General features: G+C 40.8%; 1 protein-coding gene and 1 non-coding gene across 2 annotated transcripts; one reads left to right on the top strand and one right to left on the bottom strand.

Moving 5' to 3' along the window:
- Window positions 1-3,296: 3,296 nt before the first annotated feature.
- On the top strand, window positions 3,297-3,368 carry TRNAA-CGC (transfer RNA alanine (anticodon CGC)). The gene has a single exon. It is a non-coding gene; the product is annotated as a tRNA-Ala (tRNA).
- A 32,049-nt stretch (window positions 3,369-35,417) lies between these two features.
- On the bottom strand, window positions 35,418-123,409 carry LOC149063781 (uncharacterized). The gene is made up of 2 exons (XM_089255649.1): window positions 123,037-123,409; window positions 35,418-39,009 (listed from the first exon to the last, which is right to left on the bottom strand). Exons 1-2 carry the CDS (start codon window positions 123,062-123,064, stop codon window positions 37,295-37,297), a joined length of 1,743 nt encoding a protein of 580 aa, XP_089111775.1. The 5' UTR covers window positions 123,065-123,409; the 3' UTR covers window positions 35,418-37,294.
- Window positions 123,410-144,179: the final 20,770 nt, after the last annotated feature.

Below are 144,179 nucleotides of genomic sequence, written 5' to 3'. Positions count from 1 at the left end.
CTTCGATATCTCTCTGAGATGGGAAGCGCGGTGTGTCCGGTCCTTCAATGTTCAATGATCATACGGAAGTTTCAACAGCTGGCTGATGCGAAGATGATTAGTTAAGATAAGTTCAGGAAAGAGAACTCAACTGTCTCTGCGGGGAATCGAACCCACATTCTCCCACGTGCCGAGTAAGCGCGCTAGACCAATACGGTTAAATGAATTTTCTTTCCTGAATCAATCTTCACATATCAGCCAGTTGATGAAATTGCCTCCCTTTCACCAATATCCTATTAACAGACATGGGTAAACCCTTTGGATTTTTGTGAAGGAGACGGGATACATCTAAAAAATTTGCATTAAGGATGAAGACGTGATACATTCTTTGGATCCCCATTAAAGAAGAGGAGGTGGTGCACCCACCCTTTGGCAATTTTGTTAAAGATAAGGACATGCTAGATCATTTGTATTTCCATTAAAGACGAGGTGTGATATATCTTTCCGATTTTTGTCCAAGAGGATTAGCTGGTACACCTAGGGATCTCATTAAGTACGGGGAAGTGATATGCAATCTGGATTCTCATCAACGACGACAAAGCGATGCCCACTTGAAGGATGAGAAAATGGTAACCCTCGATTGCCAAATCGCAAAGAGTGAAAATCTCAAAACAAAAAAAAAGATAATGATTGAAATTTCTCGGAGATGATTCTGGTTTCTTGAATCGCTGAGATGTTACAGAGACAGATGCACCTGCGTCATCTGTCTGTGGTGGGTGTCTACACAATACTTAATGTGTATAGACACCTAATGCCCGAAGAATAATTGGCGTCAAAAAGCCTTATATAAGCTCAGATCTTCAGTTTTTGAAACGTTCCTCAAAGTTTGCTTGGTTCACAATGGAAATTGAAAACTCGATAATATAAATGCATAATGAAATTAGCTTGAAACCAAAACAAATCGCCATCACTTCCGCTTCTTTCGTCGGATGTACGGAAGTTAGAGCTTCCGCATGTCGGCATCCGGTGATGACTAAAATAAGAGATAATGACATTACACTTCAGACATTATCCCGACCTCGCAGAAACTGTCCAATGCGTAAAAAAGCACGTGCAAAATACGGTCGCACCATCGAAAAATAACGCGCATCGCAATGATTAGCAACTTTCGATGTCGGTGATTACTAGGGCATGTGTCACAAGGTCTGTCAGAGGGTCCTTTGAAGCGCAGTGAAACTTTGATATAACGATACTCTGTGGACGAAGAAAAAAATATCGTTGTAGAGGGGTTTATATCGCTATATCGAGAGGTAGTATTATTATCAAGCGATGTCAAACTTATGCTGTTGTTGGCACCTCTTCTGAATTGGCTATCACCACAAAAACGCATTTATGAGTGTTTTCGCAGTGCAAAAAAATTGCAATTGATTAGGTGATGGACGAAATGCACTTGATTCCCTGTAAAGTAGTTTACTGGACAGTACTTTTATGTACTACACAGAAAGTAGCTTCATGGTAACTTTGTTAGGTGCGTTCAAGTATTACGTCAGCAATTTTTTAGTCATTTTTGATCCCCCCCCCACTTGTCAGCGAAATTTCGTCAGCACTGTCTCCTACCTCCTAACGCATATTGGTGGGATCAGAAGCGTACGCGGGCGGGGGGGGGCATAGGGGGCTCGTGCGCTTCCCCCGATGAAAAAAAAAATTTTTTAATGCAAAAAATATTTAAAAAAATTGAAATTTCGATAGAAAATACCTTTATATGTTATTATTATAAATTTCTGTTAATTTCAATGCTATTTGAAGGGTAAGAACTCAAAATTTTTCTCTTCAAGAAATTCATTCCGATCCACCGTTTAAGCCATATATGGTTAACTCTTGACCCGCGAAGCAAATGTGGCCCTGAAAATTATCTGATGTGGCTTACCCCCCACCCCCTAATTTTGTAAAAATGAACTAAACGGCACATTTACAAATCGCTTCAATGACCATTGCCAAATGCCAGAGAATTTAAATGGCCCATGGCACATTTTCAAATCACTGAAGTACGCCTCAATAATCACTTTTATATTTTAAGATCACCCAAGTAACTCGCGACACAGTTACAGAACACTTAAACGATCCGTGAACATTTAGAGATCCTTTGAGTGCACGTGGCACAGTTTTAGAGTGCACTTAAGCGGTCCCCAGTGCGGTTCTACATCACTCAAGTTACCCGCGGAACATTCCCAGATTACTTAAGTGATCCGTGGCATAATTACGGATCACTTGAGTGATGCGTGGCGCAGTTCCAGAGCACTTACGTGGCCCGAACACATTTCCAGAGCACTTAAGCGTCCCGGACACATTTCCTGAGCACTTGAAGGATTAGTGAGCATTTAGAAATTACTAAAGTGGCTTTGTAGGGGACTCTTATCAATAGGGGGAATGTTAGTTCAGGTGTCCAATAACAATCGAAAGTTTTTTTCCCGTTTTTGGCGCACCCGAATAAGATGTCATAGAGGACATTTAATATTTCGATAAAAGGTGGTTGATGACCTTAGCATCATCCAAATCCCCCAGCCCCCAGATTGCTGGCAATGTTTTACTCTTTCTCGACAGTGAATCTCAATGACATGAGTATTACGAATCGCGTTTGTTTTTCCCGTGGCTGGTGCTGCGGCAAAAATGCGGTTACACACGTAACTGCAAGTATTGCATGCGCAATCATTTTGTACAAGCGATGCCTGAGAGTTTGTATGAGAATTTTGCTTAAGAATTTAAAAAATAACCGAAATAAAACAATGAAATGAATTTTATTTATCTATATATCTATATCTATATATATATATATATATACACATCTCAACAAGCTGAGCCCAATTACAGAGATAGGGAAACACACTGACATAAGAATACGGAAAATGCAAGTAATGAAAATTAATAGAAAAGCAAATAATAATAATAATTCACGAATTTACACGTTAAAGAAAAAATCATCAACAATTGTATAATACAAAAATATATACGCGCAACGGAAACACACATTGAGAATTCAATATGAGGAAGACAAATGAGAAAACAAGAAAACATATACAAATTCATAAAACACCTTGTAGAACATGGAATCCTTGTGAAAAATACCTGAAAATTCACCCGTATTGCAATTTATGCATTCTCGCAAAATTGGTGAAGCATTTGAAATGTTCGTGCGTGCACGAGGTAAATAAAAAACATTTCGGGAACTATGGACACGACGCTCGCGAGATGGCACGGAGATATTATGCTTATCAGATAATAGTCATCCATTCTGCCGTAAAGAACATCTAAGAACTTGTGGGGGTGTAGCTCAGTGGTAGAGCGTTCGCTTCGCATGTGAAAGGCCCCGGGTTCGAACCCCGGCACCTCCATGTGGCGTATAATTTTTTTTTTCTCAGCCACCTCGTTGGGCATTTTGCCTGTTGTGGCGTTGTATTTGTATTTGTGAAGGAATGACAGATCTCGCTTTGTAAGTCTGCTATCGAGAGATGTCATCTTGAAAAAAGAGAGAAGATCCGAAGTAGGCGCATCTGGGACGTACACACCAAAAGTGTTCCGGAATAATGACCTCAAAAACTTTTTCTGTACACGTTCAATACGTACACTCATCACTGCAAGAATATGGCCCGAGTAATAATGTTTATACAGTGGAATCGAAAAGAAAAAAAAACAGGCCCCACCAATCTGACGTCGTGATATAGCGCACCGAACACAATTTTTTTCAATATTATGTAAAGGTTATACATGAACATGAGGGGTTCGTAGTGGGCCAATACCAAAATTTCGGGCTATCTCAAAAATATGTCATACAGCAATGTGATCCACGTGCGATTGATAAACTCAAGACTAACACTATTAACGCAATATCAGGCAGTAATTCTCACAGACTGTGTAGTCTCGAACAATCAGGTAAAAAAGATGCTCCTATATGTTTGTGAAAAAGGCCAATATTTTCAATGTATTCTGCTTCCTGTTTTGACAGTATAACTACAAATATATTCTCACAAGTTTTCCTATCAATATTCTTCAAATTTCGGCAACTCTAATTAATAATTGCATTGAAAAGAGGGAATTTCCTGAATCTCTAAAATCAGCAATAGTTTTTCCTGTTTACAAAAATGAAAATTCTAATGATTTGAACAACTACAATGGACCAATTTCTATTTTACCCTCCATCTCTAAAGTTTTTGAGATGATTCTCAAAACTAGGATTTACTCTTTCTTAAAACACAGTGAATTCTTTTCCTCCAATCAGAATGGATTTCTGCCAAGAAGAAACACTGGATCTGCACTTTTAAACTTTACTGAATATGTACAAAAATATTGATTTAAAAATTAAATCAATGTGGGAAATTTGTCTCCTTGGTTGCCAATAATATCATATAACATGTATTCCCACAAATTGTAAAATAAATTTGAAATTGAATTGAATCTCGAAAAATTATAGGCATTTTCTTAGATATTAGGAAAGCACAAGCATTTGATAGTATCGATCACAGAGTTCTGCTCTCTAAGTTGTATTCTTGTGGTATCAGAAGGCAACGGGTTTAACATTGTCCACTCATGTTTTACTAACAGAACTCAAAGAGTAAAATGTAATGCTCATTTCACTGATTTTATGAATATTATCAGCGGAGTCCCACAAGGATCTGTATTAGGTCCGTTATTATTCATTATATTTATTAATGACTTATGTAATCTTTAAATAAGTGGTAAAATCATTACAACTGCCGGTGACACTGTCATTCTCTGCTCTGGAACAGATTATCAACCACTTATCGCAATAGTTAATAGTGATCTAATTACATAACTGGATTCATAACTGGTTTATTAATAATAATCTCAAATTAAACATTTCTAAAAGTAAATTTATTAATTTTACGTAATATTCTACCTATTTAACACAACATGATACTCCATGAACCAAATTGTTTTAATTGTAATTCATGTAACTGTCAACGTCTTGAACAAACAACTACGGTAAAATACCTCGGGATTCACGACGACCAGAATTTAAAATGACCTTTTCATATTAACCATTTACAAGCTAAATTGCGTTTTATGTTATACAAGTCATCATCTCAAACCTATCGTGAGTAAAACGTTTCTACTAACCTACTACTACTCAATGTTCCATTCTCGTTTACTGTATGGTCTAGTCTGGGGAAGCTATTATGTATCTAATATTGCTCCTATTTTGTCTCTACACAAAAAAAACTATCAGGCTATTGACATCTGATTATAGCATTCCATCAAACGACCTCTTCCATCAACTCCAGATTCTACACCTCTACGTTATTTATATTTTTATGTACCGGTAATAATGAATTTTATAGACCAGTAAAAAGTGAATGTAATCAATTTACTTTACCCTCAGACTCATCCCGCACACATCCGCTCGCCTTAATTCCACTTACTGACTACCTTTAGTTCACAAAACTGTGCTCAAAAAAACATTTCAGTTTTCTCATTTCGAAATTTTATAATACCCTTCCCATTGAGATTAAAGAGAGGCAACTACATTCTCGAGTTTAAAAAGAAAATCGTAAGTTCCACCTTTTCCAAATTCCAGACATTGAGATCCACTTTTAATTTCATCCCCCAGACTTTTTCTCTTAAACATAACTTTCATTTTCCCCCCTCTGCTTTATCAATTCGATGTATGCATTAAAAAGGGAGGAAAAAAATGCTGTCAAATAACGTATCCAAAATGTTCAGAAACATTTAGACAATTGCAAATGCATTGCATTGGTATGGATGTACATACATTATTGTATTCTGCATTCTGCATTGATTCATGTTCTCATATCGCATAAGCGTCACAGCACCTTCAACCCCGTTACATGTATATTATTTTCACACCAATTGTATATATCTTGTCACCACCTAAATTGTTATACTAAATTCACAATTACATTTCTCTCTTTCCTTTCCCTTATTTTCTTTTGTTTTCTGTGTTATTTATTTTAAACTTATCTTTATAATACATATTTTTACTTTTGTTTCATTAATTATAATTTTTCTATCTATTTGTCAAGAATTCCAACTTATTGTAGTGATCTTAACATACACGAACATTTTGATTGTAACAACGAGTATGGGACTAATGTCTTTTTGCTTGATTTGTACTTGTATATGAATGATGATTTATTTTTCTTGTAATTATTTGAAATAAATTTGAAATGATTGTGAATTCTAGAAGTTTTCTTTCAACTTTTATTAAAGGTAATGATTCATTTCATAAGTTTAATCCATTATTTTCTGTGTTAAATAGTTCTTATTCATTAAAAAAGTAAATTAAAATAAAATAATAAACACTCAGACACTACGATGTGCGCGAATTTGGAAACAACCTGTAGCAGAGTTTGAGAATCTCTTCAATAAATATCAACATGGAGAGATTTTTCGTAGAAAAGGGATGGGGGTTTAGAAATTTCGCTTCCGACATTTCACCCCGATGTCATTTCGTCCCTGACATTGCGCCAGTCCTAACCGTATGGGTGACCGAGTGAGCGACCAAGTGAATGTCTGTGTGTGTGACCTGGTGATTGGGTGGGTGACCGTATGAGTGGCTATATAAGTAGGTGAGTGACCGTACGAGTGAGTGTGTGTGAGTGACCAAGTGATTGGGTAAATGAACATAGAAGTAGATGAGTGACCAAGTGATTGGGTAAGTGAACATAGAAGTAGATGAGTGACCAAGTGATTGGGTAAGTGAACATTAAAAGTGTAGATGAGTGACATTAAAAATGGGTGAGTGACTATATGAGTAAGAAAGTGAGTGTGCGATCAACTGTATGAGTGAATCACTATATGAATGATCATGTGAGTGAATCCCTATATGAATGATCATGTGAGTGAATCCCTATATGAATGATCATGTGAGTGAATCCCTATATGAATGATCATGTGAGTGAATCCCAATATGAATGATCATGTGAGTGAATGACAGCATGAGTGATAAAGTTAGTTACAGTATGGATGACCACAAGGGAGTGACCACATACACTTGACTCTCATACGGTCTCATACTGTCACTCACTACTACTACTACTACTAAACCATACATGCACCTCTTCCATATTCCTATGCGGAAATTCTAAAGAATTGGTGCATGTTGGAATGTGGGTGTGAAATATCCGTGTTGTGAACCTAATGTGAAGCTTGTTTCTGTGTAATGCGTGTTATAGTGTTGCCATCTGCCTCCTATTTTTCGAACTATGAGTGAAGTGTAATGATTGAAGATTTTATTGTTGTAGGCCTGTCGCCACAGATAGCAACGGGCTTACAACACTAAAAACTTCAATCATTACACTTCACTCATACACCACTGTTACTCACTCGTCATATGGCCATTTACCCTTTCATTGGTCACTCAGCCACTCACACGGTCAGGGCAGGCGAATTGTACCTGGGCCGAAGGTGTCGGGCAAAATGTCGTGGACGAAACGTGGGGAGGCGAAATTTCCGTAAACCGTAAAGGATACCGTTGTAACTGAGAGAAATTCAACATTAGACCATAGGCGATTCCAAAACAAAAATATATCGTTGACTCGAGTACCGTTGTAGCGAGGTTTTTCACTGCATTTCATACATTGAACCCTTGAATATATTTCATACATTAAACGTTTGAATATATTTCATACATTAAACGTTTGAATATATTTCATACATTAAACGTTTGAATATATTTCATACATTGTGGCTGTGCTTCCAAATCATTTTGATGGCGTTGTAAAGTGTTACCAAACTTCTTTGAAGTTTAGGTATAGCCAAATTGCGATCTCATTCCCAAGAGAGCCGTAGTTATCATTTTTGTCGTACCACGGTCATTTTCTGGACGTAAGGGGTATTTAAACCGGTTCCCACAATTTATTGCCGATTCCTCACGGCAGCGTTCGCATTTTATTTTTTTTTCACCCATTTTGTCGCCGGGAGGTTCGTGTGCTAACCTCTAGATCAGGCATCTTCAACCAGTTGCTCGCGAGCACCACGGTGCTCTCTGAAGCATCCAGAGTGCTCGCTGCTCATGCCTGATTTCTTGCCGATCAACTTTCCAACTAAATACCTTGTACAGATTGCATTCAAGGACTGAAATCACCCTGATTTCATGCATTCGTATGCCAAACTTGCTGTCAGGGTGCTCTTCTTTCGATGATGGGCGCAAGCAGTGCTCGCGAGCAGAAAAACGTTGAAGGCCTCGGCCCTAGATACCTGGGTCTTCCTGTGCTGGGTCACGCACGCCTGTGCCGGAACATTCCTAGGCATTGGCGCATACTTCAGTAACAATCTTCTTCTGTGGTCATGTTGCCGTTTATGTTGTGCCTCCTCCAGGTTAAGTTTCTGACGAGGACGAATCAGTTATCGAACGCGCGACACCCTCTAAAAATACTTTTGTCGATTATCTTATTTGCTGTAACTATCGCTGGGCACCCCCGAGAGTGCCGCAAATACAGTTTACATATACAGTACCGTGCAAGTCTTTTTCATTTTCACTTTGTTAAGAAATATACATTTAGTAGCTAATACACATAATTATCACAAAAATGAGAAACTTTGCCTGGTTTTAATTTATACAAAAATTGCCACGTTTTTAAGACAAATAAATTCAATTGGTCGAACGGTCGACGCGTTTCGGCTCTTCAATGGAGAGCCGTCATCAGGACCTCGTGGTCAGAATTCACACAAATGAGTCGTGGAGGGGTGATGCTTACGTCTGGTCGTCCAAAGAGTTCGCCTTTGTATTTGCTGCGTTCGAGTGGTCTTTGGATGCGAATTGGGGAGCCATCTGTTGCAAAGTATTGAAAATTTTGTCACGACTGAGGTTAATAAAGCCTGTCCAAGCTGACGAAATAGGTGGCGTGTTTCTTTCATCATTAACGAGGAAATTCTGGCATGTTCTGATGAAGGATCCCTCGAGAAAATTCAATTCAGAATTGTGTGTTGCTTTTTTAAAAACAAACGCTTTATCAAAATCAAAATAATGTGAACGTTGCCAACAGTGTTGAGCAATAGCCGAATTATCCGTCCGTCCCTTCTCAACATGCTTTCGGTGTTCGAGAACCCGAATATTTAGATTTCTCCTAGTTTGGCCAATATATCCATTTTCGCAATTCTTGCATGGGATGAAGTAGATACCAGATTCTTTGGAGGGTGAGATAGGATCTTTCACATGGGAAAGGATGGATTTTCCCACCGAAGTTGTGGGGGCGGCAGCGAAATAATGTTTGCCCCGGGCGGCTGAATCATGTTTGCCTCGCCCACTGTATTAACTTGAGGACAGCGAGGATTTGACTGTGTAATATTTTAGCCTCGGAGATATACACGTTTCATATTTTGTCATATATTTCCTTCTTTTTTGGAAATATATGACATCCATATTTGTTATGGGCATCTTTTTCTCAGACACCTCGTTGAGCATTTTGTCTGTTGTGGCGTCGTATTTGTATTTAGCGCGTGTAGATGAAAACCTTACTCAGAGATTGGCATCGAAATACTTCTTGAGAAGCCATTTCTGGTTTAGAAATGTAGGTGCGTATTTCATTACCTCGTGGGTACTTTTGTTTTTCCACCTTATATTATCGGCATCATATTGTCATTTTGATGCAAGTGATTCTTTGGTAATTGATTGTTTAGATTACAGGTTTAATGTGAATAACTAACACAATTCAATTTCGTTTCACTTCAACTTTTTTTGTCTCAAACACGTCGCCGTATTTTGCTGTCCTCAGCTGAGGACACTTGTCGTCCTGTATCATACTCCTTATTGATTACGGTACTTGAAAAATCTCTTGGAATATATTCCTAATTGGTACAAAATTTCAACAAAATATCCCAATATCAAAATGGAATTCAATGCTCATCAAGGTGCGGGCACAAACGCCTTAATGATGCTTACTGTGTGATTTATGAGATAGCGGCCTTTCAAGTATTACGTCAACAGTTTTTTGGATATTTTTGATTCCCCCCCCCCCCGTCAACAAAATTTCGTCAGCTCTGCCCCCTCTTCTAACGCATACTGAGATCAGAGACGTACGCGGCATTATCATTCAACCACTCCTCCCCACCCCCGCCATCAAAAATCAGCAAACCCGAACCCCCCCCCCCCCCTTCCAGATCACTTACGGCACACCATGGAATATTTACACATCACTCAAGTGACCTGCAACACAGTGCCAGAACACTTAAACGGTCCGTGGCACATTTAGAAATCCCTTAAGTGACATAGGGTGCAGTTTTATAGCATTTAAGTGGTCCGCAGTGCAGTTCTTCATCCCTCTAGTTACTTGTGGCACATTCCCGGATTACTAAACGATCACTTGAGTGACACGCACCATTTCAGAGCGCTTAAGTGGCCCGCAACACATTTCTAGATCATTTGAAGGTCCCGTGGAACATTTAGAGATCACTAAAGTGGCGTTATAGAGGATTTATCGGTTGTGGGGGACGGGGGGACGGGACGGGTACGTTAGTTCTCAGAGATGCCCACAAACTAGGAAAAAGTGTTTTTCGTTTTTGGCATACTCAGTGAAGATAACCTTAAGAATATTTCTTACTTTTATAAAGGGTGGTTGATGACGTAAGCATCATTAAACCCCCCCCCCCCCCCACCCGCCATCAAAAATCAGCAAACCCGAAACCCCTCCCCCCCATCGATGCCAACTTAATACTTGAATGGCCCAGAACCTTAAAAATGTCTTAAATGCCCCTCCCCCCCCCCCATACCCTAGAGATTCGCTTGACAACCACTTGCATGTATGGAAGGAATCTGTACATGTCGTGAACAATATTTTTCATCCCTTGAATATATTCCACACTAACCGCACTTGCTGCATTGTACCCATCTGAGATGTGAATCTCGAATTTCCGTCCGGACCTAACGGAAGCCAGCCTCAGCCGAGTGAAATAATTACTATTAAAACAGCGCGTGACGATCCGATCTAACCTTTTTTCTTTGCTTTGTCGACCCCATGTAGCGTAGTGGTAGTCATCCGGGTGTCACGAAAACTATTTCCGTTCGTTGCTTTCTCCGCGTGTATCCAGCGGTCCGGTGCGATTCTCCGGTGGATCCTAGGATGTCCGTCCATCCGCGCATCGCGTGCGGAATCCCTCGGTCATGCCTAGATTGGTACCGATCGGACGGCCTTGACTTCAACCTTTTTTCTGTTCAAGCAGCTGGGTCGGGAGGGGAATTGGAAAAAAAGAAAGTCACGGGTTCACAGGTTGTGGGACATGTAGAAGCAACCGTTATGCTTTATTAATTTCTCGCCCAGCCGTAAAGTTCGTTACAGTTGTTGTGGCAACGAGACGTCATGCTGTGACGTTACGGTGCGTTCGAGTTTCTTCTCCTTTGTCTTCTCGGATAGTTCTCCACGGCTCTCATTGTTTCCTTTCTGAATGAATACACAAAGGACCTTGATTAGCACAATTCAAGGTCACTGTGTTACTGTCTGTGGGGTGGATCGTTGCCAAGTTTTTCCAAAGATTCATACACTACGTTCTTTTTTCATTGTTAGTTCTGGCATCTTTGGTAACTTTGTCCCCCTGGGTTTCGAGGGATACAAAAGCATCTCTCTAAGAATGTCTCTTGAAATATGAAAGGCCCTAAAATGTCTTTAAAAATGTCTCTAGGTGTCTCTAGAGGTGTCTCTATTGTATGAAATACCCAGGAAATGTATCTAAAGATATCTCCAGTGGCATGAGAGACATCTTTAAGAGGAGGTCTTAAAGATGATTAAAAGGATGTCTTCTGGTGTAAGAAAGATATTTACAAATGTCTCAAAGGATGTCTCTTGGTGGTACGAAAGTTCCTAAATGTGAGTGTAAGGATGCTTCCAGGGGGGGATAAGAGATTCAAAAATGTCTCTAAGGAAATCTCTAGGGTATGAAAAACAACAAAATATATCAAAGGATGTTTCCTGATGCATGAAAGATGTAAAAATGACCCTAAGGATGTCTTCTGTGGCATGAGAGATCCTGAAAACATATCCTGCTGGAGTATGGGAGATTTTGAAATGTCTCTAAGGATGTCTCTTGGGGTATAAAAAAACCATGAAAATATCGCTGAGGATATGAAATACCCTAAATTGTCACTAAGGATGGCACATGGGGGATTCTAATAGCGTCTGCTGTGGTCAGAGCTGTCTTGAGAGCATCGTGCCCCCTCCATCGTCCTGCAGAAGGATTTTTTTTTGAGGCCCTGTACCTGGTTAAAAATGCCTACCTAAAAACTCACAACCTTACTCTCTAAAATATGAATGAAATCGAATTTTCATGAGGACCCCCTCTGCACTTGAGGCCTTCGACCTTGCCCGGGTGAGCCCATTCGTTAAGATAGCACTGTACGGGAGTCCCTGAAAGCGTCTCTGAGTGCGTTCCTGTATGTGTGAGAAGTCCTAAAGATATTTCAAAGGATGTCTTCTGGGGCTTCAAAAGTGTCTCCAAGTGTTTTGTTTGGAGCTGTGTGAGATATTCTAAATATATCTGTATGGATATCTGCTTAGGTACAAGATATCCTGCAGGATTTTGGTTTCTTTGTCTGTGGCAACGGGCTACTACTACTACTACTATTTAATCGTACATGCACCTCTCGTACACATTCCTCTACGGAATTTCTAACGAATCGGCGCATGCTGTAATGGGTGGAATGGGTGTTTAGAGCGTATGTGTGGCCCTAACGTATCTGTTGTCAAGTTACGCTTGTTTTGTGTTTGTGGCAACTGGTTACCGTACTTCATGGCAAAATCTGGAGTTTGTACGTATTGTGTGGATTTTCAACTTCGGAATGAGAATGTCCACAATCAAGAAGATCACGAGGAAAAGATCAAATACTGAAAAACTGCAAGTTAAAATAATGGTCGTGACAATTCCTTTGATTTAACCCTTTGCGATCGGCAAATTTCTCTGATGGGAGGACAAATTTTGGCCAATTTTTCCCACGAATATGGAAAATTTTCCACTGGTTACCATCACTGCTAGTCTCGCTCGCCGTGCCGCTCGCCAGGCGATCATGAATGACACACACTATGCCGCCAGTCTGGTGACACCGACTTCTAAGACGACTTGCGAATGCCGCCAATGAGGCGGCATCGACCGCAAAGGGTTAATATGTCTGGTTCCTCTATGAACTTGAAAACATTTTCCCAGTTCAACACTAGAATGAGTTGCTACTGAAGAGCGACAGAATTGATCGTCCATTAGTCTTATTCCGAATCGGAATAATTCGTACACAGTTACAATCGGTTATTCGTGGAACCTTCAATGTCGTTGCAGATTCCATGAAATTTTGTCGTTACAATCGAGCTTCACGCTCTCAAGACCTTTTTTTTGATCAAAAGTAGAATGAGATGCAATAAATGCTGTACATGAAGTTGTTATTTCGGTATGGTTATGGTGAGAATATTTTATCGGGGAAATTACCGAAAACAAGGATCATGGATGTGGGACACGTGCCTGATTTTCACCAAAAATTGTTACCAGTCATCGGCAAAATTGCCAGTCATCGTTTATAAGTAGGGCTGCGATTTTTATGACCTAAAAAATATAGAGATGACAGAATACAAAAATAATGACCTTATAATTTTCTCTGTTATTTTCTCTGTTCTTTCAACCATATTTTTATGGGCATCTTTTTATCAGCCACCTCGTTGGGCATTTTGCCTGTTGTGGCGTTGTATTTGTATTTGTATTTGTATTCATCTCTTTCTTTCAGTTATTATTTTTTATCTAATAAAATTGAAAAATAACTGACAAACGTATCGATTTACGTACTTAAAAAGTTTAAAATTATGTAATAGAACCATCTCATCAAGTTTAAACGGAAACTACGTATATGCCTTATTCACAATTACTATACTTCCAGTCAGTGCCGTAACTAACCATTCCAGTGCCCTGTGCAAGAATTTGCATTTAGGCCCTTCCTGGCCCGATCTTGGGCTCAGAATGGGCCTAAATGGACCATTCTGGGCTCCCCAAGTGGACCCTATGCGAGCGCACCTGTTGCTGCTGCCTAGTTACGGCACTGCTTCCAGTACGTTCTAGACATGCGCTGGCTTTTTGAGGTTTACTTTTTGAATGTTAAAGGAAAACTGCTATCATTTAGTTTCTTCTGAGAAATATTTGAACAAACCATTTTGCAGAGGTGTTTTGAAGGTTCGTAAAAATTACTAGAGAGAGAGAGAGAGAGAGAGAGAGAGGGAGCGATATTTGAAGAAGCTTTGTCATAACGTTGGTTTCATCTGTTTTCACAGTCTCGCTGATTCTATTTTCAGCTGAATAGAGCAATCTGTTGGTGTACATTAACTTGCTTTTTTTGCAAAAACTTCAACATATTTTACAAAATGAAATAATACCGCCGGTGCTGTGAAAATATTCTCACGCAATTCCTGGGAGAAAAATTCCTCGACTTTTTTACTCTGTTTTGTACACTTAAATTTCGGCAGAACCACATCCGGCAATACATTTAGGGAGAGACTAATTTAACAATTTGATCGGTTTTTAAAAATTTTCCTGATCCGCATTTTATAACTGCCACAGTAGAAATCACTAAACCTTCGAGAAATTGGTACCTATTTTGAGGCCGCCACGCATTTATGGTGGAAATATAGTAATTTCTTTCATAAAAACTCTGAATTTCAGAACTTTTTCAATTCCTTTGTTTATTCTAAGGTATTTTTTTATCAATTCTAGAATACTGAAACCGTCTAGAAATCGTCACCTATTTTCAAGAATAATATTTTTTTCCGATCTCATGCAGTGCAAAAACGCTTTCACGCCCTGAAAACGAAAATGATAATAACAAACAAAGAAGAGGAAAAAACTATAGATTTTTGTTGTTAATTATGCTGTACGACGCTTAATCAAACAACTACCTATAGGGAAAGGAAAAAAAATCGTCTCTGTTATCAAACTTTGAATAAAAGTTGACTCCGCCCACCGGTAGTTTCTTATGAGGACGGGGAGAGAGGAGGAAGGAAAACATGTTATGAAGAGAATAAAAATTACAACGGTTACAACTTGTCCTGCGTCATCTCATTCCACAGTTACTGTGTAAGAGTGCCTCTAGTTCAATCAAATTCCTAGGCTGTCCAACTTGCCGTCCCAAGTGATCCCAGTTATACTCGATTGGTGACGAATCTGGGAATCGGGCAGGCCAAGTAAGGGTGTTAATTTGGCGAGTCATTTTTGTGACATCCTTGCTGTGTGTGTGGTCGATCTTTGTCCTGTTGAGAAATACCTCCTGGGAGCCCTGCCATGAGTGGCAACACATGTGGCTGAATAATGTCGCGAACGTACCGCTGGGCTGTCTTGGTACCGTGGATGAATGTTAGAGGGTTATCGGGCGTCGTATGCGACGGCATCACATGCCATCACACCAACTGTGCGAGCGGTGTGCCGCTGTATAATGAAGGCAGGATTGAGGCGTTCGCCACGGAGCCTCTACACTCGTACACGCTTGTCATCACTTCCCAAATTGAATCTCGATTCGTTGCCGAAGACGACCTGGTTCCATTCGATTGCTGTCCAATCCCGTCGAGCTCGACACCGCTCCAGACGGAGGCGACGGTGAGTGAGTATCATTGGTAGCGCAGGTAATGGGCGCCGCGATACCTAATGTTCTTCAGCAAGGCACCTCGCGACGGTACGGACAGACACAGGGGCCTGTAGCAAAGCTGCTGTTTGTGTCCGAATAGCGCGGACAATGATGCAGTTGGCGCTGTACGTGCTTGTCGAGTGATGTAACGGTCTTCTCGAATATTGGTGTGTCGAGGGCGTCCTGAGCCTGCCCGCCGGGCTCGGGCATCTCTGTCATCCACTGATCACCTCCTCACAGTAAAGTCAGATCGGCCTAAGTGGTGGGCTACTCGCCGAGCTGACCATCTGGCTTCCACACATCATCCCAATGATTATTCCCCTCTCGAATCTGACAGATGATCATATTGTCTTCGATGGTGGCGTAATGACATTTTTAATGAAAAAGTATCCCTCTGCAACAGATTAAGTACAGGCAAAACTCCTCTACGTACCTTTTTTTATACGCCAAGGAGAGCGAAGTTTAACGTCCTCTGGTGGCATTACACATTGTGCAATCACGCTGTGCATCTAATCATTTACATATCTACTAGAAACGTATCTTCGTGTCAAGTTTCGTTACGATCCGACAATAACTTCTTAGTGCGCAAATTTTTATGCAGTGAGTGTATCTCTTGACGTATGATATATATATATATATATGGATGTCTTCCCTGAGGTATGAGAAAAGCAAAAGTATCTATAAGGATGTGTCTGTCTAGGATGTCTCCTGGGGATGAGACAACCAAAAATACTTCTAAGGATGTCTCTTGGGGTACGAATGGTCCTAAAATGTCTCCGGTGACGTGAGAGATCCTAAAAATGTCCCCTGGGGGGTATGAGAGATCCTGAAAGGCCTCTAAGCATCTCTTGGGGTTTGAAAGACCCTTAAGGAGTCGCTGACTGAGGGTGCCCATTATAATGTGAGGGGCCGTAAGGATGTTAGAAAGGATGTCTTCTGTGAGGGGTAAGATTGATCTTCATAAATGTCTCAAAGAATGTCTTTTGAGCTATGAGACATCATAAAAATATTTTTAAGGATGTCTGCTTGGGTACACGTGAGATATCCTTACGTGCTATAGCGTTCCGGGGCAGAATCTTGAGATTGCGTTGCCAACGTGTCGCTTCATCTAATCTCAGCCAAGTCATCGGGATCGCATTCGGTTAAGGCTTTAAAAGAATAATTAGATGTCATAGCAATTATCAATCACCATATGGACAAAACAGATGGCAGCAACGTTGAAAAAAAAAAGAAAGAAAACATTCATACAATAAGAAAAACGTTGTAATGTGTGTGGACTCTAAAAGACAAGGCGTGGCAAGAGAAACATGTCCGAGTATTATTTACCGCCTCCACCCTCTGATCGAGTTTTAAGAGAACAAACCAGTCCATGATTTATATTTCTCAGCGAATCTAGGTTATTATCTCGACATCGATTAACATGCATTACAACATGAACCTTCAAATATCCAGAAAACAAAACAAGGATTTGTGTATTATTTTACATGAGAATTCTTGACAAAGGCGTGGTTTTTTTTCACACAAACACACACACACACACACACACACAAAAACCATCAACCTGATTTTAGTACTTTTTCTGCGTCCAAAATCAGATTTTGAATCCAATGAAACCTTAATGCAGACAGGAAAATGACTAATACGCCTAGTGCCTTGATCTTTTACTGCGAGTAGTTAATCATGATTAATATTAACCCAAGCGATTTGGGGCTAGATTATTCAGTTGTAATCTTATTTTCAGTGGAGAACGTTGTGTCAGTTTCATTGTAAAAAAACGAACGCATTCAGCATTTTTAAATTGAAACTATACCTCTACGACGGACGTTCGATGAGATAAAAGCCGCATTAGCACTTACAGGACACCCTGTATATATATATATATGCGCAGTTGGTTCTATATTAATTGATATTCTAACAACATTGATTTTTCAGAAATAAAATGGCAGTGATTTTTATTCTGTGACGATGGGGGTCGGGTCGGGGTTTTGTACGGTTCGAAAGAAAGGCTAGTGGACGCAATATTTGGCTGAAATTTGATTCTCATAATGTTCGGCACTTCCTGAGGTCACGATTAGAGTTCGTTCAGTTATCAAAAGGTTCCCAACTTCGAGGTGCGAACGCCAGCCAATCTCCATTTTTAACGGGGAAAAAGTTCCGCCAAAGAGAGCAACAGGCCCCTGTACAATGAAATTATTCAGCCATTACACTTACTCAGAAAAATTGTAGGCAAATGGAAGCACTACATATAACAAGCATTAAACCGAAACAAAATTCACGGTAGGTTCACTACACATACAGTCGCCCCCCCCCTCCCGCCATATTCGCGGGGGTTACGTTCCGGGGGTGACGGCGAATACGGGAAATCTGCGAATAACCGAAACCATAGTTTTTTTTCTTGTATATCTCGTTTATTGAACACTAGCTATAATACCCGACAAACCAGTCACGGCCCAGACTCTGTCCCTCCAGGGATGTAAGCCATTTACCCTTGCGGGTAGCTATAATACCCGGCACTGCCCGGGTTTTCTTCAATGAGGCTTTTTTTGGATCACGTGATATCTCCCTCTCTTTTTCTTGAGGGACATACAAACCGTGTCCAAGTTAACCAATATGGCGACTTCCTGCGCGATTCATGAAATAAACAAATCTAGATTTACACAGAAACGTAGAAATGAATATTTTTTTTTTTTTTTAAGGGGAGCTAGGTATTTCGATCCTCCCCCCCCCCCCCTGAACTTGAAGTTATCCATCTGTCTGTTCCAGCTTCCAAAAATCCTTAGTTAAAGCTGTGGAATTTTTTCGATGCACTTTTCACGGGCTCATAACTAATTTTAAAATATCCTAACCCACATGAATTTATGCAAATAAATATCAAAAGAGAAAATATGGAGACATTAATTTTCATACTTGAGAAGATATAAATGAAATCAATGATATTGCTCGAATATCCAACTCAAAAGTATAGGTTTGGCTAATTACTTCATAATTATCCTTTAATCTCCTGGGCTTCGTATATATATCTCTAAGCGAACTGAATATTTCAACAATCGAGAATTCAATACAATTTTTAAAATTATTGATGGGGCGGAAAATCCCACTAATTTCCGCATTTCTACAGTAAAATCGACAATTTTAGCACTGATTTCTATGAGGATCACCCTTTTCCTGACTCTCAAAGCGATGCCGATGATGATTATGACGTCTATTCAAAAAGCCTCATTACTGAGAGTATATTGAAAATGTGGCAAACCATTATAAAGGCATAAACTATCATACATATACTAACAGGATTAAAGAAGTGACAAACCATTGTAAAGGCATATACACGTCTGAAACGCATTGCTAGGGAACCACGGTAACCAAAGTAAACGTTCGGAAAGTGATTGTTGAGGCCCAAAAACCATTGTTGCCGGACAGTTTTTTGCCCATTTGGGGCATTTGCCCTGGGCTGACGAAATTTTAAAGTAGCCTATCGTTCCAGTCGGGTCCCATTTGGTATATATGCGAAATTTGGCGACGATCGATCTAAAATTGTAGATTTGTATAGAGAACATACACACACACACAAACAGACACACACACAGAAAATCAATTTTATATATATAGATTATGAGAAGAGCAGGGTGACTCAGAGCGTAAAAGGGAATGCAAAAGAGGGTGCAGCGATTGTTGGCGATGTTTTCTGAAAGATCTTTGGATTTCTGTTTGCCGTTTCGTCATCATATCATCAAGTATGTTGGAATATGTGATGGCAAGGCTTCCTCTACCAATTTTTCTACATGTGGAGAGCGTATCATAGAAGGATGTACGTCATGAAAACCATCTATTGCTGATTTGAACGTGCGAAGCCCTTCCATGAACTTGTCTTCTTCATCTTTATCTTGATGATTTTCATTTGGTACCGCTCCAGGTTCAGGAACAGTCAGCTGCATTAATTCCTCCTCGGTCAATACCTCTAAACTGCTGGAGGGAGATCGGAGCCCCTTGTAATTGTACCCCCTTTGTAGGATACAATGTACATTTGTTAATCGTTATACATTGTATACTTCGTTGTACATATAATCGTTGTGACAATATACATTCATTCGAGATTCAAAAATTCAATTCACGATGTGTAAATGCAAAATTACACATTAAGGCCCCTTTACACGTACGCTTTTGCGCGCGCGATAGCTGTAAACAACTTCAGAACCGCCTTCAAGAGTGTGCGTGTAAAGGCGAAAAAAGTGTGCGGTCACTTCTCTCCGACCGTCCTGGGTATGGTAAAGGGCTTATATCCCTCAAGGGACAGAGTCCGGGTCTTGTCTGGTACATCGGTCATTCCAGCGTTCAATCGCGAACTCAAAATCGTACGTCTAAACGCAAACCCACCCTACAGGCAAAAACGGGGCGAATCCCTCGTCTCCTGCGTCGTCTTCCTTCATTATCCTTCTAAAAAAAGAGATGTATACAATGTAAATAATTTTTTTCAGCGATAATATTTATTGCAATTTTTTTTGTTTCAGAGTCTATTTGACCATTTTTTTTTTCCTTTTTCCAACGAATCGTCCTTTTAAAGAAATGATAAATTAGTTTCAAGTGCCGTAATTACATTTATTAGGTTATTGTAATAATTTTCGAACTTTGATTTGGTTCCTTTATCTACTAACATTATTATATCAGATTTATAGATATGTTAAATTACTATTATTATTTTGATAACTTCGCAAGCTTTCATTTATCCTCAGGGTGTGGGAAAAATTTAAAATTGTTTAACTAGGGGCTTTTAACCTATAAGTTCTTTTTCTCTTTTTAAAGAAAATAAGAAAATAATTGCTTTTTTTAATTGTTATTTTAAGAAAGATCAGTTTCGAAATTTGAAATTAACGGTAGAAGTATGTACGCATAATTAAAGCGAGAATTGATGAAAGAAATTACCGTATATACTCGTGTATAAGCCGAGTTTTTTTGTAGAAAAATTCGTTCCCCAAGTGGTGGGTCGGCTTATACTCGGGTCAGTTTTTGATGACAAAATATCGACCCCCCCCCCCCCCCGCAATCAGTAGTCATTTTTAGTAGTCAGATCGACAAACCGGCATTATTGGTATGGTATATGTTCAAACCCCCACAGAACCGATAATGTCAAAGCCGAGGCAAAGAAATCTAAAACATCATTGGCTTTGATACCATGTGGGCTAACGTCGATTGTACAGCATTAAGATGTGAGCATCAATAAGCCTCTCAAAGACTATTTGAGGGATTTGTGGATCGAATGGATGAGTTCCGATGATAAAGTGGTGCCTTGAAGAAAACTGACATTGGCCTGATGTGCCAGTGGGTACATGAGGCGTGGAATTCCTGTTTCCTCCGAAATTATCATCCGATCCTTCAAAAAATGTTGCATCAGCAATGCGATGGACGGAACTGAAGATGATATCTATCCTGTTTCAAAGTGACAACGGCGATGAGACAGCCCAGATGAGGATAAAAACGAAGATGTCGTACCTTATGATGATCTGATGGATTACGATGGGCTTGGAGACTCAGAAGAAATGGTTTAAAAAGTTTGAATCATTTTCCATTGTAAATTTCCACAAGCTATTCATTTTGCATGAAAATCTAAGAAATTTTTTCTCTGAAATGTGAACGGATTTTTTTGGGGGTCGGCTTATACACGGGTTTTCAATTTATTGCGGTTTTGGTGGTCCTGAAGCGGGGGAGGGGGGTCGGCTTATACACGAGTTTAAACGGTATTCCAAAATTAATAAAAATCCAGATTTGAAAAAAAGATAACTTCAGAATAGATGAAAGCCTTTCAATAACTTGGAGCCTCTTTTTTGATTTGGCACTGGTTCAATTCCTGTTAACTGCTCACTCACCAGTTAAAACGCCTACCACTGGCTACAGAAATTTCGAGAAAAAAAAAACCATTTTAATTAGAAATTTATTCAATACGCATATTTTTAAAATTGGAAATATATCTGGGGAACACAAAATTGGTGTTGATGTTTTTAAGTCGCTGCTAAAAAGGTTAAGAACATCTGATTTAAATTTGATAGCATAAATTTGACTTCAACACACTAGAAAAAAAAAAATTAAAAGGGATTTAGGGTTGTGGAAAAAACTTCCATTATCTGAATGTGCGAATTATTCTATTCCTATCATCCTATTCCATTAGATCCAGTCAATTCTGCATTCATAGCAGGTGTTCAGTGGACAATGTGCTGTACTTTTCCATGATAAGATCACAAAAGATGCCCAAGGTCAAGCGATGTTCAAAATACCAAGTAAAAGGGATGTTTCATGTTATAAGATCATCGCCGATTTCCAGGGGCGTAGCCAGAAATTTCGTTCGGGGGGGGGGGACCACTTTCATTTTGGGGGGGGGGCGAAAGTGACAGAACAATGGATTTGGCCATCTTTTTCCCTTTTTTCGGTCATTTTCTCACATTTCGGGGGGGGGGGGACCAGACCCCCAAGTCCCCCCCCCCCCCTCGCTACGCCCTTGCCGATTTCATTTAAAACCAAAAACCATCCAATATCATGAATGACATCCAACTAAAAACGTATTGCTATTCGCAATTTTAATTTTATTGCTGCCATTGCATGACACACAACCGAATGTATTACACGGATAAGAATACGTGTATAGAGTTGTGGAAAATTTGAAAAAAATTACGCTTCAATTTATTTGTTATTTTTTTGTATTGTTATGAACTGCTTATGCTCGACAATATTAAACTGAAATGATTTTTTGAGGATATGAATACAACCGAGAGAAATTTATCAAGAATTTCTTAAATATCTGAAATGAAGTCCTACAAAATAACACCATAATTTCAAAAAAAGTGCAGTGAAACCTCGATATAACGATACTCAGCGGACCAAGAAAAAAATATTGTTGTAGAGGGATTATCGTTATATCGGGAGGTAGCGGTTTAACATTAGAATACAGACATTTCCAAAAAAAGATTTGAAGATATATCGTCGTAGAAGGATTTATCGTTATATCGAGAATCGTTGTAGCGAGGTTTCAATGTAATAATTCTCATCTATTCTTCTGGCTGGTACTATTAAAGAAAACATCGGGCTGAAACACAGAGTCAATAATTGATGGAAGGAAATGAATCTGATTTTTTAATAATCCACGTAGTAATATTAAGCTTTTGAAACACACGCAATTCTGAACGGGGCCTTCTTTCGTGCAGGAAAGAGCGCGCGCAAGAATGTGTCCCTTTTTAACAACGCGCTCTTGAACGCCGCGTTCCTAACCGCGCCTTCCAATCCTTCGCGCAAGAACGTCCCGCTCCGGGCGTGTGGGGAAGATCGGACGTGTAAAGGGGCCTTTAAGCCGGGTATTACCTAGGAATAGGTTTTTTACGCAGCGTGAACCGAATTGGACGATTTCGCGCCGGCAGAAACGTGTTACAAGCGTTTGTGTTTTCCTAGCGTGGCGCATCTGATCAGGGCGGTTATACAGGCATCAGCTACTCTGTCGTCTGCATGCTCCGGTTTGAAGGGAAAGAAAACACACAAGAGTGAAGAGAACATCGGCGCAATGCGCATTTGACTCCTCCAGAAGAAGTCCGCCAATAACGTCCGACGTAAAGCGCTGTCGTCAGGCGTATTGCGGTCTGCATGAAAACTTTCATACTGTTTTTCTTATTGGTGAGTGGGCGGAGTGTCGCGCTGGGTGATTCACGTTGCGCGCGGAACGGAAAACCTGCTCCTAGGAAAACCCGGCTTTAGAGTAGACTCTCGAAAATGTGCGCTAAAAAATCCAGGGATTTTTTTCTTCAAGCCACGGACGAGGAAAACATGTTAGTGTATGTCTGAACTTTATTCAGTACACGACACTATTAATATAGTCACATCAGGACTAGAGGTTTCTGATAGCAATAACCGATTGGTACGTGAATCAGAAAGAAATCCAAAAACAAATGCGATGACCATACGTGCAATTTAATCGAATAGGGACATATGTGAATAAAAACGGGACTCTCTTCGGTTTCTTTTTCCAACACAACTGGTTGCAAAATGCTCAGTATTGTGCGTTTTTAACGCATATTGGTGGGATCAGAGACGTACGCGGGTGGGGTGGGGGCATGGGAGGGGGCGCTCATGAACCCCCCCCCCCTCCAGACGATCAACAATTTATTTTTTCAATGTAAAAATTATTAACAAAAAATTAAATTTCCAACGAAAATACCTTTGTTGTTATAATCAATTTCTGTTTGAAGGCCATGAACTCAAAATTTCTTTTTAAGAAATTCATTGCGATCCAGCCTTCAAGCTATATATGGTATACCCGTGGACCAAATGTGGCCCTGGGGGTTATCTGATAAGGCCTGCCCCCCCCCCCCCAGATCTGATTTTGTAAAAATGAACTAAGCGGCACCTTTACAGATCGCTTAAATGACCCGTGGCACATTTTCAGATGTCTGAAGTAGGCCCGTGGCACATTCACAGATCACTCAAGTGACCCGCTACACAGTTCCAGAACATTAAGCGTTCCTTGGTACATTTAGAGATCCCTTGAGTGGCATGTGGCACAGTTTTAGAGCTCTTAAGCTGGTTCTGCATCACTCAAACTACTCGCGGCACATTCCCAGATTACTTAAGTGATCCGCGGTATAATTACGGATCACTTAAGTGATTCGTGGGACAGTTCCAGAGCACTTAATTGACCCGGACATATTTCCTGAGCACTTGAGGGATCCGCAAAACATTTATATATCACTGAAGTGGCTCTGTAGGGGACTTATCCATAAGAAGAATGTTAGTTCACGTGCCCACAGAGTAGCGAAAGGTTTTTCTCGTTTTTGGCGCACCGAATAAGATACCATTAAGAATATTTCATATTTTTATAAGGGGTTGTTGATGACGTAAGCATCATCTAAACCTTCCCCCCCCCGTCATTAAAAGTCAGCAAATCGGAAACCCTTCCCCTACCCCATCGATGCTGACATAATACGTTAATGACCCCTTTTTGCTTCAAGCTAAAATCCTACGTTTATCATCATTATTTCAGCCATTATGATGAGATTGAATAAAATCATCTAAATATATGTTTCACGAATTGCGATAATTTTCCTTAATGTGTGGCACGTTCCATGAATAATAAGTTAAGGAAGTCTCTTTCGGCCGAGTAACTGACCAAGGGAACTGAAGGAAGGGGGAGGAGCTTTTTTTGTGTGTTTTCCCATTGCATTTGTCTGAATTATAGGTGGGGCGATAAAGTAAAGTAATTCATTCGTACCTGGATTATAACGACTACTACTGCCCAAACAGGCCATTGTGAACCGAATATGGAGAAGCTTGTCGACAAAGGGTACACCTTTCAGACCTCCTACAGTCTTGCACGCTGATAACGATAATTTATCGAGAAAGAAAGTCTCCAGTTATCCGAAGATTTCGATAATCCGGCACATCCTGGTCTGATATGTGCTACCTTAGAGAGAATCAACTGTATTTACTTAATATAAATATAACGCATAATATTTTCCGAAGGGTTTTCTTTCTATATTTATGTCAAATGAATAGAATCAGCGGCCATTTTTTTTTTCCAAAACTTTTTAAAGACGTCACCTTGGGGGGCCCTTTCCTTGTGAGATGGAAGACGACATGTCCACCCTCCTTTTCAGGCGCCCTGTCCTGACTTATGGTCGGATGTCAATGAAACGAAACCGGGCATCTGGCCGGTATATCCCACCATTATATGTGGGATATTTTTTTTGTAAATGAAATATGCATTAAGAAACAGGAAAATGTGCATTTTAAAAGCATATCTGCTATTTTTTGCATCGTGATTTTTAATGCTAGTTTTGTTTATATATTAATGCATATATATAAGGAAAAAGTGAAGAGCCCTGGGGAGGTATTCTGCGTTATGACAGACGGCCAATTAGGAGCTAGCACTGTGACGTGACAAAACTTGCGCGTTCGCGAGCGAAATATACTCTCGTGTGGTCAGGGGGGTGGAAGCTGCTCGAAAACAGGTTTGACATTACAGCTTGAAAACTCTCCCGTGTGTGTGTCTGTACAGCACCTCCCAGAGATAGAGACTTTATATGTTTGGTAACTAAATTGAAGTGCACTTTAGCACACGAAATACAAAATTATTGGAAATTATGTCTGTCTACCAACACGGAAAAGGGTTGCCGAGTCCTGGACAGGCTGAATAATTATTCTGGACAAAAAAATATACGTGGCTCTTAATTTGGTTGGTGCCTAAATTGTTTTTTGATTTGTCAAGCCTTGCACTAGGCCACTCATTCTCTCTAGGCAGAGGGGTGATTTATGATTTTACCGCTCTTCTCCCATTCTAATTTTCTCAGACACTCGTCACTGAAATTTGCCATCCTGAGCCATTCAGGCCCATCATTTGGGGGGGGGGGTGGCATTTGAAAATACACTATATAAAAATGGTAAATTATATATATACATGCATTGAGTACATGTGCTTTGCCTGCCCCCCCCCCCCGGAAAAAGTTGAAATGACGGCCCTGGAGCCATTGGCTTAGCCCCCGTAAATACGTCACTGGTCACGGTATCGTTTGACCAAAAACTGCTCGGAAATTTTTATATACAGGCTGATTATAAAAAGCTATCCCGACATATGGGCCCCTAACTATCATACCATTCACAGAAACTGAATGAAATTTTGGCATAAGGTATTTTGATGTATGCGCTCAAGAATGATATGGAAAACAACAGTGTCACTCTAACAGTTACGGTTGCAGTGAGAAAATTTCGAAAATATCAAATGGCAACACCAAGTTTTTTGTATTGGAATGTGATCTCCATTGTGAAAAACCCTAAATAGCGTTCGAACGGTTGATCATTTTTGTCGCACCACGGTCATTTTTCTGCACACGAGGGCTAATTATACCGGGACCTACAATTTATTGCCGATTCCGAACGGCAGGCTTGTTTTTTATACTCATCGAGAGGTTGGTGCGCTAACCCCTCGATGGGGGACTCCCTGCGGTAGCAATTTTTTGCTGCGGTCAAGTCGCCGTTTTTTGTTGTACCCCTGTGTCAGGAAAGTTTTCTGACAAGGACGAACCGGGTATCGAACTCGCGACACCTCTAAACATCCTTTGGTACTTTAGGCGAGCATCTTATCGACCTGGGCTACCGCGCCCCATCGTTCGAACGGCAACTGTAGCATGAAAATCATCGGCGGTAGATAGGCTAAAAGTGAGGACAACCAATAAGGACAGAGAAGCAGCATAAAATAAAGCATTTTATTGTGTTTTCCACATGACCTTGTGGAGGACTAATCAGGCTTTGATCTCACCCGAAGAAACGGTGTGACGAATGAAACGAACATTAATGCTCTGGTACACGGCAAAGTCCTTTTTCCTTGCCTAGCTCCGGGGATTTCCGTGCTACAGGTGTCATTCCAACGCTATTTAGTGTTTTTCAGTATGGAGATTGCATTCCAATACAAAACACTTGGTGTTGCCATTTGATATTTTCAAAATTTTCTCACTGTAACTGTAACTGTTAGAGTGACACTGTTGTTTTCCATATCATTCTTGAGCGCATACCTCAAAATACCTTATGCCAAAATTTCATTCAGTTTCTGTGAATGGTATGGTAGTTAGGGGCCCATATGGCGGGATAGTTTTTTTATAATCAATCTTATATCTACTCTATAATATAAAATCACAAACTCGAAAAGGGCCTGTTTCTAAGCAACCGAAGTTAGTGACGATTTTATGTTACAGAAATGGGTAACGGAAATTTGTTACGTTTTTGTGTTACGGAAGTCGGTTACGATTTTGGGTCAAATATTCATTTAACTGTAGCACATATCGGGACCCATTTGACCCATCGGGATCATGTTATGTGCATGTACCGAGAGGCTCCTACATCCTACAGCAGAGCCCTTAGGCTGGAATTTAGATGGCGAGCTCCAAACCAGCTTTTCAGGGTCCCCTCTGTGTTTAATTTATAGTGTGAAAAATCAAAAAGTGATAAGAATAGTTGTGGCCTCTGTCAGCCCTGCCCTTGTGAAGGGGAGGGTCATGCCGAGAGGTATGTATAATATACATACAACAGCAGTGCTCCCAACACACAGGGTCGGGGTACCCGGGGGGGAATTGCACGTATAAGTTAAAAGTTTTCATTTCCAGGGGCCCTTGATGGATCTCACTATTTTCTTGCTGCTTTAACGTTGAAAAATTTGCGACAGTGGAAGCAAAAGATATATCCAGTCTGGGGGCCCCATAAAATTGTGAATTCGGTCGCGGGTAATTGGTTGGGGGCCCTGGATTTTATTCGTTGGTAAAACGTAATCACCGACAAGCTTCCAAGTCGGGGGCCCCATGTTTACAGGTTTCATTTTGGGGGCCCTAGATGAATCTCATTCTTTTCTGTTGTAAAATTTGCAACAGCGGAAGCCCGAGATAAAGCCAGTCTGGGGCCCCACTAAAAGTATGCGAATTGGTGTCCCGGGTAATTGGTTGGGGGCCCTGGATTTTATTCGCTGGTAAAACGAATACAAATGGAAATTTTTCATGGCACTCGCAGCGGGGGTCCCATGTTTACAGGTTTCATTTTGGGGCCCTGGATGAATCTGATTCTTTTTTGTTGTTGAAAATTGTAGAATTTGCAACAGCGGAAGACCGAGATAAATCTAGTCTGGATTCTCCACTAAAAATCTGCGTATTGTGTCCCCGCTACTGGATTTTATTCGTTGTAAAATTGATAAAAATGAAAAATTTTCGTGGCCCCTCACAGGGGGGTGTCCGACAAGCTTCCAGGTCAGGGCTCCGTGGAAATGTTGACAGGTTCTAATTCGGTGCCCCTGGATGTATCTCATTGATTTTTGTTGTTTAACATTGTAAAATTTGTAACACATCGGTAGCCCAAGATATATCCAGTGTGGGGCCCCACTAAAATTCAGCGAATTGAATCGAATCTGGGGACCCCCATGGGGAAGTTTTCTGGGGGTACTTGATGAATCTCATGTTTTTTGTTGCTTTATTATTATTTTTATTAAAATTGGCTTCTTCAGTAAGCTGGTGCTTTCACAGGTCCCTTTCCATAGCACGCTGATGAAGTGGGACGAAATACACAAGATATCTTGTGAAGAGAAGTGGGGGGGGGGGGGGGTTGGCCGCCAAAGGCGGAAGAGCCCCCCCCCCCCCCCCCCCTGGTATATTATATATATATAATGATATTTGTCATGGTTTCAACTCTAATAGCGAGCATCATCATCTGTCTCTCCGCTAAACGGTTTTCAACAATTTTTGGCCTCCAAGATTATGCCCGACACATAGAAGTCCTGAGAGAAGCGTCATCTCTCGTTCGAATACATTTAATGCGTCAGAGACGACGAACAAGTTTCGAACCAACGACTCGGAGCACCCAATAACATAACAATAATGACAATAACAGCAGCAAAGAAAATGAGCGTCATAATAGCACCTGTGCAGTTGAATGGTGGCATTGTGATGAGCCGAAAGAAACGGAGACAATCCGTTCATCCTGACATATGGCACGGCCAAAACAGAACAAAGACCCATACAAGACAATATTTTTCCTCATTTGCGTAAAGTTATGACGCGTCACACCGACACGCGCTGTGAAGTGTCGCTCTCTTTGGCAGCGAATTTATTATCCAGGGATGGAGGAATATTTGACGACGATAATTTTCCCATACGACGCCGTTTTTGTATTTTTTGGTAAGTTGCACCGGAATTGTGTGAAGGTATGTGTTCTCAGTGATGCGCTGCCATCTACCTCTCAAATCGAAAGTGACTAATTGGCAATGAGTGAACATCAAAACGATTTACGAAAAATTCCCCGACCAACTATCCATCGATGAAAAATTTACAGACAACAGTTCGGCACAAGTTAGTGACCTGGCTCTAGTTAAAGGCTTGTTTTGCCTCATGGTGGACCAGTGGCTAGAATGACGGACTCGCATTGCGAGGACCCGGGTCCAAACCCCGCCACGGTGGTGGTTCCCAACTTCGAGGCGATGTCCCAGTTAAAAAGTCTCGCCACAGAAAACAAGCAACAGGCCTACCACGGTACTAATATTCAAACATCACACTTCACTCAGAATTTGTAAAATATAGATGGCACCACTAAAAATCCACACACAACGCTGCATACACAATCGGACTGTTAGGTATGCTTATACTCCCGAAACAACTCGATTGGTAGTAAATTGCCCATGGTGGTAGGCGGGAGTTGTGCTATAAGGTATGAAAGAAAGGCCTATTTTGCAGTCTCTCAACCATTCTTAGGAGGTCATTCAAGTATTACGACAGCATCGAGGGGGAGGGATTTGCTGACTTTTGATGACAAGGAGAGGGGGCGGGGTTTCAAAGTTGCTTACGTCATCAACCACCCCTTTTGAAGATATAAAATACTCTAAGCTGCTGACGAAATTTTGCTGACCGGGGGGGAGTGTCAGTGTTTCGCTGACATTTTCTGACAAGGGGGGTCAAAAATGACTAAAAAATCTGCTGACGTAATATTTGAATGGCCCTTACTGGTGTAGGCCTGTTGTCACAAAGAGCATCAGGCGTACGAATATTCAATCATTACACTTCCCGCATTGCTGGAAAAATAAATGACAGCACTATATAACGAGCATTACACAGAAACAAACTTCACTTCCGGTTCAAAACATGTTCCAATTCATTGGAAGTTCCGCAAAGGAAAATGGACGAGGTGCATGTGTGGTGTTTTAGTAGTAGTCCCTCACCCACTCAATCATTCCTCCCCCCCCCCCCACACTTCAATTACTTATTCGCACACTCATTTTTCTAAATTGTTCACTCACTGGCTGATTCATACAATCTTTCGATTGCTCATTTCACTGACTCGCTTGCTCACTCGCTCATGTCGAACTGTGTTGTCGGTGAATTTTCCTTTTGGTGAACTGCTGGTCGGTGAATTTTACGGACACGTATCGAATTACTGAATGCAAGAGACAATGAATACACACAATAAGCTTTTTTTTTTCCAGGAAAAAAAAACCACATTTTTATTCGCGTCGCCAAATTCTTGAAAGTGACAGCATTCGAGAAGATCAAATAATAATCAATCACTGGACATGAAACGACGCCAAATATCTCATGGACCCGCCATGTTTTTTTTTTCCTTTCACATATATATATTTATATATTAGGCGCTTTAAAACGAATTTATTGATTACCTAAAAATGCATTGAAAGACCAGATTGTATCAATCAATAATATAATATATATACAGGAACTCCATACAACAAGATAATAAGCCGAATAAGAATACGCAGCATTTGCAGTCGAGTCGCCAATCATTTACATCAGGGCTGGCCCGCGACGTGATTTCTGCGCGGCCCTCGACAAGGTGGGAAATAATTATCAAATGAAAATAAATTATCCAGTTAAAATTAGTAATTTACAAGGTGCTGAATGAAATTTCCGATCATTATTTGAGCTATTTTCTAGTTTTCAACAGCGGAAAAAATTTATTTGCATTCATTATTATCAGTGACGAAAATACATTATTTACTATGTTATCACCATATTGCATTTTCAAACACACAAATTGCTCATAATGCTTGTCTCTCACGTGGGGCATTTTTTCTGACACCTCGTTTGGTAAATTGCCTATTTTGGAACAAATGTTTCATTTGTGAAATTCGAACTATGAACAGATTTGATGGAATACTTGGTAATTTGCGGACGAAATTAATTTTTGATGCATTACATCTGGCTGGAAACGCATCCAGATGTACAATGGGAATGTTTATGGAACAAAGAAGGGAATACAATGCCAAGGGCAATATTTTTGCAATTGAGTGTTACAAAGTGTTTCCACCATATTACTTATGGCGTATCCAAATATGATAGTTTCCCTGTTTATTTTACTGGGTGCGGCTTTTACACCGGAGTGACACTCGCGATGCTGCAGCTGACAGTTGTGTTGGCCACCCCTGATTTACGTCCTTCTCTACTAATCAGTGCTAATTTAACACATTTTGCGCATATTTTCAAAGATTAACGATGGTATGTTGTTTGGTTTACAGTTTTACTCTGAATTAAACCTTTCACGTACAAGCTGTTGGCGATGAATTTGAATGACGTATAGGCGATAAATGTGGTAGCCTTGTTCCACGTAAAAGGAAGGGAAGGAAAAAAAGGAATAATTGGATAAGAGTATTACTGCAGTGCTTTGCTTTTCACCCTCACCTACAAATTCGTTTTATAGTTTCTATTTGCTTGTTCTTTTTCTCACTTCTATGTGTACAGTATATTATAGAAGGATTAGTTCTGAGAAAGATCCATTGTGTGTGTGAGGGAAGGGAAGATGTCATACAGAACTAGGAAGAAGAAAAAGCTGAGGAGAACCACTACCATCGTTATCAAGTTGAGATATCACGATGGTGGTACGAAAATCGCGAGAAACACACACACACCTGTTTCATAGGGTTACAATAAACGATGAGAAAAAAGGTTGAAAAAACAGGCAGCTGGATACGATCAGCCAGCTATAAAGAGATTCATAGCGTCCTCTATTTTCAATATTTAGAACGATACGTTAAAGTTGCGCTGTGATTAAATCAATTTTTGTAAACAAGCGTAACTCATATATATTTTTGATTAATTTTTTTAAAAAATCTGACTATATTTGTTAACAAATTTATCAACTGACATTAAAATAAAGCAATTATTTGAATATAAAACAATTTATTTTAAAACACCAACTTCTAACTTATATCGTGTAAGTAAACTTGGTTAGTACATTCAAATAATGTGTGTACTAACCCGATTGCAAGCCCGTTACAACGCATACGTAACACCAAACGAAGAGTATTCTTCAATTTAATCACACCAAAGTTGACCGTCTCGCAGAGGCTACTGACCGTTATCTTCTGGAACATTCCACGCGGTTGCGTAACCGAAGACCAATATACACGCACAACACACTTGTACAACAAAAAACATGGATGACGAGTGTGACAACGTACACGCCACAACCAATTTCCGAACCTGGACTAATGCCTAAATATACGAGAATCTCTCTGATACTATTCCGGGATGTAGACGACGACCGATTCCCGAAGCGGCCAACATTTTATGGACTATTAGAGAATTGGCGATCGGATTTCGGCTACTTTGCGTGACAACGTTACCCATTTATGGTGTGTCCCGATGTACTTTTATTGCCCAATGGCAATTTATTTATGAAAAGTAAATTGCTAGAGGTATCCAGTCCGTGAGGAAAATTTGGCCAATATTGCCAAATGACTATGTGGCCTGGATATCTTTCGGTCTGACGGTTGTCCCATATATTCGAGAACCAACTATTTCGGTACTTGGCCGAACAATTTTATTCTATGGAAAATTATTCTTGGACACTCGTGAATCTGCTGTTGAACTTTGGCAATTCAGCGTATTGGCGCCGGCCAAAGCCCAAATAAGTCGGAAATTCTGGATTTCCTACTTCGACGGCATGACATTTCCTATTAGTGGATTGGCCGATATTCTATGACTAATTTTTTTCAATGACAAGAGTCGGACATTATAATCATGGCAAGTCATTAATATCGGCAATGCCCGAAGGAGTCAGAAATTCTCGTTAGGTTTGAATTTTGGCCCCCATTAATTCGCGAAATGACCAGCATTCAAAGGCAGAGTTTTTTTTTGTGTAATTGGAGTAAAATATGGCCACTGCATTGCGAATCGGCCGATCGGATCCCGATGTACTCACATATATATTCAATTGCCGCCACTCCCCGACATGACACTTTCCGAGTTACAAATAAGAATGTTCGTAAGTCGGGATTACACAAATTTAAGGGAAAGCTAGTTGCTGATCGGTTAAAAACCTAAATTTAAGGTTTTTTTTTAACCAATTCGTAACGGCGCCGACTCGAAGAATCGGAAACCAGCGTGCAGAACGCTCGTACCCTAAAATTAGAAGCAAAACGGAGAAAAGTAGGTCTGGTTTCAACATTTTCGCTTGACATAAAAGATGAGAATCCTTATTTTGCCAAAGCTTTAGGTTCATAAGTTGAGGAGTGGCTGTATTTTGAACTTCGGCTGCACGAACTGAACTTTCTCGATTAGGCCAGCCCTCGGACGATGGCCGTAGCATGTTCAATAACGGAAATAAATTCGGCGTGGACGTATCACAAGCCTTCGAGACTCGGCGAAATGGTCAAGTTTGCCTAAATAACATGTCCGTAACACATGTAAAAGATAAAAACAAGCGCTTCAACATTCCCACCAAATACAATGTAATATATAATGTGAACATTAAGGAATAACACACACCCATAGACTATCGAAGACCCGCTCGTGTTGCCCTTCCCATAACCGCCATTCGCACATCAAAGTAAACATCGACGTGAACACTTTTCAACATGATACACATACAAACACTTAACATATACACTGATAACACTTTTTGATTTCCTCATTACATCATCAATGAGCAACATTGAAAAAGTCCGAATAGAATCTATCAATATATATATATATATATATATATAAATGAGCAAATATGTTTTGCTGAATAAATATTTAGGTTCATTTTGGAATGTTACAAACATGTTGCATATTACAAAATGGCGGATATACATGTTACATTCAGAAAAAAAAAATATCAGTGTTGTGTTACTAAGGATAAGGAAAAAAAGGAGGTTCGAGAGTATCCATGCTAAGTTTCGGTCACGCTTTATGTATTGATTTCGAACGAGTCTGGTGATACTAGTCGGCCATCTTGGATTCATGTCGGATAATTTTGAGTGACGGACATGTCGTTTGACACTAGAATTTCATAAGAAATACGAAGGTTGAATTAGTTTTTTCTCATTTGTGACTAGTCACTTTTCACAAGGGAATAAATACTTCAGTTGGAGGAGACCAAAAGACTCGCAGTAATGATAACGCTTTCATTTCCTCATGTGGACCATGTCTATTCGTCCATAAAAAAAACTTAATTGACCGATAGGTAATGAGACGTTTCACACGAGAAACACGACGTTGAAGTCGGTTTTTTCGTATCAGCGACCAATCAGGTGTCACCAGGCGATTATATTTCATTGACGATTCCGTGAAGGAATTGAATGTTCTGCCTTTTTAAGGACTAATTTGGATCTCTCTGATAAACAGATGACCAATGTCAGACTGGGAAATTCACAGACATGAACATGCTATCGGTATCGGGCGAGTATGCTAACGATCAAGAATGAAAGGTTTTAACACTTATGTAGAGAGGCTTCTTAACGCACAAGTCCACCCAAGCCCAATTCATAGACATTAGCTGGACATTTTGAGGGACTCCAAAGAGAATCATTTTGCCCTGGCGAAGCTAAATCTAAACCAAGCGTCACTATCAAAGCGAATTCAAGATGGCCGACGCAAGTCACAACGACACCGAGGAACTCTCGATGCCGTAGCTCATTCGTTCACACTCAACATGATATTTATTAATGATATGAACGTCTTCAAAAACATTATTCTCCCAAAATACGATCGAGAATAAGTGCGCATCATATAACTGTGTGCTCCATTATTCGTACTTCCCACACACCGCATAAAATCGGCATATAAGCCGAATATAAGGACTATGGGGGGGGGGGGAATATCGAGAGACAGTCATAACGGTACATTGTTACGATTATGTTGGAGGAAAAACAAACCATTAACGGAGCGATCTAAGCATAAGGACTCTATGGCACGATCAACAAATATTATTCGGTTTCGAGTTTCACGGCCACAATTATAATAACGACATGCGAGAGCACGTGTCATTGAAACCTATACCTATTTGAAACCGTCGAACAATCAAAATACAGAGACGTCATTCATTGACGTCATTTTTTTTTTCTGGAATGGAGACACACAATAAACTATCGTATTTACAAGTTAAGGCTTCGTTTCAAAACGAACGATTTGACTGCCGACATCTCCGACGGGAGAACTCCCGTATGAAGCTGGCATCCGATTATTGGGTCTACCACCTCCTCGTCCTTAACGAGAATCCAGTGTTTGAAAGATTTTTTTTCTTTGCAGCTTTAAAGACAGCCGAGGTGTTGTTTGGGGTGTCTATAGGCTTCGAAGCTAAGGAATTTCATTCTCCGAGCTCACACATGACTACGCTTTCTCCGAGGATGAGCCAATCCTTCAGCAGGTTCCTCCGGTTCTAATAAATTGTCTTGCAATGGTGGTTCACTTGCTTAAGTCTGGCTTTATTCCTTAGATGGAAGTGGGGAAGTCCTATAACGGAATGTAGGCTTTCGCGTACCGCACAGGCGGTCTGGGTCGAGTTTTTCGAAGAACTACAGCTAAGTTTCAAAAGATCGTAGCTTTCAGTTCTTCGGGAAAACTTGACCCGAAATATTTGGTTCGATTCCGAACAGAACAAAAAAATGAGGAGTTGACACATCTGGGGTCCTTGGACACTTTTTTTAGTCCTCAGACTGAGGAGACAGATTTTACTCAAAAAACTTGAATCGCTTTTCGAACTTTGAATAAAGTTCTTTCCATTCCAAAGATAATAACAGATGTTCATTCGAGTTCCTTCAGGCTAGGGCCACACTCATGTCCAGCCAGGTACAATAGTCATTCGCAAATATTTTCTGAATGCGTGCTTCCCACTGCTGCTATGGTGCACCATTGACATCGGCTGGGCACACACTGGCCCTCTTTGGCGAATATTTTGCTTCCGGAACAAGCTCCAAGGATAATAATAATACGCCAACGCGTGTTGTGGTTGTTGGCGTTCTTAAACCAATGTGTGGCCAGACGGATTGGAAGACGGTTCCTTTGATTCGAGATGGGTGCTGGAATGTCCTGATCATTTCCTCGACCAAATTTCCAGCCTTCAGACCACGAGTGGCTTCTCGCCTATGACAAACTTCCGAAAGTACCGGGTCGGGCGAGTGTGGTCTCGGTATTACCGTAATCGGAACGGAATTTGACACATCCTGATCCTTCCATAGCACTGCGCGTACAGACTATGCCAATTTCTACTTCGCTCGGCAAGTGACTAAAAATTCGTTGAGGACCTTTAGGGATTAAACACCTCCTGGATGCTTGTTAAGGACAAGGTACAGCTTATACCAATATCCGAATGTAAATGTCAAAATATTCAAACATCAGCGAAAAAAAAAGAGAGATCGATCAGAAAAAAGGGAGATAATAAATAAAAGCCAGAAAGAAAATCTCCTGGATTTCTGAGAAGGGAAATTCTGGCTAAAATTATTTACAGCTTAAAAATAATTATAAAAAAATAATTAAGTTCCTTGGTCCCGGCCGTTAATGTCTCGAAGCATTTAGTGCGACAGAGAGAGAGTAAAACAATATATCGATTACAACAGGCACTGATCAAACGAGTAAGCGTCCATCCTTTTTATGTACGAGAGTTTGATTAATAATTGTCACAATTTGTGCGGAAAAAGTTTCTCGAAGCTTTAAAAAAAAAAAAACGTCACACACTCACAGACAGGCACGAATCGGTGAAATTGATATGCAAAATAATAATAGAGAGAAAAGATCGATCACAAAATCGTCGAACAATCGATTAATCGTTCGAGTTCAAGCTATTTCTATGACTTGCGAGGCACGGATAAATAATTCGCTTGGAAATCTGTGGTGGGGGGGGAAAAATCGGGAGAATAAACACGTCGCCGTTTTTCGACGACTTGTGACGCGTCACAAAAAACGAAGCCCGTCCCATTTTTTCTAGTGTTCTTTCCCACCGTAACTAAGCTGCAGAGAAGAAGCCCAGTTTGCTGAGCGTCCTCGTGGTCCGCTTGATCGCCTCGTCCTTGTATCGCCATATCGTGGTGTCCTTCTGGGTGTACGTCCTGAAATCGGTCTGGCACAGGTTCTTGAGGGTCTTGACGCAGTCCTTGCGGTAGTGCTGGAGCTGCGCCAGCGTCGTGTTGATGGAGTAGGTCGTGCACGTGCCCAGGCAGTTCAGCGGGAAGTGGTTGTGCAGGGACACGACCCTCTCGGTGTTGTGGAAACACTTGACGTACGACCCGGGCTTCGTGTAGTTCTTGCTCCTGTAGACGTGTTGGAACATGTGCATGTATCTGGGGATGCCCTGCTCGTGGGCCTCGTGGTGTAGGTCGTCGCCGTCCTGCAGGTCGTCCAGGAAGTAAACGTTCCGGACGTTGTAGCTCGCCCGGGTGTAGTTCTTCTCCCTGAGGGCGAGGCTGACGACCTCCTCCATCAGGTCGGACCAGTTGCTGTACTTGACGGGCATTATGATCTCGTCTATGTCCAGCAGCACGACGTACTGGTAGGCGTAGAGGTTCCGGTACAGGCAGTCGTTGTAAGGGATCAGTTCGTTCTGCCGCTTGTGGGTCAGTTTGGTCTTCAGGTAGAGGTGCCTGAAGCCGGGTAGATTCGGTTGGTTGCCGGGCAGCGTCAGTGGGGTCAGCTCTACGAAACCCTGGCTTTGGTAGTATCTTAGGACTTTGGATATGTTCGGGTGGGTTTCGAGGTCATAGAGAAACAGTTTCTTGGCGCCCACGAGATTCAGAAGCTCTATCCACTCGACGAGCCTCACGCTCAGGTCCTCATGCAGGAAGTCTAGTCCCTTGACGCAAACCGCAAAGTCCTCCTTCTTCTCGGGACGGTAATTATGAACCCGTAGGTTCGTAGTAGGCTTGTCGCATCTCTTCTCGACCAGGGACACGCTAGTAGGAACCTGCCCACCAGACTCCTTCGGGGGAACCTTGCAGGATATTATGAAAGGTTGCAGTATGCCGTTCTTGTAGTTGCCCCACTTACTGTACCACGCGTAAGTGTACGTCACGGTCGAGAAGGCGACGGTCTTCTTTTTGTCGAACCAAAGCTGGCAAATAGTCGGGATGGGCTTGATTCTATCGACCATACCAAGGATTCTGATCCAGGGGGTCTTGCCGGCCCTCCACCTGTCGTCATAGTAGGCCCCGTACAGGTAGAAAGTTCCGTTCGTGGTCTCCACTCTCTGCCAATATATGTTGTTGAAGTCGAGCTCGTACAGGCTCGGGAACTTGACGCAAGACTTGCTGCCGATCGGCCTGTTCTTGTTTTCGGACCAGTAAGCCAGCGGCAAATTCGAATGGTTCGCCAAGAGACCCAGCAGCTGTTTCTCGTTCAGGGACGGCGAGTTATCCACCTGGGGCTCCAGATCCAGAAAGTTCTCGGGGATCCCCGGAGTCCGGCTGCTGGCCGCAGTGTCGGCGTTTGCCCTCTGGGTGACCGCTGGTTCGTTGCCGGATTGAAAGACGATCGGAGGAATGTTCTGGAGCAGGCCCCTGTTCACGTGAGCGCTGAGGTAGGTGACGGCGCCCTTGTGATTGGTGATCCTGAACACGACGTAGCATAAGCACGTCCATATGCATATGGCGTAAAGGATTCTCTTGAGGACCCTCGTTGAGAGCTGGCACAGCTTCGACCATCCCATCCTCGCTACTTTAGAGTGATCTGAAAAGAAAAAAATAAATAAATACTTAAATCTAAAAAGAAAATCACATTTTCCTATAAACACTTAAAATCACACGATCACTCACTAAAACACTGAAATTGAAAAACCAGTCGACAGAAAAACAAATATTTGAGTCATACTTAAAACTGTACCGGCTTTACCGTGAACGGCGACACTTAACCACCTGATAATAAACGGGATACGCATCTATTTTTGTGAATGACCAACCACTCTGGCATTTTGCTTAATGTGAATTGTTTGCGAGGGAGGGGAAAATCAATCAATACGAGCCGTATCCCAAGCAACACGAAACACCCAGACGCGGCGCTACGAAAGGTCTCGACACGTTTCCCGCCATGCATGCCCCCCACAGCAAGAAAGGATCTCCAAAAAACAGTGGTATCCCGATTGTGGTCCGGAATGAAACAAGGAAAAAAAAATTGCGACGATTTGTGAGAAATGGGTTAATGGCAAGACGGTTGCTTAAAAACCACCACTTCAGTAGTTTGAAGCAATTCCTTTTTGTATTTAGTTATCGATGTGATTGATGTAATTATTGCGGATGTGTTTGTCTGGTCTTGACTAGCCAATGATTACCGATTTTTCCTCAGCGCTAGGTGCTTTCCCCCCCCGCCCGACACCACCATCGTGATGCCAGATTCTGAGATAACGGTAGTGGAGGGCCAGGCCACACGTTGTCAAGTTTTCCGGGGAGGGGGGGGGGATAGCAAATAAATAAGCCAGACTTTCCCTTTTTTTGTATGTCAGATCTATGCACAAACCAGTTGAGACCACAGCCTTCCACAATTCAAGAAAATTATTTTCACGAGCATGTTTCCTTTCGTAAATAATCGCAACTTGTTATCCATACCACACAAGAGCACAGACAGAGCATAGGAGGAAGTACGCGTGCGTGTGGAAGAGGTGGTGACGATCCTCTCCGTTCACGAAAAATTTTATCAATGCTGACGTAATACTTGAGAGAACGCCTTCCTCCCCCACTTCCTGAAATCCGTCGCCCGCGGGAAGGTGTGGACTGTATAATTTCAGCCTGAATATTACTGATGCGGATCGAACACTTATATTTACTAAGCGAGTTCATCCAACACCTCCTAGAGATAGAAGGCCTCCACACGCTACTTGTGACGTCATTAAGTAGTCCGTTTTCCCTCAGAATATTCTGCGAAAAAATTCCCTGCTCGTGTCAGTATCATCGTTGTGAGGAAAAGAAATGACCGGGCTCAAAATTGGCGATTTCTATGTCCCACATCCAATCACCATGCGGTATTTGTGAGTCAATCAGGAAGATTCTACGACAAAATAAGAAACGAAATAGGATGCTGTGTTTCAAAATGTGGTAAACTTCCTAGGTTGTCTGAATGACGTTTATGGCAACCCGTGCGGAGGCCTTCTATCTGTAAGAGTTGCTGGTTCATCACGGTGCTCATACGACAGCTAGAAAATCCGAGAATTTAGAAACCATACACTACCCATGGCCTGTCGCCAGAGAGGCAATTTACTATAACATTTTATCTCGGAGCAATAATTACTGCGAACCCAAGCGCTCTTGATGTAAGTTTTGTGCAAGGATGCACGCTTGTGCTTCAGGTGCCGCCACTTATCTGCTAAAGATAAGTAGGATATGCTAAAGTTCGTATTTATGAAATGAACGCAATAAATGCGAAATTTGCCAATATTGACGAATAATTGCAAAAATTTCGAATTTTTACTACTTTTCCACGAAATCTCGATAATTTACACTTTACGACGTCGCTAATTCTTCCACAAGCTATAACTGATACCTTAAACGGATACGAAATTGAATACACTTAAGTAAAGGACCTAGTATCGGACTCCCCCGAGTTACATGACTGCGCGTGCTCTAAATTATTAAAAAAACAATTCTTGGCGACAATATTTTGCGCTACCAATGAATTTCGTGGGTGACGCATTCATTGAAGAGTTCAAAGAATTCAATTCTGTTATGACAAAGACGATAACTTATTTTTTAAAAATGAAAATTGCGTATTTTAAGCTACCAAAAAGAAAAAAGTATCAAAACTCTTTCCGACGGCCTGCAGTGAGTGACCAAGTGGAATTCGTGGTCCAAAGCTGTCATTTATCTGAGTGAATGTATTAAACAAATTTTTGCTTTTCACGATGAACATGAAGACAACTCCAGGAAAATTCTTTAAAAAAAAAAAGTTTGACAATGAAATTTTAGCTCGTAAAATACCAGTTCAGCTGACTTTCGTCTCCTGAGTTCAGTACGGAAATTATGGCACTAATCGACAATTTGGAAGGATACGAGCACGTTTTGCGGAGTAATTCAGTAGACCTGGATCTTCGCTGTTGAGCGCCAATGTCAAGGGCATTTTAAAAAAAAAAAAAAAAAAACAAGTTTGACAAATGATAATGAGGGAATTGGCACAGAGTGTATAACTATGCTGAAAATGAGATCTGGTTGAAATTTTCGACAGTAAGCATTTTAATTGGTCATTCCTAACAAGGTATTGGATTGATAGATAGAACCATAGGCGTACGAAGAATTTTTCTCGAGGGGGGGTTTCAGATTTGTTTTACTTTTGAGGGGGGGTGAGAGTCACGTTTTTCCCCGCAAAATAACACTATAATCTTGGCTCAGGGAGGGGGGGGGGTTAGAACCCCAAAAAACCCTCCTTTGCGTACACCAATGGATAGAACCACTCACAACCCCGGACTGATGCAAAGCACCTTACTTCTGTTACTTCAAATGAGGCAGAGTTGTGTCGGGAAAAGTTAGCAAAGATTTATAGCGGTGGCTCCTCTTGCTCGCAAGTATCGAATCGCTTGCGTCGTTCTTCCCATGAAGACAGCTATCAACTCGATGCAACGTAAAAGACATTTCACTAAAACTGATAGCTGAACCCAATGACTAGGGAGAAAAATTGCACGTGCGCCCAGTGGCACATAAGGGCCGGAGACCGCAGCCTGGGGTTTCAAAAGAAATGTGGAAAAGGACTCGTGGGGCTAGTATTCAGAAGTTCGCATGTTGAAGTGGAAGAGATTTAAGAATGGTTATGATCATTAATCAATCGTTATGAGTTCAATTTCGAAATACTTTGTATTGTGAAGTCTGTCCTCCCTTTCAAACCGACGACTGGCTCGTATTTGCTCCTAGAAATTGGCAAACCAGGGAAGACCAACTTGGGTGGACCACCACCGCGCAGACTAGCCTGGAGCAACGATACAGCTGCATGAGAGACCAGAGTAACGTCTCCCGTAGAAGCTTCTACTGCCCAGAAATGCACGTTTCACTACAACTGACCGATCATGATATATAACGACTTCAGACTACTTCCGAAAATGCATTCTAATATGTATTCACAATTTTTACCGTGTCCGTTGAGCATTTTTACAGAGCACAGAGCTCATAAGAGCACTGCTCTTTTTAGTCATTCCGCTCCTGTTATAGAAATATGGCAACATGTTCAAAAGAAACGTTATTTCGTCCTTCTTAACCCGTCAAATGTATTCACATTAATACATTCGAATCTATACCTTTTGTTGTAACTTTAACAATCACCAAATAATGATTTAAGCCATACATCCTATGAATCGCAAGTATAGAGTGAGAAAAATATCAGTTGATATTGTTCAACTGATACTTTGAACGATAGATGACGCTAAAAACTCAAGGGCTTTGCATAACATTAACCAAAAGTTAATGAAAATCATGCGATGAATTCAGTGTTACTGTATGGAAATTCTTATTTCTAAGCCAAATCTAGGTAATGCGTGTATTGTGCATTGGAACACTGCGATATTTATTCGAGACAAATATTGAATATTGATACCGTGGAAATACTGATATTAATATTGATACACAGGTTTAGTATTAATACTGATATTAAACCTGTGTTCAGATGACAAATTGTAATATGTCACTTTTTCAAAATTTCACAAGGGCATATTTCTAATCAATATTTTGCAGAAAATGTGATACTGTGGCCTTCTTGCAATTTGTCTTCGTTGGTTCCCCATAAACCGAAAGAGATGGACAAAATTTTGTCTCCTTCCAAAATTTTGACGAACGATGAATGCGAACTCAATTTCTTGGAAAAAGTGACTTGTGACATTTTGCCATCTGACCACAGAATAGAGATGGGACACGTATATTGGCTAAGCGAGACCATCACAATGCAAAAACAATACACAGCCGCGGACGGTGGGGGGGGGGGGGAAATTCTATGGCCAAAGGGAATTTACTACAGCTTTATCTCTGCAGAGGTTTGTCTCGGAGTAATAATTAATGTAGTTACTAACCGTGAATCGATGCAAGTTCCTTGCACGCATGCTCGTATTCAGGTGCCGCCATTTATCTGCTAAAGATGAGAATATGACAAAGAATGAATTCTTGTGACTGCAACTTGTACATAATGTGAAGTCTGTTTACTCGCCGCAGCAATATTTTGTTTCTACTAACAAAACACAGACTACAGAGGCAACGAATATCTCCATATTTCCTTGGAGCTCGTGTGCACTGACCGGGACTGTACATGGACGGTCGGACCTAACTTGGGCCAAAGCTCACATCTTCGCATCAGCCAGCTGTTAAAAACCTTAGTATGGATAGCGGAGAGTGACATCATCCTCGTATAAGTCGCCATCTGGTGGAATTGTCAGAAATTGTGAGCTTTGGCCTGAGTTAGGTCCGACCGACCATGTTCGGCCCCGTTCAGTGCACACGATCTCCAAGGAAAGATCGAGATATCCGTTGCCACTGTAGTCTAAGGCGTTCACCCAGAAAGTGAAATTACGTGGGTTCGTTTCCCCGCACAGAGGCAGTTGAATTCCGTGTTTCCAAAATGTACCTTCGCATCAGCCCACGGGCGTCGGAAATGTCTCGAACCTGTGGGTGCTCGTCTTGAGCGTTATATTGGAAATTACGATTTCTCAATCAATTCTGGGGGTGCTCATACCCGTGCCACAAATTACCGTGGGTGCTCGAGCACCCACAGCACCCCCGGCTCCGACGCCACTGCATCAGCCAGCTGTTAAAATCCTTGTATAGATAGCGGAGAGTTGGCATCATCCTCGGACAGAGAACCAACTGTAATTTACTACCACTGCGTCGGTCGAATCTAGCACGCCAAAAGCGCTGGATCAACATGATGGATTACGACAGTGATGAGCAAACACTTTTTTTTAGGAGCGGGTCGAAAAACAAATGAAATATTTTTTGCGCGGGTCGGGGACATATTCCGACATTGATTCATAACTGGAATTTTTATGCTTAGAAATGACATGGCGGGATGTGCTGTATGCTTCGAAGACTGCCACGGTTTCAGCGAGTATGAGAGGCAATGGCTTATCCTTTACAACTGTGATAGAATAAATACGTATATTGCGTATGTGTTACATACGCGAAAGTTTTCGCACACACAAAAAATTCAGTTTCTATTTAAATTCTCACCATCATATTTCAAATACGCAAAACAAGAGAAACCCAACTACAAGTCAGGAACTGACACGTCGGAATACTACCACACGAGCATTACGTGTTTACTTTTCCTCCCATAAATCGAATTTCGGTAATGTAATGTAATTTGCATTGAAACGTCTATTTATTCAGCTGTGCATTAGTTATGGGAAAAATATTTCATGTCGGTTGCGCTGCTTACCTTCACTGAATATATACAATGGAATACATCTTAGCACTCACACCCTCTTCTCGGGCAAATACAGTCGAATAAATAATAATACAGTCTAAATAATAAGTAATACAGTCGAATCGCGTTATAACGAACTCCAACAGATCGAAGAAATCACTTGGTTAAAACGAAATTTCGTTATAAAGGAATCCCAGGTCTTTGCATTGTTCCTGTGCAGACTTATCTGGAGGATTAGAAAAGTGTTCGTTATAACGAGATTTTCGCTATAACGGTATTCGGCTGTAATGTAATTTTAATTTTGTAGAACTTGAATAAGAATCCCTTTCACACGGATCGAATTTTTTTAGTTCCACCGGTGTCCGCAATAGAAGGGTATTACTGTAATTCGAATCCCAATGGATCAATATATGGAAACAGAAATTTCACTTTCCATCATCGTTTTGCGGATCAAGTGCGGATCCGATATCCGTACACAGGCCGCAAACAAAAAGGGATGGAAAACCTAAGTAGGGATTTTTCATGAATGGAAAAAAAAAAAAAAATCGCAGGGATTTTTTTCGCCTTTGGAAAAACCGTAGCCCATCATGCTGGTCATCAGTACTTGGCACAAAGTCAACAATTATCGCACGCAATGGTGATAAATTAACTGTCATTAAAAGAACTCAAATCGAAATCACGCCAAAAAAATCTCTCAATCAGCTCATATCGTCAATTTGACTGAAACCTTAGGTTTGGCAAATTTTCTCATTTCCTCGCCGAAATGTAAAAAAAAATTATTTTCTTCGTAGAATTTGGCGCAATAGCAATTTAGTTTAAGAACGAGACGTTATTTTGAGGTAAGAAACAACAGAGTTCATGAATTCTTTGGGAGTAACCTTTTCATCAAAAGAAAGGTTCGCCCACCCCCCTCCATCACGGTCAATACTCGAGATCGCTCCTTAAATTCCGGAAGACTTAGCAATAACGCAATCAATCGCAGAGGAAATCGTAGGCACCAAATATCGATTTCCCAGTCGCCACGATGACCTGGCGCATGGGATTTATCAAGCCCTTCTGATCGAAAAACGTCCTAAAAACAGCCATAAAAAAATCACGGGCTACACTGTTCCAGAATGAGTCAAGAACCTTAAAAAGTGACCATCTAACCCTCCCAAAAAAGTGAGTTTCTGGTCATCGAAGCTCATTTAAACCCCCCCCCCCCCTAATTACCAGCTTTGCACCTGCTGGATATCGGAAGGAAACTAACTTCATTACGGAAGAGATTGAAATTTCACAAGTGAATTCTGCTTTAAGGGTTGTGGCCCCAAGTATTACAGCTAAGGGGCTATTCAAGTATTACGTAAGCAGATTTTTAGCCATTTTTGACCTCCCACGTCACCAAAACACTGACCCCCCTTCCCCCCTTGTCAGCAATATTTCGCGTCAGCAGCTTAGAATATTTCATATCTTCAAAAAGGGTGGTTGATGAAGCAAGCAGCCTTCAAACCTCCTCCCTTGTCATCAAAAGTCCACAAATCCGAACCCCCCCTCCCCGAATGCTGACGTAATACTTGAATGACCCCTAATGCGCGAAACTAAAATTGAATGTCATACAAAAATTCTCGTTTTGATTTTTGTTGATAGATGGCAATGACAACAAATCACAAAATTCTAGACCAGACCCCTTTCTTCACTCTCTCCTGCGCCCGAAACATTCGTAAAGCTTCGTGGCTGAGGTAAAACAACTTCACCAATAGTGCTTTATCGGCACCTCCTAGAGATAGAAAGCCTCCGCACGGGTTGCCAAGTTCATCTGTACCGTCATTAAGACTTCCTAGCAAAGTTTGCCACATTTTGAATCACGGCACTCTATTTGGTTTCTTCTTATTTTGGCGTAGAACCTTCCTGGTATGGCTCACAAATACCGCATGGTGATTCGATGCGTGGCATAGAAATTGCCAATTCTGAGCCCGATCGCTTCTTTTCCGCGCGCCACCAACTCCGGTCATGTATCGCCATACGGCAATTTCCAACCAGTGGAGTTGGGTTTGGAAATGAAGGCTCCATCCATCGGTGGTGGTCGCCCCAGGCTTGGTAGGTAAGGAACTTGCTTCTCACGTTCTATGCCCGGATTCGAACCCATGGACCTCGATGGTAACCTTCGTAGTGGGAAACGACCATTTTACCACTGCGACAACGATGATACTGGCACGAGCAGCGGAATTTATTTTTTTCTGAATATTCCCGAGAGGGAAAATTGAATACTTGCTGACGTCACGAGCAGCGTGCGGAGGCCTATCATCTCTAGGAGGTGCTGGCTTCCCCCCCCCCCGCGTATTTTCAGCGACTTGCTTTCGTGCAAAGCCCTCTATCAACAAAAATTTGAATTTTTTTTTCATATACCAAAAAAAAAGTGAAAACCACCTTTCTCAGAAACAGCATTCAAATTTACCGATTCCTTCAATCATTTATAAATTTTTAAGCCATTTTACGAATTTATGGGACACCCTGTACAGTTTTGTCTACGGTCTAAAGATATGGGATTTATGAAACATGGTCATATCCATCACATCCCCCCCCCAAAAAAAAAAAATGTTAGCTCATCGAATAACACCAAGAAAGTGTCACCAGCTACACGTGAATGACACTCAAAATACTCTGTCAGGGGTTTTCCCACATTGAATAATGACCAAGAAAACAAAGTAGAAAAAATTCCAGGACGTATAACTGGAGAGAGAGAGCCATCTATTATATATATTTTTTTCTTTTTCCATTTCAAAGAGGGGGAGGGAGAAAAAAAAAATCCATTATCCTTGGCACTTAGCTCCGACGACTCGCGGACAACTGGAAATCCATATTTAATGGCTTATGATTAGACCGATGACAGGGTATTGGGTGGTGGGAAGAATAGTCGTTGTAATAGTGGGTGCGGAACGAAACGACTTGTCATTCGCACCGGGAGGGCGGGACAATGACAAGGCCCTGGAAATAGGAGAGGACAGCGTGGACGACGGCAGCAGGCATTATTAATGGACGGTCCCGGAATAGCTCCTGGGTAAAAAAAAAAATAGGGGGAAGCTGATTTTTTCCCCCCTTTCTTTCCAGGCTTCCGGAATTGGTTGATGACAAGAGAAAGTGATCTCACATTTTCTTCCCCCCCCCCTTCCTCAGCAATCGGGTGGTGTGGGGGGGGGGGAAACGTAGTTCGGATCACGGGATTGTACGTGCCTCGAAGCGAACCGTATCCTAGAAAAATGCTCACGTCATTGAGAATCGTCTACGAAATCAGATTCAGCACTTCGATGTATGATTCACGCGTTCCTTATTAATATGCAGGTTGGAATGTAGAATACAGTACGAGTTTGGCGTAATTTCTCGTTTTCAACGCCAAGATTGCTCTGGAGCAGCGGTTCTCAACCAGTGCTACGCGGCCGCTCGAGAAAAACAAGTCAGAAAATTGGACAGTCAAACTCGATTATAACGATATCGAAATTTTGTTGTTACAACCAAGGGGTCGACGTTGCCACACTTTTAAATGTGAAAAATACTTTCAAATGAAATGTTTTATTATATTGAGGGTGACCATATTTCACCAGGAAAAATATAGGAAATTGAGATCACAAATACGGGACATCGCCGATTTTCGCCTAAAATTTTAGCGAAAAATTTCGGCCCAAAGCACTCGACTAATGACAACATTTTGGGCCAAAATGTTGTCAATATAGTCAAACAAATCACCAATGCTTTGGAAATACAGTGCTGCTGCAAGTCTGCGGTGATTTAAAATGTATTTCACAGGATAAAAAAGGTTGAACACGACCAGGACCGTCTCATCGGCATCACAGGCCCAGGGGCAAAGTGATTTTTCTGGGGTTCTCTTACTAGGCTAGAAAAATACCCGCTACCCAATTCTATACTCACAATCGAAAATTTCACCAGATCTCATTTGCAAGAAGCCTTTTCTGCACTTCAGGTCCTTGGACCGCGCACGGATAAAACGGAATAACGACGAAAAAAATCAGTCGTTATATCCAAAGTAATTTCTTTTTAATTGACGTTATAAGCAAAGTTCGTTAGCATTGTTCTTCATGGAAATTAGTCACCAATTAATGATGCTATAACCATGCTGTACCTATAATCGAAGTTGTTATAATCGAGTTCAAATGCTTATAAAAAAAAAAAAGAGGCCAACGGGGTTCCACCACAGAAATCATATATTTAAAAGGGCTCCGTGAGTCAAAAAAGGTTGAAAACCACTGCTCTAGAGCATACATGCACAACCCGTGGCCCCCGGAGTCATCTAATGTGGCCAGGGGAACATTTACAGGTCACTCGAGTGGCCCTACGACAAGCTTCCGTATCGCTTCAGTGGCTCGCGACACATTTCTAGATCATTTAAGCTGCAAAGGGGCCGTTCAAGTTTTACGTAAGCAAATTTTTAGCCATTTTTGACCCCCCCCCCGTCAGCACAACGCTGACCCCCTTCCCCCCCCCCCCCTGTCAGCAAAATTTCGTCATCAGCTCTGCCCCTGTGAATCCTAATTCATATTTTCATAAATGGTGGTTGATGACGTAAGCATTATCTAACCCCCCCACCCCTGTCATAAAAAGTCAGCAAATCGGGAAACCCCCCCCCCCGCCATCGATGATGACGTAATACTTGAACGGCCCCTAACGGCGCATTTCCAGAACACTCAAGGGATCCCACGCACATTTTCAAATCCCTTGAGCGACTCGCTGTACACTTACGAATAACTTAAGCGGACCGCGCCACATTTACATTTCACTTAAGCGGCCCGTGGCATTTTTATGCATCGCTAAAGCATTTATAAATCATTGAAGCGCATTTCACGGTCACTAAAATTGCCCGTGGCATATTTTTCAGATTATTCAAGCGGCCCGTGGAACACTTTCAGATCACCTCAGGGGACACGCGACACATTTCCAGATAACTTAAATGGCTCGCGACACGCGTTTCCGAACTAATATGCAAAAGGTTGAGCATCCTTACTGTAGAGATCCTTATTCATGTTGATGTAGGTTATGATGCATGACATGCTGTGATTGCCATCTCAAAATCGTCCCTCACTCTTTCCCAAATGAAGCAAGGTGTAAAAGCCTAAGCTATAGTTTGTGTGTTGAAATCGATGTTAATCGCCTGGGAAAGTAATCTTGGAGCCCCCCCCCCCCCTTAAGCACTCGGGTCTGTTCATGCGGCCCTTCCAGACATATCTTGCTCTCATGCTCACCTGAAAGGCGAACGGGGCCTTCAACTTTGTTGGAATGCAGCGAGCGAATAATCATGTAAGACATTGCTGCACACCCGATCAAACCCTAATAAAGAGTATACTGGATATTATTAAAGATACGCGTTCACACTGTGAGGTACAGACGAACGCCGCAGTCACAACTCACTGACCCCCTCCGCCGAAAGAGGGTGAACGGTAGTAAATTTCTCATAATGAAGATAGACCGTTGTTATACTTTGTTTAGAAGTAAATGATGGGTCTTGATACCGTTATGTTATCACCAACGTCAAGCGTGACGATTTATTCTATGTAAACTCGTGAATACCCAGATGCGTCAAGATGACAATTGTAGAGCGGTGGTTCGCACCTTCGACACCCATTGCTGTTTTGACGTCTCACGAGGCCATCTTGACATAAGCTAGTGTAAGTGGGTAGAACCTGTATCGTCTGGCTGTTTGGGCCTTCAGAGTCGGTCAAAATGGTTTCCGACTGTTTCACTCGACGGTAGTAATGAACCTGTTATCTAGCGTATGAACGGAATATAACTTAGTATGGAATTCAAAGTACCGCATCAACTGAAACGCATTTAACTTGCGCAACGCCTTCAGTGAGAAAAAGGCTACACGTTTGGGCACTTTCTACAGTCGCCAATTTGGCTGGCACCTCAATCATATAATTAGAAGGTTCCACAGCGACTGCAAAGCCGATAAACTAACATTTGTGCCGTTTAGATTCGGTGTTTATCCTTAAAAAAGTTTGATATCTCTTGGAAGACTCGATCATGGGATCTTAGGTCCTAGTGACACGCTTTGCCACAGTTTGGAGCCGATAATCAATAATTGAAACTGTGTCAGTTTACAAACATCCAAAACCTACGCCAATCACACGAACACCCTGTTCACGAGATTAAAAGTCCAAATGACGTACATCAAGCACATTCCAACATACAGCCTGATAATACTACTCAACGGATATTCCCCCCCAGAGAATAAATGGGCCATCTTACCATGTTTTCAGCCAGTAACCGACGGCGACAGCTCAACATATCTACGCGTGGCCAGTCTTCCATCATAAAAAACGTCAATAAACTTTAGAATGACAAGTTAAGTATAAGGTCGGGTCTTGGTAATAGCTACCAAGATGTTTCGAGTTTCGGCGGCCTTCATTGTCATCAGCATTAAATCGTTATCCGAAGCTGAACTTTCATCCATCTCTCGTGCTTTACGCAGTCTTTATGAAGACCTTGACACGGATGTTAATCCTAGCTTAGCTCAACATGGAATTACCCCGATCTAAGGAAACAATCATCTGTGTAACAAGTGCGATTGGTTGTCCATCTGCCACGTATGCAGCACGCACACAAAAAAATGTGAGAATTCGTCAACCCCGACGATTGACAAGAATGGTTCTCGACTAAAAATTAGTTTCCACAAACATCTAACAATGGTTGTATGCGGGGACGGATACTAGCCGAGTGGAACGTTTGTTGGGGGTCCGATGTCTTATGCGTATGTTTTGTTTGCACATGGATCATGGCCAGCAAGTTTCATTGATTAGAGCCGTGGCTCTCAAAAATTTTCCGACCCGTGGCTCCCTTGCCCAGTCTCACCCACGGCTACCCAAAACGGTCAAGTGATATTTGAAAAGTACGACTTCAAGGCAATAAACAGGTGCACATTAATTTCGCCAGCTCATCGTCACACCCACAAACAAAGATTGGTGACACCCCCCTAGGAGCCGCGACGTACACTTTGAGAAACACTGATCTAAAGTGGGGGTGGGGTATTTTGGACGAATATCTTCCAGCCACACCATTTATTTGTAAAGTGTTTGGTACCTCTTACGATGATGAAAATTTAATTTGTTCTCTAGTTCTCCCAAACATCTAAATTAATTTTTTTTGCCCAAGGGCCCAAATTTAGAGAATACATTCTTCTCGCGGCCCCTGTAATGTCAAAGCCCATCTAGGATAGCGTTCATTCCTACTTGATGAATTAATTTTTTCAGTAGATTTACAGTGAGTAAAAATTTTATAAATAAGAATTTTTTAAAAAATCTCTAGAAGAGTTCAGTAAACTGGAGAAACCGCGAGACACCCAGGCTATGCCGCAAGAAAAAACGTAATTTCTTCGCCCCCCCCCCCCGAAAAGGGGAGGCCTAGGGCATCTCCGGCAAAACCATTATTTATTGATACGTCCAAGATTTCATTCATTGAAATTAAATAAATAAATAAATAGAAATTAAATAAATAAATAAATAGAAATTAAATAAATAAATAGAAATTAAATAAATAGAAATTAAATAAATTTGATTGATCGAGGATTGTTTGACAGAAAGGCAGAGCACCCCATTGCGCTCGGGCAGTTCAGTACACTGTCCAATTCGTTTTTTTGCATGCTCTTATACATACTCATATTTAAACTCTCTCGAGAATTACATGTACCCTTTCCGCCGCCAAGGGCATTGCCCCCCCCCCCCTCTAGTTCCGGATCTCATCACAGTATCAGATATCAAACATGTTGGCCGGATGGGCCACGTGTTAAGATGACCCTGGTTCCAGAAAGTTATGGCACTTTTTCCCCTTTTCAAATTCTGAAAAAATAACCCAATTATTTATTTCGAAATCTGAACTTTTCTTAGCTATCTGTGGCCCCCCTATAACTAACTGCCACGGCTTCTCTCGAACTTAATTTCCATCCGTGGTTCACCCTAAGATACCCCGGGACTACAAGGAGACCCAGGTTGAAAAAAACTCGAATTTTTCTGCGGCCTCCTATTTATTTCCTCGAACAAGAAATTCGACTTTTAAACGGCACTCATAGGAAAAATTTAGCTCTTAAACAAGGGATGTTCAAATTAAAATTTATTATTACTGTATATTTCATGCTGAAAATGCTTTAATGTCATTTCAGGTGTCTTAAGTTAAAAAAAAAAAAAGTGTTTCAACAAGCTCGGCGCCTTATTTTGACACCAAAAGGCACCAAACTGGAAGAGTCACTTTTTGGCAATTTTTTATCCCCTGCGTCTCAAATTTCACTGAAAAGCATTTTTTGTTTAGGCATATATCAATAGTTTGTAGTATGCATTTTGTATTGTGAGAAGCCATTGAAGAATATAAATGCTTTTGCAGCATCAATTTGCCAATTTGTCATCATTTTCAACTTTCCCCCCTTAAAATTATCTCGAAAATAAAACAGCACTGTAAAATGGATACTGTAAATCATTGATATCTATAAATCACTGAGCAAAATAAAAAAAATTGATGATTTTCAATGAAATTTGAGACGCAGGGGGACAAAAAAATGACCGTCCCAATTTGGCGCCTTTTGTTGTATAAATAAGTCGCCAAGATTGTTGAAACACATTTTTTTTTAAAAAAGAAATTCAACAAGAAAAAAATTCTCTTAAACAGCCCTCAAAGAAGAAATTTGGCTTTTAAACGGTCCTGGGGCGATGAAAATGTCCAGCGTCATCGAAAGGGCAGGAAAAACATACTTCACCGTCACAAATCACATACCTGCTGCAACACTGGCGTCTTGCAATGACGGTTCTCATAACCTCTAGGATATCCCACACGACATACACCGAAATAGATATACCACGGGCATCCCTCCGAACCACATTAACATTCTTCTGATGAATCGAGACACTGATCCTTGATCATGGGGTTTGCGGGCGATACGGATCTGATGGCCCCCAAATGGTCATACCATAGCTATGAGACAGCACGTGAAGGAGATTTTTTTCTTCCTTTCCATTCGAATCACAATGCCATATACATTATATATATAAAACAGTCACCAGTCAATCATATCCACGGCTTGTGATCACACTCACTCACTCTCACCGGTCCCATTACCAGAAAGGATTAGTTCCGCAACGGTGGCTCTAAAGAAACTGCCATGAGGAATGTCTCAAGTCAGTGACTCCTCTCTCTCGTCAATGTCGGATTTACAAAAGGGGGCCCCCCACTTTCTAAACAGAGGAAGACAATTAGGAGGCCTCGATTAAGGGGGGGGAGGAGAGCTACTGAAATACCTGAGCTGCCGCAAGCTGGTTTCGTGACGGCAACGAGGCGTCAGAGAAAAGGGAAGCGATTGATTCGCCATCCAATTTCCCCATTAGTTTTCAAGGTGATCCAGGGAAGAGATACTCGTGTGCCGGTCAGCCAAGAACAAAGGACTCAACCAGGACTCTCAACCCTTGCGGCCGGGTTTCTGTCTATTCTTAGAATACATTCCGTGGATCAGAAATGACGAGAAATTGTCGTGTTATTAAATCTTCAGTGTTTATTAAGGTTTCGGGTTCATATACGCCTTCTTGAACGCAACCAAAACGACTACACGTTAGAATAAGACTGTGGCTCCAGTGGCGGAGGCCCCGGGTGCAAAAGAAAATACCGGTACCCTTAAATTGAAAAAAAAAAAGGTGAAGTTTGGATTTTTCAGGGCCCTTTAGAAGTCGGGGTCCTGCGCGAACACCCGCCTGATCCATTAAATCCGCGTCTGTGTGGCTCTAAAACTTTTGGTAGTTTGTCGCCGCTCCCACAATAGTCTAAAAAAAACAGGGAAAGTGCGTACCAGACACATTTATGTCGTCATCTCCCCGCGACACCCACTTTGAGAACCACTGACATGAATAAGGATAGTAACAAAACATTGACAACGTTACATTAGGTATTCTTGATTAAATATTTCTTTATTATAGGGAGAAAGTTTATAGCTCGGAACATATCGTGCTCAACCCGCGGCACTCGGAGTCATCTGATGTGGCCCGCGACGACAAACCTAATTTTGTAAAAATGTACAAAGCGGCATAATCCCAGGTCGCTTAACTTGGACCCGTGGCGTATTTACAGATCATTTAAGAGACCTGTGGTGCAGTTGCACATCACTTACGGTATCAGACTAAGTTTGGAAGAAAATATAGATTTTAATTTTTATGAAAGCCCCGTTCTTTGCGGTTCCAAAGCAGGACATGCTTTGTTTATATGACGCTCAGAACCGAAGTTACGTCCACTTCAGTGTTGCGTTTTTACGTACAAATGATCCGGGGGAAAAGTTAAGTAAAATGTCAAAAATGGCATTTCTTCGTAAGTTTGAAATACAATGAATAGATATTTGGGTCATTCCATGTCAAATCACCCAGCCATGACACCCATAGTCTCAGATTTCAATGATTTTTTTTTTATTTGTTGCCTTTACCATCCTTATTAACCGTGTGAAATATTATTTGCATATCTCTAAAACTTTTTGAGAAAAAAAATGTTGAAATTTATCAAAAACTGATGCAGATGACTTTTCCGAGGCTCCATTTTTAAGCGGCATTGTTTGAGAAAATAAATCATAACTTTTTCAATTTTTAATATATTCAAGTGAAATTTTCACTAAAGTGTTCACAAAAACATACAGAATATGAATAAAAATAATTCATACACTTACATTTGAAATTTACATGCAAAAAAATTATGTAAACTTTGTTTTTGTGGAATTTTTCGTTAGAAAAAATACAATTTTTCTAACGTATTTTTAGACCAGAGGCACAGCAGTTACCAAAACGACTTTTATTTTAAATTTCTCCTAAATATATGAATTAAATTACTGGAGAAAAAAAATAATGGTTTTTTGACCTTTAATATGTGTATTCTGGCTCGCAACACAAAATTCATCGAAATAAGACTGGATCGCTCCGATTTCAAATCATTCAACTACATACTGAAATGCAACCCATCATCCCAGATTCCAATTATTATTTTTTATTTATTGCTTCTACCATGCTTGTTGACCATGCAAAGTTTCATGTACATATCTCAAAAACTTTTTGAGAAAAAAAATGTTTTCTAACCTCACGAATGACGTCTCTTAGGCTAACCCCATTCAAGCAATATTATTTGTAAAAATATATCATAACTTTGCAGATTTTCAATATATTCAAATGAAATTTCCACTAAAATGCTCACAAAAAAAATGCAGATTATGAATAGAAAAAACTTAAACCTTAGAGGAAAAGAGTAATTTAAATTTAATTTTTTTATTATTATTTTTATTTTTAACACAATTTTTTAAACACTTTTTTTTTGGATGCACAGCATGAATTTTCAATTTTTTTTAAATTTAATCCTATTAATATATTAAGAAGACTGTAGAAAAGTAAACATTATTTTGACAGTTAATACATTTGAGTAACAAAACACAATTGTACTTATATGACTACATTAATTATATTTGTACATTTTGACTTAATATAATGATCCATGCTTAGTAAAAAGAAATTTATATTTTATTTTTCATGTACGCTTATACATTTATTACAGTATTCACTAAATTAAGTTTCATGAGTAGTTAATGCAATAATTCAAAACAATTAATAAATTTTAAAATTCTAGGATTAAATGAATTCATGAAATAATTAGAAATGTTCATGTAATGTGTCAAATGGGAGTTGGTGAAAAAAAAGGTTTTGGGTGAATAAAATAATTTTTCAAATTAAACCTTCATGTTCAGATTCTTAGAAGTGTTCAAATTCCAAATAATTAATTTCACTTTTAATTGATCTATAAATATTTCTTATGATGCAACAAAGACGAACTTTTGCAATCTGATAATTTTTGCATAAAGAATTATTTTGAATTTGATAAATCCAGATAATATAAATATATAAATATATATATATAGATTAATTTTATATTAATTTTATATAATATTAATCATATATATAGATTAATTTTTGAAGTTTTTTTAACATGCTTAATTATGAAGTTATTTTACCACAACAGTATTAAATTTTTTTTTTAATTACTTTGATTTTTACAGCATATATTTTAATAAACATATATTTAATGTATATGATAAATATGAAATGGTTATACTTGTTTGAAAAAAAAAATTTACATTATAATATTTAACACAAGCCTCTATATATTTTTCCCAAGAAATAATTTAAAATTGCTGATAAAAAGCCAGAGTATGAGGCATTAAATCACAAAGAATGAAATAATTATCAGCTACAACCTAATTGTTGAAGCTGAGGCAGAGAGTAGAATTGAAAACCTAATGTATATAATGCCTGGTGGTGATATATAAGATGTGATGTTTTCTTGTTGTGACAATGATTGTAAAAAATAATAATAGCTTCTGTGAAGATATAAACTATGGCACACTGGTCCTTCAGATGGCAGCTGGTGTCTTATTTAATTATAAGACTTTATCATCCCAGCAGGTGATGATAAAGTCACTGCTGCTGCTTCATTGGGAAAACTAAAACAAAAGTGTTAGAACTAAACTGCCCCCCCCCCCCCCCCGATCAAATGATGCAAGTCTCAATTATGATCTTGCTGAAGACAGAGAATGTGCTCCATAAAGTAGCCTACTCTGGGGTTAACAAATTTTTCTTATAACACAGTTTCCATTTGAGCTAAATATTTTATATCATCATTTTGGTATTCAAAGTAAAATGTGTCAGAAAAGACACTTGAAATTTATAGTGTTGGAAAAAAAAATGGATCTGACTGTCATAAAAAGTGTTATTGCAAAAGTGTAAAATCTGTTGCCCATTACATCATTGGACCCATCGGACATCAATATTGAGGAGTGGAGCAAGTTCTGAACATTTATCTACTGTGTGTTTAAGCATCATAGAACTTTTTTCTCAAAGTATGAAATATATCCGAAAGCATGCTTTAATCCTTTAAAATGTCATAAGAAAAAAATAACAAAAGGTTTAAGGATAGTAAACTTGTATTTTTCATGTATAAATGAAATAAATGGTTGTACAAAATCAATTCCAGGGCAAAAAATATGCCATGTCTGTAGGGACAGTGAATATAAACAATAAATTAGGTGAAGAAACTGAATACTGTGAAGAGATGAACAGTGATAGTAATGTAGAGAAGTAACTTGGAAAAATGTCAATTATTAAACAAGAAGCACTTGAAGAAATAAATTCATCTCTACAGAACATAGAAGAGTCACCAATTAAACTTCATGGGGTAGCTTCACAGTGTAAGTCAAACAATGCCAAAAGAAAAGTTGAATCTGCTTGCAACACTTTAAAATCAAATGTTTGTAAAATTTTTGAAGAATTACCAGAAAATGAATCTCAAAGCACACTTAATGAAGATATTAAACAGAAAGCAAATATGATTATTTTGATAAAGTTAATTAGAAATAAGACTCAATTTAACCATCACGACAAGGGGGAAAACTGCAAATTTTAACTCTGGCCCCTGCTTTAGGAAAGGGGAACAAGGAAAAAAATCTGAAGAGTTCAATGTCACTGAATATGCTGTGCGAAAAGCAGGAGAGCTTTTGTAAATGAAAAACAAAGGTGAGCCATTGTGTTTTTATTATAAGAAGAATAAAAATTAAATTTCAACGATTTTATTGCAATCTAATTTTTTAATACAAAGGTTTAAATTTTCTTTCCTAATCATAATCTACATTTTTTTGTGAGCATTTCAGTAGAAAAGTTATGATATATTTTCACAAATACATGTAATATTGCTTGAATGGGGTTAGCCTAAGAGACGTCATTCGTGAGGTTAGAAAACATTTTTTTTCTCAAAAAGTTTTTGAGATATGTACATGAAACTTTGCATGGTCAACAAGCATGGTAGAAGCAATAAATAAAAAATAATAATTGGAATCCGGGATGATGGGTTGCATTTCAGTATGTAGTTGAATGATTTGAAATCGGAGCGATCCAGTCTTATTTCGATGAATTTTGTGTTGCGAGCCAGAATAAACATATTAAAGGTCAAAAAACCATTATTTTTTTTCTCCAGTAATTTAATTCATATATTTAGGAGAAATTTAAAATAAAAGTCGTTTTGGTAACTGCTGTGCCTCTGGTCTAAAAATACGTTAGAAAAATTGTATTTTTTCTAACGAAAAATTCCACAAAAACAAAGTTTACATAATTTTTTTGCATGTAAATTTCAAATGTAAGTGTATGAATTATTTTTATTCATATTCTGTATGTTTTTGTGAACACTTTAGTGAAAATTTCACTTGAATATATTAAAAATTGAAAAAGTTATGATTTATTTTCTCAAACAATGCCGCTTAAAAATGGAGCCTCGGAAAAGTCATCTGCATCAGTTTTTGATAAATTTCAACATTTTTTTTCTCAAAAAGTTTTAGAGATATGCAAATAATATTTCACACGGTTAATAAGGATGGTAAAGGCAACAAATAAAAAAAAAAATCATTGAAATCTGAGACTATGGGTGTCATTTTGGCATTTTGCCGGGTGATTTGAAATGGAATGACCCATTTATAAATCGTATCATTACGAAATTTCGATACGATATTCTGCTATGTATTGCGGAGGTTATGAATCAAAATCTGAGGTCTATCACTTACATTTGTCTAATTACAGTGTTTTACAGACGAAATACGGAATACCATTTCCAAAAATTCACACGTACATCAACAGATTTGAGTGTAACTTATGAGAATATCACGCAAGCCTTTAAATATTTGTTCACAACCTGCATCGCTACTAGCTGAATGCACTGTAAAAATAACAAAACGTTCCATTCATAAAATGTTTTGCAATCGTTTTTGGGATATAACGTGAGTTTTGCTTAAAATTTGACATAATACTTAGTCCAAAATTCTTTGTTGTTTTTTTTCACCATTTTGGGACACTTTCTATCAAAAACTATTAAAGCTCACTCCAGTCCCATTTTAAAGAAAAGTGACAAGATACGTAGGATTCCTTTAAGTGAGTGACCGCAGTTGTACATCACTTAAGTGGCCCGCGGCACATTTACCGATAACTTGAACAGGGCCCGACGAATACCAAGCGTCAGGTCGCCACGGTGACTAGAAAATCAGTATCGGCGCCTATGTGATGGTGAAATCGGAGTCTCCACGAAGACGATACAAAATTGCTTCTTCATAATTATACGTCTTGGAACATGGGAAGGAGTCATTAAGAACAGGAAAAATAGAAAAAAAAAACCAATTTAAGACTTGGCATGCTTGGCTACTAAGAAATTAGACGCAGCTGAATGTTCATTTTTCCCGATTTAACAAGCCCTCATTCAAGTGACCCGCGACAAGTTTTCAAACCAATGAAGGACCCGCACTCTCACCACCCTTGCTCTAAAACAGTGGTTCTCAACCGGTGCTCCTTGTTGCACTCTCCGGGGGCTCCGCGGCCGCTCAAGGAAAAATAAAAAAACAGTAAAATTAAAAAAAATTATAAATATTTTCAAATAGTAAAAATAAATCAGTTACTTTGATGAATAATTAGAAAATTTGGCCTACTGGGCTCCGCCATAGATTTTTTTTTACTTAAAGAGCTCCGCGAGTCAAAAAAAGTTGAGAACCGCTGCTCTAAAACATTTTGTAAGGGGCCGTTCAAGTATTACGTCATCGTCGATGGGGGGGGGGGGGTTCCGATTTGCTGACTTTCGATGACAAGGGGGGAGGGGGGGGGGTGTTTGGATAATGCTTACGTCAGCAACCACCCTTTATGAAAATATGTGTTAGGATTCAGAGGGGCAGAGCTGATGATGAAATTTTGCAAGCGGGTGGGGGGGGGGGGTGTCAGTGTTTGCTGTCAGTGTTTTGCTGACAAGGGGGGGGGTCAAAAATGACTAAAAATTTGCTTACGTAATACTTGAACGGCCCCTAATGAGAATGCGTACCTATTTCCCCACTGAGAAATTTAAACTGTGCATTCAAATTAACATGTATACGGGGTGATTATAAAAGAATTATCCCGACATACGGGCCCCTAACTATCATACCATTCACAGAAACTGAATGAAATTTTGGCATAAGGTATTTTGAGGTATGCACTCAATAATGATATGGAAAACAACAGTGTCACTCTAACAGTTACGGTTACAGTGAGAAAATTTAGAAAATATCAAATGGCAACACCAAGTTTTTTGTATTGGAATGCGATCTCCATACTGAAAAACACTAAATAGCGTTCGAACGGCAACTGTAGCACGAAAATCCCCGGAGCTAGGCAAGGAAAAAGGACTTTGCCGTGCACCAGAGCATTAATGTTCGTTTCATTCGTCACACCGTTTCTTCGGCTGAGATCCATCCCAGCCTGATTAGTCCTCCACAAGGTCAAATTTGTGAAACACAATAAAATGCTTCATTTTATGCTGCTTCTCTGTCCTTATTGGTTGTCGTCACTTTTAGCCTATCTACCGCCTGTGATTTTCATGCTACAGTTACCGTTCGAACGCTATTTAGGGTTTTTCACAATGGAGATCACATTCCAATACAAAAAAATTGGTGTTGCCATTTGATATTTTCGAAATTTTCTCACTGTAACCGTAACTGTTAGAGTGACACTGTTGTTTTCCATATCGTTCTTGAGCGCATACATCAAAATACCTTATGCCAAAATTTGATTCTGTGAATGAATGGTATGATAGTTAGGGGCCCATATGTCGGGATAGTCTTTTTATAATCACCCTGTATTTATTGACACAAAACTCGCATATCCGTGGATATTTCAGCTCTTGGAACCCACTGCCAGAGTACACGAGGATACACAACGTTATTTATCGCACTCAAAAACCAAAAGAAATCGCTTAACAGATGGTCAAGGACCGCAAAAGAAGAAAACAACGCGCAAATCCTACGTGTCCGGAATCCAAAATCTCTAACCGGCACCCACATTTCATTTTCTGTATATTAACGGCACTGTTTTTTTCTTAAGTGTACGAAAAAGAATAGCGAGGATACTCGGCGGGGGTTCCACGATCTCAATCTGAGTGGAACGACACAACCTCATTTTTTTCCCACTGTATTCCGAATCCAGGTCTAGACTCCTTTTGCCTATCAATGAACACCCACGAAACAACACACAGCTACACGTGGGTTTCGTTGGTGCCGGATAAAGATAATCGATACCATTATACAAATTCACTGTTTCTCAAGCAGCTTTTGCGACACCAAAGAGGACAAACGATAGTGAATCTTCTGGATTGGAATGCGTTGGCGGTGATTGCAAAGTCTCTCTCTCTCTATCTCTCTCTCCCCGAGATGATGCTTTCACATAAATATCCAGTGCTCATTGTGAAAGAGTTATCAGTGGCTCAACAGACTCCATCGGATCCTATAAAGGGCTATTCGCAATTACTTATTGGAATTTCGAATGACAGCGAGAGAAAGTTCCTTTCAGTTTCAATCCGTGGAATCTTGAATTCTTCGGAATTTTCTTGGTCGCTCGCGAGCGGAGGGGGGGGGGTGTATTGCTAACCTCGGACCAAATGGTGCTCTGGGGATATAGAATGTATATATTTTTAACATGTAAATTTATTTATTTTTTTGATTGACAAAGTAAATGCTCCTTCCGGGGAACCCCCGGGTCGGGGTAAGTAACTCATACCCGGTAATAACGTATCAGAAAAATTAGCCCCCGTCTGGGCATTTCACTAGGGATGAGACCCAATAGTGATTTGGCCCGAATATCAATTTTCAGATCAACTCAATCACATATTAGGGGTTATTCAAGTATTACGTCAGCATCGGGGGGGGGGGTGTTTCGGATTTGCTGACAAGGGGGGTGGGGGTTTGAAGGTTGCTTACGTCATCTACTATCCCTTTTTGAAGATATGAAATATTCTAAGCTGCTGACAAGGTGGTAGGGCGATCAAAAATGGCGAAAAATCTACTTACGTAATACTTGAATGGCCCCTTACCGATGAAATTGGTGTTTTTAACTGCAAAATTATATATTGGTAATTTTAAAAATTATTGATGTTGCATTTCAATTCATTATTTAAACAAATATTTAAAAAAAATGGTAATTTTTAATGATTTTTCTTGCCATGATACTGACAAATCAAATTAAACGATGATATATTTTAATATTTGCTTACAGAATAATTTTTTTCCCTAACACTTGTTACATTATCACATCTAATTAACGAATGTCAACCATCTATTTATTTTCATCTAAGTAATGCAGGGCCAATCCCAAATGCTAGGTCACCATGGCAACTAAAATGTTGGCATGGGCGCCCAGAAGTTTTTTTTAGTTTTACTAAGGGGCCATTCAAGTATTACGTAAGCAGATTTTTCAGCCATTTTGACCCCCCTCCCCCCCCGTCAGCAAAATTTCGCCAGCAGCTTAGAATATTTCATATCTTCAAAAAGGGGTGGTTGATGACGTAAGCAACCTTCAAACCCCCCCTCCTCCTCCCCTTGTCATCAAAAGTCTGCAAATCCGAAACCCCCTCTCCCCCCCCCTCATCGATGCTGACGTAATACTTGAATGACCCCAAAATTGCAGTCTGGGAGCAGCACAAAATGTATGGAATTTTTGGTAGCATATCTGCCAACACATAAAAGAAGGCCAAGTATGCCCTGAAAAAGGCAAAAGAAAAGTTACTTTGAACCTTTTTCTTCGGGTGAAAATTTTTTGGTGAATAAATTTTCTTTTCTGGCGCATAGATTTTTTTTTTTTTGCGATTTGTCCAGCCCTGATGATTAATTAAGGCAAGAAATTTCGTTTTTTCTTGGCTCATCGCGAGAGATGTTCAATTTTTTTTCATATGTATATATTTTCATTCCAAGGGGGGCGTGGATGTAAGTAGCAGTTTCCGATAGATTTGGGGTCGACCGCACATCTCTAGCACCAGAAGCTGAATGGCACACATAGTTCACAGCTGCACCCCTAAAATAATCTTCCTTCTATATGGAGGGTGCTGGAAAGAAAAACCTATCTAAAAGTCTCCACATGGGGTACCCTGCTTCCAGTGAAGAATCTCAATGTACCAACCCAGCTTACACATCCTTGGTCAAAACAAGAGGCCAATATCGCTTCAATAACTCGGGTGTGGTATCTTCATGGACAAATGGGGAGCATTTCTGCTTCATCAAGCCCTAAAAATGTCAAGCGTCGAAGGGGTGCTGTGGTTGCTCGAGCAACCTTTAGTGGAGCGCGTCCGAGCACCCGAAGAACTGGTTCAGAGAGAAATCAAAATTCCCTATATTCAGCTTAAGATAAGCACCCACACAGTTTCGAAAAATACTTCCGACGCCCCCGCTCACATTATCTATCTAATCATCTTAGCAGAGGTTGACACTGACACAATCTGACTACCATATGTTGAGACATATACTGTTTTCCTGTTGAATCCCTGTTGTTCCCTCTAATTCCAGGCATGACGATGACGGAGTCGCCGCCGTTAGCGGTGAACGACAGGGGCGGTCACACGTGGCCGCGCACTCGTAAAGGCGCGTATACACTAGCGCGCCGATCTTGCAACGCAATACGCGCTGCAGCGGTTCTAATCCGCTCGTGGATACACCAAAAGAACCTATTCCTCCAGTGAAAACAGCTCAAGAATCGTTCACAACACCGTACAAATGACTGAACTACCAATTGCAAATGCTTTCATTGCATGATCTGCGCGCTAGTGTATAAAAGCGGTGCCCGAGTGGCATGGTGGTAAGATGCTCGTCTACCATCGTCAAGGTTGTTGTCAGGGTCTCGGGTTCGAACCCACCCAAGGGAGGATATAGATAAGATATTTTTCCTAACGAACTCGAGGCGACCACCGATAGACAGCGCCTTCACTTCCAACCCATCTCACTACTGGCAGTAAATTGCAATATAGCGATATGGTCAGAGTTGGTGTTTGGTGAAGTAGTAGTGTATAAAAGCAAGCCTTAATACGAATGGGCAATTCTGATTTTAAAATTTCATGATTTTTGTTTTGATAAATCGAGGTGGCAGGGCCTCAACTGTAGAACTGTTCATTGCAAATCTAAAAAATATAAAAATGTGGTTCAGGAATGTTTTCATACCTTTAAAAAGCTCCCACTTCCCTTCGGGACCGACAAAGACATGGAGAGGAACCCTAGACAAAGCCGAAATTAGGGCTTCTGCGACCGGGGGTCAAAGACATTTGGCTGGTTAGTGAATATGTAGTTAAAATAATGGGGAGGGGGGGGGGGGTCTCTTAAAATCAATGGGGTCTGGTCAATGCATCACTTGTCCTCCTGGCGAGGTACATACATGGGCAGGTGCCATTACGCAACATATCTTTCTCAAGATCAATAAATGGTTAGGTTTCCCCGGAGGCACCCGAGTCCCTAGGGACAATGTGCTTATATCACTGAGTGTGACAGAGCCTGGGTGTATCTCGGTTCCTATCACTATCACTTGTCCTCCTCCTTTACGCGTCTGGTAAGAACAGCCCTGGTTGTGATGGGAGCATTCGTTTCTCTACAAAAAAAAAAGGGGGTTGTGTCGAAGCCTATCTCTTAAACAAGATTGTTTTTTGTTTTCCGCCACCTATTGAGTAACTGCGGTGTCTTAATCCGTAAACTATGGGATTTCTAGTCGTAACAGCCCCCCCCCCCCCAACAAGAGAAATCAAATCATACCTCTGTGAGGCTCGGGGAGGGGAAACAAGAAAATTGGGTAGAAACAATATCACACGATAGTAGTATAATATTCTACTGCCATCTAATGAAAGACATCAAATTAATTCTCTTAAAACTTATAAAAGTCACTCCAAAACTAATGAAAGACATCTAATAATTAAAATTTAGTCAATTTCGTTGACATTTGTTTCAATTAATACGTCATATATACCTTTCGAATAATAAATACGGAAAATATATATTTGCCTGCCTGCCCACACCCCCCCCCCCCCCGCCACGCTACACAGGATAGCTACATACTTGCTCAATGTTCTTTGGCGAACATTTGCTTCGGGGCCATTCAAGTATTACGTCAGCAAATTTTTAGCCATTTTTGACCCCTCTCCTCCCCCCCCCGTCAGCAGCTTAGAATATTTCATATCTTCAAAAAAAGGTGGGTGATGACGTAAGCAACCTTCAACCCCCTCGTCATCAAACAGAACCATACCATTACAACAACCGAGTCCAGTCAAGTCATAATGGAGTGGGATTGTTTATTTTCGTGCTCGAATAAAAATTACATTTTTTATGTGTATATTAGAACATGACGGGTACTATATGTGTTATAAGTATTCATTAAGTGTAGGAGAAACAGTGTTTTTATAAAATTGTGCAATCGAGTGAAGTGAGAGAAAGTTCTGTGGATATTGGAAATGCCACGCCGTTGCGAGGTGTTGGGGCTAACACAGTCGTGTGTAATGTTCGGGAGCTGTAAGTACGGGAAACTTTGAAAAATCTTTAAAAAAAAAAGGAAAAAAAAAAAAAGAAAAGAAAAAAAAAAAAAGGGGAAAAAAAAATCATGTTAATTGGCCCAAAATGTTTGGAACCAAACGTTTCTGGAAGTTGAATGCTGCGGCCCCTCTGTTAGACAAAGATGATTACCCATTAGGTAATATGTTTTGTAGGATGTCATTGTTTGTATCTAACTGGGGCGTTTATATATATATATTTTTTTTTTTGATTCAGAATCTGTCATTATTTAAATTCTGAGATGATTATTATTCAAGATATATGTTTTTGAATGCTTATTATAACATTGGTTTTGACATTTGGTCGCCATTATCGAAGCAACGTGGCCAGGGACAGAAGCGTGCAAAAAATTATACAGGGTTAAAACTTGGAGGTTATAAATTGAACGCAAGCTGGACTCTATAGTCCCGTATTTGAAGACGGACCATAATTTGAATTGAGAATCTGAACATTGTATATTTGCATCATATGCTGATAGTATGGATATATGTAATTAATAGCGTCGTGTACCCCGTGGATAATTTAACTATTGATTATTACGCAGTCCCGTAATAGGTTGGTGACCATATTACTTTTAAATTTTGCGAGACATTGTTTTATTTAGCATTCTGTGTCTATTGTACGCATCTATATATCATACCATAGCCTCTCACATGATCCTGGACTGTCTCAATTATAGAATGATAAAGTTTTAGTTTGACAATATCCATTATGCATTTTGTGGTATGATGGCCCTATGTTACACATAATGTGTTTATTTTCTGAGATTGAGACATTTTATTGCATTATATCATCAATATATTTGAGAATAGCCTTAACTGCATACCACTGTGTGTTTGTATCACTATATTTTGTATGGGAATTTTTTGTTAAATGTTTGAATACGGGATTAAGTCTTTCGTCATTCTTGGCATTGTTGAATCAAATGTTTCTTCCTAAATTTAGCGCTAATTGGTGAAATCTGAACCATACGTCACGTTCCCATTCTTTGTCCTGTTTTTGTTGCTTTTTGTCCCTTATTGTGTAAAAACAGTGTAAAATGAGTCGCACATACTCCGGGCACTATAAATTGCTGAAAAACGTGTTAGCAAACGAGAAATCAACAGAAAAACTTGCAACTGTTTTTGAGAATCTTGAAAATGTTAGTAAAATCACCAATCAGGAAGAGACGCTAACTGACGATTCACGGGCTTCTCCGAACAGTACAGTATATTCTCCAATAATGTGTGATAGAGGCCCATCTTTTTTCCGGTTTACCTCTCCTCATCCGCCCAGACGAAGCCAACGACTGCAATCCATGTGTTCCACTGCCAAAGGACCGACGCAAACATCATTGGATTTTAATTTGTCTGTCACCTCAATGTCGGAGATGCACAATTCATCAGGTGTCTCATCTATATCGTTGGATTCAGCGCATCAAGCTGGAGATCTTCAACGACAAGCAACACCACCTATCCCTGCCACACAGGCCAGATTCGGATTTGCCACTTCAAATATCGTGAACTCGTCTTTTTTCGAGAATCAGTCCCTCAATTTGGACTCTTCTTCAATGGCTACCACCTTCGAGGAGGGAGACGACGAACCCTACGATGCATCGAACGACTTGTCTTCATCCCAGCAAACGGAAAAAGAGGTTAGCAAAAAATCTCTATACTTCAGGAGCCCTAACTTAAGTGATTCTTCGCAAGAGGACGATACTGCTTTGATGGACGAGGTGAATACAAGAAGAAAAAGTTTCAAGAAAACAAAAAAACATCAAAGTATATCCTCAACTAAGAAGGGAAAAAAACATGATGATCGGAATATCAGGGATAAGAATACACCCAACAATCGTCGAGATGAAAAAGGTACAGAAACAAATCAATTAAATTGTATTTCGGAAGAATTTAATCTCTTGGACAGTAATCCACAAAATATTACAGACTCGGACGTCGAGAAGAGTATCGAACCAGTTTGTGGACACTGTAAGGCATCTTTTAGAGATTTAGCGACTAAAAAACTATTGGAGAGACTAGAAGGTCTATATTGTACTGAAGAAAACAGCAATTTGGAGGAGTACTATGAAAACAGAGTCCGAGAAGCGGAAGACTTGGCGTTCCGACTTCAGCCTGATCGCAAAAAAATACAATTCAAGGAATATGGACGATTTGATAAATGCACAAATATTCTGCAAATGATGACCTGTATCACGGACATTGTACATTCTTCTACAATTGTAGAGAACAAGATTAGACACAACATCCCTCGAGCCGCCCGCAAAAGAGCAGATAAATTAATCAAACTCGTGGAAGATTGGATAGAAGAAAGTTGTAGAGAAAATGAGAAATTGTCCAAAACAGCACAAGAGAAACAGGTAATTGGAGGAAATACAATTTTGAAAAATCCTTCAGTTGTAGAGGACGGTGCAAAGATAACGAAGGGAAATTCTACTAAAATTCTCGGGCTTCCTCCCCCCCTTCCGCAGAGGAAGAAAAAGGTGAAGAAGGAGAGTCTCAAAAATCCCTCTTCTTCACAGACCCAGGAAAACAATACGGAGGATAAAGAGAAGACCGAGATTGATAATCTAACCATTCCGCCTCCAATAGAATTTGCTTCTGAAAAAGCAACGGCGTCAGAAGAATTGGGGCAATTTGAGATTGTAGAAGAGCTGATCGTAGAACAGGAAGACAAAACAATACAAGAACAATTTCAAGAGGTGCGCAAGAAGAAAAAGAATAAGCGAAAGGTACAGGAAAGAGGAATCTCACAGGAACGAAGAAATCCAGATGAATTTTTTACAATTCTTCTTTTGAAAAACAATAACTCTACAAAAAATATATTTTTAATGAGTTTCGAATAATTTTAAACCAATTTCATAATGGCATAGGCAGAATCAGAAAAATAAGCAGAGGATATGCACTTGATTGCTACCAAAATAAAACATGTCAAGAAATAAAAACAGCTGTCCTCTCTAGAAAAGTGACAAGAGACAATATCTATGCCATCCCCACGAACAACTCCCAAATGGGGGATAGAAACAGCCAACAATCGTCAAAAATTAATCGAGTTCTTGGGAATACATTATCATCTAGTAAAAATGCTGAATCTCGATCAAATATTTACCTAGAGCGGGAGAAGACATCACAGGCAGGGACGGTTTTAATTTACAGGAGAAGAGAGTCAACAGGTCAAGAAACAATCAGCCTCATTGAATTTCTTGATGAATTCGACTCAGAAATTATTTGTACTCGTCCAGTTAGAAATGGGCTGGCTATTCAATGTAAATCCAGGGAAATTTGCTACAATATTAAGAGTTCCCTGGAGAATAATGACTATCTAAATCATCATGCTATTGCCTTTATCAAATCTCGAATGCCTAGTAAAAAGAGTGACCGATGGAACCAAACACAATCTTCGACCTCCTCCGATAATAGGCAATATCAGGAACAGGAGAAATTTCCAATTCACATGACCTACTGTAGCAGTAGAAATCCAACTCTCACAATGAAAAACCTGGAGGAACAGCTCAAATATGCCGGATTCCAACATCTAGTTCGGCGTATTTCTCAATGCCCGAATGGTCTTTTTATAGATTGCTCCTCCTTGTATGGACAAGCAGCGATCAGGAGAGAGATCAATAACAATTTTAAACTCAAACTTCACCTACGCGTCATCTAATCCTCAGGCTTATCGTTAGATCAAAAGACTTTTCTTCTTTTCGTGGTTCTAAATTCTTGTGTAACATCCCTTAAGAGAACACCTTATTTGTCATTATATAGGATTATGTCTTCTCCTGATCATCAACGTTCAGTGTCTGTTCCAACATCTTCCACAAATGGCATCAAAATATTACAATTTAATGCCAACAAATGCAGAAATGCGACTGCGCTTCTTCCGTTGCAAGCCACCAAAAACTCTTGGGGTATATTGATGTTACAAGAACCTCTGATTGGTAAAGGTAAACTACTCGAACTTCCAGCGTCTTGGCCGAAATGGACCTCTCTAAATAAAAAAGCAGCGATAGTCCTTGCTAGTCAACATCTCTCCGGTGCCACTTTTTCCATCATGACAAATTGTGTGGCAATTAAAATTTGCACCATTTCTGGAGAAATAATTATAGTCTCGGCATATTCATCCCCATACCAGAAAATTGAAAATACCATTCAAGAACTGAACCTTATTTGTGGGAAAGCTGGTAACTCTCCAATTTTAATATCTGCAGATATGAACGCCCACCACCAAAGCTGGGGATATAAGGATAATAACAACAGAGGATGGTCGCTGCTGGATTTCGCTAATGCCAATCATCTGATATTTCACAATGATGGCTCGAACACATACGAATACTTCGGGGCCACAGGCGCTCCAGACGTTACATTGTCAAATTTTGTTCCACCGCTTGATAATGTAACTTGGAAGGTCAGGCATCTCGATGTTACACATAGCCCGCATTCACATATAGAAATTTCTATTTCTGTTCAACCATCAATCATTAAGACGGTCAAATTCTCCAACTCGAGACGCCGAATTGAGAAGTTCACGAGATCAATGGTTGATCAATTACCTCTCCATGTACAAAATATCAACTTAGCTACATCCACTGAACAATTGGAAGAATGCACGAATGATCTCTTCAATCTCTTGAAAACGCAGGGTAACAAGTATCTCCTTATATCAAAGCAAAAGACACGATATTTCGACGGGTGGTGGACCAAAGATTTAGAGGTCGCTAGACGGAAATGCAGGACTAGTAAGAGAAGGTATCTAGCGGCAAACCTAGATAATAAGGAGGTATTGAGAATCATTTACCACCGTAACAGGGCCTTATATTCAAAATTAATCAGGAAGACAAAAAGAAGCTCCTGGAGGGAATTGTGTAACTCAGCTACAAATCCGTACGGTATATTTTACAAAGCAACGGTGAAACAATCTTCTCTGTCCCCACAACTTTTTTTCCAAACTGATACAGACGAGAATTTGACTGTCCTAGAACAAGCCCAAAAGCAACTTCAAGAATTTTTCCCTGAGGCTAACTATCCAACCAATCATCAAATAAACTTTTCAACGGCTAGTTTGGTGTCTCACGAGCCGGATAATAAGAAAATCTCACGCCAAGAACTGTGGTACATTGCAAGTCATTTAAATAAGAAAAAAGCTCCTGGTGAAGACGCAATTAATAATGTAACCCTTCAAGCTCTACTGCAAAGCTTTCCCGAGGTGTTCTCCGCATTATTTAATAAATGCTTTCAACTCGAACATTTTCCACGACATTTCAAGATTAGCAATGTCCTCTTCTTCCTCAAAAAAGACAAAGATCCAACATCAACTAAATCATATAGACCCATACATTTGTTATCAACACTGGGTAAATTGTTCGAAAAAGTCATTTGCCAGAGAGTTATCTTCTTCTTGGAAAAATCTAATGTCATCAGCCCCCTTCAATATGGATTTCGCCATGGGAGTTCGGCAGAACAAGCTCTCATGGACATTGTCACAGAGATCAAAAATCAAAGAATTAAAAAACATAACGTCATAATAATTACCCTGGACATCCAGGGGGCTTTCGATCACATCAATCATAATATTATCAGGGAAAAGTTGCTTAATCTGCCTATACCATCTAATCTAGCCAATATTCTGATAAGCATGCTCCAACACAGGGTGGTACAGATGCGGACACCATTAGGAACAGTTCGACATAGAATGGCAAGGGGATGCCCTCAAGGATCGTGTTCCGGGCCACTACTTTGGAACTTATTCCTTAATGATCTCCTCCTTAAGAGGTGGCCGAAGAATGTCAGGGTTCAGGCCTACGCAGATGACATTACGGTAATAGCCTCGGGCCCTACAGTAGAAGGAACAGGTAGACTAGCCACATATGTGCTAAATGAAATCCATCATTGGTTAGACCAACACGGACTCAGCATCGCAATGGATAAAACCAACTTTTTATGGCTCTCTTCCAAAAGACCACCATCGGTAAAAATTGGCGACAATTTCATTAAGAAACGATCTAATATTAAGATTCTCGGGGTGACATTTGATGACCAACTGAATTGGTACAGCCATATCGCTACAATTTCGACCAAAATTAATGCCCTCATGCCAAGATTATGGTGCTCTACTGGAAAGGAATGGGGCATTACCACGTCAATGCGAAGAATCCTATATATGACAGTGGCTGAGAGGATCATCGCATATGGTGCCCCAGCCTGGGGTATCACATTAACGGAGGAACAGGGTAGACGTCTTGATTCTATCCAACGTGGTTGCTTATTGTACATCCTCAAAGCTTACTCGACATCACCAACAAACGCCCTGCAAATCTTGGCTGGTCTGCCTCCACTAAGATATATCGTGGAGTACGAAGCTAAAATGGGGGCACTTCGGAACAAACGCAATATCCAACTACAAGATGCAACTCACATCAGTCACACTCAAATCCAAAGGAAAATCACCGGATGGACGAGACACCCGGCAGAATATCCTGATGATAGACAAATGTCTGCAGATCCGACTGACACTGAACTGTTTAAAAAACCCTATTTCGACATCTATACCGATGGTTCAAAGACGGAAAATGGAGTTGCAGCAGCTTTTACTATCCTTCAGAAAGATGACATCTTCTACAGATGGTCTTGTAAATTGAATACCAATAACACAGTATTCCAAGCCGAACTTTTTGCTTTACTTATGGCTATTAAGAAAGCGGAAGAACTCCAGAAGAGAACATCTATCTTCACAGATTCACTTTCATCACTCCACTCAATCAGGGATCCCCTGTCTCAACACATCATCGCTAGGCAAATCAGAAAGGTTCTGTGTGCCAATCCTCAAATCAGTCTCAATTGGGTGAAAGCTCATGCAGGAACATATGGGAATGAACAGGCAGACCAACTTGCAAAAGCTGCGACTGCAAGAGTGACGTCTGACTTTTCGCTGCTCTTCCCTAAGTCATGGGCAGAGAACATCTTATCTGAGGAAATGATGCAGAAGTGGCAAAATCGATGGCAGACAGAACGCAAAGTTGGCAGGAAAATATATGCTCTCCTCCCCACAGCAAGATACAGATATAGGAAATGGACCAGGGAAATGGTTATATTCTTTTCCGAACATGGTCCTTTCCCAGCATATCTGGCGAGATTTCATCGACAGACTGAGAAATGCAAATGTGGCGGGGAGGGCACGGTCATCCACTACTCTACAGCCTGCCCGTTCACCAAAGACTTCCACTTACAAATCCCTGTTGCTGATACACAGTCTTGGAAGTTGAAGGTCTTCCAAAATCCTGGCAGTTATAATAAGATTAAAAATCTTATCAACTTTATGGAAAATAATCAAGAGTTATACATCTTCCCGAGACCTATGGCATATCAAGACAGAGAAGATCCCTTGGACTCTGATTCGGACTCAGACTATGTACCATAATTGCGACGTCTTTCCTAACCCCATGTGCTATAAAATATGTATAGTGATATTTTAATGAAATTTATCATTGTCAGTGATGCCAATATGTATTCTTTCCATGTTCATATATATTTTTTGTATCCAAAGTATCTACTTCAGATTCAATGTTTAATAATATCCTGTTTGAATTTTTCTACTCTGCTTTGATGGGCTGAGCGCAATTGTTGATTGAATTATTGATTGAATTTTTTTTGATTGAATTATTGATTGAATTTTTTTTTTTGATTGAATTATTGATTGAATTTTATTTTTGATTGAATTATTGATTGTGATTGAATTTTGATTGAATTTTATTATTACTTGCATTGTCGATTGAATTTTAATTTTTTTTTTTGATTGAATTGTTCACTAAATTTTTATTATTGAATCATGCGTAGTTTGCAGATGTTGTCCTATAAGCATAATTAAATTTTATCTCATTTCATGTATATTTACTATGCATGTTATATACTATTTAATGCTTACATAATATCATCATGTACGCTATATATCTTACGTTTCGTGGCATCGCTGTTTGTCTAGATCATTCCCACAGCCCATCTGTTATAAAAACTCTGACGTTGTACCCGGACACCTGCTTATAAGCACATTATATATACTTTCTCAACTGCTATGAAACGCCATAATTTTTGTTATTCATCAATATATTCATGTGTTCCAATGTATACCACCGGTGAATCCACTAGTGCGCAACTGAACTTTGTATGTTCAAGTGAACTTTGTAATTTCTTCGGACTTGATCTCATCATTAGGACTATAATAACCAAATCTAAACATGTCTCTAACTGGCAATGAAAAGTCCCCCCCGGCTCCTTCAGTCTTGTGATATTATTAACACCAGCAATTGATCAATATCGATAATTCCCACTTACATATTTATAGTTCATTGGACCTGAATTTGTACATGTATCCTGTTTTTCATGTTCTATTTGCAGATTCGGACCTATGAAAAAACCCTTCCAACAAAAGACAAGATGAGTGAAGTTGGTGTTGCAGATTGGCTGATGGTTGGGGACAGAGTACAGTGATGATGGCGGATGGCTCGAGATGTTTTTGTTGGCCTCTTGCGGGCGATTCGCCCGGGCTCCTTGGCGGGGGTTTCCGGGGACTTTGGGGGTGTAATTGCCAGGAGTCGGGGGCGATGGGGGGCCTCGGCGGGATTGGGTCCTGTGGCTTACGGGCCGGGGATGCCTGCCGGGCCCGAACATCAAGATAGTTTTTCCAGCATGTCCCAGCCGCTAGGTAATCTGCCTCAGAGCTGGGCCATGTTTGGTGTTGGTGTCTGTATTCCTTTCCGTGGGTTGGAGGTCGGACAGTGGTCTTGGTGGCTAGCGGGGCATTTTCTTTTTTCCAGCATGGCCCAGCCGCAAGGTAGCCTGCTTATATCCCACAAGGGACAGAGCGGGGGCCATGTTTGGTGTTTGCATACCATTACAACCTACTGCCTGACAGTAGGAGACTGTTATTGGGACAGGCCGTCGAAGCGCAGTGTTTGAGAACCTAAGCCATCATCACAATCCAAGACGAATGTTCTGCGGCTGACCCCTTCCAGGCTGAACTGAAATACTTGAACGCACCCCCCCCCCCTCGTCTTGAAAACAATTATCCAATGGTGATAGACCAGAGTTGTGCGTGCTCCGAACAGACACCACAGTAAGTCGCCATGTAAGTCACCGGTTGGGGTAGAAAATCGAGTTGCGAAACGAGTATCGTTTCTCATTAGAACGTCACTGGCGTACGCGCAGGTGGAATCGATCGCCGCACGAACTTCCGGAAACGACATGCAATGGGAAGGACATTGAAAAGCCCGTGATCAATGGAGCGCTTAAACGCACGCATGCACACGCGCACGAAATGCATGTTCACAAAAAAAAGAAAAGCACATGATGGTATTGATGGGCCGTAACTGATTACAATTCATTTCTCTTCCTACCGCTTATTGTTTTGGATTAACGGCCGCTAATGAGATGCAAACGTCCTTCGAATAATAATGAGGCCCCCTCTCGTAAAATAGATTTTTTCTTCTTCTCTCTGGCGGTTCGGGGCCAATGAATAAACACGACGGAGGACGTGATTTGCGGCCCCAGCGACGTCGGCCGATGTTAATGACACTCATGATTCATGGGCGTTAATTCTGACGTTAATTGAACGCGTCACAACACCGTGGTTCCTGTTTCCCCCCTCCCCCCCCAAACTCTAATCCGCGTCTTTATTTTGCGCACGCGTCGCCGCCGACGTCACAAAATCAAGCGCGACAGATTCGACTCGCACACGTGGAAGTCTCAGAATGTCAAATGGGAGGAGGACAGTCTGGGACGAAAAGAAATAAATGGCCGACGCGGTTTCGAAATGTCAAATAGACAGGAGCATCCATAAATCGAGTCAGGAGAGACTGAGGGAGACGAAATTGGATAGACGATTTGGATTTGCTGACTTTTGATGACAGGGGGGGGGGCCTTCAAACCCCCCCCCCCATGACTTACGTCATCAACCACCCTTTTTGAAGATATGAAATATTCTAAGCTGCTGACAAGGGGGGAGGGGGTCAAAAATGGCTAAAAATCTGCTTACGTAATACTTGAATGGCCCCTTATGGCCCTGGCTACAATGCCCGCTATATATAAGGGCCCCAGAGAAATTCACATTAGCGCAGGGCACGAACTTGTAGAAAACAGGCCCTGATTGTCTCACGGTGATAATAACATCCTCTTGCGGAAGAAGAGGAATTTGACAAATTCGTCAGCCAGTGAACTGTCAAAGTTAAGGAATATCACCGGGTGGTCAGAAAATATCACCACGATCACACCGTAAACAACTCCGATTTATAGGCCTTGAGACATTTGACTTAGAGAGATGTATTTGGCAGCATGACATAGAAGCAAGTCATTTCTTTAGCGACATCGAGACACATTTGCATGGACTTGCGCGATAAGCTCAAGACGCTTTCAACATCGTTAATTATGTCTACAACAACTAATTATGTCTCGTTTAGTTTAGACACTGGCACGGCACCTGCTGATATATAGACACATCGGAAAATCGCGTCGTCACAGTTTCTATTGCTCAACGTCAGGGGATGTGTGTCAACATCATTGAAGGATGACACCTTTATATGACGCTTGGAAGGTGTGAGGTTGCGGCTCTGAATATTACCGAGAATGCATAACAGCAACCGTGAAGAATGATTTATATGCTAAGATACGAGTCAGTTACGCACGCAGCATGCCTGACATTTCCAATCTGTTTCTAGTCAGTATCAAGGTGCTCACAGACACACAAAAGATCACCTTTGCCCAATTTTGTACTCTTGAACCATTGATGGACACCTCAATAAACCCCCCCCCCCTCCCCAAAGGGGTTGCCATCAAGCTGGTTTGAATTTATGTCAGGAAGCTCTTCTGAGAATACCATGCTTTGACCATACATGCTGCTCCCATGGCCCGCGGACCAATTTTGGCACTCGGGGGCCATCTGATGTGATCCGCGACCTCAAACGTAATTGTGCAAAATAGAACTGAGCGGCACCAGATGCACTTGCCAGACCAGAGGCATAAAAATATCACTTTTATTTCAAAACTTCACCGCGGAGCTCTTCAACTGTGCGGCAGGTCATTTTAGCGAACTATAAATATGTTACGGATCACTTAAGTGACTTGCGGAGCAGTTCCGCATCACTTAAGTGATTTTCAACTGTGTTGCAGGTGATCTGGGAGTGTGCCGGACAACTTAAGAGGCACCGTAGCACAATTACAGACAGATCACTTAAGTGGTCTGCAATGTATTCCCAGATCACTTTTGTGAGCTAGGAATATGCCGCGTAAGAAAAGTCTCGGACACCTGGAAGTCAGGCAACCCCAATTGGAAACCCAATGGTACAGATAATGTCCACATCCACCTATTCATTACATAGAATTAATTTATCAAACTTGTTCGCTGATCGAGTCGCTGGTTTTACCAATCACAAAGAGGGCCAAAAGCGGGGGGGGGGGGAATCTTCAACCTTTTTCCAGTCGCGAGCACTGCCTGTACCCCATCATCAAAAGAAAAGCACCCCTTACGGCCAAGTTTAGCATACGAATGCATGAAATGACCATTTTCAATCCTTGAATGCAATTCCTCCAAGACGTTTAATTGGAACGTCGGTCAAGTGCTCGCGAGCACGAAATCGAACCCGAGCACTCTGGGTACTTACTTCAGAGAGCACCTTGATGCTCGCGAGCAACCGCGAAATTACCACGAATGATTTGGCGCTTTTCTTTACCAAAAGGAAATGGTTCTTCTTGGCAATGGAAAAGAATAAATCCAGGTTTTTGCCTTGGAGAAACTTCCGATAGCGTGACACAAGTCAGAGAAGAGGAAAAATAGACTGTCGTCTCGGTCCGTTGGACTGAGACATTCGCCTATTTCTTATAAACACCAGTTAAGGCCGAATATCAGAATTTCTTTTTTCTCTTCTTTAATGGAAACTTTCGCTATCGAGAAGTTTTTCGGAGAAGCTTGAATTTCTATCTTGTTACACGGATCAAAGTATCAATCTGAATGAAACCCAATCGAAAAACGCTTAGAATTCTATATCGGCCTCTGAGAAATACTCAAGGCTTTAGCTCAATATTTTGACGTTCTTTGGCTTTTATGCCAACAATTACGGATGCATACTTACATTACAGGATGCAAGCTGATCACCTGAATATACTGCATTGCTCTGTATCCCAGTAGGGCAACTGCTCCTCTCACAGCTCCCTGTCGCCTAGTATGTCTTAAGAGGAGTATTCAGTGGCCAACAACGAAATGGCCGTGAATACTATGGAGTCCGTTTCAGGACAGAGGAGTACAAGCGCGTGCGGAAAATTCAAAGCCAACAATTCACCGACAAAGTGACATAGCCACAGTGCGTAAATGAGCAGGTTGAGTGAGTAAAAGTTGATCAAGTGAGTCGGGGACCGCAAAGGGGTCATTCAAGTATTACGTCAGCATCGAAGGGGGGATGGGGTTTCGGATTTGATGACTTTTGATGACGAGGGGGGGGGGGGGGTTGAAGGTTGCTTACGTCATCAACCACCTTTTTTGAAGATATGAAATATTCTAAGCTGATGAAGAAATTTTGCTAACAGGGGGGGGGGAGGGGGTCAGGGTTTTGCTGACTTTTGCTGACAAGGGGCGGAGGGGGTCCAAATGGCTAAAAAATCTGCTTACGTAATACTTGAATGGCCCCAAAGCAGAATGTTCCGCATTGTTCTTCAAAGAGCGGTCAACCCAAATCGTAACAACAGTAGTAGTGCCCAAACCGATTTACCCGGAGTTGGTGTGTGTTGAAGTAGACCAGTGGTTCTCAACCCAAGGAAATGCCCCTTCCCCCCTTGTGCTAATGGGATATTCTAAGAGGGACACGGGTGAGAAGCTGTGATGGAATAAAGCTTTCAAGTGGAATATGTAGGGGGAAATGAGACTACTTTCACAATCCATCAGAGCTGTCCATAGACCATATATACTCATGAAGGCATGTCCCGGAGCCTCATATCGGTGCTTATATGATCAGATCTATACTATAATATTCGAATTTAAGTACGTAAATATGTAAGCTGTTATTACTTCCAGACAAGTGGGGGCGGGGGCAGAACATCAATTTGTCTGAGGACCCATGACGTTGCCATGCGTAAAGCCCCCACAAGAAGGAAGCTCTCAACTCTAGCCCAGGGTAGTGTGTCGGGAAGTTTGATTTATTGTGTAGCTTCGTTCGAGATCTATTTCCCCCCATAATTCGGCTTCGGGAGGATTCATTTCGGGAATGCATTTGAAGTGGACTGACTCTCTTGGGTGATGATTCGTGGCGATAGATAAAGACTGAACATTGGGTCGATTTGCCGCCCTCCACAAGTAGATGGGGATTTTTTTAACTTCTATGGGCACAGCGTCACCAATGCTAAAAATTTCAACTATTATTCGATAATTTTTCCGGCCGTGAGAAAGGCATTCTATTACTACTACTTAACAGTGCACACAACTTGTACACATTCCTCTCTGCGGAATTTCTAACGAATTTGTGCATACCAGAATGAGTGGGATGACAATGTGAGGCCACTAATATTGTCTTTCTTTCAAACCGAGCACAACTCAGGTCTATCATCATCTATGGGTGATTTAAAACCATGCGAATTGTGCCGGAAGTGTAGCTGTGTGTGTGTGTGTGTCTGAATGCGTATGTAGTATTGTGTTTGATTTTTCAGTGCCGCCATCTATATTTCAGAAGTGAAGTGAGTAATGTGTTATGATTGAATTACATTTGTGCTGTTTGTAGGTCTGTTGTTCTCTGTGGCGAGACATTAACGGGGAGATCAGCTCACATCACTACAGAAATCCAACTTCAGCCGACCATCACTGTGGTGACGGTGGGGTTCGAACCCGTGACCACCACAGCGGTACTAATATTGTCTACTTTATATTGTCAGAATTTGCTCGTTTCGCGTTCTTGCTGGTGCTGCAATCTCACTTGGCATTATTTTACTACCTAAGAACTCACACACCGCCAAGCCCCCCCCCCCCCCATCCGGGACAATGGCAAAAATTTACAATTGTAGATAGAGCCTGGGCGGTGCACGGTATATGGAAATGCTTAAGAACACATCAAGAGCTGAAGACTAACGATCATTTCGCAAACCATCGAAAAAAAAAAAATACCACAACGTCGGCAAGTAAACAACATTCCTGGCCTTTCCACTCACCCATCTATAACGGAGGACCACACAGTAACAACGTTAGAAAGTGGCGGTTAAGCGTCATTAATGAGAGGGTGTCCATCTAATAATGGAGGCCTCAGGTGTCACCACCAAGTAATAGAAACTTCGAGATCTTAATCACTATACGCTCCGACGAAATCAATAATCTTCCAAGAGATCTTATCATTGTCTACATCATCAGCAACAACAACAATCTTGTTGCTTTATGGAACCAGAAAAATATGAGAGATTATGAAGCGAAATATTTTCGTTTTTTCTTCCTTTTCTTCTTCTGGTCAATACCTGGCGCCAGTAAAAGTTCAAAAGCATAAAAAGAAGAACCAGTTATTTTCGTGTGTGCGAAAGGAATATGTATATACATATAAGAAAGCGCTACAATCGTCATCATCATCATCTATTACACGGCGTCTGCATTCCTTGTTTCGAGTTTTTCACCCCATCTCCAATGACTCACTCACACGATGACGATACGATTCGCCGATCGCTGCACTCATTTATTATATGATTATGAAGATTGTCTCTTTTGTTGTTTGATTCCATTCCTCAAGACACTTCGAGTCAACGAACTTGTCCGTGGTATCGGACGATGATAATAATAAAAAAAAATGCGTACATCGCACATCCCGAGCCGGCCTACCCCCCTCGCCCTACGCGATGAGAAAACGTCTGGAGATCCACAACACTGTATTGAACCCAGGAAAATATCCACTTGATTCGTTGGAGTATTAATTTTTAATTCTGAAGACAGATGGCAGCACCTTATTGAACTTTGCAACATATGGAATACAGGTGGCGGAATCAGTATGGCATGAAACAAGCATGACCGACAACATGAATACATTTGAGCCAAGCATATACACATAACACTGAATTGAATCCACAAATATGTTCACTCGATTCATTGGAGTGTTGCCTTTAATTCTGACCACAGATGTGGCAGCAGCTTCCGTCATTCAAAAATATTCAACAAAGCTGGCAGCACCAGTACAATGCAAAAAAGGGGAGAGGATGATAATGGCGACATTAATGGGGGGCGACAACACTGAATTATACTCAGAAAAATATTCACTTGATTCATTAGTGTCTTGCGTCTGGTTCAGAATACAGATGGCAGCGATTTCTGAACACGTCACAATATAAAATACAGATTCCAGAATCAGTATAATACCAGCATAACTCTGACAACATAACAGCACACATACAGAAAACGTCCCTGCATGTAACCAATACGTTAGAAATTCCGCTGAGGAATGTGTATCAAGTACTGCAGTTAGGTAGAGCGGCACCTTCTGAATACATAAATGGCAAAGACACACCTGAACTGGCAGATTTCATAAATTGCTAAATTCTGACATCTCTTCGAAGATGGCAGTGGATTGCCTGTATATCGCAACAACCTCATACACGCATGGATTTAAGGAATTGCCGATGCTGAAATACGTATTCGGCAAGTGTGATTGAGTATTCGCAACAGCAATGCCTCCAAACCTTTAACGCTCCGAGTACCGCTGGAAATGAGTAGAAAGCTTTCGTACCTCATCCAAATGCGTATTTATTCGTTGAAACGCATAGCACTCTTGCCTGCTCTTAGAACTGAGTGTATACTGATTGAATGAACTCTTGAGATTGAGTAGAAATCTTGAATATCCACACTCCAAGGAATGCTTAAAAATCTTTCACATCCCAGAAAATGCGTAGACAGCTCAGAGACGTACTCGGGGGAAGGGGGGGGGGGGGTTACCCGCAGAAGGCATGTGTCCCCTCAAGCCGATCAAAAATTAGGGGGAGAGGATACCCTTTACATGCTATATTAACCAATTTCTGTTAAGTTAAATGCTTTTTGAAGGGTGGCAACTCAAAATTTATCGGGATGGAAATTTTTCTGCCAGCTCCAAAGGTCGATCCTGCGTACGCCCCTGAGTAGGTACTCTTAGAAATGTGTTCTCTTAAAAATGCCTCAAGTAGTATATAATATATATCTTTTTTTAAACCTGCGCGGAAAAAGCAGATTCCAGTGCCCGAGAAACTCGTCTACCACAGTGAAGATTGCTGTCACGGTCCTGAGTTCGAAATCCGAGGGAGGATATAGATAAGATATTTTCCCTAACGAACTTGAGGCGACAACCAATAGACACAGCGCCTTCATTTCCGACCCATGTCATTAATGGAAGTAAATTGCAATATAGCGATATGGCCAGAGTTGGTGTTTGGTGAAGTAGTGTTGCATCCAGAGATTTTGACAGCGCTGTAGCACATTCTCTGGGCGCGGATTAGATTGACCACCGCAATTGAAATACGCAAAGAGGCTTACATATCTGTGGAAGTGCGTATCGTTCGGAATGAGCTGGAGCTAGATGGTGGTGTCTTTCCCCTGAAATACGTAAGCGGCTTGCTCACCGCAGAGAGCATTCTCCCTCTCATTAATACGTGGGGAAGTTTCAGTACCCCTTATATATTGCGTCATACAAGCTGTTTTAGGCCGAGATTACACTTTAAAAGTTTTGTAAAAGGTCTTTGATAAAACACGAGAAATTCAACCAATAAGATCACCGGTTGAATTTTCTCGAATGTAACCGATGCGCTTATTGGTTGAATTTTTTCAGTTTTTCTAAAAGATCTTTTAACAAAATTTTATAGTGTAATCCCGGCCTTATATCCATTTTATTGACATGGATAACTTTTTCCCCCGTATCCCCCCCGTTCGAACATTGATTTTAAGAGGTTTTTACGACATCTTTTGAAGCAGATTGATAATGTTTGTCCGCCGCCAACCTTCATCAGAGGTGCCTCGAAATGACAGCCCTGACAGAGGTTCTTCGAAGCAATTCTTTGTTTTACTGCTTCAGAGGAGAGCCACGGATAAGCGTTAATTAAAGAAAGGGGGCGCTGCGAATGAGGGAAGTTTGAGAACCCCTGCTCTGTCATTCCCATGGATATCTCGAACCTAACAAAAAAAATTCATATATTTTTAATCAGTAAGTAAAAGTTAAAGAGTAATATCTTCCGGGTTGAAACGGGAGTTGGTCTACAGCCAATCCAAAATAAGTTTCGTCACATCTCCAAGGCTTCACGACAACATTCCAAAAACACATTGAAAACAAATCCATCACCCAGATAGAAATTTACTGACACAATTTGCTCCCGTCCAAGTGCTGGGAGAGAGATTCCTCAATACCAAATATAAAGAAATTCCGTCAAGAACGTTATAGCGATTTTATAAGTTAGACCAGAGTTGACCAGATTTCAGTGACACAAAACTGGGACATGTCTGGCCAATTCTCGCAAACTAATTGCCTATTCACAGCCAAATTACGTCTCTAATATGATAACGTGATCTCACTGTATCCAAATCGGCCAGGACAGGATAATTGACATATGGTCATGCTCGTATAAATTGTGATAAAAAAATGTATTTGATGGACACATTTTTATTATTTTTTTCAAGCAAACAGCCGATAGGTAGCGCTGGTACGAGCGACTTCGGTGGATATATGCAAATGAGATGGTTACAAGAATTTACGCTCCTAATCCACAATCAGTACACGTTGTAAACCGTGTATGTGGAACCTGCCGCACTCTGCCGTTGCTGGATCTGTGACTAGCCTGCAATGTGTTATCGCCCTGTGTCGGTGTAATAAACGATTTGCCGGCATTCTGTTCGTTATTTGCGTATCTTTTCTTTGACTAATGTACGTCAGTGCCACCTATCGGCTATTTTTGTTTTTTTTCTCGTCTTTAAAAAAAAATTCCCGTGACCTAGCGATGCTAACCCCGCAAACCGTTTGTAACTTCGGTTATTTTTCCGGTTTAAATGAACTTTTAAAGTTTCTATGAACTTTTTGCCCACCCTGTATCTAATAATAGATGAAAATTTATTATCTGTCGATAGCTCAAAAAGCAAAATTAATTGATATATTTTCATCTAAATTAAACTATTGGAGTTAATATCTGATACCGCCAGTTCTTATCGGCTATCAAGATCACGCTTCGTTCAATGACAGACAGCGTTTGCCCTTGACTTGACCTTTTTTTTGGACGCTTCTGATAAATAAAAGAAGTGACCACAGTGAACACGTTCATTGTTTGTTCTCTCTAAACTCATTGCCGAATGGATCTGCTATAACAAGCAGATCTCTCTTTTTTCCCCCTCCTCCCTCTTATACAATGCATTTCCGCATTTGTATTCGTCTCTGAAAAAAAACCAAACGTCCATTTCTAAAATGGTTCGGACCTTGGTCGAGCCTTGCTGTGATGTGTTATATGTATAGTATCGTATTATAAATAAATAAATTAACGGAGGCCTTTTTTTTGCCGAGACGCCTCGCGCATAACAACGCCGATCGTCCATTAAAAACGGTGGACATTGCCCAAAAAAACATGTATTCTATGCATGTCTCGTAGATATGTGGATGCCGCTGTTTACGGACAAGGTTAAATAAGGGTGTGGTTTGCTTGAGGGCATCATCGTTACATATATGTATGCAAACACATGGGAGGAGTCCGTTACCATTGTTCAGATTTATTATTTTCCCGACCAAATATCTAGATTGAAATAAAGGTAAGATAAGATAAAGAGGGTGGATTACGATATACGCGCGTAAATTGACAATCTTTTTGTGATTATTCGGCCTAAATCTCGTACCTGGGGTAATTCGTGATTCAGCAAGAGCTGGAACTGATCTATGGAACCCAATTTTCGAAAGCGGTGCGATTTCTCCAATAAGATTTGCCACCAGATTAAATATTTAATTTAGTATGGACGTGACTCTATAACCGTGGACATTATCTCGCTCGGAAAACGTTGATAAAAACGCTGAAACGAGATCAAGCAAGAATGTTTAGGTGCCACTCGTTCGTGACAGTGGGTTTTACATGGGTGAGTAGTGGGCAAACGTAGGAAAGGGGGTTTCCCGGGATGTTTCACAACAAATCAAGAATCACAGAGATTTGTCTAAAAGAAAAGAAATTTATATCCATACAATAGTGTGACCAGATCATGAAACTGAGAAACCGAGATCAAATCTCTATTACAAAAACCGGGACACGTTGGAAAATCTATCACGGAGAACATATTACAGTGACAAATTGCACAACAATGGGTGAAATTACTTGTTCGTGACAAAGCCTAGGCCTTGTGAACACCCACTATAAATTATTTCTAACCTATAGGATGCGTTGGTCTTGAACGGTTCAGTAGAATTGTAAACTTGACAATGCAGTAGAAATGCTATGCTTTGCATGGACTTAAAGTTTTTGAAGACATTTGGGCGGCGGAGGATGGGCATATATTGTCGAGACGAATCAAAACAGACCATTTTGTGAACACGTGTTCGAGTTTGGATAGAACAGCCTATTGGGGTGTGTGCGCCAGATGCAGCTTCGCTCAGTACAATAAAAAATATTAATTGAAAAAAATAATTTTGTACAACAAATCAAGGGGGTGGCTCTTAAACCATGCGAATGTTCAGAATATTCTTTTTTTAACGAATTATCACAATTAATTCTTTCTATGAAGGAACCTGAGGTTATTTACGCACTGAAGACCTTCTCCCCGACTGATGGGGAGGACAGCCCTGACTTTTAGCACTAAATTGGCCACTTTTACTTTAACGATGCGTAACACGAGCATTAAGTCTAAACTTGAGGCAGTAAATTGGAATCGAACCTAAAAAGACAAGTGGGTAGTTTGAAATTCCATAATAAATCAGTTTTGCCAACTAATACCGTTATAGCGAAAATCTCGTTTCAACGAACACTTTTCTAATCCCCCCCCCCCCCCCCACCCAGATAAGTTTGCATAGGAACATTGCAAAGATCTAGAATTCCTTCATAACGAAATTTCGTTTTAACGAAGTGATTTCTTCAGTCTCTTGGAGTTCATTATAACAACGGGATTCGCGACTGTATATTGAAACGTTATTTATTTAATCTTTGATTGCATAAATTACAAACCGGGACGAGCAGGTGTCCCGAAAGGCCCAATCAAGGACTTACAGGACACCCTGTATCATGCAATGGTTATGCTCATATGCAACCAAGAACTGTTTTTTTTTTTCCTTAGCTAACCACAACTGCGATTTCTTCCAATGAATTTGTACTCATAATGACGTCGTAACGAGATTTTTTTTTTCGAAGGCACCCTCCCACCGACGCTAATTAAGCTTATAATTAACTGATGAAAACATTCCGGAACTTAATCTAGAGACATCAGGAAAAAAAACAAAAAAACAAATAATAGCGGTACACAAGGAAGAAAAAAAAAACTTGGAACATGCAAAAAACAAGCAAAAACTTTTATTACAATTACTAATATTTAACACCTGCCGGGCTGACGTGCGTCACTCGAATGTCAAAAAACAAAAAAACCACACGAAGAATATAACGCCCGACATTCCACCCCTTTCGTCTCTACTAGAAACATCAGTTGGTAGAAACCTAATCGCAGAACAAACAAAAACGTTAACGACACATGCTCAGGCACACACGCACGCCACAGAATAGAGAGAGAGAGAGAGAGAGAGAGAGAGAAAAAAAAAACATAATCCACACCAAAGTTAGATCAAAGCTGTCTGATATTACCCTCCTACTACATGACAGCTGAACAATCGAAATCAAATCCACATTTGATTCGGAAACACGAAAGTAGACAACTGCGATGTCCTCGGGAAATAACAGTGCTATTCTGAACTCTCACTCTGGAAGGTTACGTACGCCTGGTCATATTGCGTTACTTATAGCCATTTTCTCTAGATATAACCATCAAAATCCGAGTACAGGATTCAGCTGCGTATCGGAAGTTAATGGTAACCAGAAACTTCTGTTTTCACCAGATATCAGACTATCAGAGAGAGTCCATATGATCTCAACAACTTCCTCTCCCATTAAATGATAAGGCATACACCCTTGGGGGTGTAGGAGCACGAGAGGAAAAACACATTAATCCGTTCGAGAAACTCACTGAACTAAGAATTACGGAAAAACATCACGAGTAAAAATTTTCCCGGTCTTTGATGCCCTTGAGGGGGGACCGAAAATTGCTGTTTATATAGGTCTATACGGAAATAGACTCGGCCGTACTACTCCGAACGTACCAGATATCATCACGGGGGTAAAAATTCGAGCACGGAATAGCACTCGTGAGATCCCCGTTCATACGAGTATCAATAAAAAATTCAGTACATGCGGGAAAAAAAATTACAGCCACACTGACGTTGGTCATTAGGCTCCACCCTGTGAGGAGAAAATAAAAACACGGCGTCCGATTTTCCGTAAATACCCCGGATTTCATTACTTCTATAGATGAGCCGAAATCGATTAGAAAACTCGGTAATAGGTGGACGTCACGGGAATTCAATTCAGAGGCGTACTCAGCGAAACCAATTCCCTGCACAAATGGGCTGCTGTTATTTAATCTAAGCCGGATATGAGAAGCTCTTCCGGTCGGATTTGGAAAGCGTCAAGAACAATAAGCAATTGAGCAGGATCGACCCTCTTATAGGTCAAGCCCACCTTCATTAGATTAACTTCAGCGTCTCGTTGGTGGTCCCCTCTTCCCGAATAGCGCCCACGCTTTGATTGTTCCAGTCCACGATATTCATTTCGTTGCACGAGTGTCTCTCCTCAGTGGCGGAAGATGACCATGATCATCGGTGAAGATTCGCCCTCGGAAATCCCCATTCAATGAATTAATCGTGCGCGTCGAATACTCGGTGAACCTTCTCGCACAAGTGTCGTCAATATTTACACACCATTTACTTTTTCTTTTTTCTGCGCGGAAGACAATTTCCACCGGCCTAAAAGAGCTTTAAAACGCAGTATCATGCTATATTTTTGAAAGTTAATCTTTTGTATATTTAACTGTGTACCAGCTCTGCAAGGCATTCGAGGATAAGTGCGAAAATTTTCTGCAATTTTGGGGTTCTACAAGGAAGCTCTAACTTGAACCGGCGGATTTGCTCAAAAATATAGCAATGATTCGTCATTAATGAAAGTAATATCGTGGGGGGGGGGGATTCTTCTCCTTGAGAAAAACCTGACATCGCGCTAGCTTCAGTTCCTTGAAACCATAGCAGCCAACTTTTGAAAATTAAAATTCGGGAGATTTTTGCGCAAACCCGTATTTTATGCTAAAACCACTCCCTAATAAATACAATAGGGATTTTGCCAAATACAATAGGGATTTTCCAAACATAAAAGTTAAAGCGTAGGGAATAAAACCCCTACTCAAAAACTGAAGTCAAATTAAAATAGGGATTTTACACACATGGAAGTTAAACCCTTGGGAATAAAATTCTCCCTGATTATGAGCTAGAAATATTACAAATCTACAGATCACATTGTTATACCATATCACAATTTAATGATGAATTGGAGTTTTACATGTTAAATTCGAAAAGTAATACATTAATAGTGGGAGACATAAATATTAATCTTTATGGAGAAGACATAGAAACATCAAAATATCTTGATATAATGGCGTTAAATGGATTTCATCTATTACATGAAAACGTAACTAGAGAAGGAAATGGAACTAAAACATGTATCGACCATGCTTTCTATAGAACCAAACAAACCACCACACAAGAATTCACTGTTTACAAAACACAAATCACTGACCATTACCCAATTATAGGTTACATCAATTTTTTGGAAAGGAATATAAAAATCAACAGAACAAATGAACAAATAACGATAATAAACTATGAAAAATTTGAAAAATTCATTTCGAATTTGAATTTAACGACTATTATTGAAGAGAGTAATACTCAAAATAAATACAAACGGTTCATGGATGTGATAACATTAAACTCGAACTTATGGTCTAAAACGGTTAAAAAAAATCCAAGAAAAAATGGATCACCAAGGAAATTATAGATAGAATAAACTACAAAGAAAATTTGTACAAAAAATATCCAAATATAGTATCCTTTGAAATAGAATACAAGAACTACGACAAAGAATTAAAAAAAAACTCACAAAAACCACAAAACTGAAATACATTAAGAACAATTTCAACACTTGTGAAAATAATAAAAGGCTGCAATGGAAATGTATAAATGAAACCATTTTCAACAAAAATATAAAGAACAACATATTACCAGAATTCCAATATGCTTCAGATATGGCTGAAAGATTCAATGTCGATTTCATAAACAGAAATTTGGAGGATGTAGAAGAAAATGAACATTATTTTTGCACAGCACAAACAAATAATAATAATGCAAGTAATTCTATGTTTTATTTTGAAACCACTGATGCAATAATAAAGGATGTAATTAAAGAAATAAAAGAAAACAAATCAAGTGGATACGATGAAATTACCCCTAAAATGATTAAAATTATTTCAACGTACCATTTAGACGTAGTAAGAAATCTCATAAATTCATCAATACCAAATGGACTTTTTTATCCGGAACTCAAATATTCCCTGGTACATCCAATTTACAAAAAAGGAGATGCAACTGACTTAATAAATTACAGACTAATCTCTATTCTACCTGTTTTTTCAAAAGTTATGGAAAAATGTATAAAAAAAACAACTTCTAAATTTCTTAAATCATCAAACATTTTTTGCCACCAACCAATACGGATTCCAAAAGAAAAAAAATACAGAAATGGCTATAATTGATTTATGTAATCGTTTAAACAATGGATATAACTTAAACAAATACTCAATAACCGTATTCCTAGATCTTAAACGAGCCTTTGATTACGTTGACCTTAATATCCTAACTAAGAAACTTTACTCAGCTGGCATACGTGGTAATATATTGAAATGGTTTGAAACATATTATTACAATAGACAACAAGCAGTTAAAATAAATGAAAAAATTAGTACATTCTTGGAAGTAAAAAAAAGGCGTACTTTTCCTCATATATATAAACGAATTTTGTAAACTAGAACTAAATGGAAACTTAATATCTTTTGCCGATGATACAGTACTGTATGTAGAGGAGATGGAAATGGAAAATTTATTAAAAAAAGTTGAAGAAGACCTTTTCAAAATAAATAGTTGGCTAAGTAAAAACAAACTGCAGATAAATATTCAAAAAACTAAATATTTTTGCTTAAAGACAAAAAACATAAATAATTTTAATAATATACATATAAAAATTCGTAACCATTCCCCTAGTCATAGTATATCATACTGTAACTGCCAAGAAATAAACAGAATTTTCGACTACAATTATCTGGGCATAATAATACAGGATGACCTAAAATGGAATTTGCATTGTGGAAAAATAACTAAAAGAATTCGAACTTTTGCAGCGGTATTGTATAGACTTAAAAATGCAATAGATGAAAAAATTTTTAAAGATATATTTTACGCATGGATATATTCAATTGTAACGTATGGAATCTGTGCCTGGGGAGGTGCATATTATACTAATATAAATAAATTAGATAATATATATAATAAAATCAGATTCACAATAAAAACTAATCCCACTAACCAAAATAAAACTGAGTGCCATGCATTATCCATAAGACAAAACTATATATACAGAATAATAAAATTTGTTATAGCAAATGAAGAATGGTTAATAAAGAATCGAAACAGATCTTCAAGTAGATTAAGTATGGAATATCAAGTGCCAAAGACAAATAAAACTCTATTCAAAAAAAGTTTTAGTTACACTGCTCCAAAGGTATTAAATAAATACCAAACTGCTAATTATACTAATAAAAGATTGAATTATAATATTTTTGATTTTGCAAAGACCAATGTGTTTGAAACGCTAATACAATAGAAATATTTACTAAGAAAAAAAATATATATATTTTTGTATAACTTTTACAATACGTGTTTAATTTTTGTGCATAGAGATATCTATCATAAATATCTATATTTTCAACAATTTTCATGAACACTAATCAAAATTTGAAGAGATAATACTACGAACAAGATGTATTTTTTGTTTTAATTTTAAATATTTTCAACATATTTGTGATGTTATAAAAATCCAATTATTGTGCGTGCACACGATCATAAATTATTAATGTTTTTTTTTTTATGATAATAGAACAATAATGAAGGTTGCTTGAAAAATAGAAATATAGTATTACAAATTATTCGACCTTCTGGAAGGACAAGTAGTCCCTTGAGGGTCACAGAGTGGGTGTATATGTATGTCCATTTGTCTATTTTTGTTTATTTATTATGTATTTTGTTTTGTTATCTGTCTTTCTTATGTATTTTGTAACGTGTTCTGTTTCGTCCAATTAAAAAAAAAAAAAAAAAAAAAAAAAATTCCTAAGCGAAAAACAAGTGCAAAATTGGAGGCCAAAACTTCAATGATGTAAAAATAAATATTGTGTTCAATCAGAAACGCTGTGAACACAATCAGAATCTGCGCGAATGACCCCAAAATCATTGGAAGATGAAGGAAAACACCGCCAATTTTTGAAGAACACTGACTTTTTGTGACACTTGCTTGTTTTTTATTCATTTCACATGAGTGATGATGTCACTCTTTCCACCATGACCGATGTTTATGTCCGTAACACAACTTGTACTGTTTTTGCTTATCAGTATTCATGTTTTGTTATATCGCACGTACGTAACTTCAACAAAAGAAATTTTGACCATATGCGCTTCACTATAATCTTCAATTATTATCCAGGACTATTGGCTGCTAAGCTATTTCCCTGCGCGATAAGACAAACAACTTTCTTGTTACCATCAGAGGGTTTGTAAAACTTCCTTAAAAAGGGAATTTCCCCATTTATGACGTGCGACGTCATTTCGAAAGGGGGAAAAAAGAGGCTTCATGCCCCACAAGAAATTCCTTAGGGATGTTGTAATTGTTTGTAATAATTGTTTTCATAAGCGGGGATTTTTTTTACTGAAGTAGGGAATTTTTAGGGACAATTAGGTTTTTTTTTTGTGATTTTCGTAAAAATTCAGGAGATTTAAGAACTTTTCGGGAGTTCGAGCGATGAAGCTAAAATTTCGGGACTTGGCAGCTATGTTGAAATCCACACACACATGCTTACACATTCTCTCATCTTTGAGCGAAGTTTGACGTCAGTATCATCACTGACGTCAATCACTGTTCCATATCCCGATTATTATATTTTTAATTAGATGTCACTTTCAGCGGCAAAACCAGTTTTATAATTAAAAGATGGAGGATGACGAGTCCACTCCCCTTCCTAGGCACCTTAGTATTGGCTACAGCTACTGGAAACCCCAGGATGACTATCTTTGTGCAAAGTGTGACGTCAGTATTATCGCTACAGCCGATTTCACACATGTTAAAATGGGAGAGATTTGAGAATGGTCTAAATACACAATATATACAAAATATATATATACACAGTGCCTCCACTGTGACGGGAAACGAACAAACAAAGCCTCCGTCCACAGTGCTGGGCAGTTTTGAAAGGGAAGGCAAGGTGCGCCACCACTATAAATGTTTGCTAACGTTTTCCGACACAACTCTGCCTCTTTTGAGGTAACGGAAGTAAGGTGGTTTGCATCAGTCCGGGGTTGTGAGCGATTCTATCTTATCACGTGTAAACGATGATCTTGACAGACCTATGGCCGAGTTAACGGAGACTGCCATGTCTCTACGCAGTGCATCACGCTACTGTGCATGTTATGATAAGGAGAGAGATAATTGTCTCTGTGCTGTGGTAGAGTACTTGCATGTATTTCGAGAGAACCGGGGTTCGATTCCCGGCGGAGATGAGAAACTTTTCTTTCCAAAGTTCATCTCAGCATCGATATCCATAAATTATCTCTTTGATGTGCTACAACGGAAAGTTGCTGAGAAAATATCTCTTCCCCTCAATAAGTGAAAACATCTCGTCAAATCGACGTAACTGACACTGGTTGTTAGACGAATTGGCACTTTTATCTCTTCGACATAAAACATTTTCCGTTATTTCGTCCAATGGTGAAGAATTAATTGTCGCATGTGATATATTTTTGGAGGGGTGGAAACAAGCAAATTTTTCCAAAAAAATAATAATGCCTTCCCTTAGTTTTGTGTGGTACTATGTCGAGGTGGACGCGACATCAGGAAAAACGGAACTTCATTGCTATGACGGCCCTTCACGATTTCAGGAAGACCTCCGTGATTTTGGCTTTTTAGCAGAACTTGCAAGCTATAAACTCGATTGCGAGGAGGGCGCAATAAAACTATAAAATACGAACCGTACCAACCAAGTAGGCCTACCGAAAAAAACCTCTGGGCAACAAAAGGTTAAGGTAGAATATTTTGCAATCACGTTCGAAATTCAGGAGATATATGAAATTTTCGGGAGTACGGGGTAGAGAGTTGAAACGCCGCAGACTTGACGGTTACAGTATATAAAGTACATGGAAAAGAATTTTCACAGGTGCAAGTGCGCTTCCTTGCAGAACACCAGTGTGGTTTAGGCTTGTCGCAGTATTATTACTGCTCCACTTCCAGCAATTACTCACGTACAACCACAACACACAATCCGACACGTAATAACCTTGTTTTAATTCGGCAGAAAAGAAAAGGCCGTGAATTATCATCACTTTTAAAAGGAAAGCAGGACACTAACAACCAATCGAAAGAGACAGAAAACCCCTTTCCTTCCTCCACTTTGACATTCCAATGCAAAAGAAACAAAAAAAATCAATTCCGCATACACCTGTCCGTGCCTGAATGAAACCTAATAATAAAAGCCTAAACAGGCCTAGGTGCAAACTGGGCGTATTGCCGTGAAGTTGTTTGATTCTCGACATGAACAAAAACAACAAAAAAACATGTGAATTTTACTCAGAATTGAGAACATGTGAGATTTCGTTGTCTACCAGAAAACCAGTTCGAGCTCGTTCTCTTCATGCTTTATATTCCCATGATACAGGTCAAGGAACGCCTTACGGCACATTTCGACTATATTTGCCTTTTTTTTTTTCTCCTCTCTTCCCATTGCCGATTATGTGGAGCTTTGGATCGAGGGATGTTTACCGATAAAAATCGATGAGCTTGCCATAATGCATCAGCTTCATAGCCAAATACTTCCACCACAATCTAGTTTATCATTATTAATAGTGTTTACGGGCTCTCGAGCCGTAGAAGGTCACGATTCAGTTTGAGTGTCAACTTGACAAGTTCACTAGATGTGTCAGGTTCGACGGATATTTTGAACCGGATCCGTTAGCACCTTCAAAGAACGCAAGTAGCAATGCCATTCAAGAAGGCAGCGTTTCTCGACCCGTGTTCCGCGGAACATTCGGGCAATGAGAATTCCAAGCAATGAACAGCGGTGCGATAAGTCGCAATATGTGGGAGGAAGATGAATGTCATCCCAAGAGTTCCCAGAATATGGATATCATTTTAAGGGATCTCTAGACCGGCATTTCTTGACCGTCCAGTCCGTCACCTGATATCAGTCAAACCGGTTCATAAGGGGGATGCATCGATTCCTTTTTCACTGTTTATTTCCCATTACTCGTCTGTATGAACGAGCCTACCACCCACAAATTAAATCAATTATTCTGCGGGCTTCCGAAAGTTCAGAATCATTGCCGTCCAGTATATTGTTTCGCAAAGTGTACGTCGAGCGAAGCTGGCAACATTGTTGTGTTCCTGTTCAAGTTTTAGAGTGGTTTCGTTTTAGACCAACCGTTCTCAACTGGTGCTTCAAGGAACCCTTGGGGGTTCCAAGGCCTCTCGGGGATAAATCAGTATATATATATATAAATTTTCTATAAAAAAACAACGAAGTCTACAGAGGCCAATCAACGACAGGCTAGGCAAATAAGATATTTTAAAAAAATGTCCCGTAAAAATGGGATGCATTTGAATTTTGAGATTGGCATGCGCACAGTGTACAAGCTTTAATTAATAAATAAACGCTTGGCTAATTCACGAATCGGCCGCACTTCGGGCGTTAGCAATAACATATATAAATTTGGGCTTCTGCCCCCTTGTCTTCTCAGAGCTGAAATCACATTGACGCATGTGAAATCACATCCACACAGCTTAGAAATAGCTATCACAATTTCTGTTGTCAATGTGATTTCAGCTCTGAGAAGACAAGGGGGCAGAAGCCCAAATATATATGCGCTATTGCTAAAGCCCGAAGTGCGGCTGATTCGTGAATTAGCCAAGCGTTTGGCCATAGTCCGAATTGCAGAAATGATTTGAACTTTAGCCGGCCATTTCACGAAGTGGCCGGAGATCCCTGGCCAAAGCTTGATGTGATGATGTAAAACGGGTATGTAAAACGGGATGTAAACAGTTTAAATTTACATTTAAATTGGCCAATTCACGAAGTGGACGGCCCAGTTGCGTGATTTGGTCCAATTTCGGGCTTTGGCAGTAACATATACACTGGCATGAAGCATTCAATCTTATGAAGTTGAGCTAACAGTTTAGAGAAGACAAAGGGTAGATTTGCTTCCTCTCTGCCACCCCCCCCCCTAACTTCTTCAGCCACGGGCCTGGATGACAACAAGATCTTTAAACGAGCAAGTTCAAGGAAACTTTGATAAGAACTGTCTTCATTGAAATGTCATCACGTGATCTGTTAAATTCCAGAAACTGATAGAAAATCGGTAGAAAAACTGCGAAATTATTTCCTCAACAATACACAACGTGCGACGACGGCACAACGCGCTGTGAATGCCCCAGAATTTCGGAAAAACCCCTTTCGGGTATATGAGAGGTGATTTCTTTTCTTTTTTTCATTTTTCTAAATTCTTGAGCAGAATCTGAAATAGATGAGATAAAAATGAGATAAGGAAGTAATTTCGTATTTCCTCGTGGTTAAAGCCCTCAGCCGATCATTAATAACGTACTTAAGCTTCTTATTCAAAATGTCGCCAAGCACATGTCAAAACAATGTGTCTCTCCAAATGACGCCGTGAGAAGAGCTCGACCGCGATTCTCTTGTAATCGACAAGCGATTAAAAGAATAAAAATTACACACGGGTATTATTACTCAAGTATGATCTAGTTCAAGTTTGGGGGATTATGTGCACCAGAGGTTATTTATTCGAAAAAAATTTATCAGATCTGAAGCGATGTCACTTTCAGGTCCTAAGAAGTTTGTCCCCCTAGTCTTTGGAAGAACGAGGGTCCTCGCCTGGTAAATGTACACAGTCGGATGTGCCGATTATAGTCGAACTTGGTTGATCCTGAAGGCCAAAGTCAGTGAAAAAAAGTTCGAAATTTCCGGATTGAGTGCGGATGCGTTAATTATTGCGCCCTCTTTCTAAAATATTTTGCAGTGACTTTCCTGGATGAAGTTCATTATTAAGAGCTCCGATGCTTAGTTAATCACCGCGGACAAATAAAAAGATGGCTATCGAAATCCGTAGATCGAATCAGGCGCTCCACGCGTCAAGAATAACACCACAAACATTGGATGTCAAAGAGATAGTTCTTAATTGAAAACCGATTTAGCTCTTTCAAAAATATGGTTCATGCGCATTTTTCTTCCCGCTCATACAGACACCATTTTGCAGTAGGCACATATTCCATAGGGGCCCGTTCAAGTATTACGTCAGAATGGTTTTAGCCATTTTTACCCCGTCAGTAAAACTCTGATTCCCCCCCCCCACTGTAAGGGGCCATCCAAGTATTACGTAAGCAGATTTTTAGCCATTTTTGACCCCTCCCCCCCTTGTCAGCAGAACACTGACCCCATCCCCCCCCCGTCGTCAGCAGCTTAGAATATTTCATATCTTCAAAAAGGGTGGTTGACAACGTAAGCAACCTTCAACCCCCCCCCCTCCCATCAAAAGTCAGCAAATCCGAAACCCCCCTCCCCCGATGCTGACGTAATACTTGAATAAACCCTAAGCAAAATTTCGTCAGCTCTTTAATTCCTCTTAACTCCTTGCACATATTGGGATCAGCCAACACCCCCATAGATAAGATCTTATCTATAGATGGTGTTGGATCAGTGCTTATCTGCATAAGATTGAAATATCCGGGGCCCAATTTTTTTATGCAAATTTTGGAAGAGAATGCCTTTATATGTTATAATCAATTTCTGTTAATTTCAATGATATTTGAAGGCTAAGAACTCAAAATTCCTCTTCAAGAAATCCATTGCGACTCACTCCCCCCCCCCTATATGCTAAGCCCGTGGCCCACGGGGTTTCCTGGTGTGGCCCCGTCACCTCAAACCTAACATTGTAAAAAATGAATTAAACGGCACATTCACAGATCATTTGAGCGACCAGCGTCATACCCCAAAGCAGAATATGCTGAAATTTGCGATGTACGTCGCAGAACAGTTCATGCTACTGCAGAACAATCTGGAAGAATTTTAAGGAAAGTGTGGAAAACACACTTTGAAGACCGGACACACCCCGCTCTCCATCAGGTGGTTTTCACTGCAGAAGATTTCCAGTCAGCCGAGAACTCGTTGCAGAACGCAAAACATTCTGCTTTGGGGGCGTCATAGTTCCAGAACACTTATCCAGCGGTCCGTGGCACATTTAGAGATCCATAATGTGCCATGTGGCACAGTTTTAGAGCACTTAAACGACCCGCAGTGCAGCTTTACATCACTCAAGCTATTCGCGGCGCATTCCTAGAGTAATTAAGTGATCTACGGCATTGATTACCCACTTGAGTGACGCACGTCTCAATTCCAGAACACTTAAGCGGCCGGCGAGACATTTCTAGATCACTAGAGCGGCCCGAACACACATCCAGATCACTTGGATGAAGGATCCGCGGAACATTTGGAGATCACTAAAGTGGCTCCATATAACTTATCAATAGGGAGAACGTTACTTCAGGTGCCCATAAACTAGGGGGAAGGTTTTCTTCGTTTTTGGCACATCGAGATGCAATTAGGAACATTTCATATTTTTATAAAGGGTGGTTGATGCTGCAATCATCATTCAAACCCCCATCATCAAACCCGGAACCCCCTTCCCCATCGATGCTGGCGTAAATACTTGATGAATGACCAGGAGGGCCGTGGCCTGCGAAACAAATTCCATTGATTGTTTTTTTGTTCACGATTGCTCAAAATGTCACAAAAGAAAAAGTCCCAATTCCTGGAGTCAGGGCTCCCAGGGGCCGTACATAAGCGGGTACAGGCTCGTCGTTCATTTGGGAATTGATCGTCAGAGAAATGTTTACGAGGTGCATGTGCGATTCAGTAGCGTGTTTTTTTTTGTTTTTATTTCTACGATTAGACCTCACTTTGAATAGATTCCCGCCCTCAAATGAGCCCGCTAGTATATCAAGGCGTCCAAAACTATACAGGCCCACCAAAGCACGATTATTTGGAACTTTGTTGCGGACCTTTTAAAATATCTCTAGCTCTCAAAAAAAACGAAACAAGCACAAACTGCCGACGCGGTGTTGAAAATTCCGTCTGCTTATACGCAAAAGATTATACAGTAGAACCTCTCTTAAGGGGTCATTCAAGTATTACGTCAGCATCTTTGGGGGGGGGGGGGTTTGAAGGTTGCTTACATCATCAACCAACCCTTTTTTGAAGATATGAAATATTCTAAGACGTGGGGGGGGGGGGGGAAGGGGGCCAAAAATGGTTGAAAATCTGCTTACGTAATACTTGAATGACCCCTAACGAGGAGTATCCGTTAGAGGATACTTTTCGGATCCGCGATCACTTGGTATAGGGATTTGGTGAATTTTATTCCCCGTTAGCCGGCCGTAAAATTACACAAACTAAATTTTTTTTTCCAAACTGTAATTTGTGAATTTTTATTCATAAATCAAGACATGAAAAGGGTCGAGATTGAGACTTCGTTTTTTAAAAAAAATGGCAGGTTTTTAGGACTAATGTCGATGAATGGAATTTTCACATGTGGATTATACGCCGCTGCGTACTATACGAGAGTATTACCTTTAACGTAGCTAAATTCACACACGCGGATCATACGCAGGAAATCACCGTATTCAGCACGTGTTTCGGCATCGATGCGAACATTATTTACCTTCATCACTATTTAATGGAGCGCCCCTGCAGTTTTTTTTTATTCACTCTCTTCGCTATATTTCTTCAATGTCTGGCCCATCTCATTTTACGCGCCTCCCTCCAGACAATGGCAGGCTGCGAATGGGGGAAAATAGCATACTAGACGCGGAATTTAACATTCATTTATGAACACGCATGATCGAATAAACACACACTCTAGCTTCATTCATACACGAATGTATCTTCATAATCGTAAATGTATACCACTAATGCTTCGGGTGGAAAGAAAAAGTAATGGCACGAAACACCGTAGGCTTCATGTCGAACATTAAACCCGCTTATAAGAAAAGAGGCTATAAAATAGCCGAGCTTTCTCGCTTGACATTGGAATATTAAGTATTATTATTATTATAATGATGGTAGTGGCCATTTTTATGTGATGTCTTTTCGTAGTTATATGCAAAGGAAATGCCAAGTCGTAACAAATCAAGCGTTTTTTCGAGGCCCTTTTTCTTTTTCTTCTCTTATTATTCTTCCTTGTGATAAGCAAGTGCTTGTGACGTCACGGTGGAAAAGACTTGTGCATTATAATTTCTTTCCCCCCTATAACAACGCATGTTTTCCTCGTCACTTGGAATCAGCTGGAAGCCGTCTGAAGTTTCGTATAGGCCCCTGCTGTTTGTTTTGCCGGTCAGTGCCGACGGGCACGAAGGGAATCCCTGGTGGGAAGAGACGCACGAAGAAGATCCATCGATGGCATGTTAACATTGAAAGCTCATGTAAAAGTTTCCGGGACGGAAACATGCCGAACACTTAAAGGTTCGAAGTTCACAATTTCGAGTGGCAGCTCGGAAAAATGATTTGACATTCAAGGCTTCAGATAATAAGTGTGGATTTAGTTCAATTTTGTTTTTCAGTCATAGGCTGATTCTACACCAGTAGTTCTTGAGATATGCTGACTCCCAAGAGTCATGTGAGTATGGGTATGTGTGAATTATGGGACAGATACACTCAAGTCCATAAATTAAGGATAATTCAGAATCACACGGAAATCGAAATCTAAAGTAAAAATTTCACCTGTAGAATTATCACACACATCTGCAAGAATGATATGCAAATTTCAGGAAGCCACCAGATACAAATACAAATACAAATACAACGCCACAACAGGCAAAATGCCCAACGAGGTGGCTGATAAAAAGGTGCCCATAAAAATATGGTTGTCATATGTTTCAAAAATACAGCAACCCAATTAAAAATGCAATTAACACAAATTACAAACACTATATACACATGAAAAAATATTATACAATGCCCATAAAGAATACTTATGGTTGTCTTATTCTAAGAATGGATAGCTTCTCGATTTACCCCAACATGTTTATCGTATTTCTTTTTAAACGTGTCAATTGTGTTACAATTTACTACCTCCGGGGGTAAGCTATTCCATTTATTAACAACCCTATTGGAGAAAAATTCCCTGCGACACCATAACCTTGCATTGTCCCTCACCAATCGATACTGGTGTCCCCTTGTAAAAGCAGTCGATTGGCGGTGTACTAAAAGTTCATGGTCCATCCTATCCATCCCATTGAAAATTTTGAACACTTCGATCATATCTCCTCGACACCTGCGTTCATCCAATGTAAACATATTCAAAAAATGAAGTCTTTCTTCATAACTCAAGCCCTGTGTGCCAATAAGGACACGCGTAGCTCTTCTCTGCACCCCTTCAACCAAGTCTATGTCCCTCTGTAGGTATGGTCTCCAAAACCTTACAGCATACTCCATTCCAGGACGAACTAAGCCTCGAAAAAGCGGAAGAATGACTTTAGGAGAACGCGAAGAGACCTTTTTGAAAATGAGACCAAGCATTCTATTCGCTTTTTTGACAACCGCTGAACAATGTTCAGAAAACTTAAGTCGGTCGTCAATGAGAATTCCCAAATCGGTGACTCTAGTTGCATCCGGGATAGTGACACCATTCAACTCGTAAGAGAACCGTGGGTTGCTCGAACCAAAATGAGCGACCATGCACTTATCTACGCTAAACGTCATGCTCCATTCATTTGCCCATGCTGCAATCTTGTTTAAGTTGGTCTGGAGCAACTCCCTATCGCTTTCATTCCCGATTACCCCCATTAGCTTCACATCATCTGCGAATTTGCTAGTAATTCCATCGATACCCTGATCGAGTTTATCGATAAAAAGTGAAAAAAGTATGGGGCCAAGGACACTTCCCTGAGGAACTCCACTTGTGACGTCTGTCCAACCAGAGAATTCCCCGTTCACCATAACTCGTTGCGACCTATCTCTTAACCACGATTCTATCCAATTCAGCAAGTTGCCCCCTATTCCAATCTCGTGTAAACGCTTCAAGAGTTTGCCATGTTGGACCCGATCGAATGCCTTCTGGAAATCAAGGTAAACAACGTCGACATTTTTGCTCTTACCCAAAGCCTTAGTCACGTAATCATAGAAGCAAAGGAGGTTAGTTACACATGACTTCCCCTTCCTGAACCCATGCTGATTATCCGACAATACATTATTCTCGTCTATCCACTTCACAAACTGCCTTTTGATGATAATTTCCAAAATTTTCGAGAGGGAGCTCGTCAAACTCACTGGACGATAATTAGACACCACTTCTCTACTACCCTTCTTAAATATCGGAACAACGTTAGCCAGTTTCCAATCTCTCGGGACGATACCCTCAGCAACACTACTCCTGTATATCTGTGCGACTGGCCCCAACAATTCATTAGCACCTTCCCTGAGAACCCTGGGATAGATATCATCTGGTCCTGGTGCTTTGCTTGCACATACATTTCTTAGAAGATTTAGGACCTCCACGTCTTCCACTTGAATATCGTTGAGCGTTTTATTACCCCATGCAACACCCGTATATCGAATATCATTATCTCCATTAAAAACCGACGCGAAAAAGTCATTGAAAGCACTACACATGCCTACATTGCTCTCTACTTTTGAGCCTCCTATCGAGAGGGGGCCAACTGTCCCCTTACATCCATTATTGACGTATCGAAAAAATGATTTTGGGTCAGAGCCAATGTTATCTGCCAACCTAGATTCAACTTGCTTTTTACTATCCCTTATCGCTTTCTTCAACAGTCTTCTTTTATCAGTAAACAATGATAGGTCACCTCGTCCACTTTTATACTCTCTGAATGCTCTTTTCTTTTCAAGATAAAGGTTCCGCACGCTATCCGTGAACCATAGAGGGTGTGATGTACAAACACGCTTTTTTCGAACAAAGGGTATGACGTCGTGCAAAACAGAGGACAGCTTCGTACTAAATTCTTCCCATTGACTTACCACCCCTACTGATTCCAACCGGTCTTTGAAAACTTCCGCTAACCTTCTTCGCAAAACATCAAAGTCAGTTCTCCGAAAACAAGGAACCAGTCTTTTGTTATCAACCTTACCCGAGGAAAAGTTACAGAGAAATCTGACGATACGATGATCACTGGAAGAAAACTCTTCCCCCACCGAAACATGTTCAACTAGATCCTCAGAACTAGTAAGAACTAAATCCAAAATAGCAGTACCCCTAGTGGCTTCTGATACATGCTGATACAAAAAATTTTCGAGCTCCAACTTAAGAAAGTCTCTTTCATACTGATTTCCAGATGAAAGGTTCTCCCAATCAATACCCGGGTAATTGAAATCCCCTAGTATGAGAACCCTCTTTCGCTTACACATGTAGGAAATTTCATCATGCATTTTGGCGATATAATTTTGATCCCTATTCGGTGGATTGTAACAAACTCCAACAATAAGCTTATGACGTCTTTTGTTCTCAAGTTCAACCCATATGGTTTCAATATCACTTCTCTGCACGTTACACTCTCTAGCCTTCAAACATGATTTCACGTATATCAACACTCCACCCCCTTTCCTATCAGATCTATTTCTCAAAAAAGTATCGTATCCGGAGATGTGTAAGAAAGATTCATCCCCATCGCTTGCCCAAGATTCTGTAATGGCTATAAGATCCAAGTCCTCCACAACTATCATAGTTTCTAAAAAATCTTTCTTGTTACCCAAGCTCCTGGCATTTATTAACACACATTTTAATTTGCCCGGTGGTTTGTTGTCAATCGAGAAGCCATCCAAGTCAGAGGTGGGTAATTCCCCGTCAGTACATCAGATGATGCCGATAGTACGTCACAATGACGAGAGTGTAAGAGGAGGGTATATAAGGAATGGTGGCAAAGAAGTAAAATTGTTCACAAGAGTTCTGTAAGGCGCCCAGTGCCATAAGCGAATAGTTATGACACAGAGGACGCATGTGGATGATTTTTTACGTGGTAGAATTATCGGCCGCCTGGAATGTGGGCGTACTCAGATGGAAGTATCCGAGGAACTTGGAATTGCCCAAAGTGTCATCTCTAGGCTTTGGCAACGATTCCAAGATAACGGAAATGTCAGTAGACGTTACAGTACAGGTCGCCCCCGAGTTACAACGCCGAATGAAGACCGGTATTTGGCAGTAACTGCCAAAAGAAGCAGACGGAGCACAGCATCCGACCTGTCTCGTCAGCTATCTGCAGCCACGGGTACCACAGTTTCAAGGCAAACCGTGTACAGACGTTTGGGAGATATTGGTCTATATGCTCGCAGGCCTGTCAGATGTGTTCCGCTCACGGCAACTCACGGTCGGCAGCGATTAGCCTGGAGTAGAGAACATGCAATGTGGACATCGTCACAGTGGGCTTGTGTGATGTTTTCCGACGAGTCCAGGTGTAGCTTGCAGTCTGATTCGCGTCGGACTTTCATATGGAGAACGCCAGGTACCCGTTACCACCAAGACAACATCATTGAACGACACCGTTACGGTGGTGCAGCATTGCTCGTTTGGGGTGGAATTATACTGGGTTCCAGAACAGATCTGCATGTTCAAACCGGAACCATGAAAGCCCAAATTTATCGGGACATCATTCTGGAACAACATGTACGTTTGTTTAGGGGTGCCATGGGAGCAGAATTTGTGTTTATGGATGGCAACTCCTGTCCTCACCGATCAAACATCGTAAACGAATGCCTTGAATCTGAGGATATAACCCGTATGGAATGGCCAGCATTCTCACCTGACTTGAATCCGATAGCGCATGTGTGGGACATGCTTGGCCGACGAGTTGCAGCCCGTCAACCACCTCCTACATGTGTACCGGAACTTCAGAGAGCATTGTTTGCTGAGTGGAGCGATCTTCCCCAAGATCAGATCCATAATTTGATACTCAGCATTGCTAGGCGTTGTACGGACTGTATTTCATCGCATGGGAGACATACAATGTATTAACCATCATACCAACCACGTAATAGTAAGTTTTTGTGAAGGAGATATTTTTTACAATTGCTCCAGGGAGCAAAAATCGTAGTTTTTATGAATGGTATCACACATACACCATCGTTTTTGTTCTTTATCTTTTGTTTAATAAATGGGCTTTATGAATAAGTAACGTTTGTTTTGTTTCTGAACCTTTATTTGCCGGAGCTGGCATTATCCTCAATTTATGGACATGAGTGTAGTTGAGTGAAAGAGGCCTAGCGCTGAGCTTAACAAATCGAGAAAAAAAAAATCTAGTCTCCAACCAGATATTTTAGGAACTAAGCGTATTTCTTTCTGAACGAGCTAATAATCAAACGCGTAAAAACCGCTACCTAATTTTTGACTCGCTATGGTGACCTTGAGCAAGCAATTTGTCATGCTTTTCAGGAAAAGGGCTATCGAGTTCGCGATCGCTATGGCAAATTAATCGATTTCAAATGACCATTTGAGCAGTGGGAATTATTACGTTAAAGCGAGGGTGCCAAAGGTTTGGGAAGTACTAATCTAGGCGGGGTTTGACAACTCCGCAGTGGCGACTACAAAATTGGGATTCGTGCCTGAATTTTCTATGCGCGATTATTGAAGAAAACCCAACATTTTCTCAACCCTTTAAGCGGAAATTAGAAATCACCAAACCTCCCTTCAAAAATCTTTTTCAATGAAATGGGCTCTCTTCCGATTGTCAGCAGGTGCAAATTAAGAGGTAGACGGAAAAGTTTTCCATCCAGAAATCAACTTCAGAAAATATCTGGGAGTGTCGGTGATATAATAAGAGGTTTTTATGAAGACGAGATATCTCGTCAATGCCGCTTGAAGCAGTTGATTTGTATCAGCATGTTCCTCAACTTGGAAAAATGGAGTGGGGGTTGTCACCAAGTCCGAGAAAAGTCGAAGTACATTTTGTTGGTAGAGGGCGCTGTACGTAAGTCCGGCCAAACCTGAACCTTTCTTCAATCACTTCTGTGACCCGAGACATTCGTGAAGCTTCAGCCGGTGAGCCGTGATAGAACAAATTCAGCAATAGAGCTCTATCCACCAATGTCAACATCACAATGAAAACCTTATGTAAGCGCCAGTAACAGGAAAATTAAGTATTGATCTGTTAATCGTTACACCCTGCATTTTATAGGACTACTACTACTCTGAACCACTCATTCACTTCCTCTGCGGAACTTCTAACGAACTGGCACATGTTGAAATGTGTGTTTCCGTGTTGTGAACTTAAGTTTGTGTCTATGTAACGCTTGTTATCGTGTGTAGTGCTTTCATCCGCCATCAATTTCTCTAGTGAAGTGTAATAATTAAATGATTATACCGTGTTGTAGGACTTGCTCTCTGTCGCGAGACTTTTTAGAGGGAAGATTGGCTCGCATTAACGTCTCGAAATTAGGAGATCCAGCTTCAGCCGATCACCACTGTAGCGACGGTGGGGTTCGAATCCGGAACCTCGCAATGAGTGTCTGTAAAGCACCTGCCGAATGTCAATTTTGTGTGTTCTTGCCCGCTGGTGGTCTTTCGGTGCTTAGTGCTCTGGGCGTCGCATCGTCCCACTATGGTCTAAACCCTGTGTACCCAGCTTATATCCCCTATGGAGGTTTCTGGTCCTCACCATGCGAATCCGTCACTATGACCACTGCTTCATCACCGCAATGACTAATGGGATAAGTCATCACATCCTAGAGATAGAAGACCTCTGCACTGTTTCCCATAAACGTCATTCAGACTACCTAGCAAGTTTTCCACATTTTGAAACACAGTATCATATTTCGTTTCTTCCTATTTTGGCGTAGAATCTTCCTGATTGGCTCACAAATACCGCGTAGTGATTGGATGTGGGGCATAGAAATCGCCAATTCTGAGCCCGATCATTCCTTTTCCTCACAACGATGATGCTGCCACGAGCAGGGAATTTTTTTCCCTGAATATTCTGAGGGAAAATGGACTACTTACTGACGTCACAAGCAGACTGCGGAGGCCTTCTATCTCTAGGAGGTTCTAAATAAGTCCGACGCCAGAGTTCTGATGTTCATTTAGGATATCACAGAAGGAGCAAACTAAAAAACAAAATCAAAAAGAAAACAACCCCGCGAGTTCTCTCCTGAAGTGTTTCTCACACACTGTGGGTGTCGTTTTCGGAGGATAAATTAGAATATCTAGTATGTATAATACTCTTCTCTACACGGAAGACAATACAGGACAATTCAGAAAAGATGGGAAGAACTTTGAGAGGTGATAGTACACACCAATACAAACAATAGTCAAAGAATGCATGGTCTAACACCGTGTTTCCTAAAGTGGGCAGTATCGCCCTCCTGGTGGGTGATGGAATGGCCTAGCGGGGCGATAGAAGCTACATATTTAACATAGGATGCTATGGGTATATTTGAGTTGGGGGCGATGACAGAAGAAAATTGTTGAGTTCGATAATATGGAAAATTTGGGAAACTGGTCCGACATGAAACGCAAACGCACTAGCGCGTTTCGAAACGGCCGCTCCGCAAACGTTAAAACGGTTGTTTCCTGTTGAAATTTATCGGGAGAAAAAGAATACCAAGCATGCAAATGTAACCTGGGGAAACAAGAAACCGAATGCAAAAAATAAAAGGCGCGGACTCAGTATTACTAAATTGCGTCATTATTCCATGCGTTACAACTGTGAGAACGGTTGCACGCTGGAATATCTTCACAGATCTGGCGTCCGCTCCTTTTACTCGTTTTGACGCAGATTTGCATACGGTTTCTTGTTCCCCAGGTTACATTTGCATGCATGGTGTGTTCTTTTTTATCCGATAAATTTCAACAGCAATGTCGTTTCAACGTTTTCGGAGCGGCCGTTTCGAAACGCGCTAGTGCGTTTGCGTTTCATGTCAGACCAGTTTCCCAAACTTTTCATATATCATCGCCCCTTCACAATTTTTTTCCCCTCTCATCGCCCTCCAACTCAAATAAACTCATAGGATCCTATGTTAAATCTGTAGCTTCTACCGCCCCGCTAGGCCATTCCATCATCCACCAGGGGGGGGGGGGGCGGCGATATTGCCCATTCTGGGAAACACTGTGTCAGACCATGCATTCTTTGATGACAGTTGTTTATATTACTGTGTACTATCACCTCTTAGAGTTTTTACCATCTTTTCTGATTCGCCCATGAATCACCATGTATACCACCATCTCATGTATGTTTAATCTCTTCTCTCACAAATTTGGATCCCCAAATATGGAAATACGGAACAAGTGCTATCATCTAATTCAAAGCATTTTATAGGACTCCGATCTGCTTTCGTGCATAGCCCTCCATCGACAAAACGTTAAGCTTTTTTGTTATTGTACGTGAGAATGGTTACTTGCATGCGGTTGGCGAAAAATCAATTTCCTTCAATTTCTACGAATTTTTAAACTATTTTCAAATTTGCGGGACACCCTGTTGAGAATGATAATAAGGCCAGGAAATGGAAATACACGAAGCTATTCGCAGATGAGTGAAAAATAATCACGTGGCAGTGACTAAAAAGAAAATCGACCTTACAACCACGTTGAAGAACCAACAAATTTTTTGAAAACACTATTAGCAGATGGTCATTATGTTTTGTTGGTTTTTTTTTTCAATTTGTTCTTAAGCTGCTATTGGCCGTGACGTCAGATTCACAAGAAGGTAGGCAAAGAAAAAAAAAAAAAATTGCACGTATATCCGAAGTAGCCTTTCGCCATGTTCGGGAAAGATGACTACAAGAAGAAAAGAAATCTTCGTGACGGCCTTCGATGACCCTCAAAAGATGGCGAAACTTCCTCCAACCACAACAGCCTCCAATAACTAACCATCGCTGCTGCCCTCGCGTGCAAGGATAAAAAAAAGATGATTTCATTGCTGAGGGGTGGTGATGTCACACGCATAAATCCTGCACACACACACACAGCACGATGTGCTCTGAAGACACTTTCACCTTCGAAAAAGAAGAGTCTGTGGTTGGAGATGGCATCAGCATCCAACTAACGATGACGCCATCATCACTTTCTCCGGTGAATGATTTAAATCGGCTAATTTCTAATAGAGACTGTAGCTATATATGACTCGGGCAAATGAAATCGCGCAATAATTTACCACGGAGTAAATCGACCTTGAAAAAATTTGGGAGCCTTGAGGACTTAAATTCCGCAACGAACGAAGATAAACGAGAAACTGTCACATACCTTCAGGGGTCTGTCCAGACTTTTTTTTTCACGGTACTGTTTTTGTGAAAAAAATTTATTTTCGTCAAAAGGGTCATTAATTTTGTGAAAAATGAGAGTAATGTCGTGGGAAGCAAAATAATCTTGTTAATTAATCACAAAAGAATGAAATTCCAAATTTATGATTGCATTAATTTGTATTTTGTGAAGGGTCTGTTTTTCAGAACCATAATTTTGTGCGAAGGGTCTGCTTTCAGAACCATAACTTTGTGCGAAGGGTCTGTTTTCCAGAACCTCAATTGTGAAGGGTCAGGGAAACAGACCCAAATTTCGGCTGGACAGACAGACTCCTGATCTCTGGCAGTTACGTCATTTTCATTATTCGTCCATTTAGCTTCCATTCAAACCGAGCACAACTCCGGTCCTATCGCCATGGACAATTCACTACCGAGATGAGTCGTGCCGGAAGTGAGAGTGTGTGTGTACCTAACAGTCCGAGTGCAAATCCAGTGTTGTCTGATTTTTCAGTGCTGCCATCTATATATGTGTTTCAAATCGCCCATTTCACCTACCAACTTGGTTGCACATATAGTCATCCTACCACTTTTATGTTACCAATTTGTTCACTAGGTCGAATTAGAACGCACTCACAATTCAAAGTATCAGTATCCGAACCATAGTTTTTCAATACGCACTGGTTCATATTTTCTTTAAGAGATGGTTTCTAGGTTCCCCCCCCCCCCATAACCATCCACTAGGAAGAAACTCACGGGACATCAACCTACAGGTACGTCGATTTGCCTTATTTTATTATTATTTTTGCATTACACATTTAATCTTTCAAGAAAATAAAGAAGTGGGAACTGCCGAAAGTCCTGGCTTGGGAGCACCCCATTAAAGAATGTGCGGAATCTACACTTGTCCCGTAATGATTTGACAATATTGTTGTCATAAAGTCAACTACTGACCTGTGATTGGCAGAAATATTCCGGGCGTAGTAGCGTCGGGGCTTCCAAAAATTCACTCACTAAGAATCTGGAAAAAGGGAAATAATACAGTAAACCCCCCCTCCCCTCTTAACGGATACCCCTCATTTAAGGCGAAATTATAATTCCACGTGTATAATAAGAGTACGCATTTCAAATCCCTGATTTACGGTCACCCCTCTTTCTTACAGACGGATTTTTTTTTTGTCCCACCGGTGTTTGTAAAAGAGGGTTTGCTCTCTACTAGATTGAATGGAATGCCCATTACAACAGAAGAACAGTCAAATTTCGGCCGAAAGAACACTTTTTCGCACCAACACTTTTGCAATAACCGACCCCCTCTAATTTGGCTGCACTGCGCAGTCGACGATGTCTAAATATGAAAATGATTAGAACCAACTACAACTAAAATCGATTCCATTCGCAACAAATCAGTTATTAGGGAGAGGAAGTATCCAATCTCGTATTCGAGTCGTAGCACCACATATGCCTAGCATCAGAAGGACCCATGTACAACAACTTAGATAATTGTGTTCAAACCAAGGCTTGTTAAACTGGGGGAAAAAATTGGTTCTTAGGAAATTGGACTGGTGCCAAATTTTTCTTTTCTGGAGAAAAAACAGCCAAAATTATTTTTTTGCGTGTTTATTTTTCTAATGTTGGTACAAACACAAATTAAGAAAAATTTTCCGCGTCTCCCATCACAGGTCCCAATAATGACTTCTCCCTTTTCCAGGCATAGCAGAAATCACTAAACCGCCCCCCGTAAACTGACATATATTGGAGTTCGGTTTCCTTCCGATTTTCAACAGGTGCAAAGGTAAGCGGATAGGGAAAATTTTTGACGTAGAAAAATCAGCTTTTTCGAAATATTTAGGCTTGTAGTAGCTAAAAGGCATAAAATGTTTTTAAAAGGACGAGATATCTCGTCAACGCCGGTGAGAACGTTAAAAAAAACAGGCGACAAAAAAAAAAAAAATCACGGGATTTCTCAACTTAAAACCACCACGAATTCTAAAATGCAATTTTTTTTCTAATTGGCACGTCAGAGAAAACAAAAAAAAAATCTCGAAACCAGCCACGGACACCGAGCATTCGTGATTGCTCCAGTGAGCAAAAAAGCGGTGCCTTGCAAAAAAAAAAAAAAAGCAACACGTCAAAAAAGATGCCAAGAAATCAACGGCCAAGCAATTTTTACGCGTCTCCCAAGACGATCAAAGACCCGCGCGAGAATTAATAGACCGTCAAGAAGAAAGAACACTCTCGTCTCGTTTATCCATTAGCGCTTTCCTAACACGGATCAAGACATAAGAAAAAAGGGTGGCCTTTCATTATAATCTCTGTCTCTGGTCACTTATAAGAGAGAGAGTGTGTGCGCGCGCGTATGTACTCGGCAATTGTTTCAAATCGTTGTGGGTTCCCTTTTCACTATAAGCAAAGCATAACAAACAAAAAAAAGAACAGGAAGATTCAACGACGAGCAAAAAAAAGCGTAACTAAAACCTGTTACGAAGGCCTTTCTCTTGTCTATTTTTATGTACTTTTCACAAAGAGAAGAAAAAAAAATTGCTATTCTTTTTGGTTATCGCTAAAAATATGGCGTAGAATGAATGGCGTAAAAAAAAAAAAAAAATCATAATTGAGATGTCTCTTCCCACCCCAAAAATAACCAGTCTCTATTATGACGGATATATTAATGATAGAGTTGTGTGTGTGGGGATCAGAGAGAATCTGCGAGAAATACCACTAGACCCCGCTCTGAAGACGTTATTTATGGACTGTCAGTTCCGGATTAGATCGAGATCTCTGATTCCTTGATGGTCGTGTCTAATTCGAGATCCAATTCAAATCAATTACGACTCGTACTTGATTCTCGAGATATCGTAGATGGGGAATCTCACCGCATATCTGGGTGAGAGAAAACCCGGGGGGTCATCAATTTCCAAGCAAACATCGACGCGTCTCTAGCTCTGACGCTATTTCGTGGACCTTCATTTCAAGCTATGTTGAGAACCTGACTTTATCAACTTTCTTTCAAACCGAGCCTATCGCAAATGGGCACAGAGGCGCACTTATGGAACGGCCGCCAGTGGGCTACGCGAATTTTGCTGCCCTTCTCCCATTCTAGTCTAATTTTCTTGGCTGTTCTTTTCCCGTACTACTAATTTTCTTGAACCACTCCTCCCTAAACGAGCCCAGGGTGGCAAATAATCCTCCGTGAATACGCCACTGCATGGGCAATTTTAGTACCGCGAGTTTTATAACTCGCCTAGCCTCTCTCCACTCCTGCAAGTACACCTGCCTCTAAGTCACTCTTTTGGTCACTGCCATGGTTACACACTAAGTAACTCACGTACTCAAGTTATTCACGCACACTCTTTTGGTCACTGCCATGGTTACACACTAAGTAACTCACGTACTCAAGTTATTCACGCACACTCTTTTGGTCACTCACATATCTGCACACGCTCCAAGACGCTCTTTTGGTTGCTCACTGACATGATTCCTTGTTTTATAGGTCACTCTTTCGACCATTTACAGCTTTACGCATGCTCTAGGACAGATCACTCACATGCTCGCACACTCTTTTGGTCACTCACATGCTCGCACACGTTCCAAGTCGCTCTTCTGGTTGCTCACTGACACGATTCCTTGCTTTATAGGTCACTCTTTTGATCATTTACAGCTTTATACGATAACCAATGAGATTCAATTCCTAAGCAATCATGAATTGTATTCTATTCTTTTACCATTCCTGTGATAATCCTGGGTGACAGAACACAGGATTTCCGATCCTACGCAATATCAACGCATATCGCAGATGAAGCTCTGCTTACTGGCTGGGAGAATTATATTCGCGTAAAGCCAAGGTCACACTCGTGTCACGCCTTGCCCAAAAGTGATTCGAAAATATTTGCTTCTAATATTTGCCTTGCCCCCGGATGCAGAGAAGCAGCAGCGGGGCATGGGCTGGCTATGCACTGGTCCAGCTTGGTCCGATGTTCCTTGGCGAACATTTTCTTCCAGAACACTCTCCGCATTGTGACTGCTGGCGTTCTCCGGCCAATGTGGGGCCCACACCGATTGGAAGGAAGACGACTCCTATGGCTTAGGTTGGAAGGAGGAAGGAATGTATTGGTCGTTGTGTTCGACCAGCTTTCCAGCCTTTGTCATTTGACGATCATTGCCAATGGTAGAGCGGCCACATTACTTGCCCATGACCAGCCTTGATATGAGTGTGACCCTGGCTCAAGGCGTTATTTATATAAAAAATTTCGGAATAGATTTAGACTGGTTAGTTTCGTAACGATCATTGACGATCATGTCTGAGTCAAGATTTGATTGTAACTCGTATTTCGACGTTTATCCAGACATCAGAAAGTTGTCTAAGACGTCCGGGTACCAGATTCAAAGGAGAATTTCCGTCTTTGAGAAATACCATTTACCTCCTGTAATTCCCTGATCATGGTCGAGATCAGACTCCTTGAAACATCACTGACAATCAAGTCTACACAACACCACCTATAGAACAAGGCCTCCGCGTGAAGCTCGTGACGTCAATGAAGGCCATTTCACCTATTGCCATCGGATATACTGCAAAAGAAGATAAAGATATTGAATGCGTCGGCCTGCTATATTCAATGGGAATAGGTGAAATGGCCTTCTTCGGTGACGTCACGAGCTTCGTGCGGAGGCCTTGTTATATAGGTGGTGTTGGTCTACACAAGTGTTGCCCAAAGTGGGCAATATCGTCCCCTGGTGGGCAATAGGTGCTACGGATTTAACATGGGATCCCATGGGTTCACTTGAGTTGGGGAGCGATGAAAGGTAAAAAAATTCTTAAGAAGGGGGGCGATGGAAAAGTTTGGGAAACCACGGTCTACACCAAAGATTAAATTCAATCACTACTTTATACAACGTGGATATATATCCCCAGCCATTACAAATAGGATCTATCAGAGTACCATAACGCGGAATCTTCCACTTTAGGCAATACGAAAGCGGCTCGTTGATGGCTTGATCCGGCTGAAGAAGCGCATGACTTTAAACATCAACCATTTACGAATGGGCATCAAACTAGAAATCTATAAACTGTGACAGCAGGAAATCGTCATAAGTGGATAAACGTTCTTTTCAAAGCGGTTTCTTCAAAAGAGAAGAAAAAAACAATGTATTGTTTTTATAGGTTTCTAAACAGCCTCCAAACCGTGAATTTTTCCTTGAAAAGAGTTTCTTTCAGCAAGGTCTGTAATAGCATTATTACGTACGTTGTGTGCGGGGTAATAAGTTGTTTCCACTCGAGCGACCAAAAGCCACGAGAATCCGAAAGCTGCAGCAACAACGCGTGCTGCTGTTGTTGTTGTTATAAACGGAGACGAGAAGAACCGGTGTCAACGGATGAAAAATGTGACATTTTCTTTTTTCTTTTATAACGTGAAAAAGACTAGCGTTTCAAAAAGGAGGCGATCAAATAACACGAGAAGAGTTCAAAAGTTCGTTCACAGCAGATTCCGCGCTCAGATTTTCACTAACCATCAATTACCAATGGCAATCGATCGATCTATATCACGCCAGCAAAAAAAAAAAAAAAAGAAGCACCTTATTTCATATAATGAATATAATTTTGTGTTTCCCGAATCGTGTGCCGCAACACTTGAGGGCGACATCTGTGAGAAGCGAAAAATTTAGGAAAATAGTCAAACTCGGTTATAAGTACCTGTGTTTTAACGACATATCGGCTATAAAGTGAATAATTGATAGTCTGGACCGATTCCCGTAGAGAATAATTTTAATGAACCTCGCTTATAACGTCGATGAAAGGAAACCATCGCGAATACAGTCGAATACGAGAGAGAATCCCGTTGTATAATGAACACTTTCCTAATCCCTCAGATAAATTTACATATAAACAACGCAAAAACCTGGAACTTCGTTATAACGAAATTTCTTCATAAAGAAGTGATTTCTCTGGTCTCTTGGAGTTGGTATTCGTTCGTCGTGGGCGGGTCGAGAAAGTGAAAAATCATTATAAAGGAATAAACTATTTTATACATAATACTGACAATGCGGGCATTTGCCCTGCTCTGACGAAATTTTAAAGTAGCCTATCGTTCAAGTCGGGTCCCATTTGGTATATATGCAAAATTTTGCAACGATAGATCTAATATTGTAGATTTGTAGAGAACACACACACACACACACACACAGAAAATTCATTTTATATATATAGAGGCATTTTATATATATATTATTTCAATGAGGCTTTTTGGATCACGTGATATGTCCCTCTTTCTTTGAGGGACATGTAAACGGTGTCTAAGTTTACCAATTTGGCGCCTTCCTTCGCGACTCATGAAAGAAACAAATCTAGATTTAAAGAAACGTAGAAATGAATGTACAGGGTGTTTCAAAAAGAATCATCCGATTAAAAATAATCGTAACTATTCAGCTTTTAATCCGTTTGAATCAAATAATGTATAGGTAGAAAAAGGGAAATCTCGAGTTTCACGCAGTTCCCAACAGGTAGCACTAACGCTCGTCCTTCGGCCGCCACTTCAGTGTTGTTTTTTTTATCAAGATTGGCTTTTCCCCCAGTTGGAAACCGGTTCGGATGACTTCATTTTCCAGCAGGACGGGGCACCACCACACTGGAGCTTGGACGTTCCAGAACTTTTGAACAATCGCATTCCTAAACGATGGATTGGCCATACGGGACCTGACGAGATTCAGTTAAACATCACTGGCCTCCAAGGTCGCCGGACCTCACAGTGTGTGATTTCCTATTGTGGGCGTTTATAAAAAGACTACGTTTATATACCTCCCCTTCCAGCTACATAATTAGCCAAACTGAAGATACGCGTAAAAGCAGCCGTGGTATAAATACGCGTAAAACATGCTCGCAAAAGTATGGGAGGAATTTGATTACCGTATAGATATATGCCGTGCATCCCAAGGTGCGCGTATTGAGCCCCATGAATTTGGTTTGTAAAAAAAAAACTTTGATTTTAATAAAATTAATCTTATGTCTTTTTCCCCCCTATCTTAAGGGGCGCTAGGTATTTCGATTTCCTAGCCTTCCAATACCTTCCAGCCTCTAACGTTGCCGGTGTGCGGCCGAGTGTTCATAGTGACGGACGCGCAACGGGAAGACCTGGGTCCGAACCGCAGGTGATCGACTGAAGTTGATTTTCCGCGGTTCCCGATTTCGAGACGGGAATGCGAGCCCATTCCATTAATAATTTTCGCCACAGAGAGCATCTGGCTTACAACGCTCCAAATATTCAATCATTACACTTTACACATAGTTTGACAATTTGATGTCAGCACTGAGAACCCATGTGAAACACTAGATACGTACATAACACTTCCCGTATTAAACCCGTTCACTAGTAAATTGCCCATGGCGATAGAACGGATTTGTGCTCGGCTTGAAAGCAAGAAAAAATTCCTCCAACATTTGATAATTGCCAATGGCGGAGCAACCGCACTAGTCGAGAATGGCCAACCTTGGAACGTATTGCGCCAGGTTGGAAGCGATTATGGCTTCGGCTGTACGCGTGAGATACGGGAAAATCATGGAGGAAATGAGCCCTCCAGCGTATCAATGGCAAAGCCGACTGACAATGTATATTCACATGTATCAACATCACCATCATGCCACCCCCCCCCCAGCTTTCATCGTGTCCCCCTCCCCCAGCCTTTCAAGTCTATCTCCGCTTATGACTGTACGTGAAACCAATCCGAACGCGAGACGTTTAGTTAGTTTCAACCAAAGCTGGTTAAAGAGTTCTCTGCTGGAGCAAAGCTGGTTATAAGTTAAAAAGTTACTCTTTAACTAGCTTTGGCTACAACTAAGGACCTAAAAACGGGAGCAGACTCATGGCCTTTCAACTTTGAACGGGAACTGTTTTTTCCACCCCAAGTGACGTCTAATCATCAGTAAGAGCAAGGTAGGGAACAGCGATGGGCTATATAGCAGAGATAAACCTTTTTTCCGGTCGTGAGCACTACCTGTACCCATCATCAAAAGAAGAGCACCCCTTACGGCAAGCTTAACATACGAAGGGATGAAATGACTGATTTCAAAATCACTGGCAAAATCAATTCCTCTGAGGTGTTTAATTGGATCGGTGATCCAACATGCTCGCGAGCACGAAATTGGACACGAACATCGAGCACTCTGGGTAATTCATGTGAGCACCGTGGTGTTCGCGAGTAATGGGTTGAAAATGCCTAGGTCATAGTGATAATACTGACGGCACAATTCACTCAATGATGGTGAATGAGTCAGCCTGGTATCAAGCAGCTCTAGCTGTAACCACCCATTACTATAAGTGCAACCCGTAAATTTGGCAATAACCTCGTAGACTTGACGCATCGCTACCTTTCAGCAGTTAAGAAATGAAAGCTCCAGGGATCTCGCTGGTGACTAAGCACGCGTACGTGTGATCCCTCGTGACCCCCCCGAGATAAGATGAAAATGAGAAAATATTACATTCGAAAATGATAATTTTAAAACATTTCAACGATATCCTTGACGGCAAAAAAAGCACCAAGGGCGGGGAGAAAAAACATTCGGCGGTGATGATGAGATGGTGGCGCTGGTGATTCTCCATCTTGTGCTTGTGAAGTGAAGGGTGACCGCGAGGAAAGAAAACACACACACATACAGCCTTGACATTTGACCGTAATCACGGCTCAACGTGGATAATGGTTGGAAATTTATGACTCCAGACATCACAATGTAGAGAAGGTGACTAATGGTCACCAGTTGAACGTCCAACAACCTACAACCCCCTTCCCCTCCATCGTGCCTGGGACTTTTAAAAGTTAGTCATTAGGCATAAATGGATGATCCCGTCCCTAAATTTATACAAGGAATATTTACCACATCACTTGGAAATCCCCACCCTCCTCTGATACCCAACACGACAACAACGATCGCGTGTTCGAACCAGAAGTGATCGCAATCACTTTAAATGAGAACCATCAAGAGCACGTGCCAATTAATTAATGCCATCGATCCAGAAGAGCAGTGAAAAAAGGCATTGTTGAGCGTTTCCCTCGGCGAAAAAGCGCTCGAGGTTCAACTCATTAGGTGCTCTAGAAAGGAAGGGGGGAAGTGATACTACATACTATTTAGGCGGCGGCAGAGGTCGCTTCTGAGACTCGTTGTTCGGTGGGTCGACGACCCGAGGGCGATCCGAGTCAACAACATGATGATACTCGGTTGTATTCTTTCGTTTACTTTAACGACTGACCCCGGGGTCTTTTTAAAGCAAGGAAACCCGAGATTCTACATGTTTCATTATTCGAGTTCATCGATTCCGGCTGGAACTAGGCAAATGCATTTCTATAATCGATCGGCTATTGTGGGCTATCTTCGACCTGTTGTTCACGAGCACCGTTGTGCCCCCCCCCCCCACTAAGTGTTCGACACGGGCACCTGATCTACTTACCCTCCATTCATTCACATGATAACTGCTTTTAGAGTTGCCGCGCTGCAAAAATGTTGAAGATTCCCCCTCCCAAGGGCTCTTATTATTACTAAAGTTATATTTTGAAAAACTATTGAAAAATGGAAATCACTTGGCGTTGACACCAGGTTCCAGTGGTGCTCCAATTTTTGTCACCGACGGCTCCATTGCCCTAGTCAACGTGTGAGGACGCCGCTCTCCACAATAATCTAGCGAAGGACACAGTCTGCCCCTTGACATGGGAGATGGCGAATAATATAGCGAAGAACACAGTCTGCCCCTTGACATGGTAGATGGCTAAAGTCAAAAGGCCTGGGCCGTGTTTGGTGTGAAAGAAAAAAGGCTAACAAAGAACTGCTTCACAGCACCGAACCGGCACATGGACTCTATAAATATCGGCAGCTCACCCTGAAGCAAGCCTCGAGAAACACTGTCATATTCTAAAGGCGGCCCTGAACCAGCTATCTTCAACCTGCTGCTCACTCTGAATCACCAATTCGACATTCCAACGACACCGACATTCTCAAATGTGTCACTAGATGGCAAAACAAAAAATTCCAAGTCCTAAATTATGAGGGTCATCCTTACACAAGGAGTGGGTCCTCCAAGCAAGGAATATCTTCAAAAACGATTCTTGCATAACATGGCAATTCAGGCATCCGCCATTTGCACTTCAAAGTATGTAAGGTACCACCGGAACATGTTGATAACTCTGACAACATATATACGCTGAAATCAAAAACTCCGAATACACATTCCGGCATGAACCGATCCGTTAGAAATCTCACAGATGCACGCGTGCGAAGTTTTGTGTGCGGTGGGACACAATTAACAGCTCTTTCCCCAAACGGATGGTGCAGACGGATTGTTGTGCGGAATGGGGGAGAAAAGCACTCGAAATATTCTCCTTCCGGATGCAAATGCGTAACATGAAATATGACATCACGAAGCTCTTTTTATCGCGAGATTAGCGCATGTGCAGGTCTCTGCACAGCCGGGGCAAGCACGCATTCCGGCGGGCGCCCACCTGTAATGTTGAAGGACACTTTAATGCAGAGGTCAACTTTTTTTTTTTTAGTCGCGAGCACTCTGCCTGTGCCTTTATCATTCAAAAGAGCACCCCACCCCCCCTCTCGACAAGTTTGCCATGTCGATGCATGAAATTAGGACGATTTCAATCCTTTAATGCAATTTGTACGAAGTGTTTACTTGGAGACGTTTTTCAAGTGCTCGTGAGCACGAAATCTGACACGAGCATCGATCACTCTGGGTGTTTCAGAGAGCACCGTGGTGCTCGCGGGTTGAAGATGCCTGCGTTAAAGGGTGAAATTTGAGCCCCCTTCTGTTCCGGTGCATGGGGCACCAGACAACACTGGTTGCACCTAAGGTGAAACACAAGATGTCATTCCCCCCCACCCCCCCGTGTCGGTAAAAGTCGTGATCACCGGAGCGATAGCCATTGATTTATTCAAAACATTGCTCGTCGTTGAAAATCAGTTTTCTAGAATGTACAGTCGATCTCGCTTATAGCGACCCCCCATTTAGAACATTTTCTTGTTTAGTAAGATTTATTGGTGTGGTCCCAACCCTAATTCTTATATATTTCCCGTTTTCAATGTTCCCCTTCACGGTTTCTTGAAAACGTTATAAGCGGGATCATACAGTATATTTAAATTGATTGGTCAAATATAGAGCATAAGACCATTACTATTCCCGTGTATCCATAGAGGCAAAAACAATCGTGATGGATTGGGCTTTGCGCGCCCTATTTATGTGTCTCTCGCTAATTTTCTATATAATGTATAATATTAATACAGTCAACGCTCGTGTTATAACGACCATTCCATTACAACGACCGATATGATAAGTCATAAACCGATTACCATATACGTTTTACTTTCGATATAACGACTCTTTTAATACAACGTCAGTTTTTGATGGGACAAAAGGGGGCGGCCGCTATATCGAGCGTCGACTATTTTTCATCTTTCAGACAAATATTCCCTTATTAAGTGTGGGCTCACACAACCTGAAGGTGGGGGCAACCACACAACCTATGAGAGTCATCAGGTTTTCCTCCAACAAAGAAATTGTAGGAAATCAAAACACCCCTCTGAAGAACATATAGCTTGGGTAGGGGGGGCTTCTGGGGAAAGTGATTATTGAAAAACACAGGTGTGTGAGACTTTATGACCTATTCTGTATCGATGAAAGCGGAGCCGCACCATTGGGGGCAGTTGAAATAAGCTCCCCCCCCCCTCCCCGCTTGACCAAGGAAAATGGGCGCAGAATTCACCCTTTGCGTTCTTTTTTTTTTGTTTCTACTCGAGTCTCTGGAGGAAAGAATATTTTTTGTTTTTCCCCGTCATTCTTGAACGCCGAATGGCGGGTAGAAAGAACCAAAAAGCCTCCTACATACTAGTGTCTAAGAGGCTTTGGGGGGGGGAGGGGGGCATTGATTAATGGAGGCCGTTCTGGCTTTTCTTGTGGCGTCAGGGAAGGCCCGGAAGCGGAACAGGTGTCGATGCTTTTCAACCGAGTGATTCCCGAACGGTGTTTTTTTGGTCTCCAATGGCAGGGCCGTCTCAAGAGCATCATGGGGCCCCCGGGCCAAGTGTTTTCTTCTGAAGCCCTACCAGGTAAATTCTAGAAAATTTCAACTAGAAATCTCATTTTTATGAGGCCCCCTCTTCTATTGAGGTGCCCGGGTCGGCCCATGCGTTAAGACGGCACTGTCAAATGGATTAAATTGAAATTGAACTTGGTAATAAGACTATGATCATGGTCCTAGCAAGCAGAGAACTGGCAAGGCTCTAGCCCAGCCATGATTGAAAGACCCATGAAAAATCTTGTCTGGAAACCCGCCAAAGATTCCAGCTTGATGAAGGTCCTGATGCAAATGTTTTTTCTCTTTTGGAGGGGGGGGGGACCGGCTGTGATTCTCAACTAGTTTGTCACGAGCGCGAAAGGAGTACACAAAAAATTGCAAGGTGGCTACAAGTGTAAGGGTTTGTTATTCTCCCCCGCATTGGCGGAGATAGACTTGGAAGTCTGGGGGGCACGGTAATTATTGTTGGGGGGGGGGGGCACGATGTCAATTCATCTATACATATATGCATTAGATCAGTTGACTTTACCTTTGATGTTGGGGGGGGGGGGGGGAATGTGACCCATCTCCCGTTTTGAATAGGTAGAGAGGGCGGCTATCCATATCCACGCTCATTGTTAAAGATCTGCAGTTGATCCCGCTTATAATGTTAAATACCGTCATGAAAAAGCGTTGTAAGCGGGAAAACGCTTTAAACGGGAAATCTCAATGAATATTAGTAAACTAAGTGGAGTCAAGACCACGAAAATTCGCGTACTAAGGCGGGAAAGTGGAACGTCATGAGCGTGATCCACGGTATACAAGTTAGTAAAAAGGCACATACGACACATTTAATAAGTCAAAGATCCATGGGAGCCACATCCTCGAGCCGGTCCTACAGGAAGTAAAATAGATCTTCGGTGGGCCCTTTGGCCATGATTTTTCACAAACTTCTCTGGGGTTAATTTATGGCGTGAAAAAATACAGTCAATCCCGCTTATAACGTTTTTTAAAAAAAAAAAAAGTCATGAAAAAACGTTCTAAGCGGGCAGTAGAATTCGTTGGAATCGAGACCACGAAAATAAGTCGTATCAAGCGGGAAAACGTTACAAGTGGGAACGTTATCAGCGTTATCGACTGTAGCGGGATACGTTTCGGGCCAGGACCGGTTCCGGAGATTTTTCAAGTATATCACTAATAAATTCCCTGGACAGATCTTAGAAATCTCTCGGGAATTGGTGACGATCACGCAATTTAATTTTAATTTAAGCGAATAACATTTTGGCGATAGAAAAAATCGCCCCTTCCCCTACAGTTGGTGCCCATCAGTAGGCGTCTTCTGCGGCCGAATAGTTTGCAAAATTCAAAATGCGGCCCTGTTCCGGGCCCTCGAGTTGTCAGCCCGGCCCGTCTATATGGTTCAACAAACACTCCTGCGAGCCTGTGTTTCCCAAAGTGGCAGCGTCCTTCCCGAGGGTCTTCCAACAGACCATGTATTCAGTGGTGGATCCTATAAATTTCCATATTAAGACATGCGCAACATTTGCAGCCGCTCAGGAACCGCAATTTTCGGTTGAAAAAAAAATCGAGTCGGCAATAATTTCCAACTTCTCACTAAAGCGTTCGGTATGGGCTAAAGATATTGTTCTGCATTGGGGCATCAGAGACCCTAGTAACACCCTGATCCGATGGAGAGGGGGGCCCTCAAAAATACATATCTATAGATCATATAAGATATTCTAAAGCTTCACATATAGGAGCCGCAACCTGGGATTGCAGGAGAGGAAGTGGTTTTGTATTTTTTTTCAATTAGTTGTTGCCGGGAACTCTTAAAACAGCCACAGCTCCCCCAGGTTGCGGCTCCTATATGTGAAGCTTTAGCTTGAGTCTCGTATATAGCAACAACCAGGGCCGACCCGGGAACATCACAAAAATAAGATATGGTTGAAATTTTCTGAAGTGGTCATGTAAATTTGCCTGGCGGGTCCTCAGACAAATCGCATGATCCGGGGGCTCATGATGCTCTTAAGACAGCCCTGGAGGACAGGGCCGTCTTAAGAGCATCATGGGGTCCCCGGGCAGAGTGATTTTTCTGAGGCCCTACTAGGAAAATTCTCGAAATTTCAACCAGATCTCATTTCTATGAGGGGCCCCCCACTTCCCTTGATGCCCGGGTGGGCCCACGCCATAAGACGGCACTGCCAGGGAACGACTGGTAACTTTCAGCCCCCAATATTTCTTTCATATTTCGGTCCCTGTGATTACATAAATTATATAAAATATAATAGCAATCAAGGAATGCCATCCATGTTCAACATGGCGATGGTACTACTCACCGTCCATGACGACGACATCGACGACCATCTCTCGACGTTTGCTTGAGACAACAATTGACCACCGAAGACGATATTCGTCATGAATCCGTACGTAAAATCCGAGATCTCAGAAACACATCGGAAACGATGATCAGATCACGACCATCAACAAATGTCATTTTTGTGTCCCCCACTGAATAGATGGTGGTGTCCTCCGGGTGAAGAAGCAATCAAATAAAAATCCAATCATCGATAGCCCCTTCTTTAAGAAAAATTGACAGGGGGGGGGGCTTCACAATTAAAAATAATAATAATAACAAGCAGCTTCCTCGACAGAGAGAAGAGGAGAAAGAGAGAACAAAGGAACTGGTCCCAACGGATGCCAAAGGCTCAAATGAAAGCGAGTTGAGGGGTGACCGCGTGTGGAGAAAGGGACGGAGAGAAAAAAAAACACATCGCTGAGAAACCGCGCCAAGGCCGTCCGCAATACCGCCAATATCCGCGCCAAACGCATAAATCAATGCCCGTTTCTCGAGAGCAGAAAAAAAAAAGTCAATTCTGATGGTTATTAGTATAATTATAATACGGGAAATGGTCAAGTCGCAGTTAATATTTTAGTGATTGCGTACACGACCGTTCGCTTAATTTATCTAAGAGTTGTTTACTTTGTTGGATATTTTTGTGTTGAAGGAGGAGAAGAAAAAACTCTTTTTTGGAATGAACTTGGGGTCATCGGGTCAAAGGTCAAAATTACTTTTTGTTTTTGCTAGCTTGTCAAAATGCAACAGCGCCGACTGTGTGCGTATGATGATATTTTTTTTTTTCTAGGTCAGCTGATAGATGGCTCTTTCTATTGCAAACATGCCAAAGATCAGCTGGATTTCAGATCGAAAGTCGATATTTAGACACGTGCGTTGACAGGAATCAACAGCGTATGGTATTAAGCCGGAACCTAATGTATTCATCATGTCGATTGCCATGATGATTCCGTGCTTTGTAAGAGAGCCGACAAAAGCCCGGCTGGGATGAGAGGAGAATACTTCCAAACTCAACAGAGGTTTCATCCACGATAACGAAATCCGGTGCTATGATGAATATAGTAGGTGCTGCTCGGGCAAATGCCCCAGTTTTCCACGTGGAAATTCGACAAGGCCCACATAGTTTAATATAGTTTAGCCACCTCCAATGAAAGCTCTACCCGAGCCCCAACCCACCCCCCTTCCGTAGGTGAACTGATAGTTTTGCCACCTGTGAGCTGTACAAATTTTGCCGCTCTTCGCCTACTTTTGTTTTTTGACTACTCATTCCTCCAAAATAGCCGCCATGGAATATAGCCCGCGTAGTTCTCCTCCCCCCCCCCCCCCCCCACACGGTAAATGTGCCTCTGGGCCTAAAGGCCGAAACACGCTGCACTCACGTGACGTGATTCAGTGTGTTTCGGCCTTTAGTCACTATTTTGGTCGCTCACATGCTTTCACACACATGGTTTAGATCAGTGGTTCCCAACCTTTGGAAGCCCGCGGTCCGGCAGGATTCCTTCTTTTTAGTAGAAGGCCCTGTCATAAACACGACTAAGGGGAAATGAATGGGGAAATATATGAAATGATGACTCACATATTATGTATATTCACAGCCCGATTTGACTGATGACAGGAGCCCGGCGGTAGAGAAACACAGCTCTATAGATCGCTGTTTTCGTCCCTTGCTCAGCTCGTCATTGTTTTGGTCACTCACACTCTCAAGGTTAGTCAATCAAGTGGCCTGTGCCTGCCTTTTTTTCAATGACACTATCTCGTTAAAATTTAAGAAAAGAACGGCTCTGACAGTATCAGTCTGCTTTTCTCAGAAAGTTTTCTTCTTTGAATAAAGCTCTCCGGGTTTCGAGATTTTTAAGGATTCCGTGGCATTTGATCATGCGAAACACCAGTTCCAAACCTGTTCTATAATCACATCCAAGATTGAAAATATTAACCATTAGTTTAATTATATATATTCTTGTTTATATATACTACTTAATGTTAGTATGAAGTAATACAGGGTGAGCAAAAAGCCCGTAGAAACTTTAAAAACTAGAAAAAAATTACCGAAACAAAAAAAACGGTTTGCATTGTTAGCATCGCTAGGTCACGCGAATTTTTTCAAGACAGGGGGGGGGGGGAACTAACTGAAGAAGCAGCCGATAGGTGGCGCTGACGTACACAAGTGAAACAAAAGATAAGCAAATAACGAACAAAGAATGCATCCAAATTATGTTTGTATAAATCGTTTCTTACAGCAGTTTGTGATCCACATGACCACCGCCACAGGGCAAGCGAGTCACAAAACCAACAACGGCAGAGTGCAGCTGGTCCACATACACGGTTTACAACGGTGAACTGATTGTGGATTAGGAGCGCGAGTTCTTATAACCGTCTCATTTGCATATTTCCACCAATGTCGTGCGTACCAACGCTACCTATCGGCTGTTTTCTGAGTTATTTTTTCCTCTGTCGTATAAAAATTCCCATGACCTAACTTCAATTCCCGTGATACTAACCCTGCAAACCGTTTTTTATTTCGGTTATTTTTCCGGTTTTTATGAAATTTTAAATTTTCTACCGACTTTTTGCCCACCCCGTATATCCCTAATACTTGATTGTTTACGAATTTTCTCTATAAAACAATTAAAATACACATGATAAGATATAGCATAACATCAATGTGATTTAATAAAAATATTGATTCAAAATATACGTAAAGAAAACGATTGATGTTTTCATTTACTACATAGCATGAATGAAATAGTTTTGCTATGGAATTTCTTGCTTCAATTTCTCATATTATGCATTTATAAAAACCAAGTATTTTGGATTTTATGGGACGGTGGAGTCGAATTCACCTTCTGACACTATATTTAGGGGGGGGGCACGGAACTTTCACTTAGTTTGGGAAATACTGTCAAGTGAGCCTGGCACATTTACAGAGTATTCGAGTGCCCGAGTGGCGTGGTAGTAAGATGTTCGTCTACGGCCGCGGTGGTTGCCGTTAGAACCTCCCAGGTTCGAAACGGGGGAAGAATATAGATAACAAGATATTTTCCCTAACGAGCTTGAGATGACCACCGATAGATGGCTTTTGTCATCCGCGGCTCCTTACCGAATTAACAGTTCATCTGTACGGCTTCCCATAATAAATTAGCAAACATTTTCACCTATATAAAATAAATACTCCTTTCAAAGCGTAGAGGTATATCTCCAGAATATCTCCAGTTCACACCGCGACGCTCTCCTGAAAAAAGGTTGGCGACGGCCCTAAGAACCGCGACGCATGCTTTGAGAAACACTGCCATAAAGGTTGAGAGCAAGTTTGCTCTTCCCCATTTAGTCAGGAATTATTTTTGAGCGTGCTACAGGCATCTTCAACACGGTGCTCCCTGAAGCACCCAGAGTGCTCCATACTTGTGGCCGATTTGGTGTTCGCGAGCACTTGATCAACGTTTCTGTTAAACACCCTGTACGCAGGGCATTCTTAAGAGTATCACGGGCCCCAGAGCCAATTGGTTTTTCTGAGGCCCTACCAAACAAATTCTCGAAAATTTCAACCAGATCTGATTTTTGTGAGGCCCCCGGGCCGTGCTCGGGTGGGCCCATGCCTTAAGACGGCACTGCCTGTACGTGTTGCATTCAAGGATTGAAATCATCCGGATTTCATGCAATCGCATGTCAAGCTTGCCGTGAGGGTGCTCTTCTTTTGATGACACAGTGCTCGTGAGTAGAAAAACAGGTTGAAGATCTCGGGCGTACTACTTTGATTTTCTAGTAAATATACCGGTTGAATACCGTTTCAACGAATACCGTTATTGCGAAAAAATCTCGTTTTAATGAACACTTTACTAATTAATCCACATGATAAGTTTACATAGAAACAATGCAAAAACCTGAATTCTTTTATAACGAAATTTCATTATAACGAAGTGATTTCTCCGGTCTCTTTGAGTTCGTTATAATGGGATCAGATTTCATAATGCAAAAATATCTATGTCTCGGATAGTGCATAAATGAGGAGCTTATTTTCAAAAGGGAACATTTCCACATTTACTGAATTTACCGTGGAAAAGCGTGTTCCCCAACAGAGTACACTACATTTTTTGTCTTACAAAAGTAGAAAACAACCCAATACCACATAGTATATGTGAGTGTTAGAAGAATATTTAAATACAGTCGAGTCTCGTTTTAACGAATACCGTTGTACCGAAAATCTCGTTATGACGAACGCTTTTCTAATCCCTTAGATAAGTTCACATAGGAACAATGCAAAAACCTGGAATTCCTTTACATCGAAATTTCGTTATAACGAAGCGATTTCTCTGGTCTCTCGGAGTTCGTTATAACGGGATTCGACTGTACTACGTTTCTTGATAAACATCTAAGAGAGTTATCTGCATTGGAATTTTTTTGGGAAATGTTCCGTTTTGAAAGAAAATTAGTAGAAATGTGACCTTTTTTGATTGAAATTCGATCTGATCGAGTCTGAGAAATCGGAAAGTTCTACGTCACCTGTTGATTCCAGAAGGTTTTAACCTGGTTCAGGAAGGTACCCCTTACTGCCGTCATCAACATGAGAAACACGAACATTCTACAATAGAACCTCTCATTGCGGACACCTCCACTGACGGAGACTATTTTAAATTACATCGACGGGACTCAATATATTAACGGACACTCCTCGTAAGCGGACGAAATATTCGGTCCCGTGGGCGTCCGCTACCGGGAGATGAAAAATACCGAAGTGTATACAAAAAAAAAAGTAGATGTGTGTTTCCTGTGGCTGACCATATTTACCCTATAAAAATACGGGACATTGCAAATTATCAGCAAAAATGATGCCAAAAGTAAGCAAAGTTGCCAATTCGTGCTGAAATCCCAGAAAAGTTGCCAGTCGCGAATGAAAATAAAAAGCATAGCAAATATATGAGTCGAATATTCTTATTTGTGTGTTTTTATTGCTCTTATTGTATTTTTGATATAGTTTAGATTCGACATCCATATTTTTTATGGGCATCTTTTTTCAGCCACCTCGTTGGGCATTTTGTCTGCAGTGGCCTTTGTATTTATGATAAAAAATCAAGTTGGCTGCGTTGAAAATACGTGAAAAACCCGGTTTAGTCGGGACAGCCGGAAAAACAGAAATAACGGGACTGTCCTGGAAAATACGGAACGTATCGTCACCCTACTTTTGATAGAAACGGCTAACTTTACATTGTAATTTCTACCAAAAGTATTCCCGTTTGAATAACCCCAGCCGAATAATCTAATAGAGTTTCTCCAAAAGAGTCATAAACTGTTAAAAAGTGCATTTCGGAAAAAAAAGTGGAAATGTTCTCCTACAAAAATAATCTCCTTATTGTAGGGGGGTGTGAAGGTCACGATTACATCATAGGGGACCACAAAGAAATGCGTGAACCCTATTGTGACCATACGTCCCGTATTTGTCGGGACAGCCCTGGTTTGTTTTCTGGTTTTTTTCGGTTGTCCCGTCTTTTTTGCACAAATGTCTCGGTTATTCACGCATTTTCAACGAAACCAACTCGACTTTTATTCTTCAAAATCAACGATTAAAATTATCTTTCCAACTCAGAAATTACATTATGGGAATTACGATTATTAATAATAATATCTAATTCTCATATTTTTGACATGATTTTTTTTTTTAAATTCACTACAATTTGAAGTGCCGCTTCATTTACCTCGACCGGCGACTTTTTCTGTGATTTTAGCATATGGGTTGACGCCTTTGATCACTTTTGGGACCATTTTTGGCAATTATTGGCGATGTCCGTATTTTACCGTATGAAGCTTTCTGGATCACGTGATATCTCCCTCTTTGTTTGAGGGACATACAAACCGTCGACAAAGTAACCAATATGACGACTTCCTGCGTGACTCATGAAAGACACAAATATAGATTAAAGAAACGTGAAAATGAATCGGTGTTTTTTTTATTTTTGATGGGCCCTAGATCTTAAGTTTAAGTTATTGACCTGCCTGTTTGTCTTCAAAAAAAATGCTTGATTGAAGCTGCGGAATTTTTCCAATGTAATTTATGGGTCCATAATTAATTTTAAAACATCCCAATCTATATGGATTGATGCAGTTGCATATTATAAGACAATACGGAGACATTAATTTTAATTTTCGTGCTTGAGAAGAAATAAATAAAAAGTTGAAATCAATGTTATTGCTTGAATATCCGTCTCAAAAGTTGGTCTTGCTCATTATTTTATATTTAATTTTCCAGGCTTCGTATCTCTAAGCCAGCTCAATATTTCGAAAACCAAAGATTCAATTCAATTTTTAAAATTATTGATGTGGCGGAAAACCCCCCACTAAATTTCTTCATTTCTACGTTAAAATCGGCAATTTTAACAGTGATTTCTATAAGGGCTGATGCCGTGCTTGTCCCTCAAAGTGATGCTGATTATGACGGCTATTCAAAAAGCCTCATTTCGAAGAAAAAAAATTCCACGTGTTTTTCTCGAGCAAATATGGTCAGCGTAGTGAACCCCAGTTCTCGTAGTCTGTTAAAAAAAAAACCAGCGAAAAACAGAGCGATCGATATCAGTGGGTTGTTTGCTCTAGAAAAGTTCCCATGAATGGCTAGACCACCAACGCACTCTTTTTCTCGTCCAAATTAAAGTAACCACTCGAGACAGAGAGAGAGAGAGTTCCGTGCATAATAATATAAGTAATGTACATACGAGGCGCCCATTTTTTTCGTTTTTCTTTCGAGTTGATGGTATCGACTTTCCATTTACGTCTTATAAGACGTTAACATTAATAATTCTCTACGTCCTAAAAATAAATTCCCGTTTTCTCCAGCCTTTGGAAAATGTGGGTTGCCATTTAAGAAGAGAGAGAATAAGAGCCCGAAAAATAAATAAGAAATGGCGGAGCGCATGTAATATGCATAATCTTGTTTCTTTTTCTGGAAGACATCATCATAAAAAGCACTCGAGCCATCTTCTTTTCGTTTTCTTGTCATCTTGAATGGCTCTTGTTGCTATTGAAATTCTTTTTCTGTTTAGTTTCTTGTTGGATTGAAACGATTATGATGGAGGATTTCTAATGGATTCCACCCGAGACCGTCCATTTTATATACTGTTTTTTTCCTTATAACTCGTTTATAAGAAGCATCGTCTTCAACATGTGCCTACAGCAGTTCTTCCAGACAGTGCGCCGTGAAGTGGGTATGGGGGCAGGTCCGAAAAAATTTGGAGGGGATTACGTGTTGTGCGTCGGGGAGGTCTTCAACCTTTCAGGCACGTTGCGGGCCGAATTAAACTTCCCACGACGAAGTCCACGGGCCACCAAGTCGTATCTCTGTATTGCCGGTTATTAAACAGGGTTCCTTAAATTGTTGAACAGTCGGAATTAATTAATTTTATTAAACTTGAATTTTTATATATATTTTCCTTTAATTCATTACTTTATTAATGAATTATTTCCATTACATTCTATATCGATTATTTCTTTTGTTACGTAAATCTGAAATTTTCCTGACAAACCTCTGACATTATTTTTAAATTAATTTTATGTTTTAATCAATTTATGAAATTATTTCTTTCGAAAATTCTCAACTTTTTCCATGAGGTATTGCTTTAAAATTCCGAAATTACTCTTCAAAATACTGAAATTAATCCCAACATTTCTGAATAAAATATGGCCACCAGGAAATTTGATTTTTTTTTTGTTGAAATACATTCGGTGAAATCACCTTCTGAATTAAACTTGCCATGAAGCCTGCCCGGCAATTGAGACTCTCAAGTCGTGGCATCATCGGCTTCGGGCAAAATGGTTTTTCTGAATCCCCCCTCTAATCCCCCTCCACCTAAAAATACATGTTTACCAATATGCTCACTTACTCTCGAAAATTGAAGACACTTCTAATTGTCATGAGGCCCCAGGCCATGCGTTGACGTTAAGGGGAACGAGGGCACCAAAATTACTTGAGTGCTTCGGGCCTTCAAAAGGGGTTAATCCGACCCTGCGCAAACACAAGTTCCCAACATTAATTGGCGTCCAAAATGGCGCTAAATTATTCAAACGCGAATTGCAATTGACGTATAAAGTACATGACGTACATAAACGCAAATTCACATTCATTTTCAAACGTTGTATGTAGCCATGAGTATTCAAACCGAATTCTGATAATTTTTTTTTCTTTCAAATATTGCTCAATCCGTTCAATTCCAAATCCCCCCCCCCATCTATTATTTACACTCGAATCAAATGTATTCAAAAAGCATGTTTTCAGTGGTAAACTTGATTTTGGTATCAAAATTACCGATAAATGTATTCAAACCTGAATACCTGGAGCGGGAACAGGGTAGTTGCTTGAACAAAGAAGGACTGTGTTTGAATCCTGAACCCAAACACCTTATTTGGCAACGATCCACTTTTGTGTCATATAGATAAGAATCTGCGTTTCATTCAGCTGTATGCTTACTAGGATTCAAACACAGTCCTTCTTTGTTCAAGCAACTACTTGCTTGAACAAAGTTGCTTGAACTAGTTGCTTGAACAAAGAAGGACTGTGTTTGAATCCTAGTAAGCATACAGCTGAATGAAACGCAGATTCTTATCTATATGACACAAAAGTGGATCGTTGCCAAATAAGGTGTTTGGGTTCAGTGCCGTCTTAACGCATGGGCCCGCCCAGGCCTCAGGAGAAAGGGGGCCTCGGAAAAACGAGAAGTAGTTGAATTTTTGAAGAATTGGCAGGTAGAAGTCCTCAGAAAAATCACTCGGCCCGGGGTCTATGATGCTCTTAAGGGGGGCCCCTGTTTGGGTTTTCTGCGGACTTCTCACTTCTTAGCGTTACTGGAAGTTGGCTTTCTCATTGAAAAACTATTGTATTGGACACCAATTATTCCATTCCCGACGTTTTCCTGTCTTATCGGGTTTATCAATTCAATATTCGAGAAACCTTTCCTGTCAAAGTCATTTGGGGGAGGGTTTCCCCCCCCCCATTGGGGGAGGGTTCCCCCCCCCCCCCAAATGACGGACCTGAGATTTTAAGGTAACTCAAATTCTCCGAATGCTAGGATTTTGAACGAGATATTTTGGGTATCAGAGAGATATATTGCATTGAACGCAACAGTAAGTCTACAATTCTCATCCAGCGAAACGGCGTCACCAGAAAACGGCATCACGGCGTGATCAGCGGAACTTAACACTTCAAGTGGCATAACAAAAATCACTGAACTCCCTTCAAAATCATATTTTTTGATGAAATTGGCTTTCTCCCGATTTTCAGCGAGTGCAAACTTAAGTTGAATAGGGGAAAAAATGTATTTTTTGAGAAATTAAACTCCACAAGTTAACCGGGCTTTTAAATGCTAAAATAAGAGGAGTTTTAAAGAGGCAAAATATATCTCGCCGATGCCACTTAAAGGGTTAAAATCGGAAGGAATGATCGCGAAGTCGAGAGGAGAGAAAAAAAATTTTAGAAACTCCGAATAAAATGGGGCATTTATGTGCTAGTAGATATTGTTCGGGATAATTTTCCACAAGACTTCGAGATTGCAAAAGAAGAAGCGGTTCGACGGACAAACACAGATTTTTTTACAGAACAGCTGTGTTTACCATGGCCGCTGTGGTGGTCGAGTGGTTATAGTGACGGACTCGCGATGCGAGGATCCGGGTTCGAACCCCACAGTGGTGGTCGGCTGAAGTTGATTTTCTGTGGTTCCCAACTTCAAGGCGCAAATGCGAGCCGATCTCCCTGTTAAAAAGTCTCGCCACAGAGAGCAACAGTCCTACAACGATAAATCATTCAATCATAACACTTCACTCATAGTTAGAAAAACTGGTGGCAGATGGCAGCACTACACATAACAAGCATTACAGAGAAATAAAAAACTTCACTTCAGGTTTCACTACACGTACACGCACATTCCCGCATGTACCGATTCGTTGGGGGGTTCCGCGGGGGGGGGGGGGGGGTAGCAGTAGTAGGTAGGGCCTCAAAAAAAATGGCTCGGGGATCCATGATGTTCTTAAGTCAGCCACCTCGTTGGGCAATTTGCCTGGTGTGGTGTTGTATTTGTAACAGCAATTTACACGTATTTACAAGCTAATCAGAGAGCTAACAACTTCTCGCAAAGTTTAAACACAACTAACTGAATCTCTCTAAAATCTCCTGGAGCCTCTCTGAGCCTGCCCTCTTGTGAGCGCCAGACTATTTATAACCACGACAGAAACTTCGAGAAATAGAACATTCCACAAAGCTCTATTTTACAGTTTCCTAGTCGACGGCGCCACCGTACGGACTACCTGGAGGGGCGGGACTTTCTAGAATTTTCCCTCCAGCTCTCGGCCAATCGCAGTCATTTCCGCCAAACTGTGAGTCATCGAATGAATCGCGCCATCTATCGTCGATAGTTCGTAACATTGCCCCTCTCTTAGAATTGTTCGTCCCGAAAATTCAATTCGACGGGTTGTCACTGTGGTAAGAGGCCAGTCTGTTGAAGTGGGCACCTTGCACTTTGAGGATGGCGTCTTCTGGATCCGAGCTACGACGTCGTTCCGTCTCTTCAAGACTCTGTAGGGTCCTTCCCATGACGTCTGAAGTTTCGGGTATAGTCCTTCCCGGCGCTTCGGGTTCCAGAGCCAGACGAGGTCTTCCTTCCTTGAAGTCATGAGTCGTGGCCCTCACACCGTGGCGGTTCTTCATCTTTTCGGAGCCGATGTTGATCCTGTGTCTGGCGATTCGATGCATGTCCTCGAGGTGCTCCTGGAGTCCCTGGACACATTCCACAAAATTCTATTTTACAGTTTCCCAGTCGACGGTGCCACCGTACGGACTACCTGGAGGGGCGGGACTTTCTAGAATTTTCCCACCAGCTCTCTGCCAATCACAGTCATTTCCGCCAAACCGAAACCGGTATCAATCGATTTCGATATTTCTGAGAGCCATTGAACGAATCGCGTCATCTATCGTCGATAGTTCGTAACAATATATATATATATATATATATATATATATATATTATAACGATATACCAAATAGTTTTAGCGGTATCTAGCGTCACAAAAAAACAATATTATGGATAAATAAAATTCATTCAATGTGATCATGGATTTCAGAGAAATTAAAGTATAGATCAGATAAATTAATGACACATTTATTATTATTTCAAAGTTTATGCATCAAATATTATATATACAATATCAGTTTATTTAATGTTAAAGTATTTTGATGAATATATTAACAATATAAAATGATCAATAACAGTTCGTGGTGGTATTATGGTTTTACAAAGGTCATTAATCTAAGGATGTTCGAGTGCATTTTGCTACAATTCAGTTTCCCAACCTTTCTTGTCCCATCGCCCCCTTGTTCAGAAATTTTTTCCTCCCAACGCATTCTAACCCATAGGATCCCATGCTATACCCGTAGCTTCTACCGCCCGCTGGAACTTTCCATCGCCCCCAAGGGGGCGTTAACGCCCACGTTGGGAATCACTGCTCTAATTGAATCAATTCAAAGTTCAGCTGGTTAACCCGAAAAAAAAAAATACTATCCACAGGAAAAAAAGTTAATTTGCGGTACTGTTTACCAAAGCAGGCGATGTCGGTGATGAAACGGAAATGAAGCATGGAATTTTATGGGACGATTGGGTTTGTTGAATGGACAAGGAGACGACGGAATTTTTTATTTTTTTTGAGGAGCGGGGGTAGGAGGTTCAGTAAACTGATTTGAAGTCACTGAAAAAATCCAGAATCTATATACAAAGTCGCCAATACAGTCGCTGGCTGTACCAAATATTGCACAGCAGCTATCTCTACAACCGTTGACTTTAGAAACAGACTTGCAATTACAAAAAATCGTTTTCAAATGACGCGGAGTTGCTTATAATCGTAAAATTTGTTCGAGGGATCGTCATATACATAGAAAAGTAAGGAAATGAACTTTTTATACAATCTCCGTGTGCTGGAAAACTCAATTAAAAAGTTCCTGTGAATCTTTTGAGGTGAACAGAACAAAAAATTCTGCGTTTCTCTATGTTCAATATTCGCAGACATAGTTGAATTCAAAATTCGGAGAAAGGTTGGGGGAAGAACGGCAAACACAAACCGAAAAATCGCTTCTTTCCCTCATTCACGATGTCCTATCCCAATTTTTCTCCCATTTTTAAATTTAAAAATATCTCTGCGAATATTGCCCTTAGAAAAACGTGGATTTTTTTCCCGTTACTCTCAGGAGAGACAGGGCAACAATGTTCTCATTGGGCTTTTGAACACGGGGGGGAGGGGCTTTAAAAATTCAATTTATTTTTTAATCGGTCCTTCAAACAAATTTTTAGTGATTACACGTCATTAGTAAACTCTTTTGCAATTGAAAGTGTGTTTCTAAAGTCAACGGTTGCAGAGATATCTGCTTTGTGCAAACAATTCGGAACACCCTTTATTAGGTGATTTATGTTGGACCTGAATATCGCCTTGTACGCCACATCTGAGTAATGTATGATTTTGAGTTGTTTCTCAAGCTCTGTCATCTATAGCTAACTTGCCTTGGCAACGTTTCTCCAAATCTCTCAGCAATAGTATAACATAGAGCCACTTCAAAGCGCAAAATAGACAATCATCGATGCCAAAAGCACCTCATCTTACACTTGACGATGGGGGGGGGGGGGTGCGAGGACGCACACTTTGAGGAACGCTGTCCTATGGTAAGGGAATAATATTAGTCATTGGGATGACCTCCATTTTTTAGAGATTGAAATGAAATCCTCTTCGCATTGATTGCATACTTCTGTACAAATATGCGTTGTACGACGTTCGTTTTCACCTTTTTTTATGAGGATATCGCTGTATATATTTCCTGAGTACTTTTCAGGGTCTTTCGAGACTGATGATTTATGCAAAGTTCATTTTATGTTAATTTACGACAGCTCTATCCGTTTCTTAGGATCACTTAAGGAAGTTAAGCTCAAACCCCGTTTCTATAATTTTTTTGGACCACTATTCTTACGAAATCTTTACATAATCGCTTGGAACTGTTCAGCTGTGTAGAGTTCTCAGTACGAAGTCCTTCTTTCATGACGCGCTCATGACTTCATAACGCTCCATACTAAGTCCGTCGTTTAGGACTATCGCGCTCTATACGAAATCCGTCGTTCCGGACCATAAAGCTCTATGCGTAGTCCTTCTTTTAGGACCATAAAGCTCTATGCGAAGTCCTTCTTTTAGGACTATAAAGCTCTATGCGAAGTCCTTCTTTGAGGACCATAAAGCTCTATGCGAAGTCCTTCTTTGAGGACCATAAAGCTCTATGCGAAGTCCTTCTTTTAGGACCACATGAAATCTACCAGCGTTTCCCGGCATTTCTGAAAACTGTTGAAATGCCGAAACAAGTAAAATGTCCATGTGCAGTCGAGACTCATTTTTACGAACTCGTACCGACTTGAAAAATTAGTTCGTGAATGGGAAAGACGTTCAAAGAAACTTCGCCTCGTCTTAAACAATATATCATTGAATGGTTTATTGTTTAGAACCAAAGGACTAATTCGTAAAAAAAAAAAAAAACACGTGGTGGTTCGTAAAATCGAGCTAAAATTGTATCACATGAAGCGGACGGCATACAATATTAAGTGGTTTCACTTAATTAGAATAAAATTTTCAAGTCAGCCTGGGGATCAAAGGTTGAGAAACGTTGCTCAAAACCAGAAGTCACTAATAAGGTGTTTTAAGACTATCAAGCTCAAAAGAAAGGGTTTTTTCCAATCTTTTCCGGTCGCGAGCACCCAATATTCCTATCATCAGAACACTACCACCAGACCAGAATATGGTCCCCACTCTGTCCCCCGAGGGGACTTGAGCAGTTAGACCTGATCATGCTGAGAGAACTTTCCACAGCATCACTCCCGAAACAATTACCTCAGGCAACTAGAGCACGACTCAAGGAAACAAAATCATTCATCAGAATAACATCCATCCATGGACTAACATAGCTAAAATCCAAATCGGCGTACTTGAACGGAGTGAAAAAAATTCCTCGTGATTGTTAAATAAAACCTCGAGCACTCTGGGGTGCCAAACAACGCGGTGCTCTCGAGGAAGGAGTTAAAAAAAAAAAATGTCTGCAATCAAAGAAGCCCGTTCTTTCAAAGACAACGAATAGTTCATTCACAAGAGATAGGCAAAATATTCAAAATTCGAACAAAAATACCCCGTATTAGGACATTCCATTCACGTTATTAAAATAAGAACAAGCGGTGAACTTGGAAATACGAGTCTCGCTATCACATGTGCTTTCTTTTTTTTCTAGACTAGAACTCGTTTAAACCGAATTTCGTCCTTTGCATAAACAAAAATGCTAATGAAGGGAAAGAAAGGAGATGGAAAAACACAAAAATAAAGTCACGGGAAATCTCGAGATAAGCGAGACGCATCGACAGAGAGGAGGAAAAAGGAAATGTAGAATTCGAAACTCGCATGCAAATTCCAAGATCATGTTTTCTTATTCTGTATGGGATAGAAAAGGTCACGATCTCGCGAATAAGCAAGAAGAAAATTTCTATTCCCCCCTTCTTTTTTTTTTCAACCGCCGCGGCACCCTTGGGGAACGAGATTGGAATTTGAATGTACCTCGTGGCACCCCGGCTGATCTCGTGACACTTATGTTATATTACTATAACGGTCGGGAACCGCAGTTCGTAACTTATGATATTTTCTATGAATTTTTTTTTCGGTACTTCTGGTCGATTCTACGATGAAGTAGGGCAGCCTTTCTCGAAATGGGTTGCCCGAGGCATCTGTATGGGTACCGCGAGATATTGTGGATTTTAAAAGTTGTCTAGAACGTGGAAGGATACTCCACAGCAGTGTTTCGCAACCCTTTTTCCCCCGTGGATCCCTTTGGATTTAATTTTTCCTTCGTAGCCCTCTGTTTCTAATCAGAGCCCCACATCCAGGGGCTACATAAAAGTAGTTGCGCTTTCCCCTCAACATTTCACGTGAATGCTTCTTTGATTTTTGTAGTTTGTTGTCCAGAGGTCTCTGTACCCCATTCACATATCCCCGCGCCACTGCTCAGCACCTCGTACAGATAGAGGGCCTCTGCAGTCTGCTTGTGACGTCGGCAAGTAGTCCATTTTCCCTCAGAATATTCAGGGGAAAAAATTCCCTGCTCGTGCCAGTATCATCGTTGTGCGGAAAAGAAATGATCGGGCTTAGAATTGGTGATTTCTATGCCCCACATCCAACCACAATGCGGTATTTGTGAGCCAATCAGGAAGATTCTACGCCAAAATAAGAAGAAACGAAATAGGAAGCTGTGTTTCAAAATGTGGTAAACTTGCTAGGTAGTCTGAATGACGTTTATGGCAAACAGTGCAGAGGCCTTCTATCTCTAGGAGGTTGCTGCACTGCTCCCCCTTTTACTTGACTTTCACCTGTGACCCTCTCAGAATATTCCAGGGCCTGCAGTGGAGGTCATATGGCTCCCTGTTGATAACCAAAGATTTTTTAGGGTGATTAGAAATTCCACTTCTGGGATCCTTCAAGACGTGGTTATTGACCCGAACAATCCCTAGAAAACGGATAATATTCCATTTGTTCCTATGAATTAGGCGTCCAACGATGTCTTACGTGATGTGTCGTCTTCGGGACTCGGGGTAGCAATAATTTTTTTTTTTACGGCTTTCAATGCAAAGGCTATTAACAGGAAAAATAGAATAATGACGGGACGGAAGGATACATCTAGCCAACAACGGGAAACGTTCAGACATTTCGCGGTCCATTTCGGAATGTCTGAAGGTTGAGAACCCCTGCTTTGAAGTGAGAGGAAACACATCAAACACGGATTGGGACATGATCGCCGCAACTGGGGAGGAACCGACAAGACTGGTTACCCAAGCGTTGCCTGGACTGGACTATGCCGTATGGTTTCGGTGACCATACCTACAGAGGGACATAAACTTGGTTGAGGGGAATGCAGAGAAGTGCCAAGCGTGGTCTTGTTGGCACACAAGGCTCTTGAACTATGAAGAAAGATTTCATTTCTTGAATATGTTTACACATTGGTGCATTGGAGGGACGCAGGTGTCGTTGGGATATGACCGGAATGTTTCAAATTTTCAACGGGATGGATAGGATGGACCATGAGTTATTAATACGCCGTCAATCAACAGCTTCGACAAGAAGACACCGGTATTGTCTAAGTAAGGAACAATTAAAGTTTGTGGTGTCTCGCAGGGAGTTTTATTCTGATAAGGTTGTTAATAAATGGAATAGTTTCCCACCAGGGGGCGTGAATTCTAACGTGATTGAAACGTTCAAAAAATAGTACGGTACACATAGTGGGATAAATCGAGAACACCTATCCATAAGACAACCACACTCTTCTTTTAACCGATTTTGAATTCACTAAACAGTCCTGGGAGACCGTGGTCCAGCCGAGAGGTGAGCAGAGGGATACCCACTGAGTTACAATGATGTAATGGTCTCGAGAATCAGATGCGTGGAGGGGCGTTGCCCATGCAGGTGTCCGAGGCTCCGGAGTGTGATGGAAGCCATTTTACGCTTCAACCTCCTTCCCTCAGGGATGGCAGACAGTAAGTCATTCTTTGACAGGCCTGGGTTGAAGTCGGATGTACCATGTACCATATTCTTCTTTTATTGGGAGTGTATTATGTAGTATTAGTTATTAGTTTTTTCTTTGGTGATATATGCTTTTTATATTGGGTTGCTGTATTTTGGTAATAATTAACATCCATATTTTTTATGGGCATCTTTTCCAGCCACCTCGTTGGGCAAGTTGGCTATTGTGGTCTTTGTATTTGTGAGACGCGCGTGTGTGTGTGTGTGTGTGTATTGTTATATCGAACCACTGGAAGAATATATATATATGTAATTATCTAGATTAACCCAGGCTCCTAGGGGTCCAATATACATTTAGAATAAAACGATGACTCACGAAAAGAAAGAATCAGTTATATTTCAATAGCATTTAATATTTAATCAAATGATCATATGATAAAAACGAGTTATATTTACACAAAATAAAAGTCAATTAAAAAAATCCATTTCCACGATATCAAATTCTGCATAATACATAGACAAAATACTATATGTTCAGTTATAATAATTTTAACTTGATGTTGGAATAACTCTCTTTTAATCACTCTCTATACCTAATTTCGCCATCTGCCCCCTGTTAAATCCTCATAATTTTGGTTTTAACTAAACGTCTATAATTTACTAAAAATATGGTAAGAATTTCTTTCCTACCTTTCCTCCATCCCTTTTGTCACGGATGATCGCCGCTCCTGATGAGAATCGAATTTCAATGTCTAAAAACAAAAATCTAACTACATCTTTTTCTCAACTTGATTTCTAGCTTGCACTAATGCAATCTAATCTAATTTTTCAAAGATTCCAAAAAAGTAAAGTTTTGAGGGGTACCAACCCCGTATTTCTAATTGGTAGTCCGGCTTCAAAGAAAGGTCCTTCGATTGGGTGATGAGGATTACGTAGGTATAAATTAGTATTAATATTGACATCATTTGGTCAAGTTCACCCCTTACGATCTTTCGCAGCATAAGGGAGGAAGACGTGTTCTGGGCGGGGGGGGGGGGGTGTACAAAAAAAAAGAAGGAAAAGAAAAGTAGAGAGGAAGCAAAGAAAGTCAGCCATAAAGTCAATTGCCTGCAGGTGGCAAATACAATGGTCAAGAGGCTTCAGTAATATAGGGGAGAGAGAGAGAAAGAAGAATACGGAGCGGCTATTACGCAAACTTTGAAGGGGCCAAAGCCGCTTGAAAGATTAATAATGCAGCTTTGGAAAGGGCCCTTTAAGTAAGTGGCCATAAAATTAATAAGGAGTATTGATGGAGGCGAAAGAGCATGTTTTGTATATTTAAATGGCTTAAGTCCCCTTTTCTCTTATTATTATTATATTATATTGGGCTGGAAATTGGAACTCTCCCGCTTCATCTGATAGCGATAGCTATCGACGCCATAGCAGTATGTGAGACTACACTTTTAAAATCCAGGAAACCAGTAACAAGAGAGGGGTTAACGAGTATTTAACAGAGGGGAGTGGTTTGGTCATCTACGATATTTATAAAATATTTGTACTAACAACAACACGCATAATAATTCTTCCGCATCGCTTCCACCAATATTAAGAAATTTGGATGCAATAAATATCGAAAATGATATCAATTAATCTGTTAACATGTCGCAATGGCTTCCTGTGAAGTCGGCGACGCCTGATGCTATCAATTGTGGACGCAACTTACACAACGAAATTGTCTTTTTCGACTGGTGTTAATCCTAATGGATTTCCATTAATAAATTAAAATCGGATTAAGCTGATAAGACACGAGTAAAAACACTTGCTCTCCATTGAGAAACTCTATGCAAACAAAAACCACAGAAAGGTGTTTATTGTCCTTTAAAGAAAGCAGTTTCGTCATTATAAGAGAATGAATCCATTTTAACTGGTCCAGTTTCCAGTGAAATGTACAATATGTTACATATGTATTTATGTTACTCTACTGGACTCTTCCCCACAAATAAGATTACGCCGCAATGGAGCATGGCGGACGTTTTCCAGTGTTTACTTACTCCGTTTCCTCACTCTGATTCGCACGGATTTCATCAGGAAAAATAATAAATAAAATAAATAAAAACGACATTATTATCAATATTAATATCATTATTATCATGTAGATGCGCTTTTATGAAAGTTCAGGTCGAATGAATAATTCATCAAATCGATTCATTATGTGTAAATGGTTTAAGCTGAACCAATGCGTTTTATTTTTGTCAAACTTCAATGGATGCAGTGCGTAATTTCGGATTTCGTCCTTTGCAATATGAGTTCGACTGCCGTGGATCGTTTTATCGAACTGAAATGCATAGAAATGGGGCGAATTATTTTTGTAGCACACACACAAATCCCTGATATCGGAAACTTGCGGGACGGATTGGAATGACGATGAGTTTCCAGGTCCAGTTGCCCGCCTCTGTGTGATAGTTTGGGCATCGTGCTGGGCTCTCGTCCCAAGGATGCAGCTCGAACCCCGTGGTCAGCTGATAGCGTGCATTCATTTTAGGTTTACCACCCGTAAATGCAACATATGTATATTCGGAATGAAAAAAGGTATACTTAACAAATTTTTCTGCGGTTTTCCACTTCGAGGTGAGTATGCGCGCCTATCTCCCATCAAAAAAAAAAATTCTCTCCGCTGAGAGCAGACAAACCCTCAACACGATGTTAACATAACATGAAAATTTAGGCATTTACCAATTAAATTTCAGAATATGGAGGACAGATGGCACCACCAGTATGACATGAAATAAGAATGACCCTGACAACATAGGTACATAAGGGCAGTGGTGCCAAATTGGCGGCGTCCCGAAGGAAATAGATCTCTCGTCCGTTTGGTGGTGCGTCTAAATGGTATCCCCTTGCGTACTCACAGTGTCACATAGTGCATCACGCTTCCCGGATGACCGCATCCGCACGTGCTGGTCTGACTGATTTTGAACCTTTGCGTGTATTCACCGAATGGACCATGTTCTGTGAGGAACATTACTATTTACTTCTCTCGGCATGACTTCTTTCATTTTACCCACTTTTGGCATTACGTCGAAGACCTTTCTTCCAGTTGTGCATGTCTGCCACTTATATTTATTCACAAGTTCCTTTTTTCATTTTGAAAAAGCAATATTTTTTTTGGATCTTGTCAACTGGTCACTGGCCACCACTAATTCCTTCGGGGGGGGGGGGGGCACCAGTTTGACACGACTGATCTACAGTATATTAATAGTCCTCAAAAACATAATCGAGGCAAAATTTAGCCTCAGTGTTTGGATTTCTGGAATTTTTCAGAAATGTTTATTCGACATGTGTTTCAGTAAAATGGTCCTCCGATTTTGCAATTGACAAATGCAAATAATTAAAAAAAAAAAAAAAAATTTTGTAAATTTATATTCGCGTTTTTCAAACTTTAAAAATTCATAAAATTTGAGGAGTTGCCAATTATCTCCAAGCTTTGAGATTTATTTTAATAACGCATGTAGTAGAACAGAGGTCTCCAACCTTTTTTTCCTAGACGCGAGCACTGCCTACCTATTCATCGTCAAAAGAAGAGCACCCTTACAGCAAGTTAGACGTACGAATGTGCATGAAATCAGGATGATTTCAATCCTTGAATGAAATGTGTGCAAGGTGTTTAGTTGGAATTGTTGATTAAGTGCTCGCGAGCACAAAATCGGACACAAGCGTGGAGCCCTTTGGGTTGTTCAGGAAAGCACCGTGTTGCTCGCGAGCAACGGGTTGAAGACGCCTGTCGTAGACGCATTTCTGCAAAATTTCAGAATTTCTGGTGCAGTAGTTGTTTTTTTTTTCCGGATGAGCTTAAGAACTGCTCACTGAGGATTTTGCGTTTGAATATGTTACGGTAAAAGTGATGTCATGACGCCATTGACTATGTACGGTCATTACGCTTACTTACCAATCGTAATCATAATCAATTAGCAAGTTTGATAAATTCATCACTTTTACCGGTGATTATGCACAATAACCAAGCGTCGTTGGTAAATTTGATGGATACTAAAAAAATTCCAATTTTTATCGGCGATTATGCATAATAACCAAGTTTCGTTGGTAGATTTGATAAATGCTTGAAATTTTTTGCCTTTATCTGCGATTATGCATAATACCCTAGTGTAATTGGCAAATTTTATAAATATGAAAAAAAAAAAATATCCAAATGAGTCCAATATGTGTGATGAATATAGTCGCATCCCGATGTGATAACAAATTTTAATTATGCAATATATGTGAATTATCATGTATGGTATATCATATAAGCACGATTTATCATGAGTACCAACGATGCAACGCTGGGGTACTATGCATAATCACCGGTGAAAGTGATAAATTTAGGGAAATTTATCACTCTTTTTTTTTTGTCCCATCGCCCCCTTCATAGAAATGTTTTTCTCCCATTGCCCCCAACGCAATTTAACCCATAGGATCCTATATTATACCCATAGCGTCTACCGCCCCCCCCCCCCGGAACATTCCATGCACATATGCATTTGCATATTTCGGCCTTTTTTTTAACATTAATGCGTATAAATGCATAAAATCAAAGAATTTTCAGAA

Source organism: Pholcus phalangioides, unplaced genomic scaffold, assembly GCF_987345545.1.
Source record: "Pholcus phalangioides strain wild (caught in Gottingen) unplaced genomic scaffold, Ppha-v1.0 ptg000043l_1, whole genome shotgun sequence".
Classification (NCBI taxonomy): Eukaryota; Metazoa; Arthropoda; class Arachnida; order Araneae; family Pholcidae; genus Pholcus; species Pholcus phalangioides.
The sequence above is the reverse complement of the archived record's forward strand: the minus strand, read 5'-3'. Positions and strand labels throughout refer to the sequence as shown.

What these genes read in the sequence shown, in the direction of transcription:
- LOC149063781 (XM_089255649.1), bottom strand. Translation starts at nt 123,064, where the DNA reads ATGGTCGTCGATGTCGTCGTCATGGACG. An exon ending in CGATGTCGTCGTCATGGACG is followed by an intron (nt 39,010 to 123,036) that starts GTGAGTAGTACC and finishes TTTTCTTTTCAG; the next exon opens with ATCACTCTAAAGTAGCGAGG.